The 140,000-nt window shown below is 45.0% G+C and overlaps 5 protein-coding genes across 7 annotated transcripts in view; 1 reads left to right on the top strand and 4 right to left on the bottom strand.

Annotated features, from left to right (window-relative positions):
• npas1 (neuronal PAS domain protein 1) overlaps positions 1–15,270 on the bottom strand; it is a 33,925-nt gene extending 18,655 nt beyond the window's left edge. The window contains exons 1-4 of the mRNA XM_040186657.2: positions 15,141–15,270; positions 14,725–14,898; positions 6,311–6,479; positions 4,686–4,924 (exon numbers count right to left, since the gene is read on the bottom strand). Coding sequence (XP_040042591.2) covers positions 4,686–4,924; positions 6,311–6,405 — 334 coding nt within the window. The 5' untranslated portion in view covers positions 6,406–6,479; positions 14,725–14,898; positions 15,141–15,270. The remainder of the gene's footprint in view (positions 1–4,685; positions 4,925–6,310; positions 6,480–14,724; positions 14,899–15,140) is intronic.
• A 22,826-nt stretch (positions 15,271–38,096) lies between these two features.
• Positions 38,097–89,020, bottom strand: arhgap35a (Rho GTPase activating protein 35a). Of its 3 annotated transcripts, none has more exons than XM_040173613.2 (7): positions 88,249–89,020; positions 54,500–58,351; positions 50,089–50,230; positions 44,811–44,888; positions 43,786–43,917; positions 42,408–42,513; positions 38,097–42,081 (listed from the first exon to the last, which is right to left on the bottom strand). In XM_040173613.2, exons 2-7 carry the CDS (start codon positions 58,229–58,231, stop codon positions 41,589–41,591), a joined length of 4,683 nt encoding a protein of 1,560 aa, XP_040029547.2. In that variant the 5' UTR covers positions 58,232–58,351; positions 88,249–89,020; the 3' UTR covers positions 38,097–41,588. The 3 variants fall into 3 exon arrangements, with proteins under 3 accessions (XP_040029547.2, XP_040029555.2, XP_077960997.1); XM_040173621.2 differs by having other exon boundaries at positions 88,807–89,000; XM_078104871.1 differs by lacking the exon at positions 88,249–89,020 and adding an exon at positions 61,146–61,435.
• A 2,400-nt stretch (positions 89,021–91,420) lies between these two features.
• ap2s1 (adaptor related protein complex 2 subunit sigma 1) lies at positions 91,421–97,178 on the top strand. Its single transcript, XM_040174018.2, has 5 exons — positions 91,421–91,682; positions 92,270–92,419; positions 92,904–93,017; positions 94,307–94,366; positions 95,723–97,178. Exons 1-5 carry the CDS (start codon positions 91,680–91,682, stop codon positions 95,822–95,824), a joined length of 429 nt encoding a protein of 142 aa, XP_040029952.1. The 5' UTR covers positions 91,421–91,679; the 3' UTR covers positions 95,825–97,178.
• A 648-nt stretch (positions 97,179–97,826) lies between these two features.
• Positions 97,827–106,690, bottom strand: rab4b (RAB4B, member RAS oncogene family). Its single transcript, XM_040174004.2, has 8 exons — positions 106,407–106,690; positions 103,684–103,764; positions 102,455–102,569; positions 102,124–102,186; positions 100,750–100,904; positions 100,522–100,617; positions 100,218–100,395; positions 97,827–100,130 (listed from the first exon to the last, which is right to left on the bottom strand). The coding sequence occupies exons 1-7, from the start codon at positions 106,420–106,422 to the stop codon at positions 100,280–100,282; spliced, it is 642 nt and encodes a 213-aa protein (XP_040029938.1). The 5' UTR covers positions 106,423–106,690; the 3' UTR covers positions 97,827–100,130; positions 100,218–100,279.
• A 26,497-nt stretch (positions 106,691–133,187) lies between these two features.
• Positions 133,188–138,989, bottom strand: rhoub (ras homolog family member Ub). The gene is made up of 3 exons (XM_040188227.2): positions 138,490–138,989; positions 136,534–136,592; positions 133,188–135,033 (listed from the first exon to the last, which is right to left on the bottom strand). Exons 1-3 carry the CDS (start codon positions 138,704–138,706, stop codon positions 134,578–134,580), a joined length of 732 nt encoding a protein of 243 aa, XP_040044161.1. The 5' UTR covers positions 138,707–138,989; the 3' UTR covers positions 133,188–134,577.
• Positions 138,990–140,000: the final 1,011 nt, after the last annotated feature.

Consider the following 140,000-nt stretch of genomic DNA (forward strand, 5'->3'; position numbering starts at 1 on the left):
CCCATGCATGTCATTTGATTGTGCCGGTGTCCACACCTGGATGCAGGACCCCGAGGTCTTTGATCGCTCCTTTCTGTCACACTCCTGCTTCATTAGCTCCCCAGGACTGCTGCAAGGTTTAATTTCATTGTGGGAATAGGAGACAGAATGGGCCGGGCCACGATCGGACACGTTAATTATAGTCTGACTCGCAGGTCAATTCTCGGGGTCTCCCCAGCGCTCCATGAGAAGAAAAGATAGAAATTTAATTTGAATGATTTTCATTATACCTCTGTCTCATACATAATTTAGTCCCAGTTAAGTCCACGAGTAATGGCCGCACACGCGCACACACACCTAAAGATCGACGTACGTATGCACATAATCACACACATGCACGCTGTCCTTCTCTCCACCCCCAAAGTGTCGACCTTTTAAACCAGGTTAGGACGTTACCATGGGAACCGAACAGATAACAGATGCAGTGAACCCCTTTTTTTCCTCCGATGTAGCTCCCCCCCCACCTGTCTTCTTATCCGTCTTTGTCGCTCAAGTTTGGCTCTGCTGCCGCAGTTTCACCCTTTCAAAACAAGAGCCTGATCACCTGCCAAGTTGTTTACGACCATCCAAATGTGATGTTTCGGCGGCTCCACAGGCGGGGGGGAGAAAGAGTGACCCTAATCGCGGCGTCCCTCTCCGGCGCAATTATCTTCTCACTCTGACATCCATCCCTCCCTCCTTCTCTCCTCTATCTCTCCATCTCTCCCTCACTCCTTTTGCGGTCGAACATAATTTGAGTGCAATTAACTTCTCTTAAAAGCCCCGGCTGCTTTAAACGCCGTGAATTAGAGGCGAGGCAGATGCGGGGAGAACGCATGGAGGTGGGTGGGGACCGAAAGGGGAACAAGAGGCAATGAAAGAAAGCAGGAGAGAAAGAGACAGAACAAGTGGAGGTGGAATGAAAGTCAATGTCACCAACGCTGGGGAGGAGAGAGGTGTGTTTGACCTCACTAACAGAGACAGTAAAACACTTGGGCCGGGCCTGTTGCTGGCAGTGAATTGTTGTTGCACTGTACCTTGTAAAAGACGGAGGGGTTCTCCAGTTGCCATATTGCACCTGTTAAAAGGTTGAGTTGCTACAGATTGATGGAGGGAAGATTCATGCAGTGGAAATGGGAGCGTGCCTCAGTGGTTGGGCGTGGTCCAAGGGGCAGAGTGTAAGTAAAACAATCACACATAAACCTCAGTTATTTATAAATGAAAACAAAGGCAAAACATTTTTTTATGACTAAAAATCTCAACCTTAACATCTATCATACTGACCCTCAACTTTAATTCATGTTTGAGATTTTGAATTTAGGACATTTTGTTTCAATTAGAGCCCTGCAGTTAGTGTGGTGATATTATCAAAAGCCTATTTAATAAGGCAGGGGGAAAGCGGTACCCCAAAGCAAAATTTGCTCAATAGAGACATGTTTTGTAAAATAAATGACTGCAAAAACATAAGGGGGGTTTAGGTCCTTCTAAGCACTGTGCAAATAAGGTACAAATGCACAAACAGAAGCACATACACACACAAGCACTGAATGGGAATGAATATCACGGGTCATTTTACTTTTCCTCCCTTCAGCTTTTCCTTTTCGTTTGCTCCCTTCTTCCATAATCGGTCTCTCTCCTCCTTCTTCTCCCCCCCCCCCCCCCCCCCCCCCACCCCCCCCCTCACCCTCTCCTGCTCTCTCAATCTCTCTCTCTCTCTCGTTCTCTCTGTGAAGGTCATGCAATTGATTTTCCTCTGTCTATTCATTTTTCAAGACTGGCTTTGAAACGTGGGAAGCAGACAAAAGCCACATCGGCCCCTCCCCTCGCCTCCACCTTCCTCTGTGCTCGGCCCTCGCACGTCCAAAAGCCCTCGGACCAGAGGGAGAGTGTAGGAATGCAACGCACCCACCCCGTGCCCCCTCTCTCTGCACACTCCTCTCCTCTTTCTCTCTTTATTCCTTCTATACATTTGTCCCCTCCCCTACTCGCTGTCCTCCTCTCCCTTTCAGCTGGATCTCTGACCACATTCCACTAACGGAATTAAAGTCATGCATCACACTTAAAACCCTGCCAATGCATTGTGGGTAGACTTGTTCAACCTGATGTCCAAATTACCATCACATTTTCAGCCGCGGCCCCACTGAGACTGTGGGACTTGGCTTGGAAAAATCTCACCAACATTTAATAAAATATCCCAACCAGGTGGAAGGATTGTTCAGGATAATTCAGAATGTAATGCAGTTTGTACCCGGCATGCGATTCATTGTGTTTTTTCCAGTGCCTGGCAATTTTATATGACCTTCGCATGGCTGCTGCAGGATTCTATATGTTTACAGTTATAGTTCACATTCGTAGGAGAAGCGTTCTCATTGTGGTGTAAGCAGCGTAACTCCCATTTGTCTAACACACTTCCAGTTCATGCACAGGACAGCACGGCTACCTGCGCACCTACATTTCTAGTTTTTTACATCAAGGCCAAACAAAAGCCTCGAACATCGAGCGCAAAACAATTCACTACGCGCAAAAGCTCAGTCGAGGCCACGGCCGTGTGTTGTAGTGCATGAATATCAGCCAGACACTGGGATTCTGCAGCGGTGCACGGCTGGTTAGCTATCAATGGATCTGACACTGCAAAGAGTGGGCTCACCGTGTCAGTGTTATGTAATATGAGATCTCTGGTTGAGATATTTCAGATAATCTACGTATCGCTGGATATTGAACCTCAATTGAGAAAACAAGAGGAAAACTATACCTGGAAAATAGCATGTAGCATGGAAAATTGGAAATGGTTACTGTTACGCTTCACAAGACTCTGTGTCTCGGGTCCATGTACCCTACTTATAGTATACATTAAGTGTCGTATCATTTCTAACATTAATATAGAATAAAGGTACCTTACTGAATCGATGTGCACAAAACGATTCTATGCAAAAACAATTGACAATGGATGCCGGAAAACAGATTTTGTCACGTCAATAGGTAAATAATACGATTGTTCCATTTACATTTACCTGATAGAGTTTCAGGATCCTGGTATTGTGCACGATGGCTCACTGTCACACTGACATTTCCCATTTAAGAGCAATTGTGTCTTTTCTTTAGAGAATCCCTGGCTGGTAAATAGTGTATTTCAAACTCTATATCCCAAGTTTTTAACACACTTCCCACTTCGGGTATTTTACTGGCACCACTATATATACCCAGCCCGACTTATTATAATATTAAGACCATTGTGTCTTATCAGGTATGTATGGTACATATTGTGCTAAAGCAGCCCCACTAAGTCACACCAAACATGCTATTATTGTGACTGTTTTTTGCTCACATTTCCTCAAATTACACAAGAACAGGCATGAACACACTCAGTCGCACACACAAACACACACACCTCTAATGGTACGGTAGCTGCATCATTTCCCCTCAGTAATAGTAGCAATTAGACAGGCTGTATAATTATACTGTCCTCGTTATATAGTTAATTTCTGTAATTACAAATCACACCAATAGTTTCCTCCCTCTCTCTGTAACATCTATTCCCCACACATTCAAACTCACACCAGCCTATGGATGTCTTTATTATTACATGTATGTTTACAAGCCTCAGAGTGAAGTGAACGGTGGGTCTTACACAAACAGCACAAGTAATTACGGCCACCCGTAGAGTTTGGGGCCCAGTAGTAAATGAGTTTGGATCTCGCAGCTGAGGATTACTTTTGATAGGAAGAAATATGAGAGATGGAAAAGTGACTTTCAGAGGTTTCTGTCCATTGACAACAAACATCAGCAGACTATATCTTCTGTGTCATTTGTGTTACATGCTTCCTTAGTCTAGAAATGACCCTTCAACCAGGTTTTATTTCCCTCTGCATACTTGCACGCTGTAATTGTCAAAATCCATGAGAAGTTTAAATATTTATAGTTATACAAAATATTTCCTAAAGGGGCAGGAGTCCATGTCTCAACCAACCCAAGGTAAGCTTGAGAAGACAATAAAGGGCCTTTTATATTAATTTTTATATTTTATGCAATTATTCATCGCATGGAATATAATTACCCAACATGCAGATTGTCAGAGGGAGTAACGAGGATATGACCTCAGTGTCTTCACTAGTAGCTATAACTGTGTTTCCTCCTCAATGGCTGTTCAGACAGAATGCAAATCAAACATATGGAGTGGTGCATTTTGCATGCAGAGTCATTGGTAAGCAATTACTTGATGCAAAGACAAGTCTGTGCAAGTAGTTGTAACTCCAGGGAAAACCTGCAGTGTATCACAATGCTTTATATATATTTCCTAAATGTACAGAGACAAGATGAGAAAGGATAAAGTCTGGAGAAGCAGAGATTTGGGCCGTAAGAGGCTGAGCCGAACACAAACATGCAGGCACACTCGGTCAGATGCGGTCAACGCGTTCGTGGTTAGCCACCTTAAAGTTAACATTCAGTTGGTAAATGAACTGTTTCGGGCGATAAAACACTAATGGTCCAGCGGTCAAAACTGTGCTAATGAGGCAAGGCGAGCATTTGTGAAAGATTTAGGATATGATAAATCCTCACTGTGGTTCTAAAAACACAATATTACAAATGCAATAAGACTATATTTACTGTACAGTGAACTTTAGCGGACCAAACAACTTTGCGTAACAGTATTTATTCACTTTTCTCACCTTTTCTGCAGTTGCTGTCTCCCTCCATCAGAGGACTCCAGGGCGGGTCTCCCTGGCTGGCAAAAGTGCGCATGTGCAGGTAGCTGATGGTCAGCCGGATGACCGAGGCCTTGTCCAGCTGGCTGGTGATGGCTCCGGGCAGAGGCAGCATCTTGGCCAGCTCAAAGAACTCAAAGTTCTCCTTCCCCCGCCGTGAACGGGCAGCATTGCGAGATTTCTCTTTACGCAGGTTCTGGAGACTGAGGGGTGAACAAGGGTAAGGCGCATTAATGGAATCCAGATCATCAGTGTGTCGGGGGGGGGGGGGGGGGGGCAGGTGAAGGGTGTCATATAATGGACATTCACTGACCATCTGTTGATTGATTCACGCTCTTTACAAATGACCTGAGCCGAAATCTAGAAGCGTAATTTCATAAACACAGTCCACGCGATGCTGCAATTTGAGTAAAACAATCGCCCGTCTGACCCGTCGCTTGCAGACGTCTGGTAATTACAGGGGAACTCCTGTCTTCTATCTGGGAGAGCAGAGTCCTAATAATGCCATTTGCTCCACAATCTATCTGTGAACACACACACACACACACACACACACAATCTCTCGTTTAAATCTCTCACTTTTCCTCCTTTCAACCCCTGCTTCTCTCCTTCTCTCTCATCTAGTCCCGGGCCAGTGAGCTGCAGCCGTGATTGAGGGATCAATAGGAGAGGGAGGGGCGGAGTGACGGAGGGGGGGGCCGTGGCTCAGGTAGCCTGTCTCTCTGATTGGGTATTGACTCTCCTCAATGGGGCCTGAGTGGTGGAATTATGTTGTCACAGCCACTTCACAATTTGTGTCGGTCCTGCGCTGGGATAAAGTGTGTGTGTGTGTGTGTGTGTGTGTGTGTGTGTGTTTGTGTGTGTGTGTGTGTGTGTGTGTGTTTGTGTGTGTGAGAGAGACAGAGCGCTAAAAGCGAAAGAAGAACCAGAATCTCCCTTGCGTCTGTATTGTTGATTCTCATCCTAAGAACGACCACACATGGAGTGTGTGTGTCTGTGTGTGTGTGTGTGTGTGTCTGTGTGAGCGAAAGAAGGAACGGATAAAAGAAAAGGGCTGCGTATTGCGTGCGTACATATGTTTATATCTTAATCATCGAATTGTCGTATTTCTCCCCGCGATCCTCATGTAAGTGAAAACAGTGTTTGTTTCTGTGTGTGTCTGTCCGTGTGTGTGTGTGTGTGTGGATTCATGGCCGCCAGCCCTCTGTAACATCTCATTATTATACTGCCTCGACCCCGGCCACCGAGAACAATCAATACGCACACATTGATTCTGCTTAGTTTTTATATCCGCCTTTAAATGACTGCCCATTAATAATTCCGGCCAAATTTACTTCTCCCACTAAGGGGAGGGCATTCACCGCTCTGACAGGATTGACAGGTGGGTAACAATGCAGGTTATGTATGTAGCACTGAACAGATCAGACTTATGGCTTCTGGATTGCGTTTCATTGATAGGAAACTCTTCCCCAGGCTGCCGGTGTGTGCAAGGTTGTTAATGTATGGATTTCACCTTGCACAGATAAATTCATGGGCACGCACGCAGGCTTATACAGTATTAGCTGTTAGTGTGTGTGTGTGTGTCTCACCAGGGAAGGGTGGGGGGCTTGGCCAGTAGTCCTTGTAGGAAATCCCACTCCACACTTACACACTTCCCCTCGCTGACAAACGGCATGGTCGCCATCCTTCCTCCCAATCACGCGCCGCCGCCGCCGTTAACGAAGGCTCCGATTGGTCGAGGGTGTGACAGACTCAGACCTGGGGATCCACGAGAGACAGCAGACGAGGGGCATGAGTAGAAGTACAGTCAACCAATATTTACCATGAAATAGACCTACCTAAACATTTAATGGGGATAGTAACTTTTTGGGGGGATCTCAAATTAAACACGCTTTAGGGAGCCATTGAAACGTGTTTTCATCACACTAAGTTATTATTATTATATATTTTTAAACTAAATATTTTTTGAGCTTGGTGTGAGCACAAAGCCTTGAAAGAAAAATGATGATACAACATCTCCATTTGCAGTTTCCATTCAGACGTTTCAATTTGCAAGATTACAATTTGCATGAAAATGCATTGATGGAATCCCATTCTTACTTCATCCATCAGAGAAAGAGAGAAAGACACAAAAAATAAGAAATAAGAAAGAAGGGTGTGAGGTTGAGAGGGAGCAATTAGGTACTGTACTTCCTCACAGAAAGGTCAGAGACCGTTCCCTCAGGTAATAGACATAAGACAAAACACAGAGCCTTTGAGGTCACAATTAAACGGAAAAATCACAGATTAAATGTCTCCCGTCGTTCCCGGGAGATTGTTCCGACCTGACGCCTCCACAGATGAAGCACATGCTGCCCACCGCCGATGCCTCCACTTCTAATGCCGCCTGCTACCACAACACCGCCCTCGTGCAGTGGAAGCCAAAGTCGCCAATATGCCGCCGCTCCTCACCCCGTGTCTCTCCCCTCGCTCCCTCCCCTCCGTGCTGCGTTGACATTTAAAGGGCTTGTGTGGCCCCAAGCACCTCGGTGTCGTGCCCTTGGGCCCGAGATGCCCTCTCCCTCTCCCTTACTGCCTCTCGCTCTCAAACTCTCTTCTTCTTCTTTGGCCCGGCTGGGTCAGCACAATCAAGTCGGTAGAGCTTTGCCTTGGCAGTAGAAAATGGATTTTGTCTCGAGTCGGAGCATGGCTACGCTGACCTTGGCTAAGAGGGGTCAGCGGAAGCCAGGCAGGTTTGGCAGATATCATTTCACAAATCGGGGCTGAAACAGCCAACATCAAATCTATGCATGAGACGTCCTCGGATCCATTTCAAAGGCAGCAAAGACCGTAAGGTGTTGAACACAGACAGAATAGCTGCTGAAAGTGGACATTCAATTACCTTTTGTAGTTTTAGACGGCGGTAACAAAGCGAAAGTGTATGGCTGCCATTGCTAAGTGGTCCGAGGGCAGAGTTAGAAAGATTGGCCTGAGTGGAAAGGAGCAACGTTTGCTCCGCATGCAGGTCCTCAATGCTCACTAAACAGCACGTCTCCAGCTGTGCAGCGAGTCTGTGATTCACAGCGACGGCAACACATGAATGCCAACATCTGCATCCCTTAATAATCCACGCTAAGTAGATGGATCCCATATGATATTGCACACGGTATCTCAACCAAGTATTTTATTAACACATCAGTGCAGGATTACTAACATGTGACTAATACGAGTTTCTACTGTTGGAAATGTGTGTTAAATGGGTGCTGACACATGCCAGGTCGTTGATAGCTCTTTCAAACTTGTATAACATGGGATTCCGAAAAATGAACTTCAAAACCTAATGACATACGAGGTGCATTTAAGTCAGTAAGACACTTTGCTTAATGACATTACAGTTTCAGATCCAAGTGCCCTTACATTCACAGAATTCTTTGTCCAAGACAAAGAGTGTGTCTATGTTGATTCATCGATGAGACACCTGTATTTTGTCCTCAGCAACACTGCCATTCTTCAGGGATTCCGGTGAAGAGACGATGAGAAGGTCGAGGAGAGGGCTGCTCACCTCTGTCTAACAACTTCCCCTTTGTCACCTTCCCTATCTGACCTGGATAAATCGACTACATGCCACATTAAGTGGCGTACAGTAGGTCGGAGGAATCTAAAGGAGATGCGGGCGGGAAACAATTGACTCTTGTATTTTCCCCCCCCTGGCCAAACACACACATGCACATGCCTTTTTCCATCCCATACCTGAATGTTTATCTCTTAATTGACCCTATCTGTGCTTATCTAATCTCTCCCTCCATCTTTCCGTCTCAAACTATCGCTCCATCTCTCTCTGCGTCGTTCTCTATCAGGGCAGACACAGAGGCGTAATGGACAGGGGGCTCCACAGTAATTATTCAATCAACCTCATAACCTTGTCGCAGGTTGGGCGGCCCATTAATGCACTCACCCAAATGGACCCTGCCACTTTGACTGCTAATGCCCCGGCTAGCTAGCAGCACAGCAGGCTGAATGTCAGCGGTGTCATCTAGACAGAGTGGGAAACAATCCACTCAATAGGGCTGAGTTGCCTTTTTTCTGCGATGGCACAGTAGCGAATATATAGAAAGTGCGACTTCTGAGAGCACTGAGGGTGAAAATGTGCTGCGGCGATCAACCTGTGTTTGCAATATGTTGCTGCAGCGCTACATATTCATAACTGTGGTGTGCACGTGTGGGTTTAAGACCCCCCCACCACCACCACCCTATGGAGTGCCGTGCTCTCTTGGCACGGCCTCGGCGGTAACAGAGCGGAGGGCACTGCGGCGAGCGCTCACAGCCGTTGTTTGCCGTGCGTTTTTTTTTTTTGTGTGTATGTGTGTGTGTGTGTGTGTGTGTCTGGCTGCTCGCTTGGCGCCCGCTCTGTTTATTTTCAGCGGGGACGTTTAATTAGGGCCTCCAGCTGTCAGAGGTTCGTTAGCGTGCCCCTCCTCTCCCAGGGCTGCCCCTCCCCCGTAGGGAGTCAGGGGCGTCAGGCAAATGAACACATTTAAGTCAAACAGCACGCAGACAGACAATAGCCCCACCGCCATGCCACCGGCTCCCCTAGGTAGAGATATGGTTGTTTTATGCCTCATCTCCCCAACCCCTGGGGGCCGATACACAGGCTGGCCGACACTGACAACGTGGAGGCAGAGGAGCCGTCGTAGCCCGCTGGAGACAACGGGCACACTGCGATCGTGCAGGAGGACCAAGGCTTTGCAACTGTGGGGAGCGTTGGTTCCAGTTATGCTTTTTTATTCAGGAATATATATTCTCCTTTCAGTTAAGTAGGTGAAAAACAAAAAACAGATTGCCTACGTTTCCTTGCCTACGTACTACATTTTAGAAAATCTCCTCTCCCATTAATTAAAAACACTACAATACATATACAAGGAAAAATCCCTTTCTTGAGACCTGGATAAATTCCACAGAATGACCTTGTCATCATTTGCTTTGTGCCTCTAAGCAGTGCTTTCATTTAATAATTGCAATATTGTAAAACAAAACGCTGCTTTAGTTCTGGCATGAAAAAGAACATTAATAAATCTGCCATCAGTTTCCACCTCACATAAAAACTATGTACAGCAGGCAGCGATTCAGTGTTTCACAAATAAAAATACCAGTGATGACCATTTTAAGCAGCTCCCCCATCTTTACTCCATCTAAAGCTAAAAGTCAAGCACACGTACTACTGTGAATAATATTTTACAGCGAACGTTCAATATCATGGAAGATGTAGAAAACACGGTTGGAAATAACATGAACAGAATATTTGATGTAGCTAGTTTTCTATCTTGCCTTTCATGTTGTTGAGTAGTTGTAAATGAGTGTCTGGAGCGTCCGGGGAGATGAAGTTTGGTATTCTGGTTGGAGGGCTGAAAACTACTTATCATGCATTACGGCCCTGGTTGGACCTCAGGATTTGGAAGTCAAAAGACTTTTTAATGTACAATTTTTCAGCCGCTGATCAATCGACAGCTGCTGGACACGAAAATCCCCCCCCACCCCATCAGTATTGCATATTCTGACTCGCTCGGCATTCTGCTTCCGTATCGGGGCGCCGGGCTGCGGTTGACCTTGGCAACTCTGGATCATTCCCAACCCAAGGTTCTCTCCAACTCTCAAGGGCCGCTGCGTCCCCCCCACCTCCCCTCCCACCCCCTACTCCCTTCACCTCTCCCATCCTCCTCATTCTCAACCCCCCCCCCCCCCCCCCCTATGCCCAACCCATCTCTTTTAACCCCCTCTTTGCTCCTGTATGGCCCCGGCCTGGGTCATTAATTATCTAATGGAATCAATACAGCGGTAGATTGGACCAGAGTGACCCCGCCCGCCCCCAGGTACCTTCGCCGTGATGAGGGTTGGGGAGGGGTGTAAAGGAATGGCGATAACTGCCTGTGTGTGTGCAAACGAGCATCATACAGTCACAGTGTGGACCTTCCCTAAACTGGAAGAATAAAGAATAAAGAGATCAGCGATAAATAAATGATTAGAGAGGGAGAGACGGGGGAGGACGGAGGGCGGATGGGGGAGGGAGAGAGCAGAAGTTGATGCGCAGCGACGTATTTCTGATGGCAAAGGGAGAGCGAAAGAGAGAGGAATGATGGACGGATAAAGACAGATGAAAAAAGGAGAGAGAAAGAGATTTGCTAATGTTTCACCCCTGGTAATCAATATCTTTATCCTCCTCCTATTTTATTACAGAGGGCTTTGGTGAGCGTTGCTTTGATGTCCGCTCCTCACGGGTGCCGAGCTACGCAGAATCCAATCCATGCCTGTCATAATTACCATCTCCCTTTGCCTGAGTACACATGATGAAATGCTCCACTTCACCTGCGATGTATAAAATATGAGGTTGAAAGTATCGGCGTACAGAATCCCATATATTTACAGAGAAAAAACTCTCAAGATTGCTCTCCATGGATTTTTTTTGGAAATACACTGGATGTGATTACTCGCCCAATATTGAATAAAAAGACTTTGAAGGGTGCAGCGTTTATCCCATAAGCTGCCAACAACATGCGTTTAAAGAAAGAGTGCAAGACTTTAAAGGCGTACCATGTTGTGACAAACAGTATGTGAAATGTATATGTGATTCATGTGAATCTACTCATTTTTAAATCTTAAAATGCATTAACCCTGTATCAGCCTTTATCAGCATAAAGAGAAGCACTAATCGTGAGAACTAAAGTTAAAATATTTAGTCCATCATAATATGACATATTCATAACCTTTATCATGTCAGCTTAAAAGAAAAATTCCCAGATCAAAATAGTAGCAGCAATCATTTCTTGGGTTAAATACCCCGAACCTCAGCGTAAGCTGAAGTTCCTAAAGCAGGACTTACATGAAATGTAAATAAAAGTTTCCCTTTTTGAGCACTTCAATTAAAGGAATTCTGATCATGAGTAGAATACTCTTAATCTTCATATATATTGTTCCCGAAATGATCGGTGAACAAACAGAAAACCGGTAGAAGCAAACGTCTCCGTCTCTCTGGAAGCGGATGCCGGTCCTGTAAGGCAGAGGATGGTAAATTCACTCCCGCAGGCGGAGACCACATCAGCGCTGACCTCCACAGGCCAAAGAACCGCACACAGGGTCACACACTCACTCCGGCACTAACACACATCCGCGTGTCTCCCGAACAGCAGGACTTTCGCGCTGCACGCCAGCACAGAGACGTCCGCATGCTAATGTGGACACATCAATTAGCACGGTGCAAATGTCAGAGTTCAGAACACAGTCAAACTGTTGATAAGAGCTGCACAAGTTGTGTAGGTGTCGTGGAGCACAAACCAGGCACCCACTGGCCTCATTCACACACACACACACACACACACACTGATGCCTCACACTTATTACACTCTGAATATTTCCAGATGTGTTGTTAATTAATTTCACGGTTTTAATTAAAAAAAACAAGAAGAAAGACTTGAGAGTTCGGCAACTGATCGGACGTTTGATTTTAGAGGGAATGTGACTTTGACTGTGCACAACTACACATCGTGTGCACGTAACTGTACGTGTGTGTGTGTGTGCACGTAGCCTGGTGGATCCCTTCAGGCCGACGTGTGAATGACAGCGGGGGTTATGTAAGGAGCCACAGCGGGGCCGGAGTGGACAGTCCGACCGGAGATCAGGTCAGCAGAGTGTGACACTAAACACATCTCCCTGACACCGCACTGACACCCTCTGTCACAGACCCACACACTGTCTGTCAACGCACCACACACACACACACACACACACACACACACACACACACACACACACACACGGCGAGAGCAAGACGTGTGTGAGCGGCTGTCTGTCAACACATCCGACACCGACCACCTTAGTGTGTGTAAGAGAGCAACAGAGAGAGACAAAAATATCAAGAGAGGTAAAGAAAGAGCAAGCGGGCGAGCAGGAAAGTGTCTTTGCGGATAACTCGTCACCGAAAGCGACTGCCTGCTTTCGTCTGCCAACCGAAATGCTTCTTTATACAGCTGATATGAAGCCATCCCCTCGTGTAATCATTATTCATACAAAATAAAACCAAACCGAAAACCAGATGTTAACCCCACGGCATAATCACAAACACGCACCAGCGCTCGTCTTTGATGGCCAGTGAAATAAAAGTGTCTTCCTGCTCACAGAACAACTACATTTTATTACTGTACATTCACTTCAACTTCCTTTCATCCGCGGTCTTCAAATGGGACACTTTGTCTCCGACGTTCTTACTTTCACAAAGCGAAAGGGGCTGTCGCTCGGTCGCATGCAGGCATGAACCGCAGCTTTTCCAAGAGCCAAAAGCCAAAGAAGAAACGTCTGGGTCCAATAAAAAGACGTCTGAACCCGGGTCACGACCAAAGCACCCTGCACATGCGAGAACGGAGTCGGGTGGAGAGGCTCAGTGGGCTCAGTGGGTATAAACTGTCCCGTGGACTCGCGGTGACTCGGTCTGACCTCGTCGTCGTGTCAGCGCTGCTGCGTTGCAGCTGTGTTTGATCTCCATTGGGTAAAGTAGTAATGTAGACATTTTGGGAAAAGGAGCAAACGGATTTCAATAACGTGTTTTTTAGTAAGTTGGTAAAAATTGCTGGATTACAAAAAAGTATGTACAGCAACCTTTTTTCACTACACTTTGACACCGGAACGAGCAACTCTGTTCACTGCAAGTAGTTATTTGGCTTGAATTTATCTGGTGCGCCAGCTATGTTGGCAGGTGTGTGTGTGTTCGTGTGTGTGTGTGTGTGTGTGTGCGTGCGTGCGTGCGTGTTAATGATGCTGCCGCCGGTTTGGGAAACACAGCAAAATTCATAGCACAGATTCTAGAAAAACATCCTCGGTGGTGTGAAACACAAAAATCTACATATGGAAACAGATGTTTAAAGGAGATATAAACACCTTTGCGTCTGCAGACAGGCAGTGCATTCAAACACGTTTGACCTTTGTGAAATAACTACTCTGACTTTTATTTCAAGCAATAAGCCGACAAGCGCAATCGCTGAAAATACTGAGAAAAAAAAACAAACGTGGAGAACTGAAATCCCCATGTGACGGTTTTATGTTGTTATTTACTTTACAGCAGCAGTGAACATTGTGCGTTTGTCACAGTCACTCTGCCAATTTGGACCACCTGCTGCAAACACCCCCGAAGGCACCAAATGTTACCAAGCCAGTAAACTGTGACCAATTCTGCCTCTGCAGGTGGAGACGGACACGCAAACACGCTCTCTCTCTACCTCAGTATTTCAAACTCCACCACACATGCACGCACAATTTATCACAAAGTGTTTGGCCGTTACTATTGCTCTAAGGCACAGAAAATAAACATGCATAATTATTTGTCTTATCTGTGAAGCAAACATTGGATATTGGCAATGAAAATGAATTTTTAAGAGCTCCACGTGAAAGCAATAATGGTGCTTTCAGGAAAGAGCAAAAGACGCATGAATAATAATTTATAATACATACTCAATCTATACGCTTAAAGTAATAATCAAAATCAAATTAACATTCAAAAACGCTGTCACAAAGCCTTAAAACGGAGCCCTGTTATTAGAGGAAAAGTCCATTTAAAAACAAAACTTATTTTTCCTTTAAAGGTTTCTTTGTCATTTGTCAATCTATTCAATAAAAATCACTGACTTTCTGCTTATTTGTAATACATCAATTTAGTACAATAAGGGATAAATGCGTATTATTCCTGTTCTGTCCTGAATTGGAGAGCAAAAAGTTCTCACTGCTGCAGACTTGCTGATATTTCTACATCCGATTATGAGTAAATTGAACCAGTTACAATCAAACTGTCTAAAAAACAACAATAAAACAATAGCTTGACAACAGCAAAAACAAAAAAAGGCATCAACTTTGTAACCGTGCATACAAACGTGAGCGTCCACTATGTGTGTGAGGAAAAAAAATGGAGCGAGAAAGCAAGAAGAGTGAGCACACACACACGCGTGTGCGTGTTGGCCGTAAGTTGTTAGATCCATTATCTACTCACCTGACGGGCATTTCCTGCGTTCCGTCGGCTGCTGTTGATCGGATCCACTTTGTCTCCCTCCTCCTCTTCCTTTTCTTCTTCTCCTCCTCCTCCTCCTCCTCCTCCTCCGATCCGGAGCCCCTGCCCTGCCCCGCCGGTGGCCCCCCACCACACCACCTCCACCGGCACCTTGAGCTTAAACACAGCAAACAAACACTGTGTGTGTGAGCCGAGGGGCCCGGGATGGGGCGAGCGTCAATCCCCTCACTTTCACAAAAGCCGTGGCCGTGCAGCCGGACACATCGTGGACTCCCGTTGCAAAGGTGTGTGTGTGCGCGTGTGCGTGTGTGTGTGTGTTTGCGTGTGCGAGGAAGAGAGTGTGTGTGTGTGTGAGAATGGAGCTAGCGGATGCCGCTCTCCTTGGCTCTCAGACTCACTTCACCAACACTCTGCTCCGCTGCTTCTTGGAGATGGACTCGGATTAGGACACAGCCAGTGTGAGAATCTCTTCTTCGCTCTCTCTCTCTCTCCCTCCCTCCCTCTCTCTCTCTCCCCCTCTCTCTCTCCCTCTCTCTCTCTCTCTCCAGCCGGCATGCTCCCTCCCACCCTTCCTCTCTCGCGCTCACTCATTCACTCTCCTCGCTCAGCTTCTTTCTTTTCATTTCCTCTTGGGAAAACGTGCACACCAGTTGTCTCTGCCTTCAGCTGCTCCCTCTCTCTCCCCCCCTCTCTCTCTCTCTCTCTCTCTCAGTCACTAGTAAATATAAAAGGCATGCTTGTACAGCCCCTCTCCTAAGTCTCGCTGGCTCTCGCTCCCTAAACTCGCTGTGTCTCATGCTTTCGTTTACCCCACCTCCCTTTGCGAGCCCCCCTCCCTCCACCCTCCCTTACCCCCCTCTCACTTTCTTTCTCACTGTCAAAGCTGCCTTTCAAATGCTGATTAGCAGTCAGAGTGAGGGAGAGAGCGGCTGAGAGAGAAGGGATGACTGAAACAAGTGGGAGATTCCATCACATCCACACGTATTGTAAACTGTGACTCCTGTCCCACACACACACACACACACACACACACACACTCAGGAGGGCATTGTGTCGACATAAATGACTTACTTGAGATTTACGCTTAATCAAAAACCAGCTTTAAATCATGGAAAGTTTATGTTTGACATTTTGTGTATCGTATTTTTGTCAAACAAGTTCGACGAATGAAATTTTAAAAATCCACTGTTTGCGATACAGTGAGACTCGTCCAGATCCGCCAACGGTGCTCCGACTATTGTTAAGGATTTAGGGACAACAGCTACTTGGTTTGGAAAGGATTTATAGAGATGTGAAGAACAAAAACAATGTTGGCAACCAGTAACGAAACAGGATGTCAATGTGGGGGTTTTGTGTCATAGTCGTACACTTGATGGACTTAATCCATCCATAATGTGCCACAACGTCAGCGTACCCCAAGATTAAATCATTATTTCAGTAATCAGCCTGATTGGCTGTGAAAACACAAGACATATTTGTCTGTTGCTGCTCAAAACGTGCCGCCGGGATCCACAACCAACACCGTTCAGTAGATTTACAAAAACATGCTCCGTTTGATCAAAAGCACCTCAAGGGTCCCCTGTGGAGTCGTTGACCTCTACGGCGCCACACAGCCTTCTTTTTATACCAGCGCTCGCTTTGTCTCGTACGTGCACGGTACACAGTCCTGCCGATGGTACGGCTGCGCGTATTCTTCTAATCTACAGGTGTGAGCAGCGTGCGGGGATGCGCATCACCGAGGCACCGAAGGCACAGAACAACAACACTTACGTAAACAGCTGGATTCTTTTCCTGCTTTTTACGGGGGGGGGGGGGTTTCGGAACATTTGTCTGAGATACCAGATACACACGATGCATTGTGCTGTATGACACTGAATGAAGACCCTTGCTCCAAAGGCCACATTTAAAGCTCACACAATATATTCCTGTCTGTAGGATCTCTGATGCTTTTTGGAAACGGGGCCCACATGCAGATTTTTGATGTGATCACAAAACCTCCCACCGCTTGTTGCAAACATACCTGAAGCATTTATTAATCTAAATGCACGAGCCGAAGTCTTAAATGAAGCCCGGTTGGTCCTCTTTGAACATACGAGGCAAAATTGGATCATTTGGACCATTTTGAAAATGACTTCATTCAGGCGAAGCCAAATCTTCAGAGCGGCTCCTTTACTTATTAAAAACATTAAAAACACGTCGACCTCTCATAGCGAAGGAGGGTAACAGTGTCACATAAATGATCATATTTAAGGTGGGTTCTGCTAATAACTGTTTGAATTACTCTGCGGTCACACTGTGACGTGGTCTATAAAGGGCCGTATGAATATATGAATGGAAACACGCAAGTAACCGCGCTGGAGTGAACGTTTTTACTTACACCACTGACTGTATATACAACCTATGTAGTCAACATGTGCTCAGAGCCACAACCACACATACAAGCACAGACACACACACACACACACACACACACACACACATACACAGCGTATATGTGAACAAATAATCACACTCAGAGACTCACTCAAGTACTCTCTCTCCCACCAATCTCCCTCCCTCCCTCCCCCCTCTCCTCTGTTCGTTCCCCTTGCCCTCAAACACTACTCAGAATATTGATACATCACCCCCCCCCCCCTCCTTTCTCTCCCCGTCTCTCTCTCTCTCTCCCTCCATCACTCACTTTCTCTACTGAATACTGATAGGCTGTCTACTCCGTGGTCTGAGTTTCAAATCTCCCCCTCCCTCCCTCCCTCTCGCTCCCTCCAGTCGCTGCACCCGCTACCAAAAAAGCGACATAAGGAAGGAAATAGCAGAAGTTAATGCACTGAGGTAGACATAAATTCACTTAAGTACCATCTCAGATTATGTCAAGCTAGAAATGGGCTTAACATTGTGGAGAGGGGTGACAAAGAAAGGGGGGGGGGGTGCTGCTTTTGGTTGGCTGTCTTGCCAGCGGAAACAGGCCGAGCGGCTCGCGGCACGGCGGTGAACTGGCGTCCGGCAACAAAAGGGAAAAAGACGTGTGAAAAGTTCAGGCAAATGAAGACGCATTCAGTGGTTTTTTTTTTTTTTCGTCCAACTCCCACCCTCCCGCCTCATTGTTGGGCATGTCGGCTACGCTGTGGCCGAGGGGGAGAAGAAGGGAGTGAATGAGGTTGTCAAAGAGTCCCAGCGAGACCCCCCTCCTCATCACAAACACACACACACACACACACACGCACACACACACACACACACACACACACAAACAACAGCTTGAAACAGCTGAGAGCAGGAGGCAGCAACAACAGAGCGGAATTGTCCTGCTTTTCTCATATGGACGGGGAGGTGGAAGGGCCTTTTAGGGTGTGTGTGTGTGTGTGTAAGTGTGTGTCAATGCGGGAATGAGGCGGCTTTCCGCTTGCATCAGAAGCGCAGCGCGTCTGAGACACTGGGAGAGGGAGTGTGTGATTTTGTCCTCCAAGTCTTCCCCTGGCGTCCTTGAAGGATACTTGCCGGGAATATCTGACTCTGTGTGGGTGTGTTTTGCGAGCATGTGTGTGTGTGTGTGTGTCAGTGAGTGTGTCTCACTGCTGCTAGCGGAGCAGTTTTACAGGTGTTTCCTTCACAAATCAGGGCGCACGAGGAGGTGACAAAAACAACAACCTCAGCCTGGAGAATTAACGCGGCCTGATGAGAAATGTAATTGAAATTAGGGTTGATAAGAGTAAAAATCCATAGTCAGTTTGTGTCAGCACATGCGTGTGGAATAGCGCGTGACGACTGTTGCCGTCAGCAAGACAGTCCCACCCATCCCATCCCATCCATCCATCCTACCCATCCATCCCATCCCATCCATCCATCCTACCCACCCATCCCATCCAATCCATCCTACCCATCCCACCCCGCCTTCTTCCTCCGCCTGCTACTCATCCTATCGCCGGTGGTCAGTTCAACGAGGTTGGAAATACTCTTTACCTCAAACAAGTAGCGACACCACATGGAAAAAAATCAAACACGTCTTCTATTTAAATCTTATCACGGTAAACATTTAAATGGTCCAAGCTAAATATACTTAAAAGTGAAAGCAATGCTTTAAATGTATAATTAATTAATAAAGTTGGTAAAGGTAAACCTGGTAATTCTACTTGTATATTGTTTGTTAATTAAATCATTATAGTGTAAGCATTATGTTTTGGAAGATTGTTGTTTGATGAATGTCTTCAAAGTCAAATATGAACCTGGAAAAGTACAATAAAAAATGCTAAATCTTTATTCAGTATGAAGAATAAACAGATAATCTATTTAATATCTACTTTTAATATTGGAAACAGCCATTTGAAGTTGAATTCACAAACTCAATAAATAAAAAACCTTGTCCTTGTTATCTTGTTACCTGGTTGTCTTGTATCATATCTCTACCTCGTCTGTTTAGCGCTTTGTTTTACTCAGTAACAACAGTTCTCATGTATTTATTCAACATGTAGTTGAAATTTAACGCTGCCTTCTTGGCGGCATCATAGTCACAAAAGGTGTTTTTCTTTTTTAAAGTATATAATATGTAATTTAGGAGTAAAAGTAAAAGATGTTGCTGCAGCTGGCTGTTAGATGACCGTGGGAGGTTTGGCTCAGATGCAATGAGAGCTTCAAGCTAAAAACGGATGAGATCAACAGAAGAACAGAAGTGGCTTCCTTTCAAAGCCTGATCAGATTTACTATGTGTCTTCTGAACTCACACATACTGCTCTGCGTTTCCAAACACGGTTAAAATTGTCGACCTCGATGCAGCTAAAACACTGTTTGTGCAGTAAATGCTAATTAATTTGTTCTGTTGAAATACTTTAATTTACTTCTAATTTAAAATAGATTTCACATATCCATGTCAACATAGAGAAAATGCTGAAGACCACTTAAAGAAAAAACACTTTTTGATATTAATGCTTCTTTGGATTGCGTTCAGAAGTGGATGCTGACAAAATGATCTACAGCATTCGACTACGTTCTCATCATCCTATCGTCAAGTTGGACAATTTTCTGCGATATTATTCCAGCTCTTGAATAATTCTGCCCTGGTTTGCTCCTGTTTTCAACTGGAAACTAGTGTATTTTCACAGAGCAACTTCAAGATGACGTCTGACAATTGTGGTATTTTTGGGAGGTAGTCGTTGGACTAAAGCGGCACCATCAGGTAGCGTGTAAAGTGTTGTATCCAGAGTTGTTTTAGCTGGACTTGTAAAACAGGAAGTAAAAGCTCAGATCAACTGCTGAGATACGCTTAAATCAGAAGGACATTTAACCTTGGTACAAATGTTTGAAATAACGTTTATCCTAAAAAATAACTGATGGCATTAATATGATGTCGTCATCTCTGCACCATTGAAAATAATAATAACTTTTTCTCTTACATCTGTATCCATTGAGAAATGAAATCCTTCTTTTGGTTGCTGTCAGTGTAGTATTTAAGACTATGAACATTTTGCATAACAGCTCACAACGTTTTTCTCACCTTCCCCTTAGCGAGTGATAAGTATAAAAGGGTGTTTAAAGATAACTTCCATAGAGTAGATAATATGCCAAATCTTCCAGACAATAATTCTTTGAGGGCATGTGGCCATTAAGAAGCTATTTCGCCTTTTGTCGAGTATGCTCCTCCATATTTCATTGAGATGCATATCTGCCTTTCACACTGTCTGCCTGCTCCCCTATTCTCTATTCAACAGTGACCCATTGCTCCCTGCCATACAATCCTTCACCTTTCTGGGTTTAAAAGTAATTACCACTTTAATTTGCTGTCCGCTTTTGTGCATGCCTGGGAGTATCTGTAGCTGACTGGAGAGCTTACTGTGTGTGTGTGTGTGTGTGTGTGTGTGTGTGTGTGTGTGTGTGTGTGTGGAGGGGGGTGGGGGGTGGAGGCTGTGCATGTACATGCATACAAGAAGCAATGAAGTGCATGTCAAATGCAACAACGAATCAATGACTGAAACAATGAGTTGATAATTTACTAGATGAAAAGATGGTTAGTCGCTGGCTGCAGCGGCACAAAAGTGAACATGTCTCCAACTCAAACATATTAACTGAACACCTTAGTAGGTGTTATGCTGTTGGTTTACATACATATATGTCATTACATTCCATAACATGCAATTTCATAGACCGAAGAGTACAATGACGTGAGAGAGTCACTGACAAATCGACCAAACATGAAAACAATCATTAGCTGCTCCCCAAAATTTAAATACAAGAAGGTTTTTTGCAAGTGCAATTAATGCTGGTTCATTACCTTTTGCATAAATATAGGATAGATGTGTGTGCAAGTTTGTTTTTCACTTACACAAATAACAATGATATTTGTGTGATAGTGTGTGTTTATAAAACTGTATATGTGTAATAAAAAGTGCATATGAACATACTTATTGTTTATTATGTGGTGTGTGTGTGTGTGTGTGTGTGTGTGTGTGTGTAGTTAGCCTCCCATTGGCCCAATTACTCCACAACCAAACCCCCTCTGCTCCCCTGCTTCCCCCTAAAATCCCTCACCCCTCTCACCTCACAGTCCCAACGGTGGACCCCCTAAAAAAAACCCAACCGTCCGCCCCCCCGCCCCCGCCCCATGCGGCCAGCGTGTCCATCACAACACGGCGACCCTTCGCAGGACCCCCGCCACCTCTACTGTACCTCCTGCTCTCCTTGTCTCCAGTAGTCCCACTAAATCACTCCATCTCTTGCCCCCTGCCCCTCCCACCGCACTCCTCCATTCTTCCCCCTTCTGCCCTCCCCAGTCCCAGGTGAGCTGACGACACAAGGAGAGCAGAAACACTCCGCGAATATTAATGGTTTGATCTGAATATTAATAAACCACGCATCTTAATGATCTATGGAAAAAAAACAAAAAAAAACAAAAGAGCCACAGTCGAGCGCTGTACTGCCATACACACACACACACGCACGCACGCACACACACACGCACGCACGCACACACACGCGCACTGAGCTGATCTGCACCGTGTAGATTAGTTAAAACGGGGCCTTATCCTACAACCTGCTGTTAAAATGCTGAGCGTCACGTTCAAGACGAATGTGTTGTCTTTTTTTCTCCTTCCTCTCAGTAAATGAAGACACCTCTCCTTTCCCACGTCCTTCTCCTCTATCTCCTCCTGTTGCTCTCTTCATTTTCTTTTTATCTCCTCCTGCTCTTTTAGTTCAGCCCCCCCCCCCACCCCAAGCTCTCATGGTAGCCCGATTCCCCCCCACCACCCCCTCTTCCTCTTTACCTACTATCCCTTCTCCCCCCCCCCCCCCACACTATCTCACCCTCTCTCTATCACTTTCCCACTAGATTATCACATCTCTCCCTCTCTCCCTTTTCCCAGCTTCACCTACTCGATATTCCAGCCTTGTTCTCCTGCAGTCTCCAGCACAACTTTCTGACCCACTTCCTCTCTCCTCCCTGGCCCCCTGATCAAAGCCTGCAGGACGGCATCGCCTTGGGCAGAGGAGAGGGAGAGCGCGAGATTGGGGGGCGGAGGGGGGGGGGTGGATGAAGGGATCGGCACTGAGAGAAGAGAGGAAGAGACAGATAGAGCGGGGATAGAGCGGCACGAGAAAGAGCGAGAGAGAGGGGGAACGGAGAGATCACAAGTGAGGGAAGAGGAGCCAGGTGCCCTCTCAGCCCAAGGACAAAGGCTCTTCCTGGCTGATCACACACACACTCACTCACTCAGCGAGTCCTGTCAGCGCCGTCATTCCCGCTCATGCACGTTATGTGTAAAGACAGCGTTGACATTAATGTGGTGTGATAAAAAAAATAAAAAAATAGCACTTTTTTTTCTGCTGCTCAACCCCCCCCCCCCCCCCCCCCCAAAAAAAACAACTCAACCTTACAAGTGATGGCAATTCAAATTCAACAGGATGTTTAATAAATTACACTTTCAGATTACATGTTGTCCCATCTTGTTATTCTGTTTTGCATTCTGGCATTGCACGGGTGAGCGCACTGACAGTGTGTATCTGTGTCTCAGCAGGTGTCAGTCAGGCTGTAAACGCTCCTCATTACAAAGTCATTTTTGTCTTAAAGCCCTGCCTTTACAAGCAGGTTAAACAAAATATGCTAGGTTTTATAATAGGTTTCTTTTTTCCATAATCAAGTTGCATTTCCTCTCATTCTAGTGCAGAAAAACGACCTTCCCCTTTGCTGATCCAGGCCCTCACAGGCACAAATTATTACAAAAACCATTAGAGAATGATTTGCACTTGCGGAATAAGTGTTTTAGGACTCAGTTTTAGGCCTGTTAAGATGGAGATTTCTTGCAGGACAAATTCTCCTCCTCTGAGGAAACCGTTATAATATATAAGAGTCCGGGTTTGGGATGTTAGGTCCGCTCATCCCAGTGGCCGTGTCGGCTGGCCAGTGGGGCAAGGGTGGGGGGTCGGGGGGGCGGGGGGGGGTATGGTGGGAACACCAGCCCATTTGTACCCAGAGCGAGGTGGCATGTACTTTAACATTCCCCGCGCATCCCGACAAAGAGCACTAATTATAAATAAATTAGGGACACGACACGGTGTGCCACAGGGGGACCAGCCAAGGCAGTCACAGAATAAAGAGACTGAGGGTGTGTAAAAGAAATAGAGAGAGGTAGGAAGGAGGGAGAGAAGAAGGCAGAGAAGAGCAGACAGGAGAGATTTGGCAATGACATAGAGGAGCAAGTAGGAGAAGAAAGTAGATAAGAAAATAGAGGAATGGAGCATGGGGAGGCCTGGGGATATCGAGGCTGAAGAGGGAGGGAGTGTAAGCGAGCGGGTATAGTCCAGAATCCTCAAAATGTAGCTTGAACATAAATCTGCTGAAGAAAAAGTGACAAGATTCTCTTTAGATGACGGTGGCCGTGCAATATGTTTGGACAGAGATAGAAAAAAGGTGGCAGGAAAATTAACAACTAAAATGAAAGAGAGGGAGGCGGAGTCTTATGTGTGTATAAATATACACAGCGCATCCATGTTGAACTCTACTAAGGGACCAGATTGAAAACAAATAATGTGTTATGAATGGATTACTGTTATTTTAGAGGTAACTAATGCAAATTTGAGTAAGTAAATACTGTATAACACAATAATCTTAAGGTGGCAAATCTGTGTTCTACACACTGGCAGTCAAACACTCCCTACCTGTCACTCAAGCTTATCTGAGATGACTTGTCAACCAAGCAAGTGTATGTCAAGAGACTGCCTTATGCCGGTGTGTGTGTGTGTGTGTGTGTGTGTGTGAGAAGAACGATCTGTTTCTTTGTGTGTCAGCGAACACACCCATGTTTGTCGGTTGCGTGTTGTGTGTTTAGCCTAAGTGTGTGTGTGTGTGTGTGTGTGTGTGTGAGTGTGTGTGGGGGTGTGTGCAGGGAGAGAACATCACCACTATCTAAATGGATCACACTTCAGAGCGTGCCGCCATTTCTCAGAGGCCGCCATCTCAGTGCAGACGGACAGACAGACAGACAGACAGACACCGGGTGGGGGTGGGGAGACAGGCTCACCCGGCTCACTCAAGGTTATGTCCTGCCTAAAGTTGAGAACTGATGACTGTCGCCACGGCAGAGAAATGTGAAGGAGATCCAGAGGAAAAATAACCAACGTCTTTCCTCTCGGACATTTCTCTGCGTGATGTAATGCGTGTGTCTTAAATGATGGAAGTTTACAACCTGACCGGCCGATAAAGCCGGGAGACATTCATCGTCCCCTGAACAAGTGACTCGAGTCTCTTTTTAGGGCCGCGGGTCAGAGGTCAGCTGACTGTGACACAGACTGAGAGGTCAACTAACCTGCTCACTGGCCCCTCACTGACAGGCGGTAGCCATGGCTACTGCGCTGCAGACAAACATGATGTCAGTATGAGGTTGTTGTGGGGGGGGGGGTTAAATAATGACTCATCTGGGATTCCCGTCAAGACACACACTTTCACACACAACTAACTTCCCATTAAGATGTTCACTTTCCGATGAGAAGAGGCTCACTGCGCTCGGATACGCGGAGACGGATCCGCAGGGTCCAAATGATATAAAAGGTCCGGGTTCTCTATTATCAAAGTCGACGCTTGTGTCTATAGAGTCTAAACTTTCTTCACAGAGGATAGTTAAAGAAGAAGAAAGGTAGGTGGGGGGGGGGAGACAAGAGAGGAGCAGCTTGTTGCATTAGCATTCCACCAGCAGAGAGGCTGTCTGTTTGCCTCTGGCAGCAGCCGAGAGAGGGGGACACTCTCTGCATCCTCACACAGCTCGTCTATCTCTCCCTCTGTCGCTGTCTATCTCTCGCTCTGTCTGTCTCTGCCTGTCTCTCTCTCCCTCGCTCTCCCTGAGTCTGTCTGTTACATTCCTCCCTCCACTCTGCTACATGCCTGCCACTTCTGGATTTTCTCTCTCTTCTTGTATCTCCCGATCGCGATTTATCTCAAACTGTCATCGTTCTGTTCCCCGTTCTCTCCACTCATTTGTAGTTCGGCCTGTTTTATCTTCATATCAGTTTCATTCAGGAGCTTACGTGCTCCTCAGAGTCTGTGAAATTCCACTGATCACTATTGAGAAAACAGGCTTGAGCCAGAAGTCATGAGGCCACCTGGTGAGTCATGATGTTGGCAGGTATGAGTGTGCACTTTTTCTTATGCAACACAACAGATGTATCAATAAATAATCTCAGATATAAAGCAAATAAATTCATAATCACCTTTGGCTTTTGCTTCAGCACGACAGTTATGTGCAAACCTCCCTCTTTGTTGCCATGGTGATTTCATTAAACACACGCTTTGACCATTCCGCACATGCAGATGCATTAAGAGCAGTCCATTGAGTAGTAGCATATTCTTTTTTTCAATTATTCATTGAATGTATTAAAGGTTGCATTTTTGCATTAATTATTTAATATAAGTCGTTCTGTAAATGAATACAAGAAGGAAAATGGAGCCAAACCAAAACATGAAATTTAAATTTCTTCTCTCCGGCTGTACAGAAATCTGGAAAAAACGGTTTTAGCGTTCATCGGTGTTTACGGCGAATGTGAGCGGTTCAGGGATCATTACCATTTTCAGGACGATACGGTGGGACAAAGAATACAAAATAAACCGACAAGTCAACCAAGGAGGTCGAGGAGCAAGCGGAGGATAATTATTGACTGGCCCAGTTAGTCAGCGCAGGAACCCCGGAACACAAACACAAAGTGACGCTGGTCACCGTACACATCTGGTGGAGAAGCACCAAGGATGTCACCAAGTATCTGCAGCTCTATGGATTGTTATTGGCCGCACGTTCTTGGACAGCGAACGTCAATAAGAGGATTTCATCCATGTCAAATGTTCTGTATTTTTACATGTATAAGTAATTCAGCAACTGTGTATATAAAGTGCTACAGTTGCCTCACCATTCATCTGATATGAATGTAAACAAAGTTTAATAGCAGTGTTTCTGATCTTGATCTCAACAAGACAGCCTTATTAAAAAGAAAGTAAATGATTTCAAAAGGGCACCGTCTCCAGCAGAAGACACGAGGCGCTTAACAACAAGTCAGTCAAATCAACAGAAACAGAGCAGACTCAACATGAAAATGAAAATAGAAAAAAAATAGGAAATAAAAGCGGTGCCCAGGCACACTGCGCGGTTTGTAGAGGTGTTTGCACTCATTTGACTTCAATTGTCAAGTGCTTTTCGACTTGTCAAGATCCCGTCTCTGTTCCCTTTCCATGAAAGAAGTCGAACACTTGAGAGGATCCAGCGTTTCCTACCAACACGCGTGGAAGGCAGCGCCTGGTGAATATCCAGCATAGTTTACTGTCATTCTCTCCCTGAATACAACGCACACTACAACGCTACGCTATCGACGGCTAAAAACACATTCAGACATGAATGCAAAAAATATCCTAAAATGTAACCACGGTAGAACTAAATTATCATATTAGTATAATAAGTACTCACCATTATACTCTGGTGATTATTCTATACTTTATCAAATTGAATTAGATTTTAAAGGCTCAGCCTCCAAATGGTTTTGGGTAAGTAAATCATGTGCCGTGTAGTGTAGCCACCGAGAGACAAAATGCATTCAAACAAATTAATAGTCCATTAAATAAAAGCAAAGCTCTGCCGGCCAATAGTGCCTTAAAAGCATATTAGCATTAGAAGAGGATAGACACTCATTTGTCTCGTGAGATAATGTTTTAGCAGTAAGAGTCTAAGGGACGAATTAGCAAAACTTGTGATTCTTTCTTTACATACATGTGACATCTGGTGGAGGTCTTCACCCCTACAGGGCTGCGAGCGATGCTTCCACCCAACTCAGACATGATCAATTCTTCTTTCTTTTTTTTTTGCCTTCTTTTCTTACCGTGTCACTGAAACTCATCCTTCTCATTTAAAAGGTACTGTATCTCCCTCGTCTCAATTAATCTCACTCTCTCCCTCTGTTTGCCCTTCCGCATTTCCACTCCCTGCATCCCTGCATCCATCTTGTCCCCCCCCCCCCCCCCAGGCCCGGCCACCACTCTGGTATTCCCAAAGTCATCTGCAATCAGACATCTTCAATGGATTAATTACACTGTCCTCACACAGCTTGATTGAGCATCTAACATCTACACCCCACCTCCTCAGACCCGGTGCTCCCTCCTAACCTCCACCCACTTACGGACCTCGAAAGCTTTCTTCTTTTCATCTCTCTCTCATGCTTCCCCTCCTTCCGCCTTTTTTTTTTTTACCTTTTCTCCTCCAAAGCGTCTAACTACCTTAAACTCCAGACCCCACCCGGACCTGCTGTCTTCAGCGGATGACCACAGCGGACGTCCCCCTCTGGGCAAGGGAGCCTTTGCTAATTGGACATTGATTTGCGAGGCCCCCCCTCCATGATCTCTCCTGAAAATCGGGATCACACTAATTGAAGTGAGACATGAACCTGAAAAAAAAAAAAAGACGAGGGAGAAAGTCAAAGACGGACAAAATGCTTCAGCTTAAAGGAATAACGCACACACACACACACACACACACACACACACACACACACACACACACACACACACAAGGCCGCATCCGGACACAAGGATGAGCGCTCACGTACAAACCCGGTGGGGAAGACCTGACAGACAGAGCTCCTTCAAAGATACTATGTATCTTTTTCCACATCGTAGGATTTACATTGATCGCAGCCTGGATTCCAACCAGCGACCCTGCGGTTACCAGCACACCCTCTCTGCTGCATGCGCCATGGTCACCCCGAAAGGAATGGCGCAGCAAACATTAAGTTCCCTAACGAAACACCAGAGGAGCAGTTTAACTAGCGGCCCGTCGTTACTTATTTCCAGCACGCACATACACGGTCTCTTTCTTCACTCCTCCCTCCGACTTACACACACATTCACTTCACATCAATCTTGGATCCCAGACCATAACACCCAAAAGGAGAGCGCTGCTTTGAGTCATTCTAAAATCATGATGGATGACAACTTCCCAAAGCAATCCCTCTACGTGCCAGCACCGTTTAACTAAAGGCATCAACCCGCCCCAGCCAATACCGCTCCTTTGTTTCCCCGGCCTGAGAGCGCCGGACACGTCGCTCAAAACCGCCGACATGATTCTGAAAAAAAAGAAAAAAACCTCCTGAGGAGACATATGAGAGTTGCCACAGAAGAATGAGCTTTATACAAGTTTGTGATCATTAATCTGTGCACCCCCCATCCCCCCTTCCCCCACACACACACACCTCTTCAGGAGCAGTAAAGACGACGAGAGACGGGGATTGTGAGGAGGTTAAGCTGACCTCAGGCTCACGCTTTGGAGCCGGCTTACCCTGGAGTGTGAGATGACAAAACATTTAGCCCGATCTCACTTGCAGCTCACTGACAGGCTGAAACAAAAGAACAGTCTCGAAGGAGTTTGAAATCATTGAATGAATGTCAATTAATTTCACAGGACGGACTTGAATTGATTAGAATATAAAACAATCTTTCTTGAAAGCAAAAGGGAATTGATGTCCAAGGCCTTCAAACCGCAAGAGTGGGGAGACAGAAAAACGACAAAATGAAAGACAGCTGATCTCGTGTGTGTGTGTGTGTGTGTGTGTGTGTTCGTGTGCGTGCTCTTGACAGTGTTTGTGCCGAAGTGCACGCATGAGTTTGTGTGTGTGAGCTCAGCAGTTGTGTTGCACGCTTGGCTGGCAGGGTGTGTGTAAAGTAATTAACATGATAGCCTCCCTCTAAGCCTGATAGCCTGTTCCCTGCAGCGAGGTCGTTGAACAGACACCTGAGCTGTGTCTGCAACGCATCTCAAATGCACACACACACACACACACACACACAGACTAACATGTTCAACCCACACATGTCTGGTACCAACAAATACAGGGAACATACAGCCATCAGCAGAAATGCCATGGTACATGTATACCTGTCAGCAGCAAGACTGAGAGACTATTCAATGGAATTAATCAATTCACGTGGACATTCATGCATACAAAAATATTTACTAACCGGACATTGTGGAAGCAACAGATAGAAGAAACTCAGCCATGGTTTAAAAATATGGGCAAATTATTTTCATTTCAATATCACAAAACGTTTTTAATGTGCATCTGAATCTGAACTGAATTAGACGTTATCTTCAAGAGTTGATGAACAGCAAAATAATATTGAAGCCTTAAATTCTGTATGACAATGTTTTAGTTTTCTAAAGTACGTTTTGTTAATCATCAGAATCATTTTGTAGGACTTTTAGATGTTTAGAAGTTCACACATGGAACTGTTGTAATTCGAGGCGTAATTCGAGGCTTGTGGCAGTAAATTAAAAAACGTGGACCACGTAGGAACTAGAGAAAACATTAAAAAAGACGACGGCATGATCCAAATGCAATGTGTATTTCGTCTTTACATATTGCTAATTGTTGTGAGGATTTTCAATTAATAGTGTTATAGTGTCAGAAACAAGTCAGGCACGGAAAACCCCCAAAAATAGGTAAAGCGTTTTTTGCATTGCCAGTAAAATGAGCTGTTACCTCTTTTCTTCCAGATGGGACTAATAACATGAGCCTCATGATGAAGGTAATCAGACATTGCATATGACCAACCAAATGCTGACAATATCCTTTTCTTTTGTCCCAGTACACTCTATTGTTTGCCTCATAACCCTAGAACCTTCGCTCTGGTGCTCGAATACTAGGCGCAGACCCCCAAAGACCCCCTTCAGCCCCACAAGGCCCTCATTTGCTAACGGATTAGAGTGAGGGCAACGGGGTCAAAGTGAGTGCCACCACCAGAGACCCCTAAAAAAAGAAGAAATGCACACACACACCAAGCAGCACAGAGGCTGGATTACACACACACACAGACACATTAGCATTGCGTACACAGTGCACACGTCACCGCTGTATGCCGCACGCACAGTCTGAGGAGAGTAACAGCATTATGTATTCACATACTGTGGGTGTTTGGACAGGACGCTCATCCCCAGACATGTACCGCAACAGAGACACAAATTTGCATGAGCATGTCCGGAACTAAATAAATTGACCTTAACTCTCGAACTCAAGAGAACACTAATACACATTTGTGCGACTTTAAAAAACCAGGGTCAAATAACAACTTCAGAGGGAGAGAAGAAGGCTGTTGATGAATTGTAGCAGCTTTTAGGCGGCATGAATCACATCTTCGAAAGAACTAAGAGAAAGAGGGAGAGAGAGAGAGAGAGAGCGAGAGAGAGACAGGACGGAGAGTCAGCGAGAGAAGAAAAGTGATTGTCAGGGAGAGAAGAAACATCACTCTGAAAACTTCTAAAGAAGGGCCTGCTCTGGGTTTTAAATGCTCTCCTCCCTCTATCACTCTCTCTTCCCACTTTCCTCTCATCCCTTTCATGAATTAAAAGCACGGCCGGTCTGTGGGGAGAAGCATAGTTAATTCTGATCAGATCTCCTCCCCCCCCCCACCTCCCCGCCTTTCCCCACCCTCCTCCTCTCCTCCCTGGGCGACGGTTGCCGCGCAGTCTGACAGACGGAGATGGGATCTGACAGTAAACAGGCGCGCGGATGCCCGGCGCGTGATTGACACGTAGGCAGGTCGGCGGGGGCCCGCCCTCCTCCTAATCCTGCCCTGTCAGCTCTAATTGGGGAGGTGGGGCTCTATGTCACCAAGGTGACTGATTGACAGGACCCCAGCTTTGCATAGATATGAGGGAAAGGTGGAGAGGTTCACGCATGGCATAACACTGTTAACACTACCGTACCGCTAATAGAGATGTGTGTGTGTGCGTGTGTGTGTGTGTGTGGACAGATGCCCCGACGCAGGTGAACTCACTCAAGAACTTAGCTGAGCCCACAATTAAACCCACAACAATAACCATGATGAAATTCAACACGCATCCATGACGCCTGCAGCAGAGTGCACAAACACACACTCGCTCTCTCTTTCTCCACGCGCTGTGATGAAGAGCAGAGGTTGTAAATGCTACAAGAAGTGGGGAACAAGACCATGTCGAGGCCAACGATCAACAGGGCAGCGGCCGGACCTTTTGCATTAACCCTTCAACCTGTTGACGCGCAAGTGTGTAACGAGTGTTCGACAGAACAGCGTATACGATTAGACACATTTGATGTTGTATACGGCAGGGGTTCCCATCTTAGGGGTCAGGACCCCTGAAAAGGGTCACAATGTCTTTAACCATAGAAAGGAACAAACTAAAAGACGCATGAACGTCTGAACCAAATGAAATTGCAGTCATGTGTATTTCTGTCAAAATGATTGTCTCGAGTGCCATAACAACCTTTCCAATAGTTGTTGAGATATTTCAGTCTTAAAGATGGTGAGAGACCAACCGATCAGCCGACAGAACTTCAAACCTTCAGCCACTATTTGATTAGTAAAAACTGTTGCAGTTCAAAAACCCTGCGATAAAAAATGTTTTCATGAAGGTTGTAATGGTAGAAGAAAAATTCAATTTATTATTTTAGACTTCAATTTCTTTGTTTTTCTTCTTCTAAATCTTGAAATAATTTTACATCATCAGGCTCATAATAATAATTATAATTACAGTATGCAAAAATAAGTAATGGCAAAATCACTGGTTAAGTTACTCACAATCTCACAGCGATGCAAAAACTATGACGAGGGGTCACATGTTACTGCCTGCTTCACTATGAAGGAAAATCACTACAAGAAACTGTCAGTTTCAGCCCCAAAGCATCTGAAGGTGTATTGCTGTTTATAAATGCATAATCTTAATAGCTCATATCTTTGTGTAAAACTATATGTTAGTGATAGTGTGTGAGTGCATGCGTGTACGTGCGTGCGAATGTGAGTGTGTTTTGATTGACAGCTGCCACTGACCTGTGCCAGTCAGAGTGCCATTCTGCGGGGCGGTGGGGTCGATCGCTGCGGAGACGACCTTCGCCCTCATCTGCATCCTGCCTTCATTAGCAGAGCCAGGCAAGGAGAATAACAACCCAATAAATTAATAAAGAGGGGGAGAGGGGAGAGAGAGAGGAGAGAAGGATGGAAAGGAGGGAGGGAGAGGACAGGAGGAGAGCAGCCAGAGCCAGGGTAAAAAAAAAAGGAAGAGGAGTAAGGAAGAAGGCATGAGGAAAGGGCAGGGAAGTATAGAGAGAGACGGAGAGGAGTGCTGCCAAAAGAGTGTGTGCGTTTGTGAGCGAGGAGGCCAAGGGTGTGCGGTCAGCTCCGGTGGAAAAGAAGAGAAAAAAAAAAGCTAATGAATGAAAAGTACAGAGAGGCCAAGGAAGACGGGCAGAGGAGAGTAAAAGGTACCTAAGTACTGAAATCACCCCTATGGTAATCACATCCAAGAGCAGATAAAAGAAGCATCCGCAGGACATTGTAACGCGCCGAGCCGCAAATCAACCCCATTTTAAAATTGACCCAAGGAAGAACTGGAAATAGATTTTGCCAAACACATCTCGGGGGCTGATTAAGGAATATGGCTGGGAGCCCTGTTTAAACAGAGTATTGATACATTACCATCTGTACTGGCCCTTAAATGCTGGTATTGACAGAGATGCTCTAACTGGTCCACAGAGGAGCATTCTGACGGGGCCAAATGTTCCACATTTCACCCCTCCCTCTGCTTCAGGATAGGGTTGACTATCAAATGTGCAAATAAAGTGTGAGGTGTGATCCTCCACTATGATGCTGGATACACTTTTTTTGTTACAAGCAGTCAGTGGTAAAGAAATGAAATACCTCTCGCATACCTCTACACTAGCAGTAAAACACGCACACAGCAGAGTCTAGAGGAAGCTTGCAACGTAAATAAATGATGAACAAGTATGTTACACGGGTTAGACTTGGTTGGGAGCTTTCCCAGGAGGACTCTAGTAATGATGTTTTCTCATCTTCCAGCAGAAGCATACATCAACTTACATCACTCCATCTCCATCAGCATGACGGATGCAAAATGTGGCCTATCCTCTTGCAAGGAGATCTACGTTCAGGCTTTCTACAATTAATTCTATGTTTCAAACGCATCTAGTGTTCTACAAAGAGAATACAAAGGCAAGGAGATCTAGGATAGTTTTCTCACAGCGTTAGAAAAAAAGAATGCATAAATATGTTAGTGTGAAACACTAAAAGATGTTCACCAACCGGATCACAGCCAAGTCTAACCGAACTCGGAGAGGCAACAAGGTCGAGCGCAGCCCATAAAATACATGTGTAACAATACCCCCATCAAAAGGCCCCATCTGCTGAGAAGACACAGGTAATGTGCCTGGCCCTATTTTAGAGGCGCTGGCTGTTCAGGGTCGCGCGGAGTGAGCGTCGGGAAGCCGGGCCTGCTGTGCTAGGGAGGAAATTCTCAGGGCGATCGATGCAGCGGATTAGGGCCGGCTTTGGGGCTCAGAGGCCTGGATCTGAGCAGTATTCTCAGCGGGGCCCCTGAGAGAGCCAGAGACGATAGCTGAGGGAAAGAAAAGAGGACCGGGGGAGAGGAGGAGCGAGAGGCTAACCTGGAACTGTCAGGAGGCCGAGGGAGGGTTGGTCCGGCTGGGAGAAGAAGAGCTGTCACGGTCCCAGTTGACATCATGAATGGTGCTGAGACTCGGCCACCCACTCAGACAAACGCTATCCAGTCTTATTGGATAAGCTGTGGAGCAAATGGGAGATTGTATGTCACAAGAGAGAGAAAACAGACTGATAATTATTGAGGAAGTTGGTTATTTCGCCTCCTTCATCTCCATTTTTTAATTTTCTTTGGGCCAAATTGGTAGTTGTCTTCTAACTTGAGGAGTGCAGCACACAACAAAAGGCTCCCTCCGTCTGCGAGTCTGCCTTTGACGCTCATGATTGGTCAGACTGTTCGCCAGCTCGCCGCTCTCCCCCGGGTGCAGACGGTTGGATCCATGATTCATTTTGCAATGAGGAAAAAAAAAATAAAAAAAGAGGAAGAAGAAGAGAGCGCGTGTGAGAGAAGAAACAGCAAAGACCACTGGGAAATTATACGGTGGAGCGGCGTGGTGGATCTGGAATTAAACGGCATAATTAATCGAGCAAAAAAACAAGCACGTTGCTCATACATTTATTATTTGCATTTTTTCCACTTCAGGAGATGTAATCAGCAGATATACGTTGCCCGCCCCCCCCGATCCATGTCACAGGGACCTGGAGGCCGAGCGCCCACTTAGACCACTGACCCTAAAGGTGCAGAGTGGGATCAGTTTTGTTCCACGCTTTATCTTTTTCTCACCATTACCCCTCCACAATGCCCTCTGCCTCCAAAGTAATCTCCACAACAACAGAACAAGTCCCACAGAATCATGTTGCTGTCTCCCCGTCCTTTAAATTAGGGTGTCTGCAAAATTGGGTTCACAACTCTGGGCTCTCTGTGGAGTTGTTCTGCATTATGCAGTGTGCGCACTTGACCCGATGAAGCAAAAACTAGCCACTTTCAGAAAGATAGCGTGGAAATATTACAGCAATATAATCACATTGCAGTAGGGGGCTTACAAAAGCATCGCAAATGCCTCGCAAAACAACTTTAAAATAAATAAATCACCATCGCAAACGTGGCTACAAAGGTCAAATTAGGATGCACGCCAATTAGCCGCCCTCGCAAAAACCCCTCTAATTATTTTTTCTGGCATGAGTATATTGTTGTAATGACTTTCATCAATGGTCCTCGCAATGCACCTGCAAGTTGGGCCAAAATCTGACTTCTTAAAACTTAGCTGTGTCATGTTGCTTTGAAACCTCATTTTACAAAGTAGTTTTTACTGTCCTGTTTGAAGATGATAAACTGCATTGATTTAGTAACTTAAAAATAATGTTGTCACGTTACAAAAGTTCCTAATCCACTACATTTAGTCTCAAAGTTGTTGGTTGAATTTGTTCTACCTTCTTGATCATTGCATGGCCCCTCGGTTTGATCTTGTCAGCGCGTATATTATTTACACTCACATCAAGTGGAAAGAACATTTCATGCATCCACACTACCTAGGATTTATCTTTCTTTGATCTATTATTCAAGCTTAGCTTACGCTTTGGCTTGTTTTTTTTGCGTGTAATCATTTATTTTCCTCCTGGTAATTAATACAATTTGATATTAATTCATCGCCTTATACAAATTAAGAACGGTTTAATTTGAAAAAGCAATAAAGCAACACATTTACACACTATTACGCCTCGTTATAAAATGTAGTCTTATTACTGTCTATATAAGTATTGATGGTAGAGAATAACAGCATGTTATTATCATAGGGAATTGATCACAGGATCCACAGCATTGCTGAATGTGCACGTGGAATGGAAGTCGCGGCCTCCATCATGAAACACCCCATCTTTCCCCTGGATCCCCGCCGCCTGCGCCACGTGCACCGAACCCTCCCCCGTTCCCGCCATGCATGAACACGCACGCCAAATAGTTTGAAACGTATCACTTTGCGGCTGTTCAATATCGGCTCGCTCCTGGAGCGCTGTCATCAATCGCGCCATCAATATGGAAATACCGCCGCGTGACCCAGGCATTAATCAATGGGCTCCTCGGGGAGACGGGGGGGGGGGGGGGGGGGGGGGGGGGAAGAGGCCACGGGGCACCTAAAATCATCAATGAGACGGATCGGCCCGCAGTCGGGCTCGGACAGTCCGTATTGATAAGAGCATTTCCACCTGTAGCGGGCCCGGGGCCCCGGGGCCGCGAGGCGGAGTCGGCGGCCGCATCTGAATTCAATCCCCGCCGCCGCAGCTGCTCCGAGCCGCGGAAAGACACGGCTGAGCGGAGCTACGTGCCTCGACTCGCCATAAGAGCGCGCGCTCTCCCTCTCTCCCCCTCTCTCTCCCTGCAGACGTGTCCCCCCTTCTCTCGGTCTACCTCACAACTTTAGTGGCGGTTGTTGTTGTTGTTGTTGTTGTTGTTGTTTGTCGGGTCGTGCATCGCTCTAAAGGACCACATCACGCGTCTTAAATGCAGAGAGCACCGATGGCTTCAAATTAAATTCTTTGTCTTTATTCCGAGGCTCACTCTAGCGAGCGCGCCCCCCCCCATCATCATCATCCTCCTCCTCCTCCTCCTCCCCCCCGCACGCTCTCTGGAGTTCAGTCAAAGCCATTTCCTCCAACTTCAAACCGCGCGAGCGGGGGAGAGGAGCTCCATATCAATGAGACGCGTCTCCGGATGCGCGTCTCACGCAATCGCCTCGGTGCGAGCGCGTGGATTAAAGCGCGTGGATGCGCCACCTCTGTGTGTAGAGACTTCCAAACCTTAAACCACGAGCGATTATGTCGACGCCCCCCCCCCCCCCCTCTCCTCCTCCTCCTCCTCCTCCTCCTCCTCTACCCGGCCGAGCGATGGCTGTATCCGGGTACTTTGTGGGACAATTCCGCCCCCTAGTGGCGTCTCTGCGTACGCACAAGGGAAAAAGCAGGAGATGATTGTGCTTTATTCTCTTATCTCACTTTTTAATTAGTTATTAACTGTCGTATCCCTGACGACCCCCGAGTGGCTTCATCCCCACGCTGGCCATTAGATCAAACGTTGACGATCGCCGTGTTTGACTTCCAATCAACTCCCACACCACTCACTCCCTTGTGACACCTCTTAAAGGTTAGAGTTCAAGGGTTGTGTGTCCTGTCTGCCCTTTTCACTCGCCCCTCTATCGCCGTGGCCCTTTTCTTTTTTTTCTGTCGGCGCCAGAATGGAGAGATGCACCACAAAGGTCATGGACATGGATTTCCTTTGGTTTGACTCAATGAAAAGGTCAGACGAGGGCACCGTGAAATGGCAGTGAGGCCTTCGCGTTGGCCTCGCAGGGACCCAAGTCCTTGGGCTACATCGCCCGGAAAATGGCACAGGCGGAGCCGGCGCCCCCCCACGCACCGTCCCACCCAAAAAAGAGCGGAGGCCCTTGTGGGCCACTGTGATCTCATCTGAGTGGCCCCTGAGTGGCTAATGTGGCCCTTCAACCGTATGCACAGCAAACAGACAAAACATGTGGTGGGATTTTGTCAATCTGGGTGGAACTGAACTTTTCAGAGCATTTTTAAATGAACATTGCTCTTTAATTATGCAAGTCCTGACGTCTCTGTATCAACAGATCGGAGCTACAGTGTGTTTCAATCCTCCAAAGCAGCTGCAAAACTGTTAGTAGAGTGGCGTTAATCTGAAGGAACGTGAGATGCCAGATTCCTGCTGCTCACATCAAGAGTCCTGTAACTTAGATAAAAAACATCTGCAAAAAGGATGTTGGGTAAGTAACTTATCAAGGGGTTTAGGTGTATATAGAATCAAAAATCTGCCTGTTGGATGTGGGTTTTTTTTAAACGTCGTGGCGCAGGGGTTAGAGATGGTGTGCTGGGAAGCACAAGGTTGTTGGTTCGAGTCCAGGCTGCCCCATGTTCCATGTCGAAGTGTCCCTGAGCAAGACACCTAACCCCTAATTGCTCCCCGGGCAAAAATGTGAAAAAGCCATGGGTTTAAAGTGTAATGTAAGTCGCTTTGGATAAAAGCGTCTGCTAAATGACATGTAATGTAATGTAAACCAATGTATCAAGCAAATTGGTTTACAAAATCCCGGTTTATTGCACAATAGCTACGGCACGTCTCAATCACACACTCGGATTATATTGTTTCATGTTTTTCTATCAGCAATTCTTTTTGCAAGATATATATGAAGACACAGCATTTTTTACACATTTAAGAATTTAATGTTCTTAATCTTAATCTTCTAAAATAGACCTTTTTTTTCAAGCCTGTAAACTTAAAAAAGGTAAAAATACAATGCAAACTTATTTGATTAGATCCGATTTATATATATTCCCTCACAGAAAATGAGATAAGAGGTATCATACAATATAATCAAGAATTAAGTGCATTAAAGAGGCTGCTCAGGATTTCATCACAGTGTAAAAAAGAGACAGGAAGCAGTAGTTTTACAAGATTTGATTTATTAACTATGATACAGATCACATAAGGCCTTGCTGTATACACCATTCCCATTGAGACAAATTACCATACTCAGCAAATAATGACAGTTTTTTTTGTTTGATGTTATCTTTCACTTTACAGTACTTCATTTATTTTTTATTATTTTCTTTTCTCCCATTATTTCTTTATATTTGTTTATCATCATCTTAAATAGTGAGAGTTGTGGAGCCCTCTTCCGTGGTTGGGAAGTAATCATGCACTATACTGGGCTGCTCTCTCAATCGTTCACAAAGAAATTGTTAAAAAAAAAAGCTTTGTATTTTTTAATTATTAAAATAAAACGTAAAAAGGATTTTTTTCTATCACCACTGACTAAAGGGCAATGTGTTAGACCCCCTAACATACCAATAAACAACCATTTGAATATAGTTTTGCTTGTTTCTCATTTTAACTTAACAGACATCGGTCACCATTGTTGCAAAAAAAAAAGAAAAGAAGAAAAAGCCACATATCGCTGAACCAAAGTCACATTTTTAATTCAATTGTTCTTCTAAACTGTCACTTTGCTTCCCATCTCTTTCTCGACCCTTTTTTCCCCCCACACAGTCTTTGGCTGCCTCACAGTCAGTTCAGTATTAACACATTGATATACACAAGGAACGCCACTGGCGGGCGTTCACACACACACACACAAGTACCAGTGGTCTCCCCCCCTTCCTCCCTCCGTCTCCCATATAATGATCCCATTCACCCTTTTGCTGCCTGTCTTTCCTCCCTCTAACCCCCCCAGCTCTCCTCCGTGTCTCCCACACTTTCAGCGGATCAGTGTGTGTAATCTGGACGAGCTAACAGGGTTACACAGCGGGGTACTGACCGCAAGGAGAACTGCATTCCTCTCCTTCACGTTTATTTGGATCACACGGGTGTCTGGCCGACTCCAGAGCATGTTCGCTCGAATTCACCCGACCAAAAACATGTTCATGATTCCTCTACCCTCTAATCCCCCCCCCCACACACACACACAGTAAGTAGGTAGTGTTGACTTCTAAAGTTCCTTTAAGAGTTCAGTGATTGGTTAAAGGTTTTTGTTTTGGGCAGAGGACAGTCTGGGGAGACGTGCAGAGATGCAACTCTGTGTCAAAGAGAACATGTGACCTCGGTAGGTATCTGCTTAACATTGAGACACGCATAAGTTCACACGCGTGGGCAACTTCTCGAGCTCACAGGGACACATGTTTGCGCGCGCGCGCGCGCGCACGCGCGCACGCACGCACACGCACGCACACGCACACACACACACACACACACACACACACACACACTTTATAAGCTGATTTGATTCGGCGAGCATCATCGCCCAGCCCCGTCTCACTGGTTTCTACGGTAACAGCAGGCTGGGCAGAGGAATTCTGTGATGCTCCGTTCCAGTCATGCAGACGGATGAATGGACTGTCTGTTCTGACCGCGGTCTCTCCCAGAACTAAGTGTCCCTCTTGGACAAGGACCGACTAGGCAATGCAGTGGCATAACAAGGCGATGGGGGGGGGGGGACCCTTGCAAATTTATATTTTGAGTGCATTGACAGCAAGTTTGAGACTCCCTTCCAGAGGTATCGTTCTGTTTCCTAAGAGGGCAGCGTGTTACTTCCAACAATAAAACGCCTCCTTTCCCAGCGGTCAAAACCCAGGCCTCATTTCTAGCGCTTACTCTCCGGGCTACATTTTGCCTCAATGTCCCAAATCTTTATATGCAACCACTGGCTGGCTGACTGGTTGGCTTAGAGCGCGGTGAAGTGTAAACTAAAAAGACAAGACAGCCTAAATCTAGTTAATCTCAGTTGATTTGTATCCGATTTGAAACTGCAGTTTATTTTTAGTCAAATTCTTACACTTGAGCTCTAAAAGTTGATAATAATCTTTTTGCAGTTGCATCTGACACTAAAACCACAGCAGTATGTGGAAGTCAGGTTTTGGCTGCAATACCCATTTCATCCTACAGATGTCAGCGGTGAGCTGCCAGAGACAGAGGAAAGCCGGTGGACTGACAGTAAAGTGAACGGTGGCTGTCACGTCATAGCAGCTCCAATTTTAAATGTGCCTTCAAAGTGCTCAGAAAGTGCTTTTTGAACAAGGTCCTCACTGGAAACTGCAGAACCGGCTCGCTCGTAAAACCACCACAGCGTGAGAGAAGCAACATGACAGGCGAAGATCTGACAGCGTAATTATTGCCACTATCTGTCGAGTACAGGGAAATCCAGGTGAAACAAAAGGGCATGGATACATGCGCACACAGACATGTAGACTCTCACGCAAAAACGTATACACACACACAAGGCCACGCATTGAGTGACGGGTGTTTTCCCACGATTTTGTCTAATGAAGGACAAAATAAAAATATTTTGGGACAGCGGGAATGCAGAATCAAGATTTAGACCAATACATTTTGCCACTTTTGAATGTTGTTTTTTTTCCTTCTTCATGTGTTTACAAAGACAGTGCATGAGGTTGAAGTTAAAACAAACAGAGAGAGAGCAGCAGGAGACTGGGAGGAGCCTTCCCAGAATGCAAAGGGTGCGAGCACCCATAATCCTCTGCTCCAGTTCACTGTCTAGCAGATCCGGTCTGTTGAGATTTTGTTTTTCCCGTGCTTGGCATAGTGCCTCAATTGAAACTGATTGTGTGTGTGTGGATGCGTGTCTGTGTGAGGGGCTGATGGACAGGAATGTGTGAGTGTGTGTGTGTGTCGCAGAGGACAGAACATCCTGTCGGGTGGGTAGTAACACGTGTTTTTTGCCCAAGTCCTCTGTACAGCAGCCAAATGAACAAACGTGCTTTAAGGACCTCCTCTCTGCTCCACCGTGACCCTGCCACAGCCCCCCGTAGGTAGAGGATGAGGGCGCGTGGCGAAGGAAGCGGCCACAAGGACTCCCAGGACAGCTGAGGGGTTAAGGGGGTTGTCGGAGGCACGCTGGCCACCGAGGGGGGGTTTTCGTCAAAGTGTTTGCGTTACGTCTGTGGTGAAGCAATCACAACGTTGCAGAGTTCACATTCGACTTTCCAATCTACTCCAGAGTCCCTTTATCAGTTACTGGCCACAGTGCACTAGTTAGTGTGTAGGTTCTCTATAAGGCAGGGGCAGGTCTAGGTGCAGTGACACTGAGAGACAGAAGGGTGAAGTGGCGAGAGGGTGGAAAGATCACACTACCAGTTCAGTGTTCCCCATGTCAGCCTCGTGTGTGTGTGTGTGTGTGTCCTTTTTTCTAAAGTTAGCAGAGGCTCAAACGCCCTCTTCTTCTCCCAAGCGCATCGGTTTCTCCCTGTACATACTGCATCTCACTCAATCCCTCCCAACTTATCTTCCTACCTCCGGTTCTCGATTTAAATTTTTCTTCTTCAATTCCATTCCCCAACTTCAAAATCTCTGATCCTTAAACCCTTAAATCTCATCATCCCGTCTTCGTTTTTTTTTCCTTCCCTCCTTCCCTTGATCCCTGGTTCACAGCGTGTGTTGTTCCGTAGGCGGGTGGTGGGGGTGTAGGGAGGGCGGCAGCAGGGCGGGGATGGGGGACTGGGGGGTAACAGGTGGGGAGTGGGGTGGGGACTGATGTGAAAGGTGGTGTTGGTGGTGGTGGTGGTGATGGTGGATAGGAGGGCCGTAGTGCGGAATGACTGGCGGGGTGGCCGGTAGGACATAGGGAGCCGGGGACGGAGTCGGCGGGGAGGAGTAGCCTCCGGCCATGCAGGAGTAGGCCGAAGTCCCTCCCCCGGAGGAGAGCGTGGAGGTGGGGGAGCCGTGGAGGCCGTCGGCCAGCGGCTGATTGTAGAAGAAGTACGCGCACTGGTGGATGAAGCTCTCAATGATTGTCTGGTAGGTGCGGGTGGCGGTCAGGGCGTCCATGGTGGTGAAGTCTGGTCTCATCAGTGTGGGCCAGAAACAGATGGACAGGTTCTCGCTGGTCATAAGGTTCGACTTGTTGTTCTGGTTCACCCTGCGCAACACAAACAAACCAAAAAGGTGAATTAAATGGGCCACAAATCACCACAGTTCACAAAAAAAAAACCTATCGTCTTCCATGGCTTTGTTTGAAGGAGGTAAAAGTGATCTAATATTTGTGTTGGTTGGGAACCACTATATAGTTTTTGGAGCAGAGTCGTCCACAACATACAAATAAAATCCATTTTGCAATCACCCATGAGGGATGTAGCCACTATTCTGTTTCGTGTGCTGGTTTCGGTGATGTCACTGCTACGTCACTTGACCGGCGGGTTTACTCAGCACTGTCGGAGGCCCCTTTTGACCCTGTCCCACACTCACTTGTTCAAGTGGCTGGCGACATATTTGAAGACCTCGTAGTTCTCTTTGGGGAAGCGGCGCAGGATGTCCTTCATCGTCTGGAAGCGCTGCTCCCTGTCGTTGATCTCTGAATGGTGGCAGAGAGAGAAGATGGATGTTAGCGGAGGGAGGAAAGTGTCTCGAAAGAAGAGATTAAGGGAATCTATGGGAAAGACGTCAGGGGAGTGTTAAGATGAGGAGCGCTCGGTGGAGAGGGAGAGCGGGCGGAAGAGCAATACAATGGAGAAGAGTTTTAGGAGCACGGGGAAAGCTATTGGATTCAGCTCCCCAAAAAAAACGACCAAAGAAAAAACAAAACAGTGCAGGACAAAGTTAACTCAGCTTTCAGTTTCATGAAAAGTCATGGAAACATACACATTCAAAATGAAAATGAAGTTACATTTCAAAAAAGAAAGAAAATAATCAGACAGCCACACATTCCATAGGAGCATAACATCACAATGTCCTACAGCACACAGCAACTCGCACACAAACACACACTGGGTGTGCAAAGCCTGATGGCAGCGAGGAGTGAGTCAAAAAAAGCTGACGTCACCGGCTAACAGTCCATCCTGTGTGTGTGTGTGTGTGTGTGTGTGTGTGAGCGAGGCAGAGCGCGCAGCAGTGGGAACAGCAGATGTTCTCGGCCACATCACAACCATGATTTACAATCAGAGAACTTGGTTTTGTATTCCCACAATGAGGTCAGTTTGGATCAAAAACAGATTTCATGCGTAATGACTGAACGCGGCGCCAGTTCCTCCGGCTGTACGTCCATCATCGGCAACCAAAACATAACTCGCTACAGCTTATTTAAAGTAACGTCACCATGACGGCGTGCAGCCGCCCAGCTTTTTTGCACTCACTTTCTCCACCACTCACGCGTGAAGCAAAGAAAATGCAGACTATTTTAGACCGAACGAAGGTTTTCGCGTCGCTAAACTTTTCCCTCTGTTGTTGCACGGACTGCGGAAGCTTCATCGGGTCTCTCTAACGGCTCAAGAGGCTCTCTGGGGCCGTTAATATAAATAAATAAATAACACTCACAGAGCTCAGGGAGTGACAGTCACTTTGCGGCGGGGGGGGGTTAAATCTCTCCGCCCCGATGCAAGACTAAGCTACGCCTTAAATCTCCATTCCAACAGATTACAGGACACAAAGAGAAAAGGAGAGGCGGCGGAGAGCTCAGGAGCACCCTGGTTTGTCTTTCTTATGAATTCATTAGATCAGCGCCGTCCGCGCTGCTCCCGCATCCCTTCAGCATGTGCAATCGTCCCAAAATGCTCCTTCCTCAAACCTGACACGTCTACTCCTCCATCCCCTTTTTACATCTCTGTTTTTGCAGAGGCGAAGGACTTACTGAAGGCCTCCACCAGCTCTCCCTGCATGTTGTACGGCACCAGAGGCTCGGGTAGCTCGGAGAAGAAGGCCTTCATTGCTCCGGCCACTGTGTTCATGGTGAAGTCTTTCTCCACCAGGTCCAGGTTGTGGTCTGGAAAATTGAAATAGGAGGAAGTTAAAAACACATCACAATTTGACATGCACACAGTAAATAAAAGAGGCGGCTTCAATGATATGATTCAAAGATATATTAATAATAATACTGAACTCACTAAAGCATATTTAACAGCATGGTGGCTCTTCAATTAATAATTCAATCAATAGAGAGTGAGTGCGTGCAAGAGACTTAATTAAAAAAAAAGTCATTTTCAGATAAGGTTTTACTTTACGAAAAAGGCAGTACGTGCAGAAGGACGAGGCGCTGGGAAAAAGTAACACAGACACAGTTATGGAACAATCCGAAGAGCTTCTGATGCTGCGCTCTCCTGTGGCGAGATATCTGAAACGTCGGGGTGGTGGGGGGGCGATGAAGTGCCATCTTCAGTATGGCGACGAGACGCCCTTGCTGTGGTTTCACCTGCGATGTCTTGTCCCGTTGGCCCGGAGGCTCGGGATGATTCAACGCGGGGCTTCAACTCTGATTACCTGAGTTGGATTTGAGGCTCAACCAGGCGTGGACGCACTCATACACAAGCCATCTCGCTCTGCTATCTATCTCGGCTGCGACATGGTTCATTAACCAAACCAATCTGGAGGTAATTAACTGCCCACAGCAGATAGACAGACACACACACACACACACACACCACACACAGGAGACGGTTGATGATAGAGGAGGAGGCTCTGCAGTCTAAGAGGAAGTGAAGGCCAATTCCCTGTGTAGAATTGATGCTCCCCGGTTAATTAAGGGAGCAGAGGTTTTAGATGGAAGCAGACACACATATATACACGTGTCTTTGTGACCTTTCTGCGCAGCTTGTAAGTGTGTAGCTGAAGCAAGAAGGAGAATGTGTACGCTTGTAGTGTAGGTCGGACGTGACGTACCTTGGTCAAATTGCCGCTGCATGCTCTCCATCTCTGCCTTGTTCCCGCTGACCCTGTAGAGCCCCTCTGTGCTCAACCCTGGGAGGGGGGGGGGGAGAAATGTCAGTATCAGAATGTTCTTTCCATGTGTTTAATTAGCAAATATCAAATATTTATAGTAGCTGGTCAATCACTACCAAGAAGTATTTGATGTATCACTATGCTGCTTATAGATGCACTCTGAAGGCTTTAAACGGCAGAGCCGCTCTAATGGCCTCTCCCAATGTCCCCGTCCATCTAGACACACTATTAGCGCTATTTATTAAACCCATAAAGCACTCCTGCAGGCCTGCTAAGAGCCCTGGTGCACTGCGACCAGCTGAGGCCACCTTTGTAGCCACACACTCTTTAAAATTACTTGAGGAACTGCAAAGGCCAACTGCCACCTTCATCGCTGGAGGATGAATACTCTGTTATTACGTGCCGCCTTTCTTTAGACATTAAAGAGTCAAATTGCATCGATACCAACTGAAAGGCAGCAGAGAGGTTTTGTGGCAGAAAAACACTTAAATTAGCCAGTTTAAGCTCTTGTAATGCTAATTTACTTCAAACAGTGTTTATATTTAGAGGTGTGATGCATCTGACGAACGAGGAGGAGAGACGCATAGGAAACATTCGGTGTAGAATATGTGGCACCGTTTAACCCAACACAGACTACCGGTACATTAAGAGGGTTACAGACAACCATCGAATAGCTCGGACAGTAAAAACACGCACGATCTAGCAATGAAGAAAACAGCAGCATATCAAAAGATGCTTATAAAAAGGGGGGCGACTTAACTAGAGCTCTCTATCCATCACTGAAACAATACATATACACATGAGGTTAGTTTCCAAACAAATCTGCATTAGCGTTTCTCTAGCTTCTTGATTCAAAATGTCCTGTACGTTTTAATACTTGTGGCTCACACCTCGTCTTAGGCTGAATTATACAATTAGTGTTTACAGCAGTAATACTTAATACTCCTTTTACTCTAATAATCTAATAGAGCGGACAGTATTAAAGCTTTAACAGCCAACAGATATTTCCCACTCTGGAACGCCTTTACACCTTTTGTTGAGCTGACAACCACTGACAAGGCTAATATGTACTATCGTGCTATATCATTTTCCTTTTACGGGAAGACGGAAGCACAATAGCATTTTCAAAAGGGTGCACCCTTCAAAATAGTTGAGCAGAAATCACGTCTTCTACGACTCAGTCAGTTCTTATTTTGCATATCAGACATATTACAGTAAATTAATACTCCCCGAGTACAGTAGCAGTCGTGCTTTGCACAAGGCCTAATCTTTAGTATTTTCGCAATACATCCAGGTTTTCAGAAATGAAAAACAAAGTCAAAGTGAAAGGCGCATGGATCACTCACTCACTACATTTTACTATTTTTCCAGTTTATTTAAAGATAAGGTTCCAACTTCCCGCCCTTGAAAAATCTCTCTTTGTTCACACTTTGGAGATTCAGAGAGACAAAGAGCAATCCAGAGGGAGCGAAGGAGATAAGGAGTGGCAGAAAAAGAGGGCGCGATAGAGGCAGCGAGGAAATGAGAGAGCTCTCAGTCAAGGCATGAGGGTATCGACCCCCCCCCCCCTTCTACCAATCAATTATCCACAAAAGCTTTTCTAGCCAGACACTAGGAAAACAGGGATGGGACCAGAGATAGGGAGAGGGGAGTAGTGCAGCAGTGGTGGGGAAAAGGGAGCGCGAGTTAGGGTGGAAAAAGAGGACAAACACCCAAGTATGAGATCGATTGGGGCGAGAGGAGCGTGAGGACGCATAAGAACGAGGGTCCGGACTGATGAAAGAGAATGAGGAATAATAAAGGGGGTTAAGACAAGGAGGGATATATGAATCAAAACAATACAGCACGTCAAAGATGGAGGTTGCAGGAGAATGAAAAGAGTGGAAGAGCAAACACAAGTGTTGATGAAAGGTGAAGTCTCAAAAAAAAAAAAAAAACCAGCATCTTTTCCCTCTGAGGTCAAACAAAACGTCCGTGCTTCCTGGCGTCCATGTGGGTGGGATCTCTGCCGGTGGCAACAACATTTATTTTAAGTCAGAAAATGGAGCATCAACAGATAACCTTTTAATTATTCATCTCTACTACACTTCATACCAGGAGATATGAGTCATTACTGTTATCAGGCCAGCTGCCGGCCGCACTCCAGTGGGGAGAAAACACACCCGTGAACCCGCAATCGCACAAACCCCGAGCGCTGCAGTTAGCGGCGGTGCCCATACAGCGCGTTCCCGTGCATCAACACTCCGACTGATCCCAAATCAGACTCCTAGCCCACCATGAAAACGCAGCGGTTGGCCGGGTGCTGCCCTTTCCGTTGCCATGGCAGCGCCTACGGCCGGCAGATACGCCGGCACATGCTAACACACATCCATCACACCGGCATCCGCGAGCAGAAGTCTCTGTGGCCACCACGCCGAGAGAAAGCCAGAGCAGAGAGATAAGAGCAGTCACAATGGATCGATTTTACATAACTGCTTCTCTACAAGCTCAGAAGGCATGACAATAACACAAAATAATACCATATCTACTCCTATTATCCTCAGGGACAAAGGGAGCGAGCTGGGAAGCAACAATTAAGCGAGCCACGAAAGCGAGCTTTTGAATAGAAAAAAAGTTTTGCTTCAGTGTGTGTGTTGCCAAGACCCAACTCCAAAATATATAGGAAAAAATGAATAGATCTATCCATAAATGCAAGGCTGTCTCAGTAAATCCACAATCTGGCTTTCTCGGGGGGGGGAGAAAAAATACGTTTTCATCTCATCAGCTGTATGTGAGCGAATGGCTGAAGAGGATTGAGACATTTGGCAAGTTAACAATAAGGGCATAAATAGTAAGTTTGGTTTCATTGAGAGGTAAGGAGGAAGGATGTACGTCCAGGCAGCAGGTCCAGGGTCAGCCTCTCACTCCTCACGAGCTCGCACTACAGTGACAAACATAGTGTCGACGCCGTACAGCGTCACGGCGACTAACATTGAAACCAAATCGCACATTGTAACTCATTTCCCCCCCTGCGGTCGCTGCAGTAGCCGGTGTGGAAGTGCCATTCTGCCCCGCATGTGTCCGCATGTAAACAAAGCGTGTTTGTGCATAGACCCTTCTTGGTTCGGAGGCTACACTTCTCACACATGCACGCACACATAAATAACTCAGGAGCAAGCTAATCACACGCACTCGGAAAAGAGCTGAGCCCAAACATTTGTCCAATTTCCTACCTTTTGATATTGATCGGCAAGAGAGGGAGCTATGGGGGTAGAACATTACTTTGCTACCTGCTGACGAAAACACCCCCGGACACGTGCGCGCACACACACACACACAGCATGCCGACAAGAGGATGGAGAGGCAGATATGAAAGAGCAGAGGGGGGTGGTGGTTATAGCTGGGGGGGAAAAAGAGCAGTGAATGAGATGTGACGATAAGAAGGCGAGAAATAGAAATATGGGTTAGGGGGAAGATGAAAAAAAATCAAATCTGACAAGCAAAGGTACTCGTGGAGACAGAAGGAGCTGGATGACTGGATCGAGAGAAGGCAGGAGAGAGACGAGGGCACAGGGAAAAAAGGGGATTATCCAAAATACCAAAAAGGAGTGAGTGAGGCTGAGAGAACGCGCGCACACACACACCAGCGTGTCCATATATTAACGCGCATTCAAACCAGTTTCTTCTCCTTCATCCAGACGTAAGCGCCGCCGAGTCTGCTCCAGTTAACACCTGAACAGGGGGAGGTGAAATCTAACGTGATGCCCGGTTATCTAGCGCTACGCCCCTAGACTCCTACACAGAGGAAGGCGGTGATGTTTTGCAAGGCCGCCACAGTAATCCACAAATACCGAGGCTCTAATCGGGACACAGATCACAGTGGAATGCAGTGGCACGTCAGCGAGCGAAGGTTATGGCGAACTCACACGCAACCCGCTTTGGGGAAGCTAATGGAAAGACAACTTGAGCTATAGGAAAATGAGCCGTTTAAGGACGAGTACAGTTGCTCAGTTTAATATTATACTAATAACATAATAAAACCGCTATCTAATCAATAAAAGGACGTTTGGCGGTGGAGCCGTGAGAAACCGACTCACCTCTTGAGCCTCTAAAATTGTGGTCACGGCCGAGAAGAAAGTAAGACGTGTGCAAATTTCCACACTCTGGTGGAGGATTAAATAAGTCGCCTCTGGTTTGGTGTAACAGATGGCGGCAGGCTGAGAGGCAAGCTGGCGGTCTTGGGGCAGTGGGACACCAGAACGGCCTGGCAGGAGGGGGTGGGGGGTTTCATCTGGGAGAGGCTAGCAAGGTTAAGAGAAGCCATTCAATCGGATCCGTGCTGACAGAACTCAAAAGGAGAGGAGGAATTGGGGGGGGGTTTGTGGATGACTGGTGGCAACGGTCCAAAAAAACCTATTAATCGAGGTAAATCTAAGCAGATGAGAGCTTTTTAGTTGCAATACATCTGTTCAATTCAATTCATTTTATTTTATTTTGTATAGCCCAAAATCGCAAATTATAAATTTGCCTCAGGGGGCTTTACAGTCTGTACACATACGACATCCTCTGTCCCGAAACCCACCATCGGCACAGGAAAAACTCCCCAAAAAATGAAAAAACCCTTCCAAGAGGGAAAAAAAAGGGAAGAAACCTTAGGGAGAACGTCAGAGGAGGGATCCCACTCCCGGGATGGACAGACTACATCTCTATTCTAATATTGTACTTCACAACCATGTAGAAAAGTTGCTTAAATTCCCCCGTGGCTTGTGTCATCCTCTCATTGACCTGAATGAGGCCCTGATGATTCATTTTTGAGACAACACAACACACTTTGGCAGTAAACAAAAGAAGCCCCAACAATCTGCTTGATGTTTTGACTCAAAACAGTTAGAAAGATGCCACACAAACATTCTTTAGTGAATACACGTATACAGATAAGGAACCGGCTTCCCATAGAGTCTAAGGCTCTGCAAAGCCAAACAAAGAGCAACGGAAATGCATCAGAACGAGGAAGACCAGAGAATCATCATGGCCACGAAGACCACATCCCTCCGGGGAGGAAGGAGGATTACGATAAGGACATATAATGAGACAGGTATAGCGTACACAGAGGCAGAATGGGCCCTTTTAACTCATTTCAAAACACTGAAATGACTGAAAACCACAACCGGTTCTGTGCCTGATCGGATTCCATTAAGCAGCGGTACTTCTTGTTATGTAAAGTAGAACTGATGCTTACCTGTTGCCTCAATGAAACGAATGCACTTCTCGATGAAGAGCGGGATGGGCCTCTCGGGAGTGACCACGGAGGTCAGTGGCATGCCAAAGTAGTTGCTCTCGATTGGTTTGGAGATGGAATGCCTGGGTTTGGATCGTGGTTTCTGGACAGATATGATGGGAGAGGAAGGAGAAGACTTTCAGGAGCACTCAGAGCCCAACTGTAACTGCATTTGAGTCTGATTGACATAGACTCTGCTGACATAGGCACACTTTTCCAAAATGGCAGCGGGCCTGGAGGGGAAAGGATCGTGAGCATGTTATAAAGTGACCAAAAACTTTGACTGACTGACTGACTCTCACACACACACACACACACACACACACACACACTTTTAGACTGATAAGTAATCACACATTCCTGACTCCACACCCTGTTCCGTGCACAAACGAGTAATGTTCATCCATCATCTTCTTCTTTCTGTCGTCACCGTCCTTCCTTCAGAATTATGTTGCTCTTTCTGCATTCCAGCTCAGATAATCGTACTCTGTTAAGCATCGTTTAATTACTTTCCAACCGTTATTCTCGTGTTAGGAGACCTCTAATTCACTGCAGCAACGTTCTCTGCGCCTGCCTCGGTGAGGCGGAGGCATCAGCAGTAATTGTATTGCACTTTAATGCTGTTCAGCGGAAATGTTTTGAAGGCCCCATGAGGCCTGGATCTCTAGTAAGTTTGTCAGCCCCCCCGAGGCTCTGTGCTAGCAGGCAGGGTGCTGAGGTAGGGATGCACGGTTGGCTGGGTGTGCACGAGCGCGCGCGCACGCGCACACACACACACACACACACACACACACACACACACACACACACACACACACACACACACACACACACACACACACACACACACACACACACACACACACACACACACACACACACACACACACACACACACACGAAAGGAGCCGAGGAGTGCTCATTAGAGAGGAGCCCGACGTGGCCTCTGCTCCAGATCCCGGCCTCGCTGCCCTGCAGTAAACATTTTCGATAGCACAGATATGCACATCCTCACTCACAGCGGCATTCAGGGAAATAACCAGGGGAACACTGGTTACGACTTAGTAGATGAACACAGAAAGAGCCGGGGAAAGCAAATAGTATTGAAAAAAAATAAAATAATAATAACACTTCATTGTGTCCTTTGATTGCATTGCATTATTTAGTATTGGCCTGATTGATGCCTGTTTGATGATTAAAAAAGGGCAGTTGCTACTTCCCCCGTCAACTGGGTGCTCAGTGTCAGGACAAACAAAGATAACACTGACTGGCTAAAGAGTCTGCACTGAGCTGCTGATGAAGGCTCCGTGCTGAAAAGCTGAAAGCCATCCAGGATAGATAACGGTAAACCCGTCCAGAAAATCAACAAATCTTGTCCACGAGGACCAACACGAGCAGATTCCCAACTGGAATTCCTTCATTTATCACGCAGAAGCCAACTCCCCGTGGCCCTGACCGATCCGCCCTTTGATGCTCCCTTCCTCAATGTACACACATCCCTACACTTGTGGCTATTAGCTGAACACCTGCACGTGAAGTGTGTGTAGCCAGACGTGCACAAAACACCGACATGAGGCTATAATTGAATTTCAGGGGTAGTAATAATATATGTGACACTACCAGAACAAATATGTGCTAGCTCCAAGTAGCAACTCATCATTTATTTGTGTCCTATCACACTGACTGTGTTGTGTATATGTATATACACCCACACACACACACACGTGCCCTATCTTAGTTAAGCAGACTGTCTCTGAACCCATCTCCCCCCCGCTCACCTCACCCATGTCTTCCACCCACTTTCCTCTCTCACTGTCTCATCCCCCTGTAGTTTTGCCTTCTGGAGACTCCTTTTAGTTTAGCTGACAGAGACGATATGTTGCCAGCGCTGAGAAGACAAAACAGACCTCAACCACAAAAGACAAACAAAATGACATGACACCACGATGAGTGTTACATACACTGTCGGCTCCCGAAACACAAATCTGCAAAAACAAAACCACTAGCCTGATCATAACTCTCTTTTTCTAGCATTTTTATTCTGCCAATGTGTTTCCCATTTTTATTTTCTCCCTTCCTCTTATTTTTTCAGTCTGAGGACACGAGACTGGAACTAGGTGACTGAGGAATTTAAAGCATTCCTCTCGCTGGCTGAGGAGGTTTGAAAAAAAAGAAAAAAAAAAAAAAAAAAGACAAAAGAGAAAAGCTGCAGGAAAGAGGAAATGTTTCCGGCCTCTCTCTGAGGGAGGCCGGGCGGGACAGAGACCCAGTTGGTCATTGCCCGAGGTGAAGAGGGGGTGAGGGTGGGGGTCACAACAGACTTGGAGTCTACTTTGAATTATTTGTTCGTACACGTCATGACTCGGAGTGATGGACAGTACCCTGAGGCACTGACTAGGAAAGTGTTTTCAGTGCACAAAACCAAACTGTCACTCTAAATTCAAATATCTTTTTTTGACCCTTGCAAGCCACTATAACCGGAACGGCTATTTCTATACCTGCTATGACACGTCCGAGAGGACCAAGTAACTGAAGAACATGCCAGTTAGGCATGTGAGACTGCAGCAGATTGAAAATGGACTCTTATCTTTGAAAGAGCTGCTTCAAAAAAAGTGAATGGAATGTGATAACTTGTTACAAACCACAATTAAGCTACAAAGGCTTTTAACATGACTTTTTAAAAGGCAAAAATCAGAGGCACCAATTACAGCGATGGTCAATAAACTGGTGTAAATTCAGCTGGTTTAAATCTTCCTGTGGTTTTGTTTTGAAACAAGCGTAATTATGTGTCATGTGATACCTTATTGAATGGCCTTGCCCGCAGGGGGTCAGAGCAAAAGGTCGGGTAAGAGTCAGAGCTACGGGCGCTTTTGCACTTGCTAATGAGGGGATCGGTGCAATGTATTGGTACCCCTTCCTTCCACACTTTTCCAGAAGCAGCGCTGATCACAACAAGTCAGTTGGTGCATTAAGGAAATGACGTTGTTGAGACGGTTTAGAGCTATGGGAGAACGTACAGGCACTTGGACATCACAGCGGAGCATGTGATAACATTAATCATCCCCCTCCTGTTCCACCCACCTGACAGCCATGGTAATTATCCCAGACGCAAAACACACAAAGCTGTAACTTCTATTCAGCTGACACTTCTGTACCACGCAGTGTGTGAGTGAGCAGCATACCAGGCCAACAGAGTAAGGTCAAAACTATCGTCAGACGTGTGAGCAAAGAGCATAGAGACAAACAGGAGAGGGGTAGAGGCTGTGGGTCGACGGATTCAAGGACCACATAGTTGAGGGCGGCTGAGGAGCAGAATGTATGAATCAGCAAGAATAGAAGAAAAACACGTAATATGAGCGAGGGAAAAGGAGGAAGCAGAAAGGCCAAGATGACAGGGAAGAATTTGGCATCTTAAGAAGACCCAGCTTGGCATATATGGCACAATAGTACCTCCACACTGAACAGTAAACCACACTGCCTTCACCTGATGTCAATCACTAGATCATTAAGGGCAAACACTGCACCTTTGGCCACTAAGTTGTAAACAAAGATTAGTCCTAGTACTGGCAAGGCTTAAAGCAAGGGGGCTGCACAATAGGGTACTGTAAAGTATAATTGGGGGGGGGGGGGCACTGCTGCCATTCTTGCATTTGTTTTGGCATGTCGGTACTTTTGTTTGCTGCAAGCTGCAGCAGCATTGTTTACAGCACATTTGTTGAGGGTATAATATTTGTCATGCATCTCTACAACAGAAAATGACAATGCCGTCCAAATCTTGCTAAAATCTATAAATCAATCGAACACCATCGGAAATCTGATGCAACTGGGCAGACAGACAAAATGACTGCGTGCTACTGGAGTTTGTCTCTTTTCCTCTGCTTATCTGGCGAGTTTAGAGCTCTCGCACAGCGGTCAGGGTCAAATATAGCAGACGTGCTTTTATGGGAGGTCCGACAGTAGGGCGTACTCAAGTTGAGGAATGGCTAATGATTTCAGTATACTCTTTCTACTCTCTGTAGTTTACCTCAGTTAAAACAATTGAGATAATAAGGTCAACAGTTATCCGCCAATGCAAAGTACTGACTAGTTGTACTGAGGATTATGGATTTTTAAGCAATTATATCAATAAACTCACAACATCCAGCATCCAGTCAGTCATACCTTCACAATTTGTGCTTAAAAATTGAATTTCCACTATTTAAACATATGCCACTATCCTGTATAAATAGTTTTTCACTTTCCAACATAAAAATATGCTGGAATTTAAAAAAGCACTTCAGCCAATAAAATAAAATGATTTAACACTTGTTTTAGCAGCAGAGTTTATATTCAACATAACTCCTATTTCACAGAAGCTTGCACCATCACTGACCTTTGTATTTCTGCGCAGGCTCTTGAGAAGATTTCTTCTTTTGGGATCCTCAATCTCTTCGATGGAGTTGTCTTTTTGGGCTCCTCCCTCATCCTGGTTAACCTTGGGCGGACCCCCCATCTCGTCATCACTGCCTATCGAGAAGCTCGTCCTGAAACTGCTGAACTTGCCAAGCCGTTTGGATCTGTCTCTGTAAAGCTTGGGCTTTACCCCGATGGCAGACAACTTTCTCCTTCGTTCCAGCGAACTGCTGTCAGCCTCACTATCGGATCCATTCCCCCCAGCACTCCCGTTAGAGTGACCTTTGTTGGCATTGCGGATGGTGATAATCTTGCCTTGCGTGCTGTCATGCGGGACAGAGTAAATGCTCTCCGCTTGTGTGGGTCGAGGTTTGCTCACTGCATCCATTGGCTCTGCGTAATCTGAGGGGTCATAGCCACCGTCGCTACCTGGAGCCCAACTGACAGCCTGGGGCAAGGAGCGGCGGTTGGTGCCCCCCTGCTGATCCATGTAGGGGCCGAGATTCACCTTACGGACTGGCTTGGGCTTCACTTGTGGAGGAACCTTGTTGTTCAGTTTGCTCTCAAAGGTGCTAAGCTCAGCAATGACTGAGAAGGTATCACTTGAATCCAGCTCTGGCAGCTTGAAGCTTCCATGGTGGGAACTGAGGCTGCCGTCTTCCCTGAGGGTAGGATAAGGTGGCGATGGATCGATGTCGTCCTCTGAGTCCAAAAGGATATTAACTGGACTAGGAGAGCCACAGTGAGGGCTGCTGCTCTCATTTGTACATGCCTCAGCCACATTATCATACATGTGTGTGGCCTCAACGATGGTGTGCTTCTCTAACGCCTCTTTGAGAAAAGCTTGGAAGAGGTCTATCTTATGAAGCCCCCCTACAACCCCACCATGCCCACATATCACTGTGTTGAATCTGGCCTCTATTTCATGGGCAAGTTCCTCTCCCTGACTGACCTGCTCCTTAGCTGACTCGGAGTCTGACAGCTCCATTTGGCTTTCTCCAACTGCTAGCAACTGCACTGGGATGATGTCTTGGACCTCACACAGGAAAGCACATAAGGTCTCCATAGAGGCCTTGCGACGAGCAGAGTAAACTGCAATATAGCCGTGTACCAGCTTGGTCTTGCGAAGTGAGAATGAGGAATGAAAGGAGAGCAGTGAGAGCTCAACATTCTGTCTCTGACCTCCTATACTAAGATCCAGCAAAACTGAGGTGCCACTGCTGAGGTTAGTAGCAGGACGACAATGCTGGGGCAACAGGAAAGGAGCCAGCAGCTGGTCAATGTCGTACGTGTCTCCACACATCAGGCACATGACTATCCTCAGGTCTGCCTCTAGCACTGGCTGGGACTGAGAGTCTCTGAATGTAGAGGATGGAGGGGGTAAGGGAGGGGAGCTGCTCCCAATGTTTCTCCGTAATTCTAAGAGGCTCTTCAGCATCTGGTTGATCTGCCTCTCATTGACATTGCGACCATAGCCAACGCCTGGAGAGGCGGGGTCCAAGTAGGAACACTGCAGCTTTCCAGCCACCTGCTGCCCTTGTTGGATAAGAGTCTGAGCCGTCTCCCCCCCAATATCCCCAATGGACCCCACTCCCCGCTTGGTGACCAGAAGGAGGGACAGTGGGAGTTGAGCTAAGCTGTTTTCCCTTTCCCTTCTGCTTATAGTCGACTCCCTGAGCTTCTCTAAACTCTCAACAACATAAGAGAGGGATTCCTTTGAATTGTACAGACACAGGCAACCATGAGGTGTAAAGGTTGGTGTATGGAATGAATTGACCGGCAGACGTACATTGCCCTCTATGGGACGAAGGGCTAACTCATACATCTTGCCATCCAACACGTACCGGTCGTCACTGGTGCACATGGCCCTTATCTCATTTGCCATCTCTCTTGCTAGCCCATCTTTACCGAGGATGACAAGATTTATCCGTTCGGCCCTGCCCAAGTCCAGTCTTGAACTATCTGATGATGGGTAGCGGGTAGGGAATCTGGAGGCCAGTATCTGCTCGATCTTACTGTCCACACAGTGGGGATTGTTGGGACAAGTGTCCTTTGTAGGGTGGTAGACAAAGTGGATATGTTTCAATACAAGAGCATCCCTTTCTGCATGCAGCTTCTGCAAAGCTTTAAACCTTTGCTCCTCACCCAACACCTCCTGAATGGCTCCCATTTTCTCTTTACTTGGCTTTGCATCCACTTCCAGCTCATAAAAGAGCTCAGAGTATTCAAGAAGTAGTTCCTGAAAGTCCTCTTTGGCTCGGTCAATGATTTCCTTCTGGTGTTTGTTGTAGATGTCCAGATATTCAGCCTCATCCAGCCATTGGTAAAAGTCTTCATTCATTATGAAGCTTCGGGCCTCCTCCCAAGGTTTCCCTGGTGTGATGAAAGGAGATACGCTTAGCTTCTCCTTGAACTCCCATCTCATCTCAGCCCGCTTGCGTTCATTTCTTAGCTGCTCCAGGTGGGTTTCATAGATAGCTTCAGCTACGGGAGTCTCCAGAAGGTCTTGGGGGATTCTATCATCATCCATGGCGTCAATATGTGTTGTGGTCTCCCAAGGTGTGTCATCCAGCACCACAAACCATTGGGAGAAATCTCTCTTCATCTCCAGGACTTTCTGAACTCCAGACCAGCTCAGGTGGTCTATCTCATGCAACTCTGGTAACAGTACAGACAGGGCCTGTGGTAGAGTGCTAAGGTAGGCCTTTCTACGTCTCTCTATATGATCTTGTTTGAGTCTATGCACATGCTGCTGGAAGAGCTTCTTGGCTTTAGCGGTCCCCTCAAGGAAGACATATTCCTTGTACTCGGCGGCTGACTGCATGCGGCGACTGACTGCGGGCCACGTCTCATTGTGATTCTTCACGATTCGGTTGACCAACCACTCATAGCGGTCTTTGGCTGAGGCGATCTGTTGACTCTGCTGTTTCAGTGCCTCAAAGTAAGGGATGATTTTGGGCTTTCCCCTGCTCTTGTCAATTAGCTGAACCAGTGTCAGAAAGGCAAGTTCAACATTGACATTAGATCGTGCTGATGTTTCTACCACCTGTAGGTTCTTCTTGGCAAGGGCAAAGGTGTGTGAGTCTTTAATATAACGCTCAACTCCTTCATCACATTTAGTGAGAACCAGTACCACAGGTTTCTTCGTTTTGGCTTGCTGGTTGTACAGGTTGGTAACAAACTTCATCTGGTCCTCAAAGCTCCGGTTCATACCCCTGCTAACATCCACACAGAGTAAGAAGCCATCCACATTAATCTTTCCTTCGGGCATCTGTTTCTGATCAAAGTCCTGCTCCAGACCCAGCTGATCCGTGCAAAAGTACATCAGCTTCTCAGCCGAAGCCAGCTTGGTGGAAGCTGCCCTCTTGATGTAAGGCTGGAGCGCCGTGCTTCGGTGCGGCTGGAACGTCTGATCATCAATGAACTCCGTTTGCTCCACCACATTCATACGGCATTCAGGCCCCTCCTCCAGCACCCGCACGGCCTCTCCCCAGAACAGGAAGTGGTCATTGTTTACCACACGGCCTCCGAAGTCACTGGTGCTGAGAACGGAGGTGTGGTCTAGGTGGAAGTCATCTGCACTTGGCCGAACAAAGCGGTTACAGAGGCACGATTTGCCAACACCACATTGGCCTTTCTCCTTCTCCGTGCCGGACAGCCCAACCACAACCAGGTTGTAGGTGGGTGCCCGCGCATCTTGCTTTTTGGCCATTATCAATGCTGGCAGAGGCTCATCCTGCCATGCAGGCCAGTAGCTCTAGGTAGGAGAAAGGGCTGCCAGGACAGAAGGGGGTTTCCATGCAAGATGACCTCAGCGGGCTGGAGTTTGGCCCTGCATAACAGAGAGAAAGAGGGAGAAACATGGGGAGATTTATTTAATATTCAGAAATACAAAAGAAAAACATGACAGGCTTTATTATTAGAGAGCTATTGTGTCACTCTAAATTCCTTCTATGCGTCTGTGTGCCGTTAATAATGTTTAATCTGTGATCCTATTTCTCTAATGAATGTTTCCTGAAAAGATTGAGGTCAGTGGCAAAGCTGCTGGAATGCTGCAAACTACTTAACCCAGCTGTAGCTCAGTAAAAAGCAATTTTACCCTATTTAATTGTTATACTACCAGGACAGCACTGCTACCTTCAACATTTTATTCATAGGTTTGTTGAGACGTGCTCTGGCATAGCATCAAACATATAACACTATGGTTAGTTGCCAGTAGCAGTAGAATAAAGTTATGTCGAGCTTTAGGTATTGCACAAAACGGACATACGAATGTGCACAGAAAGACGCGCACTACCACACACTTGTGAAAACAGGCACGCTAACCTCCCTGCACCCAAAATGAAAGACACACAAGAAGATGAAAGCAGATAAGTGATCCAGAGCTAAAGTTACTAATTGGCCAACTAGGGAAAGCCATCTGCATTTTAAAAGGCTGCACTGCCTGTTGGCTGACTCGTCTCCATCAAAAACATGTTTTCCTATGTTTCTCACTATACAGCACTCTACAAAGAGATCAGAGTTGGCGGATGCATCAGTAATAATGTCTCGACGTATTTACCCACAGTAGATGAAGATTAAGGAAAATATGGTGCCAATTTGTGGTCCTCATCAACAACGAACATTCAAAGAATATCCAAAACTCATCTTTCGTCACACACAGCCATCGTTAACTGATAAAGCCCATTTTTTTCCAAAGGTAGGCAGATGACCGTCAATCTTTATACTATATGGCTGCTTTTTATAAATGCAGTTTTATTACGTAGTTAGTCATAGAGACATAGATGGAGTGAGTGTTGGTAATAGGAACATTTCCTTAAAATGTATTTTAATCTACATTTTTGACAGGATGTTGGACACACAACGAAAAGAAAGATTCATTCATAGAGGTCTACTTATTAGACTGGCCAATCTCAGTGGAATTTATTCCATCAGTAGATAACCCGGCCTAGAAATAACGAGACACGACGAGGGGTGGGGAATGCTCTTTATGGAATGGCCCTCTCTGACAGCGCAATTTGTAAAAGGAATAAAAATCTTTTCAAGATAGACAGTGAACAAAATTGCAGTACAAGACCATCCCCTCCATGTCATAACTGAAGTGCTAATGTAGTAAAACAGACATTAAAACCACTATTAATCACAAATAGCTATTGTGACAGAGCACAAAAGCAGACAAAGCCTTCAGTGCTGCTGAACCGTCAGACAACAGAGAACTGTGGATGCGCAAAGATGAACTTCAAAGCCCAGCGCTGCTATACCAGAGGGCGAGACAATGGAAAGGAAATGGTGGGAGGAGTAAGAAACTCACTACAGTAGAACAAACGGTAGATGAAAAGCAAGCTCGCAAATGCGGTGTAACAACTTCTGCATATACTTTACATAGCAGAGGTACTAATTGAAGTTCAAAGCGGACAGCTATGGCCTTGAAAACCTGAGTTTCAATAAAGAAAATTCTGATCAGACTATGAATTAGCATTGAAGAGGCGAGACGTTCCGGGTGCTCCACCAGGTGTATCCAAGTGCCAGAGGAAAAAGGAATCGACATCAAAGAGAACGTCCAGGGATGGACTGTATTAATAAAGACAGATTTTGTGCTTGGCAAGACTTGCTGGTCTTTTTCAAGCAGCTATTGTCTGTGTGTGCGCAAATACAGACAACATACAGCTGGAAAACAGTAGACCGTATACATGGTAGTATATACAGCCTCGAATGCATTGGAATACACTGCAGGTGAAGTATCTGTAGAGCTGGAGTCAGCAGGTCAAAAGCACACCTGTGTCCTGACCTGGTCATGTTTACGATACAAAGCCGACAGGCCAAACTACAATCTGCCACAAAAATATGCAGCAAAAGAGAACATATATCCAGCCTGTAAATTCTCTTTTTTTAAATATACTGTATCCACATGACACCTGTGCAACACAAAGACCAAGTTCACAGGCATCACAATATTATGAAAGTCACTCGATAGATGTTTCATGTTGACATCTAGCAGAATTCATTAACAGTTACTCACTCGTTTCTCATTTCGTTATCATTCGCTGCGTTCTAAATTGCACTTTAATTTTGGAAGTCTACCAAAAGCTCTCTGCTATTGCGAAGGTTGCTGTGACCTGCATCTTTGCACAGACTGAACTGTTGTTACGTGCTCAAAGTAGCTGCTTACTCAGCTGACACTACATACAGAGGAGGTATGGAGGCCCTGGTGCGGACCCACACCGCCACAAATGCCTACATGACTTAACTAAAGTGCTCACACACACACACACACCAGCTGCCTTTTCATCCTATGTAACAGGCTGGTGATGAGCGTGTCCTGTGTGAAATGGGTCATGCCTGTGACCAGTTATGAGCGTGTCTGGATTAAATAAAGTCAGGCACTCCTTAAGTCCCTATAGACCTGGGGGAGGGAGGGGGGGGGGGGGGGGGTTGAGCCAGGCTCAACATGCTCACAGATGCAAGCTAACATCTCCTTCACTGAAAGAACCCACCAGCAGATAATGGAAGAAAATAAAACGTCTCATCATGAGACCGACTGCACCGGCAAAAAACTCACAGAAAACACAGAACATACAGTATATGTGACATTACAACTTAGGCTCGTTTTGGACAGTCGCTCTTACTGGTAGTCGAAGTGCCGCATTTCGTACACAATAGATCCAGTCATTTAGGGAATACATTTCCTCTTTCCGGAGACCTATAAAAACACCACTGCAGAGCCAGAGCCAGCTCGCCTTAGTGAAGCAGTCCGGTTTGTGGAGCACTCAGACAGCAAGTCTCTCCCAGTTCACCCAGAGGCCTGGTGTCTGGTGCGCATGTCCAGCAAAATACCACCGTCTCGAGGCCCGTGGCAGTTTAGGCAGAGAAAGGTTAGGGACGGCGTTGGAGCTGTCTCTTACACGGAAACGTTAGGGTAAGCCGAATAGTAGAGAGAGAGTTTGAGGAGGTGCAGGAAAGAGGGGAAGGAGGGGGGTGAGGGCGGGAAGTTAGTGCACATGGAGAGGATGGGGGTATGGAGAAGAATGAGTATGAGGGGAAGGGGAGAGGGGTCAGTGGCCCGGGTCACGTCAGCTGCACATTGGAATCCCCTGAGGGAAGAGGGGGGAAGGGCGTGGTGAGGCCTGCCTGAGTTAAGGTCTGACACTTCACATCTCTCTCTCTCTCACCGCCCCCCCCCCCCCCCCCCGGCTATTCACAAGCAGCACGACCGGGAGCTCTTACCCACATCTCCATTTCCCGGTTGCTCCATCCTCTCTCTGACAAGCATTTTCAAATCTATTGCTTCAAATAAAAAGTCTAAAACACAGTTATGATAGAGAAGCTTTCCCTAACTGAACCAGCCATTTCTAGGTCACTGACTGCGCCCTGGACAAGAGAAGCCAAGGAAGAGAGGATGCATGTGTAGGGTATTGGAGTGCAGCCCGAAGCTAATGCTGGGGCGGCAGGGCGTGAAGTTCATCATAACACGTGCTAGAAAAAGGGCAGCAGGGAAGAGGCAGTGACCAGAGAGACCATGTAGCCCTCACAGGGTTGGAGGAGAGGGGGGGGGGCTGCATTCCTTTCACAACAGAGCAAGATGGAAGAGTGAGTCAGGGAGTAATTATCACTAAAGCCCGTTTTGACGTACCAATGTAAATTCTTATCGCCGTGATGCATTAACCTCAATGTAGAGTGAAAACCCAAGTCAAGGAAAGTGGTTTTGAGGGGACCCTGTAATTGTAAAAGATATATTTTCCTAATATAATTCTTCAATACAAAATCAAATGTATGTGGGGGCGGTGAGGGGGGTTAGAGATCCAGTGCTGGAGTCAATCCCCGACACTATGACACAACTACCAAAACAACATATTTCTTACAGCATGCAATGGAGTTTATAATGAAAACAGCTAAACAAGGATAAACGCGGGATATTGCTCGCAAGGTTTCCCGGCAGAGCCCTCTGGTTGCACAGTATTATGCACTCAGGCAGGCTGGGAGCTGTCAGAAACAAAAAGGTCATGAAATAGTCATGAAGCTGTATGACTGTGATAATGACTGAGTGGCAGCGAGGTGGAAAAACTCTCGCTTCCCTTAAGACTCTGGACTAGCTCGCACTCCCTCCCTGCAAAACATGTTTTCCCTCCCCTTGTCACTCCCTTAGAGGAGAAAGGCCTTCATCCTTTCTCCTCAACCATTTTATTTTTCTGTCCCTCCTGCGCTCACCGCAAAAGCGCTTTCCTCGTCTCTCCATCCGTCAAGATTTATTTCATCGAGAGCCTTCGTGTCTCCAACACTTCCCCTCTGTCATCCTCGCCACTTATTCTCATCTTCTGGAGATTTGCTGTCCATTAGTACAAAGCTAGGGTCGTGGGCAGGGGATCGGGCTGTGGGTTTGGGGTCAGAGAGTGCTTTCTTGCTCATGAAGACCAGAACTACATAATGCAGACCATATAGCACATAACCGCAGACGCACACACAGCTCCAAGAATATTTTAGCAAAAGTTCTGCCTCCGCACCACATTTAATAAGCTTTACATGAATAGTTAGCGGTTTTATTGTAATAAAGAAATACATTTACAGCACACAACCACACTTTCAGAAGGTTGTCATTGACCTTACGCCATGTTTGCATATAATAAAGCCGCGTTGCCCACTGTGCCTGCTCACTTTGGTTGATGCAAGACCGTATTTACCGTGACCAACCGAACCTCATGACCAAATCCAACGCAAGTAACAAAATACAACGATAATACTTTGACGCGACGCACCGGCGCACCTTCCATTCATTTAACTTTTATATCCCCATTAACACATAACAGGTAATAATGCAGCAAACGAGCCATTTTGCCGGATTGGGAGTGGTGCTGTCCGTGCCAAGAGCATGATCCCATGGCGTTGGAGTTATGAGCCCCCGCGGATAACAAATCCACCCCCCCCCCCCCCTTCCCCCATCATGGACAGAGTGTGCACACAGACCCAATGGAAATAAAACACACGTATGCATTAAGTGAACAATTAGCTGTTTTCGGTGCATTCTCCATACAGTGTACACATGTATGCTATGGCCCACGTCTCCAGTGTATTGTAGCTTTTAGCAACCTTGAGTGAAGCAACCATTGAGCCAAACTCATCGGCCTTTTCCACCCCCCAACCCAAGGAGAAAGGTGGACAGACAGAGGGAGGAAGGAAGGATGCAGGATGAGAGCCCCCCCACCCCCCAAAAAAAATTTGAGGGACAAAGTGTGTAAACAAACATTCGGTCAACAATTGAGAATGCAGCATATCAGGAATAAGACAAAGGGAAGAGGGCAGAGAAGATGAGATTGAAGTCGGATAAAGAGAAAGAACGGACGGCCTTTTTAAGAGTGGAGAGCGCGGTCAGAGCAGAGGAAGAGGGTGTCACTGTGGTTAAACCTCTTCAAACTGTACCAGAAGGCCTCGCTGATAGCACAGCTAAATATAATGTGCTGGAAACGTAGTCAATGACAGCTCCAAGTTTGGTACCAGCACCGCATAAACCTGCTCTTACAAACACACACATTAACAAATACTCAGTGCGTGATACCTTCGTCTTCGATGATAAAAGTCATTTCTCAGGCGTGTGAAAGGTCAGTGTTTCTGCAGCCAGAACTTCTCCAACTGCAACACCAGTTCTGTAACCTTTACACGCTGCTTAGTTAGATTTCAGTCACTGAGCTTTAATCCGTTCACTTTCACCGGACGTTGAATTTCCCTCTGATCAAAAATTAACTGGTTGATTGTTTGATTCATTTGTCGGACAATAAGCCTGAAAGCCTCCTGCTTTAAAAGGTCTTGCGTGATTCACATTTTAACGACGTTGGGTTACCGACTGCTGGTCCGTTGAAGCAAATTGAAGCGGGCATCTTTGGTTTGGCAAAGTTTTGAATGATCTAGTTTTTGAATAAAACATTTGATGGCATTAACAGCACGGGATTCGGGGAACCAACCATTGGTAGGGGACAGCTCCAAAGATTCCCTGTTCACCGGGCTACCCGGCATAAACAACAACAAGTGTTGCTTTATATGCACGTGAGAAAGACAGACAGTGCTGTGTTTTCCTTTGGCACAAAAGCTTATCTGTGGGCCTCTGCTCTCCCTCCCACTTCATACTCTCTGCCAGGCATGAACTGCCTTACTCATTTCTTTCAATGCCCCCTGGCCCTTGTCTAATTTAGCCTATACTTCCCGTCCTCCTCCGTCTTAGCACGTCTCTGCTGTGCTCCCTCAGCAGTAGCACCCGACCTCGTGGCCCCATCCCCCGCAGGACCAGCCGACTGTCTGCTGCAGGTGATATCAGCGTGCATCTGATCCCTGCTCCCCTGCCAGAATGCCCGCCAGCGTCAGCACGGCTGTATGCACGCATTCAGGCAGCCAATACACCGGTCCTGATCTGCCCAACGCCATTCAACAGCCCAAAGAAAACGGCTACAACGCAGACAAATGTAGGCCGTAAACCAATATGTCCCATGCATGACTCTTCCTAAAGGAGTTGGTTTCTGTGCCAGCCGCTAATCTTCCACCTGAGCGAGCCTCCAATTCTAGATGCTAGTGTAACGGGTTTGACAGCAATGGTGTGGGTTTGTGTGTGTGTGTTAGTCTATTTTTTCAATAACAAAGGACCGGAAATTGTTTGAGGAATGTTTTCGTGTCTGATATTTTATTAAAACGAAACAAAATGAATTTTGTACGTGTTCATGTCTAAAGTTATTATATAATTTCTTACAGCACATCCTCTCGGTTTAAAAATAAAATTGGATTGTGCATAATAAATTTGCTCATTAAAAAGAGCCCGTGAACTAGAAAGGAGTCGGGCTTTCATACTGCTGAAGGGGTATCACAGCACAAAAGTTTCTGCTCAGCATCTCAACTCCGGTCGATGAATCTGCACCGTAACCTCTGGGTGGGAAGGCTTAATAAAGACAGTGTCTTGATAAAAGATCAATCCATATTTCATGAATCTAACAACCCGACAAAGTCACTCGCAGTTACTCCTGAACTCAATTCAATTGCACTCCCAGGCAGACAAAGCCATCCACATAAAATACCACGACTTGTTAGAGACAGCTCAACTGCAGGCATTACGTTCAACTTTTAACTCATTTTTAGTGGAGTGCTCATTATCTGCATGAGTGGGCTTCTGTGTAATAGATGTTTCATATGTGATCTGCTGCTGCAAGCGAGGGCTGTGAGGGCCCGACTAAACTCGTGGCCTAGTCTTGATTGCAGCTGTACAGCTTCCATTGTCCCGTCTCCACCGTCCACCATATGGGCTGCGCTCCCTTACGCCCTTTGCTAGGGCTCCACCCGGGTTGCTCCCATATGGCGGTTGCAGCCGTTAACACGGCCGCAGAAGCACAGCCTCACCCTCTGCCCCCCCCCACCCCCCCACCCCCTCAGGTAAACGCTGTTAGCTCCGTCTGGACTCGGTAGTTAGCTAATGCGGCCCCTGCTCGCTGTTGACATTACAAGAGCCGTTCAGAGGCAAGCGAAGTGTTCCCGATCGCTCAGCTGGCATCGGCAACGGAGGCAAATATTGTGATGCGTCAAATAAAGAGCAATCAACCGTGTGCCATCGACTACAAGTCATCAGCCACAATACATTACACCGAACACACAGGATTCAGAGGGACTTCTCCATTTGAATATTTATGAACGCTGAAGGATAATGTTGCTTAGGTCTCTCCATCTGGGCTTTTTAACCCCCAGGCTTTTTATATAATCAGGCGTTATGATCCCAACAGGGAGATCTACCAGTCCAGAGATCACACAAACTGTTACTAGGTGACAGATGGTCATCTCACACACACAAAAACACCCACACGCAACGGCTAGTCGCAGTTCAACGTCAACACGGAACATTCTCATCTCACACATTAGGTTTTGTTGGCTCTTCCTTGCAGGGAGAGATGTTAAGGAAACGCTGAATCTTAAGAACAATATAATAAGAAAATTACAGAAAAAAGGGACAAAATCTTATAAAAACTATTTCTACAGTGTAGAAACCAGTGTTTTTTTTAAATGACAGTACATTGGCTTGTGGCCTGGGCACTAATGGGCCGGCATGAGCAGCAGCATCACGACCTGTCAGTTGAGAAGAACAAGAAGACAACTAATAGATGTCCCCTCCACTCGCACCTCACTAAATCCCCTCGATCCTTTCCTGCGCCGTGGAAGGTCAATAACGCCGTCAACAGTAATAAAGGTGCGCATTGACACTGCACTGCCAGCTGGTTTTGACAGGTGGCCTGAAAGTTAGAAAGCCAGATTCAAAGAATAGCTCGAGATAAACGGCGGCATAGTTTGTGCAATTTGGTTTTCATTGAATTGGACAGTGTTTGTGATCGACCCACCCAGCGCAAGATGGCGAGAAACTGATCGTTATAATAAAATGGATGAGAAAACGGGTTTTTGAAGGCTGGTATTGTTTGTGCACACCGCAGCAATTTGGGTTTTTCATTTCGAGGGGCCTCATAAACTAGAAAATAAATCATTTTCCAAACATAATGCAATATTTCAAGAACTTTGGTGTGCCAACCCATAAAAAAAAATGAAATAATTAAAGTTGGTTGTATAGAGATCTATGACGAGGGGAAGAAGAGGTGGGCCGGGGGGCCTAACACAAGCAGCTTCTGGTAAGTGCTTAGCACTTGCGGTCGCCTAATGACACGCAGACAGAGCTACTTTGCACTATCTGCACTTCTTGCTGCTGCCGGCGCCCCGACAAGCTTCAACAGGAGAGAAATAAGCCGCTGTTTAGGAGGGACAACCACTTTCTCCACCTCTTTCCCCTCCACCTTTCCCACGGTCGTCTCCGCTGTCGCTCAACTGTTTCATCCCGGCTCTTCTTTACTTTTAAACGTTTTGCCCCGACTCCGTGTTGTGCATTGATACGACCTCGCCGTCTTAAAAGCAGAGTTGCCTCCTGCACTCTAGGAACAGCATAACCTTAAGAGAGAGGAATGGTATGCCGCGCACTAAAAAGAAAGGATCACACAGGGGGAAAGGGAATGAAGAGCCTCAGAATGAAGCGGAGGGCCGCTGCCAAATATGGGTGAGTCACCGCAGAGAGACAATTGAAAAACACCTGAACCTGCCACAGTGTAAATTAAAGATAATGACATTTTACTGGTTGCCACAGTAACCAACTGTTGGCACAAAGGCAGATGGCTGCAAAAGCTTCACCCCCTACCCCCCCACACTCTCCGTCTGCCCTACCGTGAGCTCCACCAAAGTGCAAAGTCACACAGGGGCTACAGACAGCCAAAGACGTTTTCACGTCCATGCTTGAATAACCCCAAATTAAAAAACGTGATTTGCGTCGCTCCGTCTCTGTTGGTACTTGTTCGGTCCCAGCGGCCCGATCTGCCTCCCCGGTGTGTCTTACTGTACTCGGCCTCTAATGGGCGGAAGGCTGTTAAAACTGTAATGTTGGTTATGACGCCAACTGGTGCTTCAAGCAAGACAGGTCTGGAAGGAGCGGCTCAGACGGGGTAGCTGACATTTTTATACCTCTGAGTCCTAAAATAGTCTCACCGCTCGGAGAACAGTAAATGTTTTCATTTAACAGTGTATTATTATCGTCATTAAATTTGTGAGGGAGTATGTCAACTGTGTCGATTTGAAGTTTTGTGAAAGTTCGTATAATGATCATTTTCATGACGTCTCTTCTTTTATGTCTAAATCTATAATCTAACAAACTTAACGGCTTCCTGTCAGACTTGTTTTCATGAGTCAAAATCCTCCCACCAGTCCTACTGGGTAGGAACACTTACGGTTCCGGTAGTGGCAAATAAACCACATTCACCAGCACAGATGATTGAATAAGATGAAAAAGTACACATAAAATACAACGTATAGCCGAGCTAGCTCTGTTAAAGAGTTTGCATGTGTGAACGCGTGTCCTTTTAACACTTAAAGCCGTGCGCGTGCACGTGTATCCGCGCATATGTGGAAGTGTCCCCACTGAGCTCCTTCTGCAGGCTGCGCAGAGCGAAGCTCGTCCAGGGGTTGCACGGCTTGTGCTTGGTCATCCATTTAAAAAAAAAAAAAAAAAAATCAATCTCCAGACAAACACTGGAGGGCCATTACGGCTCAAAACTTTGCCCTTCTGCCCCGTTCCGCCTGCAGCTGCAACAGTATTAGGGCCCAAGGCCGAGCGCTGCCTGCCGAGGCTCACGCAGTGGTGTCCCCCTGCCCCGTTGGTCCGGTCTAGATCCCAGTGAGAGGAATGCAGCCTTGCAGGGTAAGAGTCAAGCTCTTACCCCAGTGAGGTAAATACTTTACAGGGTGCAGAGCATTTTGGAATGTTGCGCGTGTGGGAACACAATACTGCTTCTTCGGTATTGGTCATTAAAGTTGCTTTTCTTGTGCATCGTGATTCTGGGGGTACTGGAGTATGTGTGTATGCAAATAATGCTTGTAGTAGTGTTCCAGGAAAAATAAGATTAAAACAAGTGATGGACAATAAAACAGTTCATATCACACCTCCAATTTATAGTGATGGGTTTTAAGGCCTTAACACGATGGTCTGGGGAACAAACCTGCAAGCACATCTGTGTGAAAAGGGGAGACAAATAATCTATCTTGATCTGTTGACCTCCTCCTGCTCCTCATCAAGTCACACATGTACTCAGGTAGGTATTCTTTCCTGTACTAGTTTCTATGCCGCGCGGGCCGTGTTCACTCTTCAGGCATGGATGAAGAAAATCGATCGAACTTGAGCTCTCTGTTGAAACGGGAAAGGAACCACGCTGGATTTTAGGTCCAGATGTATTCATGAGATTTGAACGCTAAACAGTTTTAATCTCATCTGTGAATGAGAATCTGTACAAGTGTGAACAATAAAGAAAATATGTGTTGCAATGCATTGGAAGAATTGGTTCAAGAGCATAACAGCCATTACATTCAATCATTTTGAATACACGAGTAGCGAATGCTTTGTGAGAGAAAAATAATTGACATCTCTTGAAAAAACAGTGTGCTATGAAAGTATTACGTTTTTATCAAATGAAATGGGCTGTAAAGTGTTGCTTTTATATGGACAACTACTTTAAGAGCTTTGATGATGAACCCACAAGGCTACTGCGACGTTTCCCCACTCACAACACACGGCCATTTTTAGTGCAGCCTCGGCACTTGAGTGTTTCAAATTCAACACCAGCCTCTTCAAGTGCTGACGTCATCTCAAATAACGCCAACCTCACACAAGACGCACAAATGTGCACACCCAGCTGGGCGAACGCTCCTTAAACCTTCCTAATCCTCGATCTCAGACAAAGGAGGGGGGGCATCTCACGCACACGCTCACACATCCCCCATGAAGATGCAAGTGTGTCCACTGGTAGGCTGAGGTCATTACTTTGATTGTCGGGTGAAGGTGAAGACTTCACCAGCGTCCACTCGACAAACAAACATCAGGGGATTCAAGGTTGTTTCTTATTTTTGCTCTCTCGCTCTCGCCATCTTGCTGCTATCTTTTTATTCCTCTTTTTGGTTTTTTATGAGAGAGAGAGAGTGAGTGTGAGCGTCTTGTTCAAAGGCTTTACAGGCACACGGTGACCGTACAACCTCGAGTGGGCTCATTCATAAAGCCGACCGAGGGAACCGCGGGGAACAACCAAACGGGATAAAATCTACTGGTGAGGAGGGGACTTTGGAGGGGCGGGGGGGCGTTAGTAGGAAGGAATAAACAAATTAAGCCAGATGAAGCCTAGTTCCTATTGCACACTGGAGACTTGCTGTAATGGAGGCAAAACAAGCCCTGGGGAGGTGAAAGAAAGGGAAAGGGGCAAGTTGAGCCGCACACTGAAACCTGCCACTACATTTAGAAGCGCATTTAAAAACAATGCACCTACACATTAGCTTCCGATCATCTTTAACATGTCCCAGTGGCAGTAGCAGCATCCTGCTCCTGGATCTCATCCCACCGTCCACTCTGATGTTTAGGTTTTCAAGTGAGCCTCTTGCCTCTGTAGAAACAACCTGTGATGGAAGCTAAATCAAACTCTTGGCACAATCAAGTATGGTAATAGTAAGCCAGGTTAAATAAGAACAATTTGAAGATAAATGATACACCGGGGAACTGGGAGGCCAATTTAAACACAATCTGACATCGTCCAGACTGGTAAATATAGCACTGTTTAAACAAATCGGCTATTTCTTCTCCACTGCCTATTAAACTCTATCCCTCCATCTCACCATTAACTGGGCGGTCAGGCCGTCGTCTGTTTGCTGGACGGCTCGACACAATGACAGGTTTACCTCCCGTCAGATTCCCATTTAGATCCCTGAAGAAGAGCAGGCAGGCGAGAGCTCGTGTCTGTCCATTTGCACAACAATAACCTAAAGCCTTTCGAGCCGCGTGGCTAAAAGACTTCAGTGGGACCCGCAGACTCGCCAGGTAAAACATGCAAATGATGTATCGAGCTTTCCTCCGCCTGCTCGCGTTAGTGTATTCAAATCCACGGACATTAGCTGCACGGTGACCAACCGGGAGACAAGGGAGCAGCACATGCAGTCTTGGGATTTGGTGTTGTAGGTACGCAGTGCAATGGCTGCAGGTCCACTCTGTGGGCCCTTCAGTTCAACATCAACAAAGTCAAGTGAGAATATTAAAAAAGAAAGAAAAATAAAGGCCCTCCTGATTTTGTACTTTTGGCAGAGGCAAAGATTTATTTTCCATCGTGTGCAGAAGATTCTTAGAAAAAGCATTAACTTAGTTGACAGTTAGGACACGGCATTTACACTAGAGTGATGTTTACCACACCATTAATGCGCCTCGCCTTCACGCTGGACTCTCATTGGTCTAAACCGAGCGCATTACCAGGACACATACCTGGAAGCTTCCATATATATATAATGTTTTACAGACAACTGCATTTATAATGCCATCGTCCAAACTGTGGCCAATAAAGGAAACGGTTGTGCCTGTTTTTTGTCTCCAACAGTTCTATGGTAGTAGTTCTGTTTCAGCAGTTTTTGGACTATAGCTTATTTTTTTAAGCTCGTACATCGCATCACCGTGAAATATTTCATTAAAGTAATTGAGGTTTAATTATATATTCCGAGAGCTTATTTTTGCAGAAAATACCATCAGTAAAACTGCCTTGACAGCTGTAATGGATGTTTAAAACTGGGTACAATATATGCTTTGAGTTATCAAACAGTATCACCTTCCACCATGAGAGTTTGGTCGAAATAGGGCCACATTACTCATTTTTTGCCTCCTAGAACTTGCAGTTTCTACACCCACTGAACATAAATCACCAGCCGATTCATCTTCATGAAGCAAAGACGCAGACATAAATTCTCTACAACTCTCCATACACAAGTGTGTCTCATGCGGCGTGTAGTGTGCACCCTCTCCTTGATTTCTAAAAGAGATCCCAGCGGGACCGAATATTCATGTGGCGCTCCTCACTCAGGTAGGTTTTTTTTTTTTTTTTAAACGTTACACACCATCTGTAAAACACACAACCAAGTCGACTGGAAGGGAAATGTATGCGCACACGTCAGCGCATCATGAATCCGACTGACGGGAAATTATTCAGCTTCTGCTTTGACGGCCTGAGTCCCCCCTCTCAAGTCAAAAGGCCCCCGCTCACCAACCGTACCATTGCAAATCAAGCCAGTGCATCTGATTGGAGGGGAAGCGCGTCAGTAGCGACCACACAGGTGCATGTCACAGACAAAGATGACGGCACGTGGCTTTTAAGTGTAACATCCTGGCCGTTAACACATAGGACACACGTGCACACAAAGGAATAGCGTACTTCAAGCTACATTAACACACAGCAACACACACTTGGTATAATAGGAGAACATGCAGCATTAAGGCAGCTGGACCCGACTGGTGACAACACTCCCATTCATCACCGTGCCCTTGGAGACTTTACATCCCACCACAGTGACAGCAGTCAGCAGAGCACGCACACCAGCTATGTTACAAAAAGCACAGCCTACAACGGCCCGTGTCAGCATCACCACCACCGGCGCCACCAATTATGTGTACGCGCTTGTATCCACATATATTATTCATCTGCATTGGGGCCCATGAAGAAAGTGTCTCTGGTAGAAGAGATAAGGGGCTTCTTTATTTTCCGTCTTGTATGTGGATGAATGTGCGCTCGGGGGGGTGTTCTTCCAATCGCATTTTAAAACAGACCATTCGTTAAACAAGTAGAGATACCAATAGAGGAAGCAAGAGGGTTTCAAGGACAAGGAAAAATAAGAGGGGCTGGAAAATGAGGAATAGGAACAGAAAATGGAAGCCAATGAAAGGGGAAGTGAGGTTAGGAGATGGCACAAAAGGACTCGTCATTGTCTTATTTTCATTTAAGTGCAAAACCTTGAATTTATTAAGAGAGACCTTCAAAATTCAGACACATCCGGTAAAGAAAAACGCAGCAGATTTGCCTTCCCATTCTAGCCCACAGTATTGAGCACCAGCGAGCTGAAAGCTGTCAACACTCGCAGTGGGCTTCACTTTGTTCCATCTACAACACAGTCCGCTTCCAGAAAACATAAAACACATACAAACCCCCCCTGGCATGGCGTATAGAACTACACACATACACACTCACAAAAACATCTCCGGAAGAAAGGCCTGAACAATATATCGTCATCACGAGAAAATAGCCCAAATATCCGAGCTCTCTCATTTCCCATTTGAAACTACGGTCTGTACTGGATGCTGGTGGACAAACTGAGCCACCGTCATCTACATGAATAATGCTGTCTGATAAACCAGCTATTTCACCAACTAAAGACAACGCTCACCAGCAAAAGTCCTCAGCTCTGGCCAATTACTGTTAGTTGTTTGAGTTAGAAAATCAATAAAAAAAAAAACGTTTTTTCGAAGATAATTCATCACTTTTGTTTTGTTACAGCAGAAGACCAACAGAATAACAAGTCCTCCTTCATCGTCAATTTAGAAACGTAGCAGTTCTCTTGAACAGCCACAACAAATATAGTTCTGTTATTTAATTCATAAGAAACAATCACGATAAAAACAAATGTTAGAATGAAATCAAAAGTGTTTAGCACTACAATGCAGTGGTTATTCTGCTTCTCCGCAGCCACGCCCACTACCAAGTGGCCCTGCATTATGACCTTTACAGAACATTTGCTTTAACTAATTGAGCATCTTGTCCCAGAAATGTAGAGAAAGGCTATACATCAGTGAACGATTCTGATAAGACATGTATGTGCAGACGCACAGAGAAAACTACTGCAGACATCCTCCCGTGTTTTACACAAAAAGCTATTAATGCATGCATGTATATTAAGGTGGTGCAGTGCAGGGGTTTGCCGTGTCTGAGTATTCACACGTTTCCAGCACAAAATCTGGGCTGCTATCTCAGGGGAGGGGACAAAAATGCTATGTAAAAATATGAATAACAACGTGAAGGTGCAGACAAACACACACTGAAAGGAAAATGCGCAAAGGAAAAGGCGCAAAAACAGCCACAGTCGGTGAAAGAATGGGAGGGAGGGGGCAGGCAGGCGGACGGTATGGCTTCTGTCCACCTCAGCATTTCCAAACACCCAGTTATCTTCCCTCTCCAAAAGGAGGCGAGGTTCTTTCTTTGTGCCTATGCACCACCATCCTCTCCACATTTCCCCTTCTGCTCCAGCCTTTTCTCCCGTCCCATTTATCTGGTACCCCACCTCTCCTTTTGTGTCCGTCCCTGTTAGCTCTCATATTCTCTTTTTTTTTTAGCCTCCTGCTGCTGCTGCTGCTTTTCCTTTTCCACCCCCCCCCCCCCCCCCCCTCCTTCTCCATCCCCTCCGTCCTCTACTGCTCCACGTCGTCTGCTGTGCCCTCAGTGGAACAGCGCATTCAGCAACAAAACAAAGCTGCCCCCAGCATCACACACTGGCTAACCAAGCAAGACCAGAATGCAGCAGCCCTCACATCCTCTCAGCACCACCATGATACTGGGCAGCACAGGAGGGGAGCGCTTTGTCACATTAAGAGCAGCGGCAGAGGGGAGACAGAATTTGATAAAAAAGGTTAATGGGTTTTTTTTTGCAGTCGATAGGTGCAAAAAAGGTCATTTTAAAATGGTTAATTTTGTGTTTACACTTTGGCCCATGGAAATAGTGAAGAGAATGAGTTTGACAGCACTGAAGGCCACAATCACTCCAGGTAAAGACAAGTTAGGAATGAGGGAATTGTGGCGACGATAATTGGGTGTAGAAAATTCTCTGACATGCTCTGCCGAGTGAAGCAACACATTGATAGTGATGATGAAACCCAACAATGGTCAGCTGCAATCTCCTCCTGGACAGAGGACGAGCGTTTACAAACAGGCGTGCCAGCCAGAGAAGAAAATAACCGCTGCTTAGCTTAAGGAAAAACTTGGGCGATGCAGAGATCAGAGGGAAACGTAAACCTGCCACAGCATCAACAGAGAGGCCACATCACATCCATCACACCCAGTGGTGGTGTATGAACAAAGCATATAGCATCAGCTGGCTGAAAATTGGAAATAACTCATCCACAAATATTCGTACACATTGGCCAGGGCACAGATTTGCACCGTAAGGGATTAGGCCAGGGAAGTGTGTTTCCGACATGAAACACATTCTCTTCTTCCTGGAAGGGGAAGAAGGAAGGCTTAAGAACGAGGCCGAGGAAGATTGTGGAAGCAGAACTGCTGCAGAGAAAGAAATGTGCTAAAGTACAGCAGACTCTGCCAAGTAACTTGTCACATTTACCCTCTTGGTTCAACGTAAACCTTTCCAACTGACCTCAGGAGCCATTAGAGCCTGGCCTCAGAACTAATTATGTATCCAATATGTATTCATTTGTTTGCTTGGTCTTTGAGGAACTATCATTAGAAGTTTTTCTTTACCTTCTACCTCACACTGTACGCCAATCAGAGAGGCGTTTCCTTCATAGCCTTTAGCACTACATATGTGTTTACCAGTGGTATTGTATGCCCGTATAACTTCCCATTCACCATCCATCAAAAGAACTAGTATAAGAGTATAAATCTGAATTTCTGATTTAGCTGAAAGCTTTCTTGCACATTTGCCATTACCATTCGACTCCATCTGCAAAACGTTTCTTGTTTTCGTGCTCATGCGGCGTATACAGCTGTGCATTTGATGTTTGTTTCGGGCGTGGTTTCACTTGTTCTGATGATACGCGTTTGAAGCTCGTAATGTAGGTAGGACAGGCCGTCTGTGTGTGACGCAAGACACGGTTAATGGCAATGGTTTTAAAAGGAACGCGTGGGATTGCAAGGAGGACAGAGGGCGGAGTATGCTGCAAGGAGGAGAGAGAGTGCGATGGTAGGCAGCAGAGAGGAGACCACAGTGATGAGACCAGGAGGCGCGAGTGATGGTGTAGAGGAGAGCGTGATGCTAGGGTGGGATTTGAGTCTTTTAAACTTCATTAGTTCCGCCTCAGTCTGGGGTCTGTAGATTATGTCTAATTAGGCAGCTTAACATGGCTTAAAAAGCACCACACAGAAAGCACAAGAGCCTTATCTATCAACCTGCTCAAACGATTCTACGCTTCTCCTTTTCTTCCCGTGGAAGGCGAACATAAATTCCCCTTGCATGGCCTTTATGTGAGAGATTAGAGGCTCTGACATCGGCACGAGCTTGGTTGCTAGCACCCGCGGCAGTAGCAGTGTGTGTGTGGTGGGGGGGGGGGAGAAGGTAAGGCCGGCTGAGAGGCAGGCAGATGTTTCAGACTGCAGGGGGAGAGAGAGTCGATAAAGAAGGGTGGGGCTCTCCAAACACGAGAGGTCTGGTCATTTTAATCTGTTTTGGTACTGCGGCCAGACTTAGAACTTAGTCTGTGCATTTTCAGAGAGTATAACAATACATCCGGTCCAGGTTATCTTAAATTATAGATGTGAAATACACAGAAGACCAAACAATACGCAACACATAAAGGGATGATGAAAGACACTGTTGGTTACAGCCTTACTAATAATTTACACAATGGAGTGAAGCCTGATATTGTGTTGTTGCCCTCATCTTCCACTGGTGATCCATCAGTATCAAGACAGACGGGAACCACGGTGAGTTAACGCCTAATCTGCTTTTTCATCATGACTCACACGCTCTGAAACTTGGACCACATTTGAATCTGTCAACATGAACAAATGGGGCCCGCGTAAACGTCTCAAACGTGATCAAAACCTGCGTGCCACTCGGACTGGAATATTGCTCTGCCTCATCATTCGCCAAACAGATATTCCCTCTGGGTCGAGTTTCTGGAGATCTTGTTTGGTGAGACACAACATCACATGGGGAGTGCGTGAGTGGCCTCACCGCCTCCTCCTAAACACCACCTGTTAATTATCGAGCCGGAGCGGCCTTTGCAGCGATAACCAATAGTGTGACATCGGACATGCCCGGCTGCCATCTGCCATCGCTGAGGGATTGCGATTGATAGTTGGGAGGCAGCTGTAACAAAACACAGGAGGTCACTCTGCTTTCCCCAACAGGAACTATCCTCAACCTCAGGCTCACAGGACGACGATAACGCCATTCTCATGAGATCTACGACAAACTAGGGCTGTGCGGTACGGCCAAAAATCCATATCACGGTATTTAGAAAGATTCCAACGGTATCCCGCTATGTGACACTATTGCTTTTTCAAGTATCGTATTTTCCGCACTTTAAGGCGCACTTAAAAGCCTTTAATTTTCTCAAAAAACGCCAGTGCGCCTTATAATCGGGAGCGCCTTATATATGGATCAATTGGTTAATCGGTTGATCCATACTGGTTGTAGACGGCGCTCAAGGCGCTCTGCCAAACACGCCAAAGCTCGGTCTACGACGGCGAGATGCTGAGCGGGCGCTCAAGCACGTGAGAACACATTAATTCATCGATCCCGTAAAAGGGCCGCTCGCTCGCAACTGGCTGGCGAGTTAGCGTGTTAGCCTGTTAGCTCGTTAGTGTGTGGAGAGTTCCTTCTTGTTGTGAGCTGTACCCAGCATGCAGTTCGGCGAGGTAATTTTAGGGTTAGGGGTAGGGTTATAAATGTACAATTATGTGTTACGAATTGTTTGTGTCACGAAATCTCAACACGCGTAAACAAGCAGCTCTGACCGCCGCGCGCTCCGCCAAAGAGAAACGTCAGTTGTTTTTACGGCGCAACACCGGTATGAACGGTACGTGAGATATTCATACCGTACGGTATACTGCCTCGCCTGAGTACAGACACACAAACAGGTGCACCATATGAGGTATTTACACAACAACAAAAAGACAAAAGTAGAGCCCAGAAGCTATAGAGAGGCAAAGAGGAGAGAAGCTAGTGGTGAAGAGATAAAGTCAAAGCCTGACTGATGTAGTGAAGAGAAAGAGTGCGGGACTTGGGAAGGAGGGAGAGAGAGCTGCTATCTGATTGAAGGGATTTGCCCTTCGCTGGAACAGTAATTTACTAAAGCCATTCGACAGAGGCCCATCAGTGGTGATCTGCTGGCAGATTAGACGACAAAACCTCATCCCTCGCTTTGCCCCCAGCCAATCGGCACTGGGCAGCGAGCGCGGGGCAGAGGATGGCGGGAGGACACGGGAGGGGAGGGGCAAAAGGTCTGTCTGTTGAACGCATGCACAAACTGTCAACACGCTGAGATTGGATCGAGTCGGAGCCGTCGCCGTTGCCTTTTCCCGCCCTCGGGCTGCGGCTGACGCCGCTTGGTTCTGAGAGCTGCGGATCTGTTGTTTATAAAATCAGTTCTGCTCTCGTTTCCTCTGCGCTCGTTTTTTGCTTTTTGCAGTTTGCATCCGGCCCTGAAGGTCCTCCCGGCATTCCTCTGTTGTGTTGGTCCAGCCACCCTCCCCTTCCTCCCCCCCTCCCTCCCTTTGTGTCTGTCTGTCTGTTCCCAATTCCTCTCTCTATGCACCGCAGAGGACCGTGTGCCCCAGCTGTGCGAGCAGTAAGAGCTGTTTACCACGCTACATAGTCTGTGTACCCCGGGAACTCCGCCCCTCGCGCTCAAAGACGATGCTGAGCATGATCGAACCTCTGTAAAAAAAAAAAAAAATATCAACGACCCAGCGTGCGGCATAACAACTATCACTGGCTGACTGACGCCTGGTGCAGGAGAGCAAATCTCAACTCGGCTTATTCTTGGTGACTATGTAGCAAAAACAGTGGCGTAAGCAGTGCTGAATCACAGTTCAAACTCAGTCTGTCGGCATTGGGGATATTTATAGATGCACATACTCCCATGACTGAGCCCTTTGTGGCCATGCGGCCCTAACCGTCGTCATGCTGCGTCTCCATCTTCAGGGCCGACGTGTAAAAAAACAAACAGCACGCTCGTCCTCCCAACCTCCCCCTGAAATCGCCATCAACCCTTCCCGTCCTGCCCGACCTCACAAGGCACCAGAGGATCCCCGGAGGCCCTGGGGTGAGGAACGACCTCACCCACCCATGTCTCCTGTCAACTATGACCTCTGGAGGGAGGGAGGGAGGGAGGGAGGGACAGGAAAAGACACGGCTGTAGATGAAGGCCTTGCTCTGTGGTCCCATAGGAGAATACCGTCAGAGTTGCACAATTTCTTGAAATCTGACTCATTATGGACAAACCCTGAGGGAGACCAGGGACAGCGATAGGATGTATTTACATAGTTGTGAAGCAAAATTGAAATGTTGTGGGTGCGAACCTGTAAGATATGTGTTGAAATAGAGATTGCGTAAGGTCTGACAATAAGTGTGCTCATGTGTAATACTTTTTGTGGTTCAAGGGCAGGCTAAACTTGTCTGAGGGCCTTGTTTGGTTGGTTTGCTGGTTTCTAGAGGTGTGCTGGAATCCAAACAACGGGACTGAATACACTTAACGACTGAGCTGATGACTCAGACATACTTTAACAGTTTTATCCTACAAGACTTTATATTCAGAGGCATTTCTTTCAGACTCTACGTCTCTCTGGCACATGCATACATACTTGCACAGTATACGAAACGCAGCAGGTGGTTGAGATAATGGAAGGAAAGCTTTGGTGTTATTTCTGGCAGATGTTTGACAGGAAACTCATAAAAAAAGCACGGTAATTACCAATTACTTCTACCACAGTGAGCACATTAACCGACATGACCAAGATCATGTATCGCATTGTAGGACTGGGCAGGATACGGTTCAAACGGTATACCGCTACGGTCCCGTACGGTATGAATTTCTCACGTACCGTTCATACGGTGTTACGCCGTGACAACTGACGTTTGCTCTTCGGCAGGCGGCAGAATTTATTTTTACACGTCATCGGGGAGCGCGCAGCGGCCGTAGCTGGTCTTACTTGTGTTTTGGTGATTTGAGTTATCGTTTAAAAAACAATGAATAACCCACAACAAACACTCTTTAACAGGGTAAAACACCACGACACAACAACTTACCCTAATTTACCCTGCCAAACTGCATGCTGGGTAAAGCCCACAACAAGAAGTAACGCAACTATTGTTTGGCGGTTGTTGTTTTTTTGGAAAATCCGACGCAAGTTAGATCAGAAAACAATTTATTACAGTCTGTCGAGCCTCTGGTGGCAACACTAACAGCCACAACAAGCTATCACACTATCACGCCGACTTGCCGGCCAGATAAGAGCAAGTTGGCGGCGGCGGCGGACCGTGTGCTTACTTAAGAAGGCAATAGTGTCACATACTGGGATACTGTCAGAATCTTTCTAAATACCGAGGTATGGATTTTTGGCCGTACCGCACAGCCCCATGCATTGTTTAAAGTAATAACTTTGTTAGCTTGTGTATTTCACAAACAATAGGAAGTACGTAGGTTCATGGTTGGGTTGAAGCATTACGTTTGTACTCGCAATGCTTGAGCTGAGAAGTAGAATAGATTTCCACTCATGAACTCAAACAACTAAAGCTACTTTAAAAACACTACTAGTCATTTTATGCTCATTAGCAGTGACCGTATTTAAAAGCTTCCTAGCGATATTCGTGGACGAAGGAGAGGCATAATGACCCCTTCAGTGAACTACAGACTAATTGGTTTGACGTATACTACGAAAACAAGAAATGCTATTAGCCTGAGTTTGCATGTTCCCACATGGGCAAAGCTTCATTTCTGATAAACCCTTTTGTTTAAATCTGTCACTAGGGAGGACAATCCAGGGGCTTCAAGTACTACTCAGGGAAAAAGCATATCTATTCTCTAATCAATCCTATTCGCAGAACGAATCTTAATTTTGATGTCAGGAATAGAGTCAAACATTTTCATAATCGATGATGCAGATGATCTACGGCAAGAGCAAATTCCAACCAAAACACCATGGTGTCTCTTATTTAACTTTTCTCTTGATTGTTGAAATATATTTCTTCTCATCGACCGGTCAGATATGATCAACAATAAGTCTAGTCTAACTTAGTCAGCATTTACCACAATCGCTGCTGGATGAATACGGCATTAGTCATTCAGAGTAATTAGGGATGAACTAGTTGGCCTTTTGGGAGTAACTGCATGAACGCACAGTGTGAATAGCTTTCCCCTTGGTTGGGACCCATTTAGATCAAATGGTCAATGCGATTGAACAATACAATAACACACTATAGTACCCAGAAAATAAATATAAATACAATTTATGTTAAAATATTAAAATGCAATAATTGTTTAGTAAAGGTTACAGTTTTCATGAATCCATTAAGTTGAATCATGATTCCTGGCACTCCAATTTGATATCTGTAGAAACACTTCTTGTTGACATTACTCAGGAAGGTAAATAACATTTTTTTTTTTTTTAAAAGCTCACATCTACTACAAATCATCTGTACAAATACAGATACACAGAATTCAAATTAAGTTCATTTAAATGTACAGAGGAAAATTCTGCATCCGCTACTTTTCTCCTCACTACGCCCTCAAACGAGATCGCTCACATTTCTGTGGAGAAATGTTCTCTGTGGAAATGGAAGACTGCATTGACAACGTAACTGATATACGAGTTAACATCCTTCAAGTCTGGACTGATGACAATTTTGTCGTTGTCATGTTTCACCAAAGATTAGTCCGTGTTAGGTTCACCTCGCGCTCATTCTTTCTCTGGCAGTCACATGGACTGAAGCTACGACGGGCCCAACTCGCGGCTCGTCTGGACCCGACGAACTGCATTCACAACAATCTTTTCCCTCATTGGGAAGAAAGGTCTGCATTCTCTTCCCCCCCCGATGACTGTGAGTAATACCAGCCGTGGTGAGGCCGTCCTCTCCCTGAACAACGCTCGAACCGAAAACAACTAGAAGTGTTTACATTCTTCCCCCTTGTTTCCCTTACTCTTATCTTCACAACTCAGGACGTTCACGCAAGTCAGAATAGCGACGAAAGGAAGATGCAGGACTATTGTGAGGCTGTCTTCATTCTGAAACCTTTAACTGCCTCGTGTTTGTGAGCCGTTTACCGGCAGGACACACAATCACACCGCTACTACTTGTGCCGTAGTCAGCCAGCGGCCGTGCTAACCGGCCGCCCGAGGAGTTTTGAACTCTGATCTTATTTTAGTTCATAATTATGAAAACAGGGGTTGAGTTGAGACGCAGTACTCCGGTCCTCGTTGGGAATGTTACAAAATGGTGGATCCTCAGGAGCGGCTGGAGCACTGCAACAGGAAATGAACTCTGACATAAGAGCTAAGGACCTTGGGGCCCCAACTGCATCCTGGGAAATTACAGCACTGAGAAGAGAGATGACCCACGTCACTCCCATAAAAACCCATCTCACAGATGAATCCGTTTACAACCCTCCAAAATGGCCCATTGGATATATATATATATATCTTTCTGGCATTCATTGCGGCCTCTTTGAATTGCCTCTAGATTCAAGCATTCAAGGTGAGTCATCACCAAGATGATTTCTTTCGCATAAATGTGCTGTTTGCCCAACAGCCGTAACAGTCAGAGCAACAAGGTCAAAACCAGGCCGACATAAAGACTGGCACGCTGGATTCAGGATTCACGGTCCGCCTTTCTTTCATGCAGCAGCAGGGTAAAGAAACGGGAGAAGGAGGACGGAAGGAGACAGACAGGGACATTCAATGTGGCCCAGGCGGCTTTGGGTGTGCCTCTATCGGCAAAACCCCATCTGTCCCAGCGACGCCGCTCTGCTTTATGGCCGTTTTCCCAGCTGTGAAACAATAGTATGGACATCATTAGCTAAGTGGTGGCTGGATGACAGGCGACGGCGCTGCAAATCGATAAAGGCGGGCCGGGCCGCGCGCGTGCGCGCCGAGCAGCGCTTTTCTCATCAGCCCGAGCTCGGGCCAAAAAAAAAAAAAGAGCCTGGGACACGGCCAGATAAGGGACGTGCAGGTGTCAGGGGCTCGCTGCCTGCGATAATAAATGGCTATACAGCCGCCTTATCTCCTCACCTTAAAAGAGAATATGATGTCCACTGTCACACAAACGCCTAACGGCCAGAACCACTCCCGACAGTTGTGTCCCGAGGGGGAGGAGCCAGTGTGAGTTAGCCACTCCCATGCAGATTTCCAAACGTTCAAAGTTGAGTTGCCTCAATGAGTTGCCTGAATACTAAACAATAACTGCCGCCATAAGGATTTGGAAATGATAAAATGCCTCAGGCCAGCTCCAAGTTACGAATACTTAATCAAAACATTGAATGAATTGAATTGAAAAATGCCCCTGGTCCAAATACAAGGGGCTTGAATTTCCTTGTGTGGGAGAGAGACCGTGTCAGCACATATTCCCTGCGGAGATGCCACAGGCCACCACAGTGATGCCCAGATCTCCCTGAAGTGGCATCTGAGACAAACATCTAGTGACAAGGAGGTGCCCTTCCTGTGTCCTCTGCCACAGCTGACGACAACGTCTCACTGTGCTCCAAGGATGGAAAATGTGAGCGACGGAGGGATCCACGGGAACAGAAATAATCTGTGGATTGTGAAACGACGAGGAGGAGTGAAAGAAGCGCAGTCGATAAGGGTAATCGATAGTTTAGGAGGAGTTTGAGAAAAGCCAGAGAGACTTGGGGTTGAGTGAGGCACTTTCAAAAAGGATCCTGGTTGTTTGAGTCTCCAGGCGCCGCTTTCCTTTCCTCTGCACTCCACTGCTCTCCTTTCTTCCCCGATGCTTATCAATCTGTGATTAAACCTGCCAACTTTAATTAGAATATGTTGGAACACCTCTACGCCTCCTTCTCGTATGGTGCAGGTGTACAGGGTCATTTCCAATCAAGTTGTCAGAACGCCGGGTCGAAGCAGCAGGTACAGCGAGAGAGATCCTCATAAATAGATAACATGGCGTGATAAGACACAAACGAATAGATGCTGTCCTTGACCATTAACATCCATGCTGCTAAAAACGGTTATGCATTATAATCGACATGGCACCGACCCAAACTTAAAGAAGGAGTTTACAACTCACAGCAGAGGGACTTTACATTAGAACCACCTGCAACCTGACTCGTGCCTCTGCACAGTTTACAAACTGCCAAATACTAACATCATTCCTGCGCCATATTTTACTAGACACCTACTTTTATTGTGGCTAATGCATAACAATTTAGCAAAATAGCCGTGGTTAGTCACACAAGTTATTGGTTTCAGTTACAATGTTTACAGAACAGCTGGAGGAGAGCAGCCGAGGTGGGGATGCATGTTTTTTTTTTTTCTATCTCTTGCTTGTGTGGCCAGTCTTTTTGTAGATAACACCCCACCTCAGAGTGGCTCAGTCACACCGAAGTAGCTGTTAGGGATGAAATTAATCCGACAGAGGATTCCCCAAGGATGCACAACCCCGGCACTAAATAAAAGGAATGCATAAGGTGTCCTGTTGGAATGTTTCTCAGTATGTAAATCAGAGCGCGATGTACCCTCTTGGCTTAATGTATTAAATGCTGCAGCGCTCCGCCTCGCTCTAGGATGGGAAAGAATAGCGACCACCGTTATTGTTTGACGGATGAGCAACAAGTTTCACACGCGACGCCTCCTGCGTGGAAGGTGGGCCAACTGCGGCACCTGCCATCATTCCTCATGGCCATCAATCTGAATCCTCCCCTCACTTTTAAAAAATGCGGTCTCCTCGTCTCCATCTACCTCTCGGGAACCCCCTCCCAAAGGGAAGCTAGCGACTTCAGCCCAATTTAGGCAATGAAGCCTCGCGACCGACATGAGGGAAGGTCAGCTCGACATGTTAAGAAAATGAACTTTTGAGTGTGAGTGGGGGGGTGGGGCATGTGCCAGTGTGTATATTAGTGTCCACAGACTAACTTGCTCAAAGTGATCCTTTAATTCTTGTAGGTGGATTTCAGGTCCATCTCTCTTGGTTTTACGAGAGCTTTTCAGTTTCTTCAGCCTTCCAAAATCCAAAGTACAGTCAGTGTAAAACACTGACTCACCCATAAACAAATCACAGGCCATTATACCCTTAACGTGGTGAAAGCATGAACTATGTATTAACACCTTTTGCATGGAATTATACCAGCAGCAGTTCAATCTATTTAAACTAATTTCATTGGCACAGACTCATTCATAACATTTTATCTACCGACACGCTGAGTCATGGAATTCAGCTGTGGCCAATTGCCAAGCAGCAGGGTTACTTGTGGCTGTCATTGATTGGTTGAACTCTAAGCAGAAAGCTGAAAGGGCACAATACCAGGAACACAGCCCGAAGCAGAAACTGGCAGTTCGCGTTTTACTTTACTCTCTCATGCTTGTAGCTTTTTTTTCTTCTCCAACTGACTACCTGCTTTGTTGTGTCAGTCTCTTCCTGTTCCTAGTTTATCCCCTCATGTTCCCCCTCTGCAGCTTTTCCAAATTACCATAGACCATTAGCCTTGCCCCTCTGTTGTGTAATTGTATCTGCAAAAGCAAAGCGGGGCCGCTCACGTCCAGAGGTCACCATTCCTCTGTGGCTTACATCCTGGTCCTTCATCTCCATGGTCACCACAATTCCAACCAGTGAAAGCTGGTAAAAACTATCCCAACGCGGCTCTAAAGGCCACCATTCAAACCATTAATCATATCTAAAACCCCTACTTCCCACTAGCACTAACCATTAATAATGCATTTGTTTTGGAAAAGCAATGCGATCATACAGTGGGCTTAGGACAGAGAGAAAATACAATCTTTAATAATACAGATTGATTTCCATCAGAATTACTTACAAACTCCTTTGGCCATTTGTTACAAAAGGGCCTCGTGATATCCTCTAATCATTTTTGTTCAATGAAATATAAACAAGGCGCCGATTGGGGGATCCGTTCCTTTTACACATAATTCGGCCATTCAGGGATATGGAGTTAAAGTGGCTTTAAACAGAAAAGGGGCACAATACAGAGGCCTTTATATCAAGCCGTCCGCATCTGCATATTAGTAATGAGCATGGGAGCTGAACCAGTGGGGAGAGAAGAGAACCTCAGTTCAACAGAGGCAGGCACACTTTCTAATGGAAATTCAGATACAATCATCCCAGAATGCACTTCTCTCTGCCTAATAATCGGCCACTAGAACAAGGCGGCCATTGAGAGGCGAGTGACTGTAATCTGCTCCGCCAAACTCCAAAGCTGCCCGCTATAATTAGCTCTTTTCTCCATCAGACACAGACTTGCACGGACTCAAAAGCAAACCTCCCGTGTGATACAAGAGACGGGCGAGATTTAGTGAACGGCACATTTTCAGATGAGCAGAGACATTTCTGTCCCCGGCATATGGAGTCACTCTGCGTTGACAGGTGTGCTAGCTGTGAAATCGGTAAAAGAGCGACAGGCCACCAGTTCTTTCAGCGGCACGGTGTTTTGGAGGAGAAAGCCTGGGTTGACATGGAAAGAAGATTGTCTGGTTCAAATTTAGTGACATTTAAAATCATATCAACCCACGTCCGGGTTTACAGACTCAGAACATGCTTCACACTAAAGGGCCCAAATCATTGGATTCCCCTGTGCAGAAGTCATGTTGAAGAGAAGTGAGGGCTATAATGAAAAGGACACATCCACATCTCTGGCCTACATCCTGACGAACAAAGCCTGCCCTCCTCTAATCCCAGGAACATGTTCTAGCCCAGGGACTCAGGACGCGATCCGCAGCCCAGGGGCGGGCGGACGGACAGGGGTGACTGGGTATACTGGTAGCTCGCCTGCTGTCAGGGCAAATGGCACGGCCATTAGGGGAAGAAGAGGCTTCCTGGAGAGGTGTGACTGCACTGCAGAGGGCCCAATCAAGCAGCGAACAGAAGCGCTGACAGCTGCTAATGCATTTACCTGAGAGCAAAGAGACCGTATTGCCGGGGAAAGTGTGTGCACTTTTGTTTACTTCCCCCGTGGCATGGTCGTTCCAATTAAGTTGATTGAAGCTCAAAAAGCACTCAGTCAAAGAAAAACCAGCAAACGCAGGGACTTGTCAACTTATTGCTTTGGTCAGGATGTTAAATCGTAAATCCACTACACGGGTCCTGTTTTTAGAAAATGTCCCCTCCATCTGGGAATGACACAGCAGTACAGGCCACAGCCCTGGCTGTGTGAAGGCCATATCACAAATCTACACAGATATTCCCCTCCTAATCCCTTCCTTCGAAGTCCTTCACAGTCAATCTTAAATCAATACCCCAGCGGCGGCTAGAAAGACCACTTTAAAATGAAAGTACTGAAGTCCGGCGGAAGGACTGCGAGAGAAAAAAGGGAGTGGCTGGCAGGGCAATGACCACTTTGAGTCGTGGACACACCGATGACAAGTTCTGGCACAGAAATAGATTAATAGTGGCTCTAATTGTTATCATTATTAGGTCACCTTGATCGGCCTGTCTCTACCTTGTCCGAGACCATTAAGGGGTTGACGAGCTCTGTCCATCCAATCCAGTTGGATATAGATCTAGATAATTAGTAGATATGACCACATGTATACGGCACATCCTGTCTGCGAAGATTTTAAGTCACTTGTGTGACAGGTTAAGTTTACCAGGAGCACAGGACAGTTACTCCTCAGCAGGGCGTTCGCACATTCTACCGCCGTGTCACCAGGAAGCACTTCACATGCAGCCTGCAAAGTTAGTGGGACATTTAACAGAAAGAGGGAAACACATCTTTCAAAACAACTCCAAGGTGCAAGAGCTTAAATCCTGATGTTAAAACTGGTGAGGGCTATGGTTTGTGGCTACTAAATAACTACAACATGACCAAAAACAGAGCCCAGACAGTCTAAATCAGCATTTGATCAGAACATTGACAAACTAATAAAATCAAACAGCTGACAGCAAACACCCCCCCCCCGACGCCCCTTCTACCGATTGAAAATCCGTATTGCTGCTTATATTCCAGGCATCCTGGGGAGTTTCTCCAGGCCTGACAGGACCAATGCATTCCAGGTGTTTTAGTACAAACCATTTTTATGTTTGGATAAGATCCATCTTTATGACCCCCCCCGCCCTCCCCCTCCTCTTTCTGCTCGGTGAACTTCCCGTTTAATAAAAACAAACAGCAGGCACAGGGCAGATGTTGCCTGCGACGGAACCCGTCCGACGCGCACACGCGCGTGCATCGTCATTAGAACAATCGCTGTTATTATTTCTATTAAAGGCTTCAAATCTCCTCCAGCCTCATGGAGGCGGCGCGCGCCTCCCCGCTCCATAATCACCCGGAGACGGTTAACGCCTGAAATAAATTATATATATTTTCAATATATATATATTTATTTATTTATTTATAATGTGTGTGTGTGTATATGTTAGCCTTTGTGTTTCAAAGGGTTCCATTCGCGTGTGTTATTCGGTGCAAAAGAAGAGTCGACATACCACCGCGTCCTCCGCCGCTCGTCCGCTCCTTCTTTCCCTTTTCCTGTCGCTGCTCCTCTCGCTCACAGCCGGGCGAAAGACTTGCTTTTAAATAATAATATATATATTTTTTTTAAAACACGCTCAAACACTTCCTACCAACACTGACATGGATCGCGCTCCGCCGGTTTTTTTCTTCTCTCTCAAATCAGCGGGCTACCTGTGTCCATTGCTTCCCCCAATTAAGTGCTCGTGCTTTCATCGGAGTGAAGTTTTCCAGAAACGAGATGCGTATCTGTGTCTCTGCGAGAGGAGGGAGTGGAAGAAAAAAAAAACCTAAATTTTCGTCAGGGAAAAAAAAATAGCTGTTCCAACTCCGGTCTTTCCCCCCTCGTCTGGAAGCGAGGAGAAAAGGGGTGGAGAGGCTTTGTTAAAGCGCTGTTTCGGTGTGTGTGTGTGTGTTTTTCTTCCCCTTCTTGGTTCACCACCACGTTGTTTTCACCAGTTATTATTTCCTTTGTTGTGTCAAACATAAAGAGTGCGGATGAAACGCGATCAAAAGCCCCCGTCTGCGTTTACCAGAAGCGCCACTTTCAAAGCGCGGCGGATCGTCCCGATCGTCCCGATCGCCCCTCGTCTCCTTTCTCCTCTTCAGCCCCTTGCAGGCGAAATGTGTGACAGCGTGTGGAAGTCGATTTTTTTTTTCTTCACAATAATGGCGGACCGTCTCCCGAATCCAGCATCTGCCCTCCTATTCACAGGGAGGGAGAGAGGGAGGGAGAGAGAGAGAGGGAGGGAGTTGCCCAGCGGTTCATGGACACAATTACAACTGACATTGTTTAGGAAGATTTAGACTATTAGATCTTTTTCCCTCTTATTTTTGAAACACGTTGCATATATTCATTTTTTTCACATTAGGCAAATTTGCCAAACAATTTTTCTGGATATTCTGTTTTTGAGTGCACTTATATTTTGATACTAAAGCAACAGGGGACATTTCCTCATCATGTGATGATTTTTATATTACGTTACTACTTCTCCCTCCACTGATGATGAGATACGTACACTTTGTTTTAGGGTTATATCTTTGGCCTATTAATTAATACAACATTTCAAACTGGATGTGCAATGTCACTGATATGAGAATGCTATTCCTTGTTTCCCTCACTGCAACTTTCCTTTCAGGGCAACACGGTTTCCGAGCAACAGTGATCCTTGGCCCTGTGTCTCACACATTACGTCTCCCAATTGATCCCTGTTTTCCTATGCAGGCTGAAACATTTATCCAACCCATAGATTTTAACAGGACGTGGCTAGATAACTGGTATAAGATTTGTTGAGCCTTTACCAGAGGATTTCAACACCAAAATGTAGCCAGCACGACACAGGGAAAATATTTAACACCTTTTTTTTCTGAGGGGGGGGAAACATTATCTCCAAAACTGGTCACAATTGTATATATATGTTTCCATCCACGTCATATAAGACTGGCTGTGAAGTCTGTCCTTCGATTTCCCGACACAATTAAACATTTTAAGATCCTGAAGTGTTTCTTTTTCTCAGAAAGACAATGCAGCTACTTTCACATAGTGTTTTTCTCAGAAAGACAATGCAACTATTTTCACATACTTGGAGAAATGTCTGTGAGAGGACAACTTCCTGTACCAACAGCACAAACGGATAGCTCGTGTCTCGTGTTGTTCTTCTCTCTCGGAATGTCACCTCTTATCTACCCGATAGTCCACCCTTTCTGGTGATCTACATTCCGTCTAATATCAGAGCAAATACTTCCCAGGGATGAAAAACCTCAGTACATGTGTATGTATTGATTTGAAATTGAAGTGTATTGTTAGTCGAGGTAAATGGCAAAACTAAAAGTAAATACGTTAAAAAGTAATTATTTGTAGGTATATTTTTCTTACATGAGTTGTCAAACTATGACGCATAAAGTGCACCATGTGTACTTTGACAGTTTAAAATGTGACCCACTGTTAAATAAATAGTCAGTCAGGGTTCAAGGTGCACTGCCCACTGTTTGATAAAGTCCACACACTTCTGTCCGATCACATTACTGACTGTGTCCTCAGTCATATTTGCACGACCCCAATCACACAGAGCATGATTAGTGGGGGTCAGTTTTTCCTCTCGAACAATCTGCATAGGTTTCATATCCGTCTCTCCCACCAGTGTTTTCTTTACATGGGCCAGACCCGGTCATACAACTTGGTCTTTTAGCTATTAAATTACAACACAAACGGGTATTTGTGCTATTCGGTTTTCATGTGAAGGTTACAACATGCTGTGCTTTTATTACCGTAGACACACCAGAATCAAAACACAGCTGGAACATGAAGGAAAGGGTATGTTTATTGCTAATTCGCTGGTTGGTTTTGCCTTCCCCTTTGTATTTGTAGCAGAAATATTAATGGGTCCCGAGAGCAAGCACATTCCTTCATCCACAATTGTGCAATCCCTGACAATCACAGTTTCCCCATCCCCCACTGACCCCCTAAAAAACCCTGAATGCTCCAAGAGGCAAGCTGTCCAAGCTGCCTGGGCAATGTTCTGCAGTGAATGGCTGCCCAGCTAGACAAGTAAACAAACCCTGAGCCCTGACTCTGCAGAAAACACCCACAAACGATGTAACTTCAAGAGGTGGAAAGATGTCTTATTTTATACAGTGTATGAAAGTTATTTGGAGCATAACCACACACAAGCGCGCTTGCTCGCTCACTCGCACGTGCACACACACACACACACACACACGCACGCACACACACAAACACAGAGGCAAACGCGCACACACACACACACACACACACACACACACACACACACACACACACACACACTATTGTGAAGAATTTGCTGATATACCGTTCATAAAATGAAATACAAATAAACATAAATATGTATACAGCGTATATATTTTTTCTTTTGGTGTTGTAACACTGTAAAACGGATGCTGTTAAATATGTTAATACATGTTAAGCCGGACAATAGTATTGAGTTCCATTTCCATATAACCTTCAGTTTCCTCAAAAACAGAAGTGTTAAGACTGATTGAGATATGTCGATGTTTTATAATGTAATTTTTATCTATAACTACAGTTTTTTGGAATTCGTATAAGAATCTACATTTCAACATTGTTCTGCAATATAAAAGAAAAGAGTTTATCATGTGATCCAAAATGCCATTCAAGTGAAGAAACTACGGAGGGATGCTGGTTCTTGAAGTGCAACATGACCTCCGAGTAGCTCTAAATATCACGATGTAAACTACTCTCCCCATCATGCACCGCAGCTCACTAATGGTGTTCACTTCCTGTTAGCTCGGGCAAGATAGCGGACGAGCGGTCGAAGAAATTACTGATGTATTTTTGAACAAATCCTCTCAAAATTCTTCGGGAACGTGCTATTCTGGAGCGTGCCAGGTCCATATTTAGGAGACAATGGTAAATATGTCACATATGAACAGCATTTGTTTCCAATAGTAGTCGTGTTTTACCGCTGGTTTGCTAGCAGTTGAGAGTTGGCTGGATAACGTCTTCATTCAGTCAGTTAGAAAACGTTAGCCAGTCAGCTAGCAGGTGAGCTTACTTACCGTAGCAAGCTAAAGCCTCAGATCGGAAATCACAATGTTTTATCACTGACACCGACAAGCACGTCGCTCAAAAGTCCGGCAATCATTTTGACTTCTTTCACAATCTTGCTGTCAACCAAAATGGGTGTGGTTTAGCTACCGCGAGCTTACACGTTAGCTAAAGCTTAATAATAAAATACTGCAGATGTATTAGATAACCGTTACTCACATGTAGCTAGATAGTATTAGCTTTGTTTAATTGTAGACGAGTGAAAGCCAATAACCAACAAAGTAACACTAACGTTATATAACGCTAGTCTAATATTTCTTCTCTATGAAGTAACGTAACGTTATCTTTTTTTCAAATGACTTAACGTTAGACCTCTGGGACGAGTAACGTTGGACTAGTTCTGTCGTAATCTCACCGTGTCACTTTTCATTTTCTAATTTTTTGCACAGATCCGCTTCATCCTCATCCAGAACCGAGCAGGGAAGACACGACTGGCCAAATGGTACATGCAGTTCGATGATGATGAGAAGCAGAAGTTGATCGAGGAGGTGCATGCTGTGGTAACAGTCAGAGATGCCAAACACACCAATTTTGTGGAGGTATGTGATTATTTAGTATCATATGTATCGATCCACCGTTTTATTTTTCTGGGTGATTCTGTGACCTTAAACAGTATGTTCCTATGTTCAGTTAAACCAGAACGTTGTTATAAATACCGTCGGAATGATCTCACTGGAACCATGCCGTTGTTAATACTTACTGTTATGGCTTCTTAGTAAAATTACAGGGGGATTGATGAGTGTCCCACATTGTTAACGTTTTCCACTAGCTACTTTTAAACAAATCCTCTTTCAAAGAAAATAAAATTCAGCCAATGGATGGTGTTCTGGTAAACGTCAAAACAGAATAAAAATCCTCGTCTACTGACAAGTTTTATGATGCGTTTTTATTTCCAAGGTAGTCAGTATATGATGCACTGGGTGAAGCTGGGAAGCTTCTTGCCAGGCAAAGCTGCTGTTGTCACAATACGAGGGAAAAAGTTGTAAAGAAGATTTTCTTTTCTTTTTTTTTTTGTTCTCACAGTTCAGGAACTTCAAGATCATTTACCGGCGTTATGCTGGTCTATACTTCTGTATTTGTGTGGATGTGACTGATAACAACTTGGCATACCTCGAGGGGATCCACAACTTTGTAGAGGTAAATGAAATACACAACACATGACATACTTAGTAAGTGAACTATGATGATTTACTTTTCATGGTCTGATTGTTTGGGGGAATGTCCGTTAATGATTTCCTTCAAAACATTTCCTCTACTGTCTCGCAGCTCCATAATATCAAGCGTGGATTTTTTTTAAAGTACGAATTGATCTCAAACAACATTTAATGCACTGTACTATGTATATTGCTCAGATGCATAATACTTCAACAGAATATGGAGCGTTGCAAGGACAACACATGAGTCATAGTTTCATCATGTCAGTCTATTTCAGTACAAATTAGTAGAATAAAGGTCCTCTTGCATTCTTATGTTTAGGGGGAATCATTGACTTTTTCACTGTTCGATAACACTAATTATATTGATGCTGGAAATAAGCCTCCAGCAATAAAATAACCAATTGATCACTAATTAAAAACTGAGTCTGATAGCAACTCACCGCACATGTCTTACACAAACACTGAAATGGCAGTGTTCACTTTTTGTAATGTGCAAACAGATTTCAGAAGAACGTTGCAGGTTTCTTAATAATGTCCGTTCCAGTTTGATTGTACTCAATTCAGATGTTGCTTTAAATAAAATCAGCTAATGATTAAATAATAATCATGTTGTTATTTCTATTTTACAAGTAGCAGATAATGCTTTGAAATAGAACACCATCGTCAGTCACATATTGTATAATTTAAGCAGCTGATGGTGATCGTGTTCGATCTCTTAATTTGCTTAATTCATGGTTAACAGCCTTTTCCCTTACTTATGATATTTAGTTTTACAAATTGAATGCATATCAATTGGAAGCTTATAGTAGGATCTACTGTTTGTTTTTGGCTTCGACAAACAGTAAACCATTTTGTATTCAGCGCCCTCCAGAGTGAAGGTCATTTCGTGTAATGTTTGACTATGAAGAAATGCAAGTAAGTGCATTCTGAAAGGCTAAACAATCTTACTCTGCGCTTTCTAAGCCTATTGTTGCTTATAATTATTGCTTATAGTTGTATCCTGAAATTGGCTTCTCACATTGCTGTGAAGGGAATTCTCTGCAACTACAGCATCAACATAATCTGCAGTAATGCATCACATTAAATGAGCTGTATTTTATATTCTAAACATCAATATAGCAGCAAACAACTATTAGCTGTGTGAAGATATGGTGGAGTAAGTGTTATTGAGTGTTGTTATCTAAGCTTCTTCTTGCTTTATCGACACAGCTGCTCTATGATTGGAAATGAAAAGTCTGCCATTCTTACCGATCATCTCTTTCCTGTTAGGTGCTGAATGAGTATTTCCACAATGTGTGTGAATTGGACCTTGTGTTCAACTTCTATAAGGTAAGAACATTGCAAAACAAACAAATTGTATTCCTTTTTTAGAATTGCCTTGATCAGAGAGAGAGAACAGACCACTGCAGACGGCAGGGGGAAAATGTTGCTTTCATCATGCTGCGTTCACACCAAAAGCGAAGCAAATTTTCGCCACGCTTTACTCGCCCGACTAGTTGTAGTTATTTCGCCTCATTTGCGTCCCGCTTTATTCGCGCCTGAAAGGGGGCGTGGCTTATCTGTTACTAGTCACAATAAAGACAGTTATAATATTTTCCCCTATCCACCATGGAAATAAATAGCCGCTATTTCAGCTCTTTATTTATTGTGTGAATTAAACAAACGTCGGAACCGCAAGCGGTGTTGTGTTTGGGTTCGGGGCATCATCCGTCTCCTCACACAGCTTGAATTTCACCGACTCCTCCAGGAAGTGCGTCTGCCGCTGCTTCATGCTGACCAGCAGCCGGTCTGATGACCTGTTGTGTCGGCTCAGTGCCGGCGTCTCGCGGTCAGACACCAACTAACTTACAGCCGTTCACTCTCTCGTGTGTGTGTGTGTGTGTGTGTGTGTGTGCGTGTGTGCGTGTGCGTGTGTGTGTGTGCGCGAGTGTGTGAGAGCTTCATAAAGTGTATTACGCTTTGGCAGCAGGGCGGCAGGGATGACGAGCAGAGTTTCTCAACACTGATTGGCTTTCGCAAGACGGCGTCGGGCCATTCGCGTTGACTTAGCATGGAATCTACTCGCGCGAATAACTCGCTTCGCTTTTGGTGTGAACGCAGCATCACAATCAATGTCAAATTGACACTATTTCCCAACTCAAGCAGTCATTCTTTTCCTCAACCATTCTAGTTGGGAATACATGTATGTTTTTCACAGAGAGAACCGCTAAGCAGCAAGCGCCTCTAAACTGCTCCCCAACTGCTGCTAGAGCTCTTACTAATCGCTGAAGTGTCTCAACAGCCGCCCACGTGCAGGACTTGAACCAAGCACCGACATGTTACACCCAGAAATAAGACAAAATCAATGTTTTTCGGACAGAGTAGTTCAAATTTCATAGATCAATGCCCAGCTGCTCTTTCACAAGTTTAGCCATTCAATTCTCCCTGGTGCGTGACACAGAAAAGGACGGCTTCTTCTCTGTCATCCCTATTTCTACATTTTGATGACAAAGAGTTGAGTAATGACCACAGGAAACCGTCTCAGCCAGTTTTCCAGGAAGCTCCAACCTTTCAGGTGTAGGGATAAAGATAATAGCACTTGGGTTTCAGGTCCAGCAACACGCAGTGTGGTCTGTGGGATTTGCGCTGCCATTTCAATCCTCTCGTATCCGCCCTCTAATGCCCTGCCTTTGTCGACACTTTAAGGTGTACACGGTGGTGGACGAGATGTTCCTGGCTGGAGAGATCAGGGAGACCAGTCAGACCAAGGTCCTCAAGCAGCTCCTCATGCTCCAGTCGCTTGAGTAGAAAACATCCTACCTGCCCATTAATCTGCTGCCCTCGTTCCTCACCTCCCCCACTCCTTGTCCTGTCACTCTGGAAATCCCTTTCCTGTCTCGGCAGAGCAGACCCCCCCACACCCTTTGCAAAACAGGAGGAGGGGATTCTAGAACTAGAAATGCATAATGTTGTGTTCATATGGACTTATGATGGGGAGTTTGTCCAGCACCAGTCTATATGTCGCAATATTCTGAATTTCCTATACTTCCAACATCTGCCAGTATTTGAAGGCTGTGCATTTGAGTGTTTAACATTTCATCATGTTAACACTAATGGTCAGTTTCACTTCTCCAAAGCCAAGGGCTTCAGAAATGAGTCATTTCATTCAGTAACCAATTAGTCCTTGCATTTATCACTGCGCCGTGTGGAAACACGGCTCTCTCCTGCCCTCCCTTCATTAGCCTCAACCTACATTTAATGGCACCATTGTAACTAACAAGCACCATGCCTCAAGAGCGACTACGTGCAAAAGCCCATTTTAATAAATCCCTGTGCAGAAAGTCCTTGCCAGTGATGCGGCGCTTGACCTGTCGAGCCTGTAGCTCAGTTTGCGTCTGGGTCAAAGTACACGTAAACTACAACTAGGAAGCCCTTTGAGAACAATTGACCCGTCACAGCGAGTTCAGAATTGAATCGAGTGTACTTGGCATGAGGGCCATTCTGACGGTGTCATGGGAACCTGTGGTAACATCCACGTGGCTGACGATGATAAACGCTGTAGGTTATGTAGGCTCTCCATGTTGTAATTGTTTTCATTGCGTATCGAATGATCTAGATGACTTTTGTTGCAACACATTACATAAAATGGTGCTTGTTGGTCACACAACACACACGGGAATAAAAACCTGGACGTAGAAAGTATATTTTACACAAAGCAGTACTGTGTCGTATGGTGTGTACATACAGTGTATCTTGTGTATGTTGAATATTGTGAAAGTAACAAAGCATTCCAAGTTTTTTTGTCACTGTATTGTCTGAGGAGCATTTACGTGTGTAAGATCCATGAAATGAATTGGCTTTTAAATTCCTCCTACAAGCCTCATGACAAATGAACTTTCCCTTTCCTCACCTTTAAGGTTTATAAAATGACTCAAATTTGACCTTATTCTCCAAACCAAAGGTGGTTTCAAATGTTACTGTTGAACTTTTGTATTTTTTTTTTTTTAAGATTAGGCAATTGTGAAATATGTACTGCTTCCCCTTTTGTCCACCTGTGTGAGATTGTTGATGGAAGATGTTTCTTTGTATTACGGTCTCCAATTTAACTACCCACATCAATACGTCCCATTATATGTAAATAAAAAGATGAAGTGATACATGATCAAGTGTCAATTGTTTCTAACTCGAGTGCTATGACGGCGTTTTATTCAATATTGTTTTAAGACTGATATTTCAAATTTAGACAACGAGCTGATAAATATTCCTTTACACAAGTTAGTTTGAGGTATAGCTTCTAAAAGGACCATGACCAAAACGAGCAATCCGTATATGACATATGGACATTTGGGTTTTAGCGCCATCTAGTGGTCACGCCTGCTGAGTAAATTATGCAAATTGTCTATGAAGTCATCTTGACAGCCCGTCTAGGATCAATAAATCAAGTCTATATATCCACTTCAGCTACATTAAACCACTCTAGCCGTTACTTCATTGATCAGAGAGCATAAATCCAGACAATTGGACACAGGGCATTTACTCTTCTGAGTCCTCCAACATCCTAACGTCACCCCGAGAGAATGACTGAATGGAGGCGCAAAATGAATCATGTCGATGGAAAGCTTTTGTTAAATTTGAAGCTTTAAATCTGCTGCCTGTAAAACCTAATGTTTAATAAAGTATTGCGCACTGGAGTTACAAAAACTGGATTGGACGCATATTTAGGATCTAGTGTACTTGGGTTAACAAACAAACCTGCCGTCACAGAGAAGGGACACATATGGACAATAACAACCAGGAGACAAGTAACGGATTAACTGAAAAAAAACAAGCAGTTTACTGGGAATTGCATATTCATTACAATCAATGAGCAACACTCACTCTCAATAGACAAATCTTATTTACAGCATCGGTTACCTGAAATGTACAGTAGTATTTGGGGTTGATTACATAACCTTGGTTACTAAACAATAACTGAGTCGGACTGCGTTCATCACATGATTTGAGTCTAGACAGGAAGTGACAAATGATGCTCATAATCGACGGATGGATGCAAGCGGACCGGTTCGACGGCAGTCAACCGTTCACATGTCTGATTAGAAATGACAAGCTGTGGATGTGAGTGATCAGAAACGGTCTCTTACAGACCAGGAAGTAAATATTCTTACTCCCTACCTCCACAAACAAATACTAACGACTAAGATGTGAACGCAGAAGCAAGGAAATCAAATCAAGCAGCTCAGTTGTTATTTAGCAAGAAATTATAAAATGTGTACAGTTAAAATCTTTATTACAGTTTACTGTCAAGTTGAATAAAATGTACAATTCTATAGTTGCAGCATAGACACAAAAGAAAACAGGAAATTAAAAAGTAAAAGTGCACTTGCAGAAGGAGACGAACTATCACACATGCCAGTATTTTATGAGAAAACAAAAAAACAAAATGATCTGTCTGTTGTTATTGTGTACTATAATGTTTGCACGGCTGCCTTTTTGAACTTAAAAAAACGCTTTTGGTTTGCCTGTGAGGCCACGTGCCAACACGGGGAGAAGACCGGGGAAATAAGACCCGCGGGTAGTTAGTTTGGATCCTGGTGTCCGGGGCGACCTGCTCTCAGTGATTCTGACAGAAGCACAGCGCCTTCCACTCGACTGCAGGACAGGATGTTTTTATGTTATAAACTTGCAACCCCCGTTCTCCACTGGTGGCACCACTGGCCACACCGGAAAAAAGGAACCCATGCTAGAGTGGAAACTCCCTGCTTCTCTCCGGGGAAACGCGGGGTCGGTTCTAAGGAGAAAACATCTGGGCGGACTCGGCAAACGCTGTAGCAGAGCTGCTGCTTCTTTGCTCGACAAAGAGAAGTACTTGGAAGGTTAAAAACAGCGTTCCTGCACTCACCAGGACGCACTTACAACCTTGCACGACAACAGTGTCAAACCTCCATGAGAGAAGCGAGTGGGCGGAAAGTTTCCCCACACATGGCGCGAAGGCAAACTGTTTCCTGTGACGCCCCCGACACAGAATGTGCGCCGTAAATTAAAAAGGAGCCCAGCATGAGCGGTCGAACATTTTACCTATGCCAATAATTATGACCCTGTCTTCACCTACACTGGATAGGACCAGAGACACTGGACGCATGCGACCATTCGATACATCTGATTATGTAAATTTACAGGCCGGAACTTGAGAAACATAGTGACGTTTTGTGCTTCAAACCTGACCCACAAGACTTTCATGTGGATGTCGAAGGACGTGATTGGACCATTTCCTCCAAAAGTGTAGAGACACGGTAACTCTTAATTATACACCGTAGGTTGACAATATCAATTTTTTTTACTCAAGCCAACACTATGTTATAGTGGTGCATTTGAATCCAAACCAAATGGTCAAATGTCTCAACAGAACACACGTCTTAGAATGAGTAAAAGAACTGGGCTCTACGTTTGGGCTTGTACAAATTCGAATAAATCAAATAAAACTATGTATAAACACTGAGCAGCTGCTTCACTTTGGATCAGGACAAAAATACAGCTGGAGAAACCTCACCAATGACTTACATTGTGTGTGGTTTTCGACATATTGTAGATGAATTCTTATCCGCAATGTGCACAAGTCAACTTCATTCAATATATAAAAACTTAATTGTCAACATCAATGTCTGAATCCACGTGAAAGTTAACTCAAGTAACGAATAGTACTAATCAACGAGTGCCTTCAAGGATATTACAACTCAGAAGCCAAAACCAAACTTATCTTGAAATCATATTCAGGTTGAACAATGAATATGCCCAAAATAGTTTGCCATTAATAATTTACAGAACAATGTGCAAACATAGAAAGCATGTAAGTGATAATAAAACCAGAATGAAAAGCACAAAGGTAAAACAACAGCAGGGGAGCCCGTACACACAACCCGGGACTCTGCCTGGTCCGGTGGCTTTACTTTATGATCCCAGCGTCCGCTCACTGAGGCGTTTCCCTGCCCAGACACAGGGGGAGTGGGGGCGGTACCAGAGGTCAGAGGTCAAGGGTTGCAGTGATCTCGATAACCACCCATCCAGGGTGTGTGAAACTGCACGGCGATGGGTCTAACACACCAAAAAACACCCAGGGCTGTAGCAGAGACAAGAGAGGAATCACATATCAATGCATGTGCAACATTTGAAAGGTAAAGAATTGTGGCTATGACCTGCCACTGACCTGGAGGGAGCGTCCCGTCTGTGTGGGCCTGTGGGCGGAGGTGAGGGCAGGGCCCCCGACCCCTAGCAATTACACTGCTGCTTATTCTGCGTGGTGGTGCCTCTTGGCTGTCGCAGCTGCCTCAACGAAGCGTCTCCATACTGGATACCTGAACCCATCCTCTCCGGGTCCAACTCTCCTTTGGGAGTAACCGCGATGAGTACAGTCAGCGACGAAGACGTAGTAGTGAGACTATAAAAGCTCAGCAACCTTCCGCATGCATGCGAGTGCAGAGATCCTAAACAGTGATGGATGAGCGGTGTACCTGAATCGATCTTGTTGAGGATGATGCGAGCGCACTTCAGGAAACCCTCCTCGACATTCTCTCCCGTCAGAGCGCTAGTCTCTAGGAATATCAGCTCTATGAAGATTTTAAAAAAGAAAAAAAATGAACAAGAATGTAGAAAATGTTCGAGATGGAGTGGGGAAGGTGTGGGGTGGCAGAAATTACACGATAGTGCAGAAAATCAGAGTCAGATTTAACATCATGTACCGTTCTCCTGCGCAAAGCGCGACGCTTCCAGGAAGGTCACTTCTCTGTCGGCATCCAGGTCTTTCTTGTTTCCACACAGGATAATCACAATGTTGGGGCTGGCTAGAGTCCGTGCGTCTGTCAGCCAGTTGGTTAGGGCGTTGTACGTCTCCCGACTGTGAGAAGGACAGACAAAGTACGGCAAAGTGGCTGGTTTATTGTCGTGTAAACTCAAGGGTCAAAGTCACAAACACGTTGTACATGTGGCTCTTTAAAGTACTCTTGACTTTGTGTGGTAATTCATTAACTCCCCTTTAAATCTATCAAACGTATGTTTTGCGCAGCTTCTCAAAAATGCATTTTTAGGTTTTTTATTTACTTTTCTTGGTTATATTATAAATGAGCTTCTTTGTTTATATAAATCTGTGAAACACCAGATTATAAATTCATCAGTTCCTCAGATATATCAGACTGTGTAACACACCTACAAATAAGAAATGTATTAATTTTTTCCCCTAAAAATTAAAAAAAACAAAAACAATATTTAGTTTAGCATTTGAAATACCTGTCAATGTTTAATAAAGACCAACTTATTAACACGACAATATACCAACAGTGTGAAGTAATTTGTTATTCAGAAAGGTCTGCCCTCTACTTGCATAGACACTTCTTGGTCACTATGGTGACGGGACCCTGGTATCCATGGTAACATGAGGCCCGTGGGGTTAGCAGAAGGGTGTTAATCAGCAGAATGTTTTACAGCTGCTAAACAGCCAAACAATGATGTAACTCCTCATCTACACGCTCTCTCCCGCCATCAATTACTTTGCTGTCCCTTTTTAGCTCAGAGAAGTGAGACATGTCTCCAACACCCGCACGCCCCCCCCCATCATCTCTCTCCACATGCGCCTCCCTCCCTCCCCCCAAGGGGAGACTTTCTGTGACTTTTTCTTTCCCGTTAGTTGCTGCCGCCTCAATATTACAGCTCCCATCACTCTGTATTACATCTCTCCTTCCTCGGCGGCCCAAACATCCCCACAAACTCCAACTGTATTCCGTTCCCGTCCCTCCGTCTCACTCACGACTTCACAACCCCTCCATCGCTTCACTGATGAAAATCAGGCCTGTGTGGGGGTTCTGGTAATCATATTTCACTCACATTGCAGAGTTTCTAGAGGTAGAACGGATACAATACAGCTTTTTGAGACAAAGACAGACTGAGCACCACTATATAGGGAAATTAAAATATTTAAAGTTCAGCTTCATGGCTCAGTCAATTAAAAATGCAGGTCCTATTTCAACACACCTTGGCTGCGAGTGCCCCACTGTTAATTCCCTTAAGAATATGAACAATATTTATTCAGATACACAACTATGCAGTTGGACAGTGTGTACCTGGTAATATCATAGACGAGAAGCGCTCCGGCTGCTCCTCTGTAGTAGCTGCGTGTTACCGAGCTGTGGAGAGAATGCAGAGATTGTGGTTAAAGAGGAATAGATTCACAAAATCAATGTCAGCAGGAGAAATCTGGCTGACGAAGGTGAATGAGAAGCAATCACTGTTAACTGGTTATCATCCCTTTAATGGAGCTGCTTAGAGATCCTGGAATCTCCAAATTCCACTGTGGGTAACTGAAGACAGCATGTGTGCTCAGTAATTCAGATCAACCTTTTATCTGTAAAACAGCTCGCCAAGCCCTTAGCAGGAAATGTGGTGGACCGTTACCGGAATCGCTCCTGCCCAGCAGTGTCCCAGATCTGCAGTTTGACTGTCTTTCCAGCAACGTTGACCACTCTGGATCCAAACTCCACGCCAATGGTGTGATTGGAGTCCTGTTTAACTGCAACAGGAAGGCGGAGAAAAGAGAGTGAAAAACAGTGTCACATTCTTGTGCAGTTTAAAGACTGAGACATAGTGGGGACCACACTTACACACCAACACGGGGAAGAGTTGTATGTGCTTCAACAGACGTAAGCTGTGAGCCTCAAAACAGCTCACATCCTCGTTAGAGGCTAAAAGGAGTCTGCATGAGATTAGCACAACGTGTCCTCCTTCCCCCTCCGGGGGACAGCACAGGGTCCTAATACACCTCCATTCAAATCAACATGAACATGTTTGTGAGAAAAAACATTTTCATGCTTAGCACTTACTGACTAGTCTTCTTTTTTACACTGGAATGCTGAATTACAGGTTTGCTTTGGCTCCGTGCTCCATTTGTAAAACAGCTCTGCAATAAGTCCCGACTTTGTGAAGAGTATGATGTTCACATTTGTTGACACGGTCAGAGATAAAAGTGTATATTTAACTCAAATTTGTACAGCATTATTAGTTTGGGTTTTATACTTGATTACAATAAGTGGAACAGGAATGTTAAGAGTAATTGTAATCTAACCATGAAATGACAGCCATGACAAAACATTCACAGTAAATAAAAAATATCAACTTTAAAAGCGATGGTACAATAAAAGGTCAGTTCAAATCCATAAAAATTGCCCATATCAGAGTTAACTACATGGAAAACAGATGTGTATCATGACTGATTGCACAGCTTTATACCTTCCTACAATCAAATTCCAAAAAAGTAAAAAATTAAAGGGTTTTATTTTGAATTGGAAAATCAGAAATGTACACGGAATGCTGATGTCATGTTTATAACTTGCTTGATACATTATTACCTACTGTGAATGTTAGGAACCTTGACAGACACACAATTACTATTCTTCTTTTGTTTTGACTGTACATGGAGGTCTATAAATAACTATTTTAGGAGGAACTTGTTGAAAAGTAAGTGAGTGAAACCTCACAACGGTCTGAAAGGGTTTATTGTTGAGTTTGTGATGAAACAATGCTTGAAATGAACAACAGTAACAGTGATCGTGTCAATCTCTGTCTGCGCAACAGTATAACAATGTTTCATATTGCGTGTAAATATAAGTCGGTGAGATAAAACTTACATTTGTTCTCAATGAATTGGTGGAGGAGGCAGGATTTCCCCGTCCCAGCGCTGCCAATCACCAGGAACTTAAACAGGAAGTCTGCAGGCAGAGGGGAAGCAGGTGGAGATCAATGCAACATCGACAGCAGGGGAGAATGGGAACCTGCTGCGCTCTACACGTCCCAGAGGCAATCCTTAGATTTAATCGTAATCCCATTGAGCTTCAACTTGCACCGTACCCAACAAACCTCAAATTAGCCCTGCTGATCACCACGACTTGCATGTAAATCGGTATAACCTTCTACCTTATGATTCTGATTGAATGTGAATGTGGATGTTGGTCTTAGGTGGAAAACGGCTGTGTTTAAAGAAGCATCAGCACTTAACCTGCCATTTAAGCAAAAACAAAGCTTTAGTTATTGAAAGCTGCTGTGGTTAACTGACTTGCGGTGGGATTGTGTGACAACAACCAGCTGGCTCTAGACTTGTTGTGGAGAGTGGGCCTTACCACCAAACCCAGGCATATGACCCAGAGTCCAACTGATTCCGGGCCCTGACATCCAAGGCTCTCCACACACAGAACAGACAGCCTTTGTGTGCCGTGACCGAAGATAGTAGAGGCCAGGGGCCATTTACATCCGAAGGCTGGACATGAGACAGCGTGGAGATGAGGTGATGAAAAGTGTGTGCAAATGATTGGTGACTACTGCAGAGATCACAAGCAGGGTGAACATCCTGGGACTGTTCAGCTCCAGCTAAAGTCAACAGAGACAGTAGTTTCAAAACCCAGAAGTGCAGATGAGCTCGATCTTTAGCTCTCGTGTAGCATTTGCACACATTATGCTCGCGCTCTTAGAGCCACCTTCATCGGCCAACACCAACAGCAGCCAGCTGAGTTCATGGTGCACCGTTGTTGGTTGAAGCGGGTGTTTTCTCAGGCAACATAAATTAGAGGACAAATATTTAGGATAACAGAACTGCTAAAGCCAGGTGACTACAAGCAACAGCAGCCAGCGTTATTACCACACATACTGAACTGACAAAATCAAAAGCGAACAGCTTTGGGTTTTAAAAGCTGGCCTCAGCACTTCCCCAGAAGAGATCAGCATATGACAATAAAGCTGTCAATACGTCAAAGCAAAAGGGAGAGAGGAGTGCAGCGCTGCCCTCTCAGTAGAAGCCTTTCAGGCTATTGTATTATTTACACATCAATATTAGATAACCCTCGAGGGAACAGACCGACACCGACATCCGCACTCACCTACACTGTGACCACACATATCACACCGAGGCCCAGACCGACCTACAAAACGCACAGGGAATTTGCACTCCAAGTTATAGACAAGGTTTTACCTTATTGGACACGGCAGAATATTGCAGGGATCATCATTGATCATCATTCATGAGAGAACGTAATATGATTCAAAAAGTCTTATGTAACAGAAGGCCAAAATCAATACCAAGCAAGAGTGTGTTTGTTGGTTTTTCTGTCCAGAGATAAGATGGGCATTTCCTCTATTTTGGGATTGTTTTATAGATTAGGCCATAAATCACAAGGAGTATTGATTCATTAATCAACGACTAAACAAATACTCACATTTGGCCTTCATAGAGCAACGTGGACTATATGCTATAAATAAATACATTATATGAAATAGAGTTTGCTTTTATAAAAAGTAGCAGTTTAAAATCAGGATTAAAACCAGCAAGTATACTTAAAAACTGACAGATTACACAATGGGATTTGTTTTAGAACATCTTGTTAACTACACAAGATAAACTAATGGAACAGTGCCATAGAGACCAAAAGAAAAGTCTAACCAGCCCATCCACTTCTGTATTCATTGACTTTTTTGCCAGTTCCAAACACTGGACCTCCAGGACCGGAGACAGAAACAGAAATCGACCAACTATCCCAGCTTCCATAAACGCTGCCACTTTACCCTAAATACTGCCCACTGGAATCAAGTTTCATACAAGAACTGATGGGAGTAGAAGTGGAGGGCGGTGTACGTGACCCAGTGCAACATTAGAGGCTTTATAGTGATCCATTTCAAATGGGCTCTTCCGTTCATGCGGAACAGTAACAGTCATGACTCGCGGTCAGTGGTGCATAATGCAGCCCCGTCTTCTCCCGTGCAAAGTGGACTGTCTGAAACCCATTTTTCAGGATGTAGAACCAGCGACACGCGTAACAGCTGCTGCTGCTCTACAGGTAATCACCGCCATCGCTGCTCAACTTCCTCATAGGCCTCGTAGCCAAAGTGCTTCACGGATACTAAAGACCGACCGCAACATCAGTGCAGGTCGCGAGGGAAACCGGGCTCCTTTATTTCAATAACCTCAGGTAACCCCCGCGCCTGCTAAACACGTTCCCAGTGTACCGACGCGGTACCGACGCGTTGCGTCTGAAGTTTTGTCCCAAACTTTTACCTGGTCAATGTGTCACCGCCCGTTTTCTCACGCCGCGTTAAGGGAGCGCGGCGCTCCGCCGTCGCAGGACGTAACCGTTATGTGCCCGTTTAATTGTAAGGCGACGCCCAGCTGTCGCCGACCAGCTCCCCCTCCGGAGGAAATGTCCGCAAACAATCTGGCGACCATCACCAACGCGCCGGTGGGCACGGTGAGGTGGCAGCCTGCGGCTAACAGAAGCTAACCACCTAGCTAGCTCACTAGCAACGTGCTAAGAAGCAGTATTAGCGTGTGTGTGTTTCCAAGAACGTTAAGGGCGCACAAACGTACCGTACGTCTCAGACATGTTGACCCTCGCTGTGCGGAGGCTTCAAACGGGCCTCTTTTTCTTAACGTTCTCCTGGTATTGTGACAACCGTACCCACTGGCGTCCCACCTCTTCGGGGTGTTTTATCTACGATGCTAGAGGTTTCCCTGATCCTTTCGCTGCTGGCGTCCTCGCTTCGACCACAGCCAAACACGGCAGCGGCGCGCTACGTCATTCGATCGTCTGGTGATGCCTTCCCGTGTTGCTGGCGGTGTGGGAATTTGGAAGACGACGAGCGCGACCAATGCGACGATTTGTATTGAAAATAAGTTGTGTTTGCTTGGGAATAACCTCGCGCATCACTCACTAGATAAGAATGTTCCTAATAAACAAATGTCAATTCAAGATATTTGTAGTCACACTTATTTACATTGGCTATTGCTGTTAAGGTCTACATTTAAAAACGACTGATTCTTTATTTAGTAGGTCTATATCTGTAGGTCCAACAGCAAGCCACAAGGTGGCAGGCAAAGCTAAAAGGACTACCTGATTAGATGCTCACGCCTCAACATGACAAGACACAACCAGATTTGACTGGTTTTTGGTTCATTTGAGTATTTATTGGAATATTTTAGTATTTTTTCTCTACAATATTACTTCTCTTTTCTTACTCTTACTTTGATGCCACTGTGTATGTAAGACATCTACTATGGTAAATCTATGTTTGGCATTTAGAAAACTAAATGAAAGCACCCAAAGTGCAATATGTAAAAAGACATTTTGGTGAGGTTAAAATCTATGGTAAGCGGAAATATGTATAAATGTGGTGTCTATGGCAAGCACATTACTACGTTCTCCATGTAAGAATTCTAAAATTGTCAAATTGTGCTCAAACTAATATTTCATGAGGTTCTAGAAAAATACACACACACACACACACACACACACACACACACACACACACACACACACACACACACACACACTCACCCAGAGCTCAGGGCCGTCCAAAGGCAACAGGTGATAAATTACAGAGCGTTCCACGCTGCTACTATCACTCCCAGTTCCTCCCTGTCTTTGTTCTGCCTTGGCAGTTCCCCTCATCCTCCCGAGCCTTTTAAAAAGCTCTTTTCTCGAAGATTAAAGACAGAAGGAAACACAAGGATCAGCGTCGTGTGGGGGCACGGATGTTTTCCTAAGGTGGGCTACAAGAAAGACTAGCCTCAAAGGTGTGCAGCAGGCGGAAAGAAAAGAGGGAGGCTTTTGCTTCCATTAGGTGCTCTGCTTACCTTTGTGTGTGTCTCAGTGTCCATTGTTTCTCTCTTGTCCTCCTTCTTGTCCTCTCGTCTATTGCAGGTAACGTCATCAGTGAAGGTATTTGATTTAACTGCAGGGCAAACAAAAAGTGGCTTGCGGAGAGGCCTGCTCGATTAATTTCAGAAAGATTGTGTGAAGCAGAAAATAGCTTGGAAAGGAGGGCGGATCATTCGTGTCGCCTGCAGACAGTTTGGATCCAAGATCAAAACAAATGTGTTTACGATGAGCACATTGGGGAAGCCCCACAAAAACCCAACAACGTTCACAATGTTTACAGCTAACATTGAGTCATCTTCCAGAGGATAGTTGGGAGACAGGTGGGCTCTGTGGTTGATTGACATCTCTGTAAATGTAAAAGGTGTTCGTCACATCATGAGTCACAGGCCATACAGTAAAACAGATGGACGCCCGACAACATGCAGTTTTATGTACAGACACAAAGGACATCAATGAAGTAAGGACTATTAAGGCATACTGTGGTGTAAACATAGCCAAAAGGCTTCAATGCATTAATGAGGGAATATGAGTTTGTTTTGCATTTATTCACCTGCAGACGCAATTGAGGTTTGAGAAATCTCAAACCCAAAACTAAATGAACAAAAACTGAATGAGACAGACAGACGGTTACGTGTTGGAGCAGAGATATGTGTGTGATATGATTCAAACTGAGGGGGTGTATTTATGTTCATTCGTACAATGCACAGTGGCTGTTTTGTTTACTTCTGTTTCCATCCCGCCTCACTGTGCTCCAATCTGTGCCTTCTCTGCAGGGGAAAACTGTTGTAGGTCGTCACACATTACGGGAGACACCCCAGGCTTTTTGAATTAAAGGCAGCCTCATGATAACACTGCATTCTTTGAAATGAGTAGGAATGAGTCAGAGAGCATCTCTTGAAGTCGTACTGAGGGTCACACTTAAGAGAAAGGTCTAGCAGATCAAGTTCCTTTTAGCTATTCATAGTTCACGTCTCTTTTTTCTTGACATTATGAAGACAGTTGTAATGAGCTATAAATAGGTAACAGCCTATTGTAGTGCATTTTACTTAGGAAAATTAAACCACAATGGGATGGTTATCTTATCGTGACTACACCCTACTGACAGCATGGTTTCCATCCATTCAGCTATGTCTGCTTATCCATGAGAGTTGAGGGAGAGTTCGAGCCAATCCCAATTGAGATTTGTATTATGCAGTTTATTCAACATTATACAACGTCTCAAAAACAAAACACTGAGACACTGCTCTGTAAAGTTCAGAAGCCGGCTTCACAGAAGTCAACCATTTCCCCAATAATTAGTCATAGTGACGTGAAGGTTACATGCTGGCGACTTCCTTTAAGGACACAGCAGACAAGGTGCTTTTGAGAGATTAACTAAAATAGATCGATGGCAAAACAAGTTATCCAGAGGCCCACTTAGCAGACAACAACACTCAATAACAAGTGTTACTACTGTTGCACAGAAGAAAACCTACTGGAGATAACTACAGACTCCACTGCTTCCCCCTATTGTAAGTTCTCTCTGTAGGTGGCCACGAAGAGGTACTGAAGTGGGACCGAGATCCAAAGGAGCCGAAGAATGTCGATGAGTTCAAGGGTCCAAGCAAACCCCAAACAGTAGCAACCCAGGCATCTCATCGCAACCACACCCCTACAAGCCAAAGTGATGCTAACGGGGGAAAACGAAATAGAGCAGAGCCTGCAAGCCGGATCACGCAAGCCAGTTGTACTGCTACATTCCCACATGGTGGACTGGCTGCAACACTTATTCAATCCAGGCTTTGCTGTAAAGCTCTGCCCAGTATGTAGATCAGCAATACACGGTAGCTTTGGGTTCACTTGACTAAAACCGATGCCGTGCAATACAAGCAATAAATGCTACATTTATGAAGGTCATATGTTTGATATGAAACAGCCTTTAAGAGGTGTTTATTCATTTCATCGTCATTTTGAGGATATAGTTGTGCATGATTTGGTTCTTCAATAAATACATTTGTCATCCAGAAAGAGGTTATTTATGTAAGAATTGTGCTCAGGGGAGATGAGATGATTGGTTTTGTTAACGGAAAGAATCCTTGCGACCTCTCCAGTGGCAGATGGCTATCTAAGCCCGGGCAGCCTCCTCCATACATCTTCTACTGCCAGTGTTCAAACTCACCTCTCTTCACCCCATCGCCACCAATTTTGTCCTCCTTCCGTCTTTCACACACCCCAGCCTGAGGGGGAAAAGGAAGACAGCAAAATGTTATTTTTGGTCAGCGGTTTGGTGCAGTAAACAAGGTTTAATTCTAAATTTAGAAAGGGAACAATAAGGTAAATAGAGCCACAAAGAAGACAATGTGATAATGTCTTAATCTGCTGTAGGTTCCTGTTATCCAAAACATGCCATCTCATCCCATCAGTTGTTATGTTTACTTCACAGTCAGTTGTGTCACAGCTTGGACTCTTGAGCATTACGGCACATTATTTCAATCAGCAACATGCCCAAATGTGTTCCGCTGAAATTCTTGGCCCCATTCCAATCCAACCAATTAATCAGTCGTGTTATGACACATAAAGACATATGGAAGGTCCTATCTGCTCTCACTTGATGCTACTTGTTAAGGAATCTCTGCATGATGTCATTCACAATGTGTGGAATTCATACAGATCTGCTGTGGAGATCATCTTGCAGGTCCTCGGCGTAAAAAGTGGCGCCACATTTCCCTTCTTCTGTAGCTGACTGCAAGTGCCTTCTTTCCGTTCATCTCGTGCAATGCAAATAAGAAACCATATTTCTTAATTAAGGGTCCTTCGGCGGACGTGACTGTCAGTTTGTCTTTCGACAAATGCTTAAGTGAAAAAAAGACCCCTGCAGAAAACATCAAGAGACTTGCCACGACACAAAGGCCGAGGCTTGCTGGGTTAGACAAGGCTCTTTTCTTTACATTGTGTGTGTGTGTGTGTGTGTGTGTGTGTGTGTGTACCAGGCGGAAACCTCCCGGTCAGTACTTAGCTTCTCTCTATTGATAAGCAGCGGACGACTCCTGCGGTAGAAAAAATAACAGATTCTGTAGAAGTCTATAAGAAACTTTACCTACATCTCACATGATTTACGGAAACATTTTTGGTCTCAATCTGTCAATGCGTAGTTTTAAATCTTCTTTAATACATCATGGTGTTCATTTTTTACATTATAGTCTGTTTTGGGGTAAAACAGACCATGAAGCGGAGTCAACACAACCAAATCAAGTCGTCCTGATGACACTTGATAATTTCTCTGTGGAGAAGGGAGGAAACCTCATTATCTCTCACTCCTGCATATCTACGTATATATATATATATATATATATATATATATATATATATTAGTATCTCACATACAAGAATGAACACCTTAATTGTTGAATGTCATCTTACCTTGAATTTCAGAACTTGTAGCTCACATTCGTATATACCTCACAAATATATGCCAAATTCTTCCCTATTACCAATTTCTTCTCACACCTGCCAAACAGTCTGACAACATTTCCTCTCCATACAAAGATAATGCCATTATCATTTAAGTCTCCCACTTTTCTATGCCTTGTCCCTTTTAGTTTAGCTTTTGGGTCTGTTTTTTTTACTAAAGGTTATAAACTGTATTAAATGTAAACCAGGTGTAAAATGACCAGCATATGAGATACAAATGAAACACAAGGGGTGAGGTCTAATTTGGAGTATAATCATAATGAAGCCCAGGAAAAGAGGCACAATCTAGGTCAGTGGAACTTGTCTGTCCAAACTCTAAAAGTATGTATGCATACAGGAGCCCTTCGCCAAGTTCTGCCGTTTGCTGTTGCAAGTTCATTCATGCCCTTGGCTGGCCCTGCGGCAGAGTGTCAGTGAGAGAAAACAGTCGCCCCCTAAGGATGATGTCAGAGGCCATGATGGATGACATCACTGACCAAACTCCCATATATCCACAAATGAAAGAGATGTCTGTGCACATCTTCTCTGTGTCTCATGAAGCTGTAAAACGTTTACTGGTGAATGGTCATGGTTCAAAGTGTTGTAATGGTACAAAGCAAGGTTTAATTGATTTAAAATAATGGATTATTTGATTAGCAAGCAAGAATTGAAATTGAATGCCGGCTTCATTTTCTTAAATGGGACGATTTGTTGCTTTCGATGTGTGTCACAATAAATTCAATATTGTTGGGTTGTGGTCTGTTTTTCACACAAAAAACAACCTTTTAATCACCCTGTGATCCGAGCAATGTTGATGGACATTATTACATTATTAGTACATTATTTTGTGCTACATGTAATACACACTACTGTGAACATAAAAGATTTTTCAGCCAGAACTTGCTAATGTGTCCTAATTCTACCTCTCAAAATCCCCTCTGTATTTGTAACTGGAGAGAGGGTCATTGACCTCAGTAGGGCAATCTATATGGCTAATGGGGACATCCAAAGGCCCAGGTGTGCAACACCTGTGCTTTGGTCCGACCGCTTGTGCAGGTGAGTGTGGCTCATGCACCTTCATCCATTCCTGCAGCTCCGCTTCCCCCACTGGCCTCCCTTAAGCTCCTGTAATTGTGTTCTCATCCCACATCTCCTAAAAAGCTCCAAATACAAACTCTGCCCCGCCTCATGCTGTCATTCTCTTTGTGCTAGTCTTTGCCTGTCTTCTCATGCAGAAGATTGTCCACTGTGAAGCTTTCTCGCTGGTTTATGGACATTGTATGATATTCTTGCCAGTAGAATGTGAGTAGATGTCAAAGTGCAACAAATAATAAGTCTATACACTATAATCTCAGCACTTTTAAAACCTAACTACTCTTAGCAGCTGCTAAGCAACATTGACATTGGTTGTATTTGCCATATGTTGGATGCCCAATATGCACTTCAATTCCTTTAGCATTCTGGGGGAAATATTTGGCTTTTCAGCCATTAAATACTCCACTATGTTCACCATCAAGTTGCTCGCTGCGACCAACTGCCTAAAAAGAAGAAGTGAACCAAAACACCAAAGTTGTGGGCCAGAAAACTAAAACAATGGAAAGAAAGTCATTATGAAGATTTAAAAAATGTGGAAAGGAAATTATTGTTATGTAAAAGATATTAGATCATAGTTGCCTTCTCAGAGGTCAGCTAAGCATAAAAACACTGTACATTAGTGAGGTGGTGATGATGAAAGGCTTGTCCCCAGCGTTTGAAGGAATTCAGCTGGTGTGTCATTATGTCCTCTCTGGACAGAGTGGGCCTCTGTGTGTTTGTTCACCTTTTTCTCCGCCTCGTGTCCCCACTGCAAACATCAGCCACACTCTTGACATTTAGGCTTAATTAAAAGGCTAAACGTTTTTTCCCACCTTTCTGTCTTTAGCCTTTCGGCCCCCTTTTTCCTGAATCCTTTTGTAGAGACTTGTTTCCCCCGAAGGGTCGGGTCTGACTTGGACGGTCAGTTACAGGGTTAAACGCTGGCCCAACAGACGACCTTTAGAGGCCGCTCTATGCTAGCTGTATGCTAGCTGTCTACACAGGAAGGCTGGCAAGATCAGCAAGGACCCAACCTATCCAGGTCACAGTCTGTTTGCACTCAATTTTTATTCATACTTTTATACTTCAGTAACGTTTTCATTCATCTTGTGTATTTTTAAAATGTATCTTCATATTGTGCATTGTTTTGTATCTTGTACCTTGTACATTGTTGTTTGCTGCTGACTTAGGGCTACCAAATTAAATTTTGTCAATTTAGTCAATACATATTTTAGTTGCCATGACAACAATACTTGTGTCTCTCTCTCTCTCTCTCTCTCTCTCTCTCTCTCTCTCTCTCTCTCTCTCTCACACACAGTTAAATATGTAACTTACTGTAGATAACTTATAACTCCCCTAATCCCACTATAGGAAAGAAGTGGATGAAAGTTGTGCCTTGAGTTTTCCACAGTTCATTCGTCATTAGCCTGCTCATCATTTGAGACAAAAGCTGACCTTTGGTCACCCCTTTGGACAACCCACCCCCCGCCCATCACGGCAGAGACAAATAGCCTCCAGTGGGATCTCTCAGCAGGAGGCCTCAGCGCGTGTAGCTGCTGATCTGCTCCGGAGTCGAGCAGCTGCATGAGAACCTTTTGGTGTTTGTCTGCCTGAAGTGCGACTGCACCTTAACATTATACAATATGAGAGCATATGGACAACATGTGGAGTGTGCCCCACAAGATGCCCGATTCTTTGCCTGTAAAAGTTTTCAACGAAAGCACAATTACCTTCTCAAATGTTGCTGTGATGTTGTGATTGCAGTGGAAGCTGTGTACGCTTTTCTCTTTGATCCCCACACGTGTAACTAATAGTAACAGAGCACATGAAGCTGTTTCATCTTCATACAATGGAATGAAGTTGCTCAAGTGGAAAATGTCAGACCTGGGTGGAGCTCCCACGTGAAATTGAACTGTCAAGAGTGAAAAATGAAGTCAAAGTGTTAGGAAAGTGAGGTGGAGATGATAACTCCCTTGATGTGTGGATGAGTGGGTGTAGGAGGAGGCTTATTTGGGGTTTGTTTGCCTGTAGCCATGCTGATTCAGCTCCTTACAAGCTTGACTCCGGCCAGGACAGGTAACCCCCGTGACCTAACTTCTTCTACCTTCTAGACGCACACTGATCCACACAAACTGAAGGCTTGGGTTGGTTATTGCATGTGCACCTGGGAATGTGTGTGTGTGGAGCTCTTTCATTTCCTCCGTAATCTCTTAATCATAGAGCCCACCTGGGGGCTGCAGCCTCTCTCTGCACAGCGTTCACTTTCCATGATGTCACTTCCTCTCTCACTCACTCACTCACTCACACACACACACACACACACACACACACACACACACACACACACACACACACACACACACACACACACACACACACACACGCACACACCCAGAGACACAAAGGCACGTCATGCCTACTTCTACTTCTCAGCTTAAACTACATATCCGTTTTCCTGAAAAACGAACTCAAACTGTCTGTATTGTGTGATGTGAAGATTTAATTCACTTAATTACGACATTTACAAGCAATTTATTTGTTAGGAACGATGTTATAAAATGTAGCTAGAAAGACTAAAGAAGAGAGCTGTCATTTTGAAATATAGATTTTTTTTCAAGGTGACTATGGTTGAAGCTCACAAAAGCAACACTACACACGAGACTCAGAGTGTCAAGTAACACTGCGCTATTTTTAGGTGTTTGTTGTTTGGAGTTTCAATAAACAAATGAAACTCAGGACGTCTCTGGACTTCCACAGATTGTGTTTGTCTCTGTGATTTTATCTTAAATGTATCTACAGTGGACAATTGGTTATTTACAAAATGAAGAACTATTGAAGGATTTATGAGCAATCAACAAGTTCACAAACCAGCTTATTGAGTCGTACTGCTGCTTTTAACCCTCACAGCTATAAATGCTCATTTTGTTTTGTGTGTGAAACAAAATATAAATCTATCACCACATATGAAGTTTAAATGATGTTTGTTTGCACGAGTGTTGTGCAATACTATGTATGCTCATAGGAATACCTGTATGTGTGCGTGGTTGAGGGAGTGTGTGCACAGACACCTGGTTATAGAGACAGTATTCTGAGGTCTCATTAACTGCCGGAGGGCAGAAAGATGACACATACTAATACAACAACAACAACAACAACTTATCATGTTTTTATGGTAACTTTTAGCAAAGCTAAATGTTGCTTGGTGTTAGCATAGCATCAGTATGCTGTAAGCTTTTCTAAATATGGAAGTGTTTAGAATATTTCCATATTTAGAAATATTTATATTTGAAATAGTTATTTTGAATGCAAATATTTACCCTGGTTGTACCTTAAGAAAATTTCCTGTACTGATGATAGTCAACCGTATCTACCAGAAATCAAATGATCTAAAAGTGTCTAAAAGCAACACAGCAATGCAAAGAGCTTTAATTCGACTTGAGATGTGGGATACAATAAACTCTTCATTATTACACACAACAATGAACAGGCCATAACCCCATAGTGCTTGAAATCCACATATATAAAAACCAGGCAGAACCCCAGCTTCCCAGTCACAACTAGTATACCATAGTATTACTCAAATATATATAGAGTTATTTAACTGGTTCCTTAGAACCAAAGCAGAAAATAAAAGCAAAACACAATTAAAATCCACATCAATGTTCATAGTGCCTAAAGAGAAACGATCGTTAATAACTTAATGCACTTTTCCCCATGAATGCTATATTTCACACACGCATGGATATGACTGGTGATGCGTATGTGTCAGTGAGTTCTTATATTTAAACCTTACATGCGTGCTCAGTTGGAGTCCGTCTATTTATGTTTTCTAGAAATATTTCATATCACCGTCAGTTGTCCAAAGCAGTTATTATCACAGATTTCCCAGAGCAGCCAAGGTATGGCCTTCCAGGCTTTTTCTCTTCCACTGAACAAAATCAGGGCCACCATTTCTAAAATACACAGCAATTTTCCGGCAAAATAACCAGCTCCTTCTACCCATTCAAATAAATCACTTTAAGCTCCTTTGACACTGCACTGGCTAGACAGTCCCTAATAAATGCTTCAAGCTAAAGCACACTGAGCAAGGGATCTAGGTTGCCACACACATACACAGACATCAGACACATTTATACACATGAGCGCATGAACAGAGACAAGTACGCATGCAATCTCCCCACATCATCCTGTACGGCGTCTCTCTTGATCCCCTCCGCCTAAGCCAGTCTGCTCTGCCTCCCTCTCAGCCCAAACAAGCTCACGTTTGGAGAAGAAATTGGTCCAATAAATCAAAACTGTAACCAACACCAGCACCACGCCTGAGTTTCTCTGTCCTGCTGACCCCAGTAGCCCCATTAAGGGGCTGTAGTGGGGTCCAGGGAGGAAACGGTGCAGCCTGAACTCTTTCCTCTCTTCCCTGCCTGGCGCGGCACACCAAACGGCACAGCACGTTTCCCACACACTGTTGGGGTTCACCTCTGACTTCTGACCCTACAGAAGGGGGTTGGATCGGGGGTATGAGGGACCACCCAGTCAGGCCGTAAGGGGGCCCCCCCTGGGGATGGGACGGCTGAGGGGTGTGGGGCTTAGACTTCGGGGGACAGCACTATAGTGGGCTGCGAAAGGGGAAGAAGATCAGAGACATGTATTTGATGGTGTTGGATGGCTTGGGGTTGAGCCAAGGATGGGAAAAAACTGAAGGAGTCGTTAAAGGGGCTTTAAACTTAGTGAATGGGTGTCGGGGGGTTGGGGGGGGGGGGGGGGGGGGTTACTAAGTGCTTCGCAAAATGACCACAGGATAGACAGAGAAATAAAGAACGCTCGTATCTGGGCGCACGTGTGTCTTTTTCACCGGTCCTGAGGGTGACGTCTTGCTTTTGTGTGGTTTAGAGATGAAGACCCTCATTGGATGAAGCCAATCAAGGCTGGTGCTAGAGGGTGAAGTGATAACGTTAGGACAGGAGTCACTTCGACTGATGGAGTGAAGATAGACTGAATCTGTCTCTGGGTTGTAAATCTATCCTTTATCACCCGCCAAATAATAGTCGCAGGGCGTTCATTCAGGCGCCCCGGCCAGATTGTGGAGACAAAACATTACTGCAATATTAATTCACGTTTCACCGATATTTTTTGAGTTTTGAGTTACATTTTTGTTGCAAGGGCAGTGGTGTGAGCATGTTTTTGGGCATATGAGATTTAAGAGATAATAACAGCCTAATCTTTTTCTTGTAATCAGAGATTTCTGACCCACTCATCTGGAATCCAGATTGTTTACTATTTATTTTCAGGCATGTTTGCCTGGGAAATGTAATGACATAAATGTAAAGTAACAACATCAATCATCAGCATTAAAACACCTGCACTAACATCTTTTAGCATTTAAGGCATAAGGCTTGTTGTAATCTGCACATTGTAAAGAAATCTCACAAAGTCTTTCTCTCAATACTATTTCGGACTAAATATGTCAGCATTTTTCAGCCGCAAATCAATGCAAAATTGTTGAGCAGCCGGATTGTGTATGTGAGATTGATTAACTTATTAATGTAAATATGTGCATAACATGCAAACAGCAAATCGGTGTGACTCATTTAGCTCTATGACACAGGAGAATAAGCCTGGGTTTTACTATGACGTAAAGTCTTAAGTCAAGCATTTATTAGAGCTTACATGTGAAAAATGCAAATTGGAGGAATAGACTATAGGATGTGGAAGCCATCTCTATCCCTAAAATGTTGGTCTTATGCTGCACCACAATGACCTTTTTGGCCAGAGCTGAAAGCGCTCTCATTGTGCCACATTGTTGTTTGGTCTGGGTGGGGTGTGGGTCAGCGGTGGACGGCCCATAACAGATAACTCACGCAAAGGGGAAGAGAGGAACAGGCAAAGACGGGTAATAAAGAAAGAGCGACAGTGGAAACAGAGCCACAAAGAGTATCAACACAAAGAGATTTGACAGGGCAGGAATGTGCCGGCAGGTAGTACCGGGCCCCACGAAGAAGGGAAACATGGGAAAACATGGAGGGGGGAACAATAGCAGCGTGGGTGTGTGTTGATGTGTGTGTGTGTGTGTGTGTGGGGGGAGGGGGGGTTAGGGGGTGGGGTGCAGCAGAGCCCTGGGGTGTATCGGTTTACCCACCACTTACCTGCTCAGCACGGCGCTCACGCTGGGAGCCGGCCAATGGCTCCCATTCAATGGCTGCTATTCATATCACCACACGACTGTGTGCGCGTGTGCATGTGTGCGACCAGGACCCGTTGATTAATTGATGCAGGGATAAGGCGGGAGGAAATATTTGAGACTTTTGTCATTCGCATTCTAAAATTAGCACAGATGTATGAATCGTGTTTTCTATAATCTCTAAATATTAATCGCGATATATTTGAACATAACAGGGTTTTTTGGGGGGGGAATTAACGGGACCAATTAGGTATAGGAGAAATATATTGTGTTTCTAATATCTGTCTCTATCATATTTATGGAAAAGATGAGTCCAATAATCTTGTTTTATGATGCTTTGTATATGTGAAATACTCAAAATCCCGCTAAACAAATGTGTTGGTCCGGCTCAGGCTGTTTCTCACACAACATTCAGAGCTTGTCTATGAAAGGTATTCCACTGTAATCTGTGTATATCCCGGGAAATAGGACAACATATCAATATATTGACATTGTGATATATATAAGACTGCATTACTCCATTTTAAAGTAATTTTCTGAACATACCAGTTTACTATTTACTATTTTTACTTCTCATAAAAATAGCAAAACAGCATTTCAACAATCATATAGGGTATAATGTTTGTGTGTCCATAGACATGGATTGCATTCATGTTTTCCTGAGTACTACTTTGGTATTTTAGCCTGTAAGGGATTTTTCTTTGCCACGTTTACCTGACGGAACGATCTGAGTGGGTTTTCCACCACTGATTGGGACTAATTGAGAATAAGTGTGTGTGTAAGAGAGCAGGATAAACAGAGATGGTGTGTGCTGCTGGTGGCAGATGTTGGTGTGAAACCTGAGACGAGCTCTGGTTTTCTACCAAGCGACGCAAAGACATGGGTTGCAGTGACAAAAACAAGTGACCCACAGCAGCTGGGGAAACACGTTGTGTGTGTGTGTGTGTGTGCGTGTGTGAGTTGTTTCATATATGTGCATATGTTACGTGTGTTGCATACATGTGTGACATATGATAGTGCACAGGGCAGATGCCTGACGCGGAGGAAACCAGTTGTCAGGGGATTCCCACGCTGTGAAGATGGTGGAGATGAGTTAAGGTTGAAAAGACATTTCAATCTAATAATCAGTCCTTTTCATGTGGTCTCACACACAACCAAGAACACACTTGTCAGTGTTCTTTCCAGAGATCAACCAGGAGGTTTCAATGCAAAATCTGGGATAACGTTGGACTCGATTTTAAGAATCAGGTTCACGGTCGACAAGTTTCAGTCTGTCAAATGGGCCGTAAGTATGCCCGTCTTTTCATGAGCGGCAATCAAATGTCAGGAAGAGAAGGGAATGAGTGAAAAACATCTTGCGTAAATTATACTGTAGTACTCTAGTTGGTCTCCGACGCCACTACAATGCTGATTCATGCTGCCACAAGCACAGTGCTTGACTACAAACATGACATTACAACACTGCATCCGTCTCTCCCCGTCTCCTCGTTTGCGACACCCATCAACACGAGCCTGTGTTGTGTGTTTCCATGAAAGCAAAGTCCGTGTCCTTTAAGAGGAGGAAGGTTTGCAAACACAAAGGTGATGACAAAGTCTTTGTTTTCCCAACAGTGGTCTGACAGAGCAAGTAAATAGCCTGTTGAGATCTGGGGCTGGTGAAGATAATGGGAAGGAGGAATATAAGTTTTTCTTTTATTGACTTTCAGAGAACTGAGACACACTCAATTCGAGCTCATGATGCAAAACATCAGACTAAAGGCCATATGGAGCGTGCGGGATATTATGGGGTTGCTATTTAGTAAACATCAAATTACACACTTAAGAAGTTTGTGTTTTCATTTTATTTTTTATTTAACCTTTATTTAACCAGGAGAGAACGTTAACATTTAAAATCTCTTTTTCGAGGGAGAACTGGCCATAGGCAGCAAAGTAAGAAACACAAAGAATACAATGTGTGCCGTGATAAAATCTCAAAGAACCCAACAGAAAAGTGTTGATAGGACTTCACCCAGTCCAACGTGACATTTAGAGAGATAAGAGCATAGAGCTCCAAACAGAAAACATATTTTTAGTAATATCAGCCTTGAATCTGATATTTGGCATGCAGACCGATATGTGGCTTTAAAGCTGAGCTGTGGGATAAACCCTTTAGATTGGGCTCACAGGGGCTCTGCTCTCGGCAGTGTGACATGCCCCTTGTTTGCCCTCAACAGGGGAGTCTAATCTTTTTCCTCCCTTCAGACCTCCTCGCCTATACTCCCCTCCTTCGGGAGCGAAGGGACAAGAGTGAAAGGTTGGCTCTTTTATGTCACGTGACTTTGTGGAAAGAGCAATTTGGTTGGCATTCATGTACACAGTACAGTAAGCATTTGTATGGTCAAAGTGCGGCACACCAATCAATTCAAGGTGACACCTGAGGGTCCTCTGTGGTTGCAGGTGTGTGTTGGCGAGAAGGTCGGTGAGCTCGAGTAAACAAGTGGACCGTGTACAGTCATTCCAGAGCTGCTCTACTCTACGCTCCCGTGATCACACGGACACAAACGCCTCTCTGGTCTTATCTCTACGGCTGGCTCTCTCTGGTCCGTAGGAGAACAAAGTCCACTAGTTTCACCGTACAACCCACTAAGGGAGAGAAATTCTCTGTGTGTGTTGGTGTGTATGTGTGCGTTTGACTTCCAGTAAATGGCCCTACAACGTTTCGCAGCAGCCTCAGTAAGCAGGTGTCCTTTGTTTGGCCACAATCCCCACAAAACTCTTTCAAAATCAGCCTAATATTTATTTTCTTCCCTCTTGCTGAGAGGCCCTGACGTCAATGCGGAAGATACTGACGGGGATGGGTGTATTTCACAGTAATTCATTCCGGGTGATGTTTTTACAGCCTGTATTTGCTTCACTGACAGACGATTTGTGATGTCTCACCCCCTGTCCTCTCCTTCCTTTCAACTCGCTCCACCTGACTTTCTTCACATTAACAAAAAACCTCCATCCCAACTCGAAACTCCTTATCTGCTTCCCTCCCCCTTGTATCCTCCTCTATCTCCGTTCTATAAATAATCCATTTCTCCCCCCAATCTCAGGTTGTCTTGGCTGTAGTTACACCCTCGTGCCCGTCATTTACTTTTCCTACATCCCCTTGTTATGTCATACGCCCCGTCTGCAGCCCTGGGGGCCCCTGTCAATCAACAGGCAATAAAACAGGACTCATCCGACACGTCCCAGTTTCCATCAGCCAACACACACAAAATTTCCCTCTGCTGTTTTTCTGACCTCCTTCTCTATATTGCTTTTAGGAGTTAGCTGTGAGTTGCTGCAGTTGCACATCTAATTTCAGATACCGAGATGAGACAGCCTGTCTTAAATGGGCCGTTGGCTAAATAAAACACAGCAGCCGCACCCAGCAGCTTGTCAGGTCTGTGTATCTTACTATATTTATGTAACTTGGGGTTTCTCGTGTCTGATTTACTCCTCGGCCAGTGGGGTCTGAAGCAGCTGCGAGGGCTGCTGTCGGATAAACGTCGCAGTAGATCATTTTTATCTCATCGCTAAAATTCGGAGGACATTTTTAATTATATGCGAGAGAGTAAGTAAGTCACGTCTGCCTTTGGTTTGCAAGCGCCTGTTGGGCCGTGAGCGTCAGTCACTGACTGAAGTGTGCGTGTGCGTGTTAGGATGTACAATAGCACAACAATGGGAGTTTGGGGTGGGTTGCAGGACGGGGGAAGAACAGAGTAATGCGTTAGGACATACAGTACACGGCCTTTCCATGCCGGGACACGTTGAGATGAGAGAATGGCACCTCTTGTTTATCTGCGTCTCCGCTCCACAACTCATCAATGAGGCCCTTTGACAGGGACACAGATACTGACTGTTTGTCGTTTGTCAACCTGCCTCTCCCTCCCACCGGCTGACCTTTAAAGCCCTGAATGCTCCCTCGCGTCCCTCCTCCATTAAACAAAACAAAACATCCATACAAAAACATGGACGTTAAGAGTATAATATTTTTACACAGACTCCCACCCATGTTTTTTAAATAACATGTAGGAGTGACCTGTTCACCATGCTCACCACAGTCAGCTGCTTGCTCCGGGTTTGATGGATTTGAGATAAAAAAGGGTTCTGAACCCGCCTGATACAACACAGACACATTGTTATCCACACAGGCCCAGGTGGAACAGCAAGCAGACGCCCCGATGACAACACTGTTTAAACAGATGTCAGGTGTCATCAGGTTTTCCAGCCCGACTTTAACTCACTCAGCGGCAACATAACACTAATGACAGCAGTCAGGATACGACATCATTTGATACGTTACAGTGTAAAAAAGGGTTTTTACGCGTCAACTCAACTGTAGAGTTACGCAATATCAAGTGTCAGGCCACGTTAGCGCGCGCGCCTCAATGTGTTTTGTGCTGCGGAGATTTTCCCTGCCCGTGTTTGTTGTTAGATGAAGTGATTTCGATGTGGAGATTGACCTGCCAGTCGAGAGTGGTTCTATCTTTAGGCCTACTGAGACATCTGCAGCAGCTGGCAGCGTAGTCGCCGGGCAAACGTTCATTTTAGGCTACAGACAGCGAGGCAGAATGGCAGGACTTCCAAATGAGAGAGAAGGAATAAATAGAATAACTGTGTTCTTCTCGGTGAATGACAGGGGACTTATGAGATGCAGTACGCGGGGATGGATAACCCATTGTTAAGGCAAACAGTGAAATAAGCATGAACTGCAAACCACATAATTCATTATAATTAAGCAAACGGAATGACAGAAAGCCTGCTAACCTTTTTTTTACATTACATAAATATTTGGATAAATTCGAATTTCAACACAATATAATATACAATACAAAATATACAACAATACAATACGTTTGTAGCAGATGAAGAATGATTAAGGTTTTGTTTTTCTATTCTGTTCAATTACTCAAATCCTTTGGTAAAAGTCAAAGAAAGTACGAAAAAAAACTCTTCTCAACACCCAGACAGCAAAATCTGCCCTCGAAACACTGTTGACAATAGAAGAATCCAAAGTTTACACCTCCAGTAGACAGAATGTAGTCAGCAAAACGTACTCTGAGAAGCCTCTCACATAAACTCAAGAGTATTTGGTATCCATTTCTATACAGGAGAAGTAATCACACTTCAACTTTACTACAACCAAGCCAAGAGAAGAAGAGAAGCCAGAATGAACTCAGAGACAGCCAGAACAACGAGGAGAGGGAGAGAGAGAGAGAGAGAGAGAGAGAGAGAGAGACTGATTGATAAGAATGATCTATGATCACAGAGTTTTTTAAATTCTGTGTTGGAAAAAGAGCAGCTATGTAAATTTGGCCATTTGGCCTGAGGGACATTTCCATAAAACTAAAGCAAGGGATGTTGACTTTCTGTTTTTTTTCCCCAACAGGGAAATGTACAAGTCAGAGGAAAACCCGGTGTGTCAACAGTCATCAGCCTCAGTCAGTCGGGGGGATTGAGTGACAGAAACAAACCATCGCTGCTTGCTGTCTAATCCAGAGCTCAGCCCCAAGACCCTCTGCAGGAATCATATTCAGCAGCAGACAGGAATTGGAAACAGATTCAGTGTCAGTGTACCAGATTTACGTCAGGCGGATCTCCACCAACTCCCACACATGACCCAGTCTTTCTTGGGGACACAGACAAGCACACAGAAAACACAGAAGCACCCATTACGACGCACATTGTGCTCATCCATATATCTACACACACACACACACACACACACACACACACACACACACACACACACACACACACACACACACACAGCCATGGACCAGCCGACAGAGAGAGTGGTTGTTCTTCCTTGTCCTCCCCTGGGCGGCAGCTCCGAGACGCCGTGCTTCTATATTTCAAAGACCAAGGTCAGAGCGGTCTGCGTTCACCAGGAAGTTACACAGTAATTAGACCAATTAGGAGGCAGTCGCAGAGAGGTATTCCTTCTCCCTCGTCCTCTGTGTCCCAGGAACAAAGACTCACTTTGTCCTCGGAAATTATCCACATTTTTACAAAAACTTTAAAAACAGTATGTACAGCTTATTGGCTGTTGGCTGCAGCTGTCATACAACCCTTTGTGTCACAGCCAGGGGAAATTGGCTCTAATTTTACTCACGTTACACTCCCTAAATGCTGCATCTTTACCTCCCTCTGTCTCTCACAGACTTTCTCCTCCCCTCCACCTCCCGTCTTGTCTCTCTGTGGTTCACTCCCCATCAGGCCAGTGTCCCGTATGAGAGATCACACACACACACACACACACACACACACACACACACACACACACACACACACACACACACACACACAAAGAGTTTGATTCCCATAGTGTCCAGCATGTATCCATTAACAACCATCTGTGCTCTTCAACCTTGACTAGGAAAATGAACCTCTGCAAGTCAACTAAGAATACATCAGCAAAATTTGCTTCAAGTAAAAGTAACTCTCATGCAGCAGAATTGTCTTATCCTGTATTATAATATTTGATTAATCTACTAATATATTAACATTTACAGGAACTTCCATCTTGCAACGTTTGGTTTACACACGACTAACAGTGCTACTCAGCATGTGATTAGACGTTATTCGTTGTACAATTTTTGAGAGGATCGAGAGTGTTTAGACCTTGGACCGCAATCTCAAGTTGCTTTTCTTATTCTGCGTTGACCACATTAATAAAGTTCAATGGTCTACATGTTTAAGCAGCATTTTAATGTGGTAGTGCATGAAAGTAAAGTTTATTTTAACAGCTAATTGTTGTATTCCGCAGGATTATTTTGATTTGTGTAGCTATATATGTAAATAAATATAACGCAGTCAATGTAGGTAGAACAACACAGAATACAGTGTAAAAAAGGATTAAAAACAGTAATCCAGAAAAATACGTTTTCAGGGCAAGTTCATGCATGAAGACGCTGTAATCTTATTTGACCATCACACAGAGGAGCTATCTATCAACCATTAATGATCTCACTGGATTCTGATCCACTCAACTGGTCATTTTGCATTTACCAGAACAACACATTGTATTATCAAACTGTAGCTATTTAGACTCAGTGAATTCCTGCAGCTAGTCTTTGTTCCCATTCTTCTGGTCGTGAAAGCAGCTTTGCTGTTGACACACACTAGACGTCATGACCCCGGTCCCAGCATGTCCAAACCCTCTCCCTGTTCTTAACGACTCAACTCTCACTCACACTTTGTTGGCTGAAGCTCTACGGACCAACAAAGAAAGAATTAACGGTCCAAACTGAAAAGAAATTGGACAAAAACGCCTCGGTCAAAAGCATCAAAGTCAGTTTCTGAACTAAATAGCAACGCTTGGATGGTGGTTCGACTACCTTTCAGTGGTGCACTCTGAGATAAGCCTTAGTTAAATACTGAGATAAAGGCACATGGGTGATGTGGATTCATGTCAGTGGCCCTGTGGCATCACAAAGACATTTTGCTCTTATAAACTTTACTGGAAGTGACTGCATTCATTCTCAATGTCAAGCGGGGGATCGGAAATGGCAAAGAATGGGTCAAAGTGTACACTTTTTTTCATGTTTTAATACACAGTGAGCATAAAAGTGTGAAGGAAAAAGAAGACACACCTGGAGAAATACATCAAGACCTTTCTTCTAATATTTCATAAAGCAATACGGGTATGAATAGTACACACAATGTAAACCCAACATTGCACTTCTGTAACCACTTTTCCAGATGTCTCCTTCATGCACGGCAGCGATTTGTTTCCATTCCTGTCATTATGCTATGAAAACCCACTTGCAGCCACTTCTGCATCTGCAATCTATCACAGTTTACGTGGCAGTACATTGCATGTATGTCAGATCGATCACTATTCACTATGTTACAATAACAAAGCTCTTACCAGAGTAAATGTTACCTTACCAAACATCAATTTTGAAGTGACAAATGGACAACCGATGGCTAGGATAATACACAAAAACACAAAAAATAACCTATGATCAGCAGGGATCCATCATTGATGGTAAATAAGCTACGCAATGGTAAAAATGCTGATTATTATCTTAAAACTTATCTGAACCTCTTGCATCATGTGAGTTGGTCAGACCAGGTTGGTCCAGACACTTAGTCTGGACAGTGTCTGGGGTCAAGGCCCTCCTACAGAGCTCCTCTCATAGGGCACATCCTGTCCGAAGGGGGAGAAAAAAGGGGACTTCTCTTACCGTGGGAGGGGGAAGGCAAAAGGTCAGAGGTTAGGGCTGCTTTCTCCAGTTTCAAAGCTAGCTGGGGGCTGAGGTCGTAAGGTCATGGGTTGCAGTTCGACTCCAGTTAGGGCCGCAGTGTTTTTGTGGATCACAGTAATGGCTTCCGCAATTAAATGCTAAAAATGGAAGCATTTATTTCCTCTTGTGAAAGAGGGGTACGGTGATGAAATCAGGCTGTTTCGGCCAATTATGTGATCTGTCTTGTTACCTTACGCACGCCGGAGATCATGCTGCGACAGGAATTTCAGTATGTGTTGTGTCGTTACTGAGGGATTACTGAGTGATCCATCATTGAGGGTAACTCCGCTTTTGACTTCAGTGGACTAACACAGCCTCAGTGTGAGCTCACTGTTGGGGATGAAAGACTGCCGGGTCCGGCAGATTCAGGAGTGTGTGCATGCGTGTGATAGCGGTCTGTGTGTCGTCGAGGGAGGACGGACCGGTAAATACCCCTGGGCTTTGTAGAACAGTGTGTTGAGGAAGTGCAAGACAACAAATGAGAAAAAAGGGTGATAAATAGCAAGTGTGTTACCAAAAATGGAGATATTAAAAAAAGACACAGAAGAATGGGACTGGGTTGGCAAAGAGAGGAATAGGTAAAGGCTGTTCTGCCGGTAGGATAAGTCGTTGTTTTTTGGTGTTTGTTGACAGAACGTGAATGCAGAGATTCAGGAGTGAGATAGAGAGCTACCCTGCAAAGGGAGCGGGCTGGGGGGAGGAAAGTGACACACTGACACTCCGGAGTGAGTGTCAGTGTGGAAGAAACAAAAGACCAAATGGGAAGGACCGCCAAGAGTAAAGATGATAAAGAAGGTGGGAGAAAGCACACTGGAGCACAAATCAAAGAACGTGTAACACATGTGCGAAAGACAAAGCAATGGATAAGTAACAATGTGTGAGAGGGACAAGTTCAACCCTGCGGTTTTCCAGGCAAATATAAATATTGCTCCACTGTACAGCGACAGGGAAGTGGAGCGCTTCTGCAGGTGTTATCTAATTTTCCGATTTACGCACAGCGTGACGTGGAGAGAGGAGCTAAGAGAGACGTGCTTCCATAACAGGCCTCGTAACTGCCAACAGCTGGCTTGGTCTAGGCTTGCAGTGCTTAAGCCTCTATGCAGATCCAGATTGCATGTGTCCATCAGTAAGTACATGCAGAGAGGAGAACAGAGCGTCCCCGGCCTTCACAGGTTCTGTCTCCCGCCAGGATGCATCATCTCAGGAAAAATGATATACCACGTAATGATTAACAAATACATTAAAACCCACAAATGATTCGTATTAGTTAAGAATAAAATATGAAATGTATTGTTCATGTATTTATAAGAAAAACTCTGTGCAGCTGTGCTTTGCTCACATTGAGAACAATGTTTATCTTTGCTAATTATCTCATTGCAGCATGATACAACATCTAACAATCAGCACTAAACACAGTGTGGCTGATGACAATGTCAATAGAACCTTTGCAGTCAATTTCACATTATTTCTTCCTTTGCTCCGTATGGAGTTAGATCTGTTTAATTTGTCCTTTAATATTATTTGCTGAATTGACTGTCTATTTTCTTTGGAGGGACTGTCTCAAATTACTCTTTAGAATCGACAACCACGCGCTCAGTCAATCGTGCGTGCGTGGAACAAAACAATCTGTTAACTTTCGCAACAAGGAACACTTTGGTCCATTGGGCCTGTTCAGCTGGTCAGGCCACTAATGAGTCACAGGGTCGGGTAAATAATCAGCCTCCACCTCTGACATTATCAATGACCACTAAACCTGTGGGCTCATTTAATTTGCACCAGTTTACCCTGTTAAGTAAAAATTACACTTTTTGTTGATAAGGCTAATTCTGAATGGATGTTTGAGAACACTCAGTCAGGGTGTGTGATCAATATTCAATCCAGTGAGTCATCCATATGTTATCTGATGCGTCTTTGTCCATCTTAAAGAGCAGCCATGTAAAAGCCATTTGATTCCAAACAGTGGTAGACCATCGATACCGAGGAGAACAGGGCATAAATGTGTGTGTGTGTGTGCAAATGAATGCAAGAGCACACACACACACACACACACAGTATCCTTATCTGTCCCGTATGAGAGATCAAAGCACCACATGCTGTCAGCATCAAACAGAAAATGAAGGAACACCAAGCCAGTAAACTGATACAGAGAGCAAGTGATAAGGGCAATGGAACGAAAGGGGAAGCACACGATGAAGAGATACAAACGCAGGCAAAGGGGGGAGCGAGACAAGGAAGAAGGAAGAAGCATATACTCACTTTGTCCCATGAGGTCACTACATCCATGGACCATTTCCAAACAGAGAACGATGTTTGTCTCTGGAGGCCAATCAGATAACATCAACCAAGCAGCTGTGAGCCAATCCCAATCGCTCTGAGTGACATCAGGCGTACAGTCGGATTCAAACCAGGGATCATGATCTACTGAGGGAAGAACAACTTAAAAGGCTAGTGCCGGAAATCCAGAGGGAAATCTAAAATGTTGATAGCTCAATCTTCCAGAAAACACATGAAATTCTGACACAACTCAAATCAATTATTAATTGTAATCTGTGATGGAGAGAAGTTTCCATTGTTGGCAGTGCTGCTGATAAGGAACAGACATGGAGCCGCTTCTGTCATCTTTAAACCGCTCAATTATGTTTTCAGCTGTTTGCTCAACCATAAAACAGGTGGAATTACACAACCATATCCTGGAAAAAATATATTGTTAATTTACATGTGCTCATATCATAAATGACAATGAAAAAAGAAAAACTGTTGATGTGGGCCTTACCAATGCTACACAAAATGAATCTTTTCACTCAGGTCACTTGAAAAAGAAAAACACCATCTCTCACACAGCGTTACACCTTGCTTTCGCCCGACTGCGCCGGCGCCATGTCCCCTGTCAATCAAGTTCAGCTAGAGGTTTGCCAATTAGCATGGAACGTACAGCTGGTTGTGGGATAATGTCTTGAGTTTTGTGGATAGCTTGTCATAAAGTACGCCGTCTGGATGAATAGAATTTTTGACATGATGATTGATAGATGCAAAGTGTGGGAAACAGAAAGGTTCTGTACTAAATTTCATGGCACTCTGTTGAATAGACGTATCTCAGAGCAGGTTGCCATGCCGCTAGCATGCTATAAATAACACTAATTAAGTGAATTAAAAAAAAACACCTACCAAAACAAAAGCAAGGCTCTAAGAAACTAAACGCTGTATTGAATAATGATAAAGAACTGTCAGCTGGACAAATATCTAAACTGATTGGCAAAGAATTATTATTAAGAATTATAATTAGTCTTATATAATCACTTTTATATGAACAAACCTGCAGGCTACAGTTGAAACAACTTTAGATGAGTACGATGTACATGCGCAAGTGTAAAGATACAAAAATGTGCACGTCCAAACAGTTCGCCTGAAGAAAAGACACATGTTCCACAGACCACAGACAGATGTTCTCGAAGCAGAGATGGGCCTCTTTATAGCAAAACACTGAGCTGTTCAAAGAGGCCCTGCTGACCCCGGGACGGGGCGACTCAATTAGCTCCACATAATGAGACCACACTGTGGGGGGTGTTTATATAAGCTTATTAAAACATAATCCTCCGGGCTGCGCCATACTGTAGCAAACTAGGCCACTCCTGCAACCACAGAGTTGGCTAACAGCAGGTTGGTGGCTTTGGACTTAAGACGAAATGAAAAGAGAGCTTAGACAAAAATATTTGTCACTCTCAAATCAACCCCAACCAAACTTCTGATCTTTTTTCACCCGAACAGCTGATTTCTATTCCTATATTGAGTCTATATTTGTTTTTATTTGTACCAAGTCTTTTCCTGTGAGTTAGTTTGGTAGTACAGACGTTTTGCATTTCCTGCAGGTGGTGCAGTACAGTGCAGGTGGTGAGGACAGTGCAGAAGTACAGCACTTCACTAAATACGCCCCTCTCACGCAACACACTGCTGTCACACAAAACCACCAATAACCCATACTCCGATACACTTAGGAGTAAAACGTAATTTATGTGGGAACGGGTGTTTAGATAGGTGGGGTAGTCAGGTGAGGGGGCCTTCGGAGAGCATCTGGGTGAGGCTGGGAAGGAAAACGGCAATGGAAGGACCTTAAGGGAAGGGAGATTTGACTGGCGACGACAGGCTTTCCCATTCACCCCACTGGAAGGTTCATTGTCTGGCTATGATTTCCATCTATTTCAAATCCCAACATCCATTGTGCTTAGGTATTTAGAAGTACTGCAGTGTTTTTATGATTACTAAAATAATAATACTGTAAGAAATTAAATAAAACATGTAAATGTGGGTTTGATGCACCACATTTTATAAATAATAATTATATTTCAATGTCATAATAAAGACTTAACAAAATACTTTTTATTTTTCACCCCAAAATGTTTGCATTGCTTCAGGGTTCCTTGGCTTAAAAGGTGTTTAAAAAGTGTTTGCATTATTGTAAAAAGTTTGGGAACCTTCATTAAACTTTGCGATCACAAAGAGACCCAGAACTCATTGCTCATGGTATTTGGAGGCCATAAGCACAGTTCACTGTAGTAGCGTCTTCTGGGGTCCTAAAAATACTTCGAAATACTTGTCAAGAATATTTAACTGTACTCAATCGTTGGTTGAGTCTACGTGTGAGTGTCTTTTAATCAGGGCCCCAGACATATTGCATCGCATTACAAGAGCTTGGGCAACAGTTAATCCTGCAGACAATGTACAAAGTGGACCATAGTCTACTGGTTGGATCCCTTCCCACCACACAGACCTGATCGACATCTTTAATGTCCCTCAGTAATCCCGCCCTGTGGGCTGAGCTCCAGTCGTTATGCTGGCAATTATCAAGGGGGTGCCGGAGAAATCCTTCACCAACTTTAAGACGTCAGGACTGATTACCGAGCTGCTCTTTCATGTGGAGTCAGAGATCACGTGTTACCTAAACGATTCTCAGAAGTTATGCAAGGAATTGGATTTATAGGATTGAAAAGTTCAATGAGCATCGGATTTTTTTACAGGTGACTGGGTAACCGTTTCACACCGTCACCCCACACATTTATTTAAAAGGGATTTCCGTCCAGAGCCAAAGTTATCAGTAACACTCCAGTAACAATTCCAGGAATTTGGGAAATTCAATTGCTTGAAGAAGAGTTTTTATCTTACGTTTACGCACATAACACACAAAGGTTGTACATGTGTTTATCTTTTGGACTTTATCTTCAAAGAATGGTTCAACCTTCCAAAAAATATGCTAATCGGCTTTCTTGCCACGGTAGAGCAAGACCAATTCCATTCTCTGTCATATTGAATTTCAATACAAAATTGAGCCAGTATGTTGGCTAAATTTAGCATAAAAGTAAATAAATCACATTCCAACATGTTATACGTTAGTTCCTTGTGCTAAGCTGTGCCACAGCTAAGCGGTGTACAGAAATGTTTAAAAAAAACATTGAGAAAACTAAGCGTCTCTATGGGACTGAATGTGGAAGCCATTAGACTGAAGTTTTGCCTCCTGTAAACCTACGACCACCAAATTAATATTTTGTTCCTTCCGTAGTCTTAGTAACTTAACATGATCCTGCGAATACCGCCACATCATGTCTATGTTGGCTAAAAGGCCTTCGCACATGACCACAAAGTCTCACATCGTGTGTGTGTGTATGTGTGAGGATTGACAGGTAAATTATTCCAAAGGCAATAACTTTCAGACAGGTAGATATTACAGTCAAACAAACAAGCCACACTGCTAAATCACAGGACGTCTCTCAAGACACAACAGTGAGGTTTCCTGCAATGATATTGGTTGAAAACGGAGCCATCCCGACTATTATAATTAGACTCTGGCACTACTCCTGGGTCAGATTTATCCTCTCTGAGGCTGGACAACATGCTCGTGCAGTCTGCCAGACGACACAAACTCTCGTTTAGCTGCCTTACCCTATCATTAGCACTCCCAACCATGTAGGAGATACCCAGCCGACTGTCATTCTCTGCCCATTGTTCCACACTGTGGTGTAGACACATTGCTATGAATAGTAAGAAAAGCCTATTTCAGCCAATTATAATCATCTGATCCTGCATAGTTAGAAGTCTCGGTGCCGACAAAACCTCTGCGGCTAAATCCTTGAAGCCACATTTAACTTCAACATTGTAAAAATATAGCTTTCAGTTCATTCCGACCCTTTGATGCTGACATGGTTTAATTGTTCACTCTACATTAAGGACTATTGCTCTTAATTAAGACACTCAGATGGCAAAATTATAGAACCGCTCTTGTCCACTGCATATCTAATCTTTTACATTTCATTACGGAATAATATGAACCCACTAAAACTATTCCTAATAAATACCAACCAAAGTTGTTTGTGCAATTTTGGCCAACTAACCTACATTTAGGTTTGAAACATCTATATTTGGTCCCTCTTCTCTAATTTTCTCCTTTGACCTCAGAGAGCAAGCGTGTTTAAGACAGTGCTCCGCTCTTATCATGACATCATGTTCTATTCAGTCTGACAGACAACACACCTCAGGGAAGAGTCGGCAGTGAAAAGGGGTTAATATTTCACATTTTATTTTGTTCTGCTCATTCAGCTCAACATACTGCTCTCCTGCCAAAAATCAGACATCAGCAAAATTTATCCTGATGACATCACAAACCATAAATGATTACAATGTAGCATACATAATGACATACAAGATTTCATACGTCTGCGCTGTAATGCTGCTGATCGGTTATCGGCCTAGAAGGAACAGATAAATAGACGGAGCTGAATAACAGGCTTCTGAAAAATGAGAAGCAAACATGGAATCAGTCTCTTTGGTGATTTCACCTCATTTACTGTATACATTTCAAAAGAGCAAGTTGCTCCAATTTACTGACCGAAAAAAAAGACAGATCATTATCTGTTTAAATCCATGTCTGCACTGACAAAGAAAGACCTTATGCTCATACAAACTGGTGAGTGGTGCAGGGAGCGTGCAGATCAGCGCCTTTTGTTTCATCGACCCCGAGTAAGCCCCACATGTCAAGCACCACAGACACATTCACCTGCTCTGCGTCTAACCCACACCACTGCTCAAAAGGCCATTGCATGGCAAGACTTCAGTGGTTTGTTGGGACTGTGTGTGATAAGTGCAATATGCAGTGGCACCGGCCAACTTATTGCTGCAACCCTGTAACAGTAGAGTTTTGAAAGTAACAAGCTGTTTTTTTAACAGTTCAGGCAAAGCTGAATAGATTGGTTTAACATCAGGAACAGGCACTAGTAGGTTTTCTTAGATAATGTTTTGTGGCATTAAATATACTGTAAACGGTGGGTATAGGTGAGGAGCTTAAAGACCTCTAACAGCTGTAGCTACAGGCCAGACGTAACGAATTTTGGCTTTGGCTTCAGTATTATTGCATATTTGATTGGGGATTGAAGCTAGTTCGCATTAACTGCACGTTCGGATTGGAGTGAAATAAATGTATAAGAAGCGTTGGGGGATTACAGTGTAGAACACAGAAAATAATATATACGTTGATAAAGAATGGCATCAAATCAGACACAGGAGTACACTTTTAGTATATAACATCACCGTCTGGACACCTCCCCTTTCTAGTCAGCTTATGTCTCCTCTGGACATGTCCAGCCCGATATCTGCCAGTAAACCTATAAGCTTCTTTCTTTTTTGGTGGAATGCTGGTCACAGTCATATTTGACAGTTGGCTCTGAGGAGCAGACGATGGTTACAGCCTCGTGCTCCTTGACACGTAGGCACCGCTACAGCTCCGGTAGGCACACTTTGCTTCTCTCGAGCTGCCGCTCTGCTGAATTAAAGGTACTCTGGCTACCGTGCCGAGGGTCGTCCAAGGGTGAATGAAAAAGTAGTCCTTCCAACCGATCCCCACCAACGCGTTCAGCAGTTCCAGTTTCATCATCAGTCACAGGGTCTCCTCACTCCCTACTGGACACACACGTACTTCTTCCACCAGGCCTTGGAGAGCATCTTCATCTTATCGGCTGTACTGCGGACCTTCCTCTCCCGCCTCGCTCGCCTGTCAAACTGCCGCAGACCGACGGCGATGGCCGCGTCGAACACCTCCTTCAGATTCTTTTGGGTCAGCGCCGAGCACTCGACGTACGTCACCGCCCCGATTTTTTCCGACAGCGCCCTGGCATCTTCTTCCAGCACTGGCCTCTCCCGTCGCCTGGCCAGCTCGATCAGCACTTTGACGTCCTGCCGCAGGTCGCACTGCGTGCCGACGAGGAGGATCGGCGTGAGGGGGCAGCGGCGGCGGATTTCGGGGACCCACTTTTCCCAGACGTTTTGAAAGGACGCCGGGCTGACCACGCTGAAGCAGAGCAGCAAGGCGTCGGTCCGGCTGTAGCAGAAGTGGCGGAGTTTGTCAAACTCATCCTATTCGAGAGAGAAACAGAGTTGCGAGGTCAATGATTTAAAAACATTAGGCATTCACATTTAACATATAGTTCTTAGTCTATGGTTTGCGTTGACTCATCTAACTTCAATTGCCACCACGGCTGGCCGCGCGCTTTCAGCCACCGGTCAACAAGCTCAAGTACGACACCATAACAGGAAAGGGAAACTTTCCAAATAACGTTTATATCGTGATAATACACACTGACGCCCTGCCCACTCATTAAATAATCTATAGAAACTTCCAAAACTAACACTTCGGAGCCACATGGCTTTGACTAACAAGGGCCTCCCACACCCTTGAGTACACAGATTAAGGTTCGGCGGAAACTTGAAACAAACCTCTCCTTCTTTCACTTAACCCTCTCATTTCCAACACACATCTCCTATTTCCTTTTCACCCACACAACACTCAGCTGCATCTGGTTTTAAAGCACAACCGAATGTCCAATGATAGTCAGCGATTCAAAAAGTTGACGCAGAAAGCTCAACGACTTCAGTGGACGCTAATCATCTCGTGAGATTCCCATCCAAGCTTTGGCTGTGGGATCTGGTGACGTAGGTTTATCTGTTGAACGTACAGACATCAACATCTCGGAGTAAGGAGCAACTTTGTTTATCGGCTTTGGCGGCCCTGTTATCATTTTTCTCTGGTCTCTCTCTCTGTTTGTGTCTGTCTGTCCTCTCTCTGTCCTCTCTTTTCTTGGCACACCCTAACCCGTTTTTGACTCAATCTCCCCTCTTATGAAATTGCATAAGTACACTGGGTACTTGCCAACGTTTATCTGTGCCTGTTCGCCCATGCAGCGCGCTGTGAGGTTGAATTAGTGTAGAACTAGCAGTGCCCTCTGAGCGTTTGTGATTGTTGAATATACTAGTCCTAGGGCAGGGTTTTTTTTATAGGTGGATTATGAAACATCCACCCATGCTCCAGGGGAATAAAAACACTCTTTTATAACTTGTTCCTTTCAAGAGATCTTGAGTACCAAAATAATGAGTTAATAACTTTGGTCGGGCAGGCGCCGTGCAGCACGGTGTCCTTGAGAGATATATTGAAGGTATTTTTTTGACATTATCAACAGAAGATCTTAAACTAATCAAACTATTGGATATATTTTCAATATATATTATTGTGCTAATTAGCACATTAGCAAAACAAGATCTGAAGCTCATGGGAGGATCAGTAGTTTTTGTGAAAGTATCTGACCTGATATTGCAACTTAATGCAAAACTAAAGTGATCACAACATGGCTTTGTCATGGAGACCTTTCCCTAAAGACTAAACGTGATAAAGCGTCATCATGGGAAATGTATGTATGTACAGAATGTCATGGGAATGCATTAAACAATTAATATATTTCAGCCTGGACGACAGGGAGAGCGTCCCTGAAAAGGGATATCTGGGTGTAGTCAAGGTGGATACAAACTTATGGTCCCAAACATGTAATGCAATGTGGGGGTTTGTGTGTAACCAAAACTCACTTGTCCTGCAGTGTCGCACAACTGTAGTCGAACCGGATTTCCATCCACCTGAACCACAGCTGTGGACACAGAAACAGACAGACAGAGATAATAAGTCACAGTCATCAACACAACATTACGTCTGTGTAGGCTAATAAAGCCGCCACCTGACACACACACACACACACACACACACACACACACACACACACACACACACACACACACACACACACACACACACACACACACACACACACAACCCAGGAGAATATTCTCTGGAATAAACAAAAGCCTGGCAGTTGAAAACACAAAGACCCCCTGCTCAGCTCTTCCCGCTCACAGACAGCTTGCTCCGTCTCGCCCACCCACTCTGCAAGTTACCGTTGAGACCATAACACTTTACTGTCGTTTGGGCCACTCGGTGAGCTTTTTTCTCTGTTGTGTTTTAACAGAGGCCATTTCAGGGTTGTCTAATGGTGGGTTTCTTGGGTGACTCTCCTCCAATTGGCCTCATTTCCAGATTGGAAAAGTGGATGAGTCATCTTGCATTTTCATTATGGGGCCATTTATTATTTTCAGATGAGTGAGCACAATGCAAAGCAGCAGGCACATGGAACCCATTTACAATACGCCTGGAGTGTGTGGTCGGTCATACTACCTGATCAAAGAGTTACTATTCATGTAGAAGAACAGGCATCATACCATTACACAAGCAGGGAGAAAGAGCAGGCGGAGAGAATGAAGGGTCAGTGAGCAGCAGGAGCCATTGGGTAATAATTTTCTATTGCTTGACATTCGATACTCCTTTGATTTTCTGGTTCAAAACTATTGTCCGCTTTCCCAGGCTCCTGCTTCTCTGCCACCTGTGGCATTATGAAACTGATCATAAGTCAGCAAGAGGAGGTCTGTGATTCCATGGCACCGAGAAATGACATCACCAGTAAAGGGCCCCAACAGCACAATAACCTTCTGTCAGGCCGAGGCGAAAGACAATCTCTGCCTCTGAGCCACTGCAACAGATGTGCCTATTCCAGTATAGAGGAGAGGGCTCGCGGGTCAAGGCTGACAACAATAAGGCAGAGTTGAGCAATCCAAACCCTTGAACCAGAGACGCTCTCTGTTTTGTATGCGAGGGTAAAGCCTGTGCTCGTCTGAGGGTAGTACGTGTTCTCAGTTTTATGGGAAGTGTAAAGTTGTTAATTTCACTAATCATTAGTGTAATGTCAGACAACTATCAGAGATAAATAACAAAAAAAATGTAAAAGTCAGTGTATAGGAGACAATGTAAAATATATATTCCTAAATTCTGAATGAGACTAAAATGTATGTATTTACTTAACGATACAGTCCTTTGTGTTCTTGCATGCAGCTGTGACCAGCTGATAGTCATAACAAAGTAAAGTTTTTGAAAAAAAAAGCTAAGGGAGGACTATACACTTCAAAAAGGTTAGGTGGGTTTTTTCATGCCAACACTGATCAGTTAGAAACCAGTTTCCAGTTTGAAGTATTTTGTTCTTTCCTAAATAAAGGTTTGCTAGGACAAATGAGTTTGAAAAGTGGAACTGTGCCAAAAGGAAACCTGGAAGGATAACTTGTGTGCATCCACACTGATCGAAGGCAGATAATAGGAAACAGAACTATCTTAACAATGGAATAATAGGGGAAATAATAGAATGGAGGGGTGCTTTCAAAGCATCAACAGTTGAAGATGACTTAATTTAAAAAGCTGGTGGAAACAAATGTCTAACTTCCTAAGTGGAAAAAAAAATTAGCAGTTGAATTTAAAAAAAAGAGGATGCCTTCAATGTCAATGCATTATATTTTACCACACTTCAGTTATCCAGTCATATATAATTTTATCAAATCTAGCAGGGTCTGCACTGATCGTTGATCCAGGAAATGTGTGCCTCGTACGAACGTTTAATGCAGTTAGCAGATCATGAGAAAACAGAAAGAGCAACATGTGTCGGTTACCTGAGAAGTCATCAAATGCAGTAGGGACATATTTGGTTGGGTAGCCATTCGTTGTGTAGCTGACCACCAGACTAGTTTTGCCCACTGCTCCGTCGCCGAGCAGGACGCACTTCAGCAGCCGCTCCTGCGCCTGCCCAGGCAGGGTTTGTGCGGAACTGTGCGGGGGTACCGGAGGGGCCATGGTCCGTCCGTAATCCATGGTGACTGAGGGTACCATTCAAACAGCTCGCAATTCACCGGGCTCTCCTCGATGGGGGGGATAAAGCATCCACCATGTGAATAGGATCCCTTCTCTATGACGAGTTTGCAAATGGCTTGCAAATCGCGAGCGGGACTCGTGCGTAAAAGGTCTCCTGTTGTCCGGCGCGCTTTCAAATCCACTGTGGCGGCTCCGCGTCGGGACTGTCGGGGACTGCGCAGTTTACAACGCTGGGGCGGGTCTGACGCGTTATATTCTTCCGCTTGACTCGACTAAACCCTCCCACTTTACCTCCCACCAGCAGACCGCCGAAAGGACAGGTTGAGGTCGATAAGAGAAGTCTGAATTAAAACAAAGTGTACCATTTGCGTGTTGGTGGTGTTGTGGGAAAATAGGGTAGAAAAATGTATTGCAGCAATTAAAAAAAAGGGTTTTATCAGTACAGCTCAAGCAAGTAGTATTTTTGGGCCAACTGACGAAGTTACCAGAGATCGAGTTTGATGGTGTGCGGGCAAATCCAGACATGTCCTCATCAACGAAAGACCGAGGACCACCTTGATCATGACACAGAATGTCCTGAAATTTCAGACCCCAACTTTTAATATGTAATGTGTAGCCAGAAGGAAAAGTCAGTGGCCATAAAATAATATCTATTGTAAAATGCACAGTAAAACACCAACATATAACTCAATCAAAGGGCTTTTGTGAAAGGAAAGGACGAACTCAAAGGTCACCAACTCTTTAATTGACAAACTTGTCAAACTATTAGTTTCCGACGTTATCCTCATCTTTTTTTTTTCTAAACCGACGGACAGCCTGGACACTTGAATGAGAATCAATAATATCTTGACTTGTGTCGCCCTCTTGTGGTTGTGGATCATACATGAAAATGTCAAGACAGGGTGAGGAAATACAGGTTTCCACATAGCACGTGAAAATGTATATACTCCACATTATACCTTTACATCAGATTAACCCACTGCAGGCGCGTCAAGATGAATTTAACCAGAAAAGAACAGGGCACCAATAACATGGTTCCCCTGGGTGAAAAATATAAAGGTTACCTGTAATTTATTCATGTTATGTGTGTCTCTTAAATATTTCGCCCATTTATCTATCTATTTCAAAAGTTGTTTTACCAAAATACAAAATAATAGATGTACTAATGGGAGTAAATGCTTGTTTTGACTTGCCTTGAATTATTATCTCCACACAGCAAATATAAAAATCTCCTGTGAGACGGATGTACAAAAATGATTCATTTGTTTCACTATAGATTATCTTAACTTATCCTAGTTTCAAAAGCCAGATC

This window comes from Gasterosteus aculeatus, chromosome 1 (assembly GCF_964276395.1).
Source record: "Gasterosteus aculeatus chromosome 1, fGasAcu3.hap1.1, whole genome shotgun sequence".
In the NCBI taxonomy this organism is placed as follows: Eukaryota; Metazoa; Chordata; class Actinopteri; order Perciformes; family Gasterosteidae; genus Gasterosteus; species Gasterosteus aculeatus.

Excerpts from the sequence above, each read along its gene's own strand:
- ap2s1 (XM_040174018.2), top strand. Across the intron at positions 93,018-94,306 it reads GGATCCACAACTTTGTAGAG|GTGCTGAATGAGTATTTCCA; the intron begins GTAAATGAAATA and ends CTTTCCTGTTAG. Across the intron at positions 94,367-95,722 it reads TTGTGTTCAACTTCTATAAG|GTGTACACGGTGGTGGACGA; the intron begins GTAAGAACATTG and ends CGACACTTTAAG.
- rhoub (XM_040188227.2), bottom strand. The coding sequence starts at position 138,706 with ATGGTACCCTCAGTCACCATGGATTACGGACGGACCATGGCCCCTCCG. Across the intron at positions 136,593-138,489 it reads TGCATTTGATGACTTCTCAG|CTGTGGTTCAGGTGGATGGA; the intron begins GTAACCGACACA and ends CTGTGTCCACAG. Across the intron at positions 135,034-136,533 it reads TGTGCGACACTGCAGGACAA|GATGAGTTTGACAAACTCCG; the intron begins GTGAGTTTTGGT and ends TCTCTCGAATAG.
- arhgap35a (XM_040173613.2), bottom strand. The coding sequence starts at position 58,231 with ATGGCCAAAAAGCAAGATGCGCGGGCACCCACCTACAACCTGGTTGTG. Across the intron at positions 42,514-43,785 it reads AGAGCTGGTGGAGGCCTTCA|AGATCAACGACAGGGAGCAG; the intron begins GTAAGTCCTTCG and ends GCCACCATTCAG. Across the intron at positions 42,082-42,407 it reads GTCGCCAGCCACTTGAACAA|GGTGAACCAGAACAACAAGT; the intron begins GTGAGTGTGGGA and ends TGTGTTGCGCAG.
- rab4b (XM_040174004.2), bottom strand. Across the intron at positions 100,905-102,123 it reads CTCGTCTATGATATTACCAG|TCGGGAGACGTACAACGCCC; the intron begins GTACACACTGTC and ends TCCTTCTCACAG. Across the intron at positions 100,396-100,521 it reads CCTCAACAAGATCGATTCAG|GAGAGTTGGACCCGGAGAGG; the intron begins GTACACCGCTCA and ends TTACTCCCAAAG.